Consider the following 132,925-nt stretch of genomic DNA (forward strand, 5'->3'; position numbering starts at 1 on the left):
AATATCAGTCCAGTTCCAGAGTTTCTGTCAGCATGTTCGTGTGCCCGGTTATTTGTTAAAACTTCTGCCAGTATTTTAATAAGTATGATTGTGGTGTGTATGTTTGTGTAGTTTTTCATGTGTCCTTGTTTTGATTATGTAATTTTATCTGCAATCCTGACGATGGCATTATTGTGTCGAAACATGTAGGTTCCAGCTGTATCAAAAAGGACTGGAATTTGATGGAAGATAAGTTGCTGGCAACTGTGTTACTATTTGAACACTTAAATTTTGTATTATTACTCTTTGATTGTCTTCATGTGTCTTTTGTCTCTTGATTATAAATCTTGTTGTTTCCTTAAAAACCTTAAGTAAAGGATATTCAGGTTTTAATTTTACTAACGATACTAAACTACTCACAAGATGGAAAACTAGTTGAAACCTTGTAAATTTGATTCAAACACAGACTCACCTACCGCTGACTAAGAACTTGCTCACTGGCTTTTAACTTTCGAGAGTTTCTTAGCTTGTTAACCAACTTTAGAAGGCGCAGACAAATTGCAAATTATTGCAAAATTTCTTTCATTTAGTTATTACTCTGGCATGTCATTTAAGTTTTTTTTTTTTTAAATAAGGCTTATGTAGCCTAAAACAAACCTGGCAACAAGAAATTTGCGTTTTAGTTTTAATTTGTTTTTGTAAAAATGAATCTCTTGTAAATATTTATTGCATTTCGAGGAAATAAATATATTCTACCTCTATTTAATGTTTATGACTTATTAGTACAATTGACAAAGGTGCCATAGATATATAAGTAAACTCTAAGCCTGCTTGTATAAAGAAGTAAAGTGAAATATTTGCACCACACCTGCTCGCTATACGAAAATAACAATCCGAGGAAAGCACTGATATGTACATCTAAGTTTTAAAAATAACGAGCAAGTACTGGCATTATATGGCTATTATTGCCAATTATCGAAATGAATGTTAACGTAACGTATTCATTAACGGTATATTTTCGTCTTCCCCCCCTTTATTTCATGAACACGAAGTACAGTAATAGTGTCATAAAAATTCAAAGAGAGCATGTAATTACACAAATAAAAAATGTGAATATATTTTATGTCATTTAATATTAGTGGAGTTCTTTCTCAGCTTGGCGTTGTCAGGAACTCTTCAAGGGTGTATATTGGTCTTTTCACTAGGTAGTCTTGAAGTCCTTTCTTGAGTCGATTTCCTGATAGGTTTCTGATGTTTTCTGGGAGCATATTTTTGAGTTTTCTACCAATGTATGATGTTTTTTTTTACCTAAAAGAGCAGTGCGGTGTTGAGGCAATATGTATCTGGAAGCATTACGGGTATGGTAGGTGTGGACGTCACTGTTGGTCTGGAGGTTTAGTCTGTCAACATGTATGATTGTTTCAAATACAGTGGAGTCCCGCTAATCCGAACACGTGTAATCCGAACGTCGGTTAATCCGAACAGGTCCAGGAGGAATTATTTAAAACAATAATGAACAGTTATAGGAACTAATTACATAAAAAATGAAAATGGGTGCATCATTTCGTACATATACAAAGAAAACTATAATTAAATATACATACAGTATTTTATTAAGACAAATTGTGTACGGTACAGTACATAAATAATAATGAAGTTAAATACAGTACCAAATTGAAACTTATAGGTTAAGTATGAGTTAAATTACTGTATTAAGAAGTGAAATCAAACAAAAATTGGACGTACAGTACTGATATTATTATTGAGTACAATATTAATTGTTAAAAGACATAAATTCAGTTATTGTCTTCTGTTGCATTAAAGAGAGTCTATTGGATGAAGCCTAGTTTCGTACAACTACTGAACGCGTGGACCCGTACAATATCCAGTACGCTCACATTGCTTAACAATAGAACTGTCACAGTAAATACGGTAAATGTGCTTAGTATTCGCAAACACGTTTATTTGTCAAGAAATACAATGCAGTCAGAAAACATGTTTTAATAAAAATTTTGATAATTCTATAACAAAATAGACCCATTCTCAAGTTTAAAACCGTATTTTTCTGTAATTCTGGCTAATCCGAACAATCACATAATCCGAATAGGGCTCGGTCCCAATTAGGTCGGATTAACGGGACTCTACTGTATGTAGAGAGCCGTTACTGTTAGTATACCCAGAGACTGGAAGGCTTGTCGGCAGCTTTGAAGTGGTTCCAGTCCAGCTAGAGTCCTAACTGCTTTCTTTTGTAAAATGAGTACTCTGTTAAGGTTTCCAGCAGAGCTGCCCCAGACAACCAGTCCATATCTGTAATGTGTAATAGGCAGTTTTTGCAGCTTCTAAGAGTTCTCTATGACAAGATAGATCTCTGAGAGTAACGTGGAGCTCCTAAATAAATTTTCTGTGGCTTTTATCCCGGAATTTTGACTTACCTTTTTTTCCCTTGGGGCGGCCTACTGCCATGCACTTAAGCCTCAAGGGCTTTGTGCGCACCCCGGAAACACACCATGAGGCCCACCAGTCTACAACTTCAGCAGTTCAACAAACCGCCGAAAACAACCTATCAAGTCCTCCTGGGAAAATTCACCACCCCTGTCCGAACTACCAAAGATGGCATACCGCTCTCTTGCTATTGCAGGGCAATCAAAGAGCAGGTGCTCAGCAGTCTCCTCCTGCTCATTACACCTTCCACAGAGCGGATCCTCCTGAAGGATGCCGACTCTGTGAAGATGCTTCCTCAGGTGACCATGTCCCGTAATGAGACCAATGACCTTGGAAGACATTGATCTGTTTAATGAGAGAATGTCCGAAGCCTGACATTCCAGAGAATGTTTGGAGGAAGGTGACTGTAATACCATTCTACTCACTCTCAAACCCTCAAACCCGGATGCAACCTCCACCTTCTCTCATGCTCCGCGCGAATCCATTTCGAGACAACCCTAGAGGATTCACACCTTGGAACACCGCAGAACGGTTGAGGGCCCGTCATAATTGTCGCTGAGCCCTGGTTGGCCAGGGCATCAGCTCTTTCGTTCCCAAGAATCAATCCCCTTATGACCAGGAACCCAACAAACGGTTACATTGTTGATTCTGGCAAGGGAGGAAACAGCCTGATAGCAATCCCAAACCAGTTTGGATTTGATCACGCAAGAATCCAGCGCCATCAGCGCTGCCTGACTGTCCGTGAAAATATTAATCGTCTTGCTCCTATATCGCAGACGAATATTCTCACGAGCAAATTCAATAATAGCTGCGACTTCCGCTTGAAAGACTGTCGGATACGGACCCATAGGGACCACCAGCTCCCTACATGGTCTCACTCCCAGAATTCCAGCGCCTGTGCCGCTTTTTGTTTTAGAGCCGTCTGTGAACCATTCGAGCTCCGCTGGTGGAAGAGGTTTCCTTCCCTCTGACCAATCATCCCTTGAGGGTAAAATAATCCTAAAGGGTTTGTCAAAGGTAAATTTTTGTGGCATCTGATCAGAGATCATGTGCAGAACATCCTCCTGTATCAGAGTGCTAATTCTGCAGTGCCCACCGCTGCAGCCCGACCAGAGTCCCATCTGTTGAAGACAGTAGGCACTCCTCTTGGCCATAGCCCGAATGACAATGTCCAGGGGGGCGAGGTTAAGGCAACAATCCAGAGCCGCGCCTGGCGCACTAGGAAAAGCTCCAGTGATAGCAAGGCAGGCCATCCTTAGGATACCCGCCAGACGAGCTACCACCATACGACAGCTCCGTACATTAGTGCAGGTCTGACCACGGAAACATAAAGCCAGTACAAGAGCCTCGGCTTCAGTCCCCAGGGCCCACCTATCACACGTCTGCATTGCATTAGAGACCACTTCCCCCTAGCAATGACCCTTTCTAGATGAGGTCCACAGTTTAGAACCCTATCTAGGATCAAGCCCAGGTACTTAACCTTCAGCTCAAGGGAGAGCCTTTGAATAGAAAGGGACCAATGCCCTCCATCTGTCGCCTCCTGGTAAAGGCAACCACAGCAGCCTTGGTGAGGTTGACAGTGAGGCCAACCTCATCACACCAATTTCCCACCATGTTCAGAGCAGCATTGGTCAGTTCCGTGATTGTTGTGTTGAACTTGCCACTCACAAGAATCACAATACCATCTGCGTACCCTTGTGCAAAGACATCGCTGCTATTCAAAGAATTTAGCAGGTCATCCACAACCAGGTTCCACAGAAGAGGAGAGAGGGCGCCGCCCTACGGACAGCCCCTCGTAGTCTTCGCACTAACACTTGCTCCCATGAGGGTTGTAACAACAATCCTGTCCGTGAGCAAGGCCCCTATCCAGTCACACACCTGACCATCAACACCACGTCTTGAGACCGCATGGATAAACGCCTGAGTGGCTGTATTGTCAAAGGCTCCTTCAATGTCTAGAAAGACTCCTATGGCTACCTCTTTTGCCGCCAGCGTCTTCTCAATCCTGCATACCAATTGATGCAGGGCCGATTCACATGACCTTCCTGGAGTGTAGGCATGCTGGTTAGTATGTAGAGGTCGCTCCAAAAGAGCTCCCTCCCAAACAAACCTGGCAACCATTTTCTCCATGGTTTTGAGAAGGAAGGAGGACAGGCATATCGGCCTGAAAGACTTCGGCCGATCCATGCCCGCCCTCCCCTGCTTCGGTATGAACACCACTCTGGACACTCCCCAGGATAGTGGGATGTACCTGAGAGCCACGGAGGCTCTGAACAATCTGCACAGCTGGGGAAGGAGAATATCCAAACCCCGCTGCAAGCAAACCGGTCTCACCCCGTCACCCCCAGGAGCTTTGTAAGGACTGAAGGAGTTGATAGCCAATTCAATCCTTCTGAAGGTAACAATACGGTGCGCCAGACTCCACTGCAAATGGGTGGCGCGGCCCGCATGTCTCCCCTCACTGTCGGGTGGTTGATTACCCTCATGAACAATACAGTCCGGGAAGTGTGTTCCCATCATAACTTTTAGAACTCCTTCCGGTTCAGTAATGTAAACACCTTGATCGTCCTTGAGACTACCAAGCGGCGAGATGGGATTCTTTGCTAATAGCTTTTGTAGCCTTGCACAGCCCTGCACACTGTCAATATCGGTGCAGAGCTTCTTCCAGGCTAACCTCTTAGCCGTACGAACCTTGCTGTTGTACAGTGCAAGAGCCTCGTGGTAGGTGTCCCAAGTGCCCCAAGTTTTGGCTCTCCTAAATAGAGCCCTGACCCTCTTCCTCAAAGAGGCCAGTTCAGAGCTCCACCAGGCTACCTTTGATCTATTTCTATTGATAACCAGGCAGCTGAGATCGAAGGAGCCCACAATCGCAGAGGTAAGACTGTCGGCAGATACGTCAAGCTGCACCGTGCTATGAATCCGTTTCCCATTAGTGGAATCAGAATCTAGCTGTGCCCTGAGGTTTTCCTTGTATGATACCCAGTTTGTGTTTCTCGGATTCCTATACTGAACTTTTTCCAGCATCTGTTCACCGATCTTAAAACAGATGTGAGCATGATCAGAGAGGGAAGGCTCGTCAGACACATGCCAGCCATGCATCCGACCAGCCATACCCTCCGACATCATGGTCACATCTAACACCTCCCTACGCGTCCTCGTGCGAAACGTGGGCACATTTCCCACATTTGCAATCATTAGACTACGGGACATTATGTATTCTAGAAGTAACTTACCTCTGTTATTAGTGTTGGTGCTGCCCCACGCCTCGTTGTGCGAGTTGGCGTCGCATCCCACCACCAGTTCCGATCCACTCCTCCCAACATGGTCCACCAAGGCAGCCAGTTCCCTGGAGGGCGTGGACTCCGCATCATCATACGGTAGATATGATGATGCAACCAGCAGGGCTCGTCCAGTCCCAGCCACCATTAGCCTGACTGTGGCAAGATCCCTGCAACAAAATTCCAGAACAGGAATGCTGTCCACCTTGTTGCTTACAACAATACATGCCCTGGCATTTTCAACCTGTGCACTAACAATTTTCACCCCTGTCATTGAAAGCCCTGATATTTTTCCCTTGCTGATCCAAGGTTCCTGTATCAGAGCCACATGAAAATCTTCCGACAGGAAGCGTTTGCAGAATACAGCCGAGGCAGCTTTATTGTGCTGCAGGTTGATCTGAAGGACCTTGATCCCCATGATCAGCCGCCCCACCCCGCGCCCTCAGCTAAACTCATAAAGATAAGATGTAACAGAGATAGGGGTGCTTGTACAATTCCGGTATACGACAAACGGATCGAAGAAGGCCGTCGTTACAATTCAATTGTAGTGGTGTAACGTTCGGATCATCTGATTAATCTGCCCCGGTCGTTCCTCGTTCGCTGCTGCGACCCTTTCAATTGACCTGGTTAGTGCATGCAGAGTTACTGAAACTTCTCCGCTAGAGCGTGTTACCAGTCATAATATGAACGACCGAACGAAACGAAATATCCAAACGAACTTATTGTAGTATTAAAAGTTTCGACGATTTAAAAAATTAATTATCTGATTTAAAAGGAAATAACAAATGTATTCAGTTGGCGGGGAAAAGTGAACGAAACGTTCGAATGAACGGGTCTTTTAAAACACTGTAATCCGGATCACTCGTTCACACCTGGCCCGTTCGAATTGAACGGTGACCGAACGACAAATCTCTATTCCATTGCAACAAGTGTTAAGAAGCCACGTATATAAAGCTACAGTACTCACAACTTAGACGTTATACTCCGATTGACCAGGCCTAGGCATATACACAACCTTCACTCCTTATACAGACTCTTTATTAAGCACTACATTTTTAACAAATTGTTAGCATTGATAAATTAAATCTAAGTTCCTGAAGTGAAACATTCATAAATTTAAGACGAATACCAATTTACAAAGCATTTGTAAACTTTAAGGGGGCAACGTACCCAAAAAATTTATTTTTTCTAAAAAAAATTGTTATTTTATTTTTTAGTTTTCTAAAATGTTTGGAAACAATAATCAATTATTGGTTTTGCATTATCATTGCCAAAAGTGTGTTTTTTTAAATAAAATCTATTAGCGTTTAGAGCTGATTTTGTCTCCTCCAGGCGGCCATTATAAGTGAAAAGCTTTATAATCATATATATATTCATAATATATCATATAACTATTCATTACTAATGTATTTTATTGCTGTATTCAGTATATTAGAATGTCATAGTTTTCAGAACTAAAATCCCAGCTTTTTTTATGTGTGGTAATCACTCAGTAGATCAGCTGTTGTCAGTGATCAGCTGTTATTCCAGTTACTTTTACTCTAACCTCACTTGTGAATGACATGTGTTTTTTGTGTTTTGTTGAACAATTTAGTGATTTAGATTTATTTTATCTTCAGCTGACTGACAAAACAGTTTTACCTAGTGTTTTTCTAGTCCGCTATTTTCTTCGAATTGTTTGTTCAAAAGTTTTATTTAAGTGTTTTTAATTATTGTTTTTAACTTTTTTACCGTGTTTAGATTGTATTTGTTTGATTAATTCACAAGATTCGTTCACACAAGAAATTTGATGTTCAATTCAAATATTGTAAACAACAAAGGCTTAACCTAAAATGTTTTAAACCTACTCCTACCGCTATGACAGCCAGCCAGGCTAATGAATTGTTCCCGCTCGGACAAAGTTCGACGTTAGACATGAATGAAATGCTAACTGTTCCTCTTCCCGATAACAACAACGACTTCGTGAATCCAAAAAAGCGACATATTACTAAAACTGCAAATGCTTCTCCACCTCCTAAGAAGTACTACCTCGATGTGAGTGAGATTCATTCAAAAAACCGATTCAAGATACTTGAACCAACCCATACCAATGTTGCAGATCATAGCTACTGTCTTCCTTCCTCACAAACAAGGACATGAAATGGAACAAGGATCTCCTGATTGATATAAAGAAAAATAAATCACGATCTAAGATCCCACCAATATTTTTTGCGTGACGTAAATAAAACCCACCAAGAAATAATAAAAGATATTAAGTGTAATGTAATATCAAGTTTCACAACTGAAATCAAAGCTAAATCGATCAAGATAAACCTAACAGAAATAAATGACTACAGGAAACTAACTAACTTTTATGAAAACAAATCAAGTAAAGTTTTTCACGTTTAAACCTTCCCAGGACAAAAACCTTGAAGTGATCATTCGTAATGTTCCCTACTCTCTAACTGACGAAGAAATCAATCAAGAGTTATGTGACATGGGTTACCCGACCATTAAAGTATCAAGATTGTTCAACAAAAACAAAAGTCCAATGCCACTCTGTTTTGTAGAGCTGGAGAATTCGGAAAGTGGTCGTGATATTATGAACCTTGAACAATTGTTTTCACGCCATAGTTAAAGTGGAAAATTAAAAGGAAGTCAAAAAACATCCCACAGTGTCTGAGATGCCAAGACTTTGTCACACAAAAAACTTCTGCAAACTGGACCCTCGCTGTGTGCGGTGCTCGGGATCCCATCTCTATTCAGACTGCCCGGTCAGTAAAGAAACCAAACCAGTGTGTGTTAACTGCGGCGAGGAACATACTTCAAATTACAGGAGGTGTAAATACTACCAGGGCATCAAGCAGAAATTGACCGGTCGCAAGAAATCCTCCATAGGGAACGACCAAGAATCTCGTCCACAAGTTACACAACGACACGACCCGAAAACTCAATCAACGAACCTAGGGAAAACTCAACCAAAATCATCTCCACCTCGATCTCCGTTGAATATGAACTCCCCCAGCTATGCTGAGGTGGCTCATCCGTCGTACATTCCTTCAACTGCAAACTCGTAGAGGATCCACAATCTCTGGAAGCAGGTAACATCTCAGGTCTTGACGAAATAATAAGCAATGTAGTAAAAATACTCATACCCCAGTTGAAAAAAGGTTATTCAGCAGGTTATTGCTTCTTTCTTTAAAAATGCCCGTGACTAACAATCAGCAGGCCCCAACTCTCTTTAAAAACTTAATTGTTCTCAATTGGAATGCCAATGGCTTGAAAGACAAAAAACATCTTCTTTACAGATTTTCCTTAGTAAGACATAATATAGATGTTGCATGTGTCACTGAAACTCACTTCCTGCCCAATGATAAATTTAAAAATAAGTGGCTATTCTATTTACAGACAGGACCGAGTGGCTCCTCATGCCTCTGGGGGTGTCGCAATTTTGATCAAAAGAAACATAAAACACCACGAATTTCTTGCTCCCCCAGTTACAAAAGTTTAGAAGCTGTTTCCATAAAAATATTTTTACAAATGGACTCAACTTTTCATTAGTATCAGCATACTTTACCTCCTAACAAACGTTTTTGTTGATGAAGATTTTAATAGGATTCTCTATAATAATAGTCCTACTATTTTAATGGGAGATCTAAACAGTAAAAACACTTTATGGGATGTCGCACTAATAACCCAAAGGGTAATAAATTGAATGACTACTTGATGCGTACAACTATTAATATATCTGCTCCTGTAGAACCAACATTTTATCCGTGGCAGAGAAACCAGCAACCTGACATATTAGATATTGTTTTGTTTAATAATTTCAATGAACGATAGTACAGCAAACCTTATGCGAGTTAACGTCTGACCACTTACCAGTAATTGTAACTTTTTCAATTAAACCCGATTTTTACCAATCCTCCATTGAAACTAATAAATGGTAAAGTTGACTGGGCTGTATTTCATAACGAATTAGAAACTAATATTATCTTGCCGAATTGTTTACAGTCTTTCGAAGATATTGACAACTGTGTACTACAATTCACTGAGCTGATTAAAAATTCGGTTAAAAAAGCAGTCGCAAAACAATCACAAACCATGTTTTGTCCTAATCGCCCTCCGCAAAGAATTCTTAATTTAATTAAAGAAAAACATGTTTTTAGGAGACGGTGGCAGAGACACAGGCATCCAGAAGATCGCATGCAGCTTAACAGGCTCATCAGGAAAATAAAATCAGAATTTAGATATTTTCAAAATTAATGACTATCAGAAATATTTGAGTGAAATAAACCCAGGCGATAGTTCAATGTGGCTGGCAACCAAAAGAATTCTCAGAACGCCTTCTACGATCCCTCCCCTTCAACAAGGCCAGGAGGACGTACCAGAGTGGACTCTGAAAAATGTGAGGTTTTTTGCGAATTATTTTGAAAATGCTTTTTCCCCTAACCCTACTGTTAATTTGCAAAACTGAAGATGAAGTCAACAGTTTTTTAAATAGCACAATCTTATCTGCTGAGCTTCCCACTCAGTATATCTCAACATCTGAAATTAGAAATGTTATCCAATACCTACCGTTGAGGAAAGCTCCTGGGTATGACTTGATAACAAACTTAATATTAAAGGAACTCCCGCCAACAGCCCATCAGCTATTAAAAACTTTATTTAATGCATGCCTACACGTTGGTTACTTTCCTAAATCCTGGAAACATGCTGAAGTTATTGTTATCCACAAGCCCGGTAAGCCTTTAGAAATCCCTCTAGTTACAGACCCATCAGCCTACTACCCACTCTGGTAAAAGTATTTGAAAAGCTAATACAGAAGAGACTATGCAGATTCATTGAAGATGCTCAATGTATTCCTCCCCACCAATTCGTTTTTAGGGCAAAACATTCTACTACGCAGCAACTTGCGAGGTTAACACAAACAATAGTGCAAGGGTTTGAAAATAAAAGACACTCTGCTGCTTTGTTTCTGGATGTTGCTCAGGCCTTTGACAAAGTATGGCACAAAGGCCTTCTGTATAAGCTATTTCAAACTGGACTTCCAAATTACTTGCAAAACATCATCGAATCATTTTTTAGAAAACCGGACTTTTTCAGTAAAAATAAATTCTACTCATTCCACTGTTCGACAGATCCGGGCTGGTGTGCCACAAGGCTCAATTTTAGGACCTATCCTGTTTAATATGTTCATGCATGCATGACCTACCCATTCCCAGCTCATTCTACGCTTGCTCTTTTCGCTGATGACACTGCCTTGATTTCCCAACATCAAGACATTGACACAGCAGTTGACATGCTTCAGACTGATACAGACCTACTGTTGGATTGGTTCGTTAATTGGAAAATCGCACTTAACCCTCTAAAATGTGAAGCGAAAATATTTTCGCTAAGAAAATTCAAATCCCTTAAAGGAATATAGAAATTCAAGATAACATCATACCATGGAATGAAAATGACAGAACTGTTAAAATATTTGGGTGTCTTATTAGACTCTAAACTTACTTATAAACAGCACATAAATTCAAAATTAAATCAAGCAAACACAAGATTGGCACACAATGTACCCAATTATCAATAGAAGATCATCTCTTAAACTTAAATGCGCTCTTTTAATCTACCAAGGAATATTCAGACCCCTCTTAACTTATGCTTGTCCAGTTTGGGGTCCTTGCCTCCATAAATCAAAAATGAACAAACTTCAAGTATTCCAAAACAAGTTTTTGAGAATAGCAACAAATTCTCCATGGTTTGTTAGAAACCGACAGATTCATAATGAATTAGAAATTCCGACCATCTGTGACTACATCCGAAAACTAAGTGCTACATTTCTAGAAACTCTGACCAATCAACAGGTGCTGTCCATTTTAAACATTGGCCAAAGAACTGTCAACAGAAGACTGAAAGCACGTCTTGTTCAAGACATTTTTATTATAATTTGAAACTTACATTGTTTGTCAAGTACTAATTTTATTGTTTATTTTCTGTTAACTGTATTATGTTATAGGGTGTCTCCATTGGAGCAAACCCACTAATGTTAATATTTCTATGTTCTTCTGTTCTCTATGATTCAAACTTCTGTGTATAATTATTTACTTGTAGTAATTGAACAGAAATAAAGCTTTTGAAAAAAAAAAAAAAAAAAAAAATAGATTTATTTTTTTTTTAGATTTATTAGATTTGATTTAGTCATGAAGCAATCAACTAAAAATCAATACTAAGAAGAGTGTTGCAGTCAAAGAAAAGACTGAGCTTGAAGTATAAAAAATACCATCAGGAAGTTAAATTGAAAAAGATGAAAAAGGAAGAAAAGATATTAAAAAAAGAAAGGTGTTACCTATGTGGCTGGACTCTTTTAAGTGTAAAATATATTTACACTAAACACAAAAACAATGAATTATGTAAATAGTCTTACTTTTCATGGTATAATAAACATATGAAGTTTTTTGCCTTTTCCCGTAAGTTTGTTTTTTCCGTGTTTTTCTTTTCTTTCTTTCTTTCTTCTTGTTTGCTGATTTCAGCAGGTTCTGCTTACTTTGAGCATGGAACCTCGATAAACATTCTTGTATGTAACGTCACTTTCAAGACTTAAGTTATGTTAGTTTGTGTTTTTATTTTTGTTATATTACCTTTATTTATAGATTTAAGAAAACTTACAATTTCCAGTATTATTTCCATATCAAAGCTTGTTAAAAGATCTTTCAATATATAAGGTGGAACTATTTTCTTCGCTTCAGTTTAGTGAGCAATTCATGTCCTGAAGTCGTTATTTGCACACAATCAAAGATTAAATGTTGAAGACTTTCTATGGAACCTGCATTGCATTTGAGGCATAACGGAGTGAAATAACAATTTATCTTTAAATAGGGTTTCATTAACCCAAGCATGTCCAATTCTTAGTCTATTTATCGTTACTATTTTATTTCTACTCATTTTGTAATTATTATACCATGGGGAGGGGCTATCAGGGGCAAGTAGTGATTGTTTAATTGCGCCAACAAAAATCTTCCAATGACACTTTAAAATCTGTTTGGTTCTTCACCTGCTTGGGTTGCCTCTTTTGCCAGCCTATCTACATGTTCATTGGGACCTATCCCCACATGACTTGGTACCCATTGAAAAGTGAAGTATTTATTACCTCTCATCATGCAGATTGTAATGGCTGATGTCAGATTTTCTTCATAATCTGCTGAACTTGCTGCCTTTATGGCTAGTATAGCAGCTTTTGAGTCAGAACATACTACAATGTTATCATAATTTTGTTTCGTTTGCTATTTCAACAGCTTTCTTTATGGCATACAGTTCTGCGGAATAGCTGGATGCCTGGTTTGGAAGTTTATATTTGTATTCTATTTTTTAAAGTCCTGTATATACACGGCAGAGCCTGCGCCATCCTTGCTTCGTGAGCCATCAGTGTAAATTCTTAGATAGTTTTCATATTTCTTTCTCATTAATTCTAGAAATAATGCTTTAATGGCTTCTGGTGGGAGTAATGATTTTTTTCCCAACTGTGTCATCAATCTGTAGTTCAAATGATATTTTTAAGTTCTTAAGCAGTAGGGGGCTATCAACGAATTCCAAAAGATTTGAATCACTTACTGCCATATTGTTTAGATTCGCCAGATTATCTACTGTGTTCACCAGTTCCATGTATAGAGGTTTGGTTTTTTTGACCCCAGTACTTATGATGATAAGCTACTGCATGTAAATATCTTATATTCACATAGCATGGGTGTTGTGGATTACTTAGTGTTTTACTTAGTATTTTCTCTGTTAAGAATTCTCTCCTTATATGTAAGGGAAGGTAATGCTGCCTCTGCATGCAGAGTATTAGTTGGGGAAGATTTCATAGCTCCGAGAATGCATCTTAAAGCATGGTTTTGGACTATTTGTAGGCTTTTAAGGTTGACTTTTGGGGCATGACCAAAAATAAAGCAACCATACTCCAGCTTAGATCTAATTACACTTTTATATACCTTTGTTAGAAGCTGCGGGTGGACACCTAGCCTCCCACAAGCCAGTGACCTCAGGATGTCAAGGTCTTTTTAGGGATTTGCTTACCAGTGATTGGATGTGCTCCTTAAAGTTTAATTTATTATCGATTATAATACCTAAGATCTTATGGCTATTGACTACAGGGAATGACTTGATTGTCAACAGTCAATGTGGGATTTATGATTTCTTTCCTTCTACTTATTACGATAATTTTACACTTTCTTGGATTTATATTAAGTGATACCTTTAACCGGTATTTTTTCAAGGCTGGAACAAGGCTTCTTGGATCCCAGCTGCACTAATGTCTAGCTCTTTATGACTATAGATTAGGGTTATGTCATCTGCGTACAGTAGAGGTTGTACCTGTCTTGGCATATACCTACCGATGTCTGCAGTATACAGTGAAAATAATATTGGACTGAGCACACACCCCTGGGGAAGGCCTCTATTGCAGTTCTGATGAAGGTACCCTGATTGCTGATGAAGGTCAACCTTCTACAACTAAAACCATTTAAAAATGTGCATTATAAATTTTGCTGGGATTCCTAAAACATATAACTTACTTGCAAGTGTTGGTATGGAGACTGAGTCATAGGCGCTACTTAGGTCCAGGGATGCAACAACTGCAGTTCTCTATCGTTTGTAAGGCTTACCTGAGCTTCGGTTATCAGGGTCAGCAGGAAGTCATTGCTTCCACTCTTCTTTTTGAAACCAAATTGGTTGTCAGGAATAAGTTTGTTCTTAGTGGTAAACCATTCTAGGCGGTATTTAATCATTAAATTGAATATTTTCATAATACAGGATATTAATGAGATAGGCCTATATGAGTTTTTAGATGTCCTATCTTTTGTTGGTTTTAATATACCTATTACCTTTATGTTTTTCAGGTATTCCGGGATGCTCTTTCCCTGCCAAATGTTGTTAAAGACAATTAGCAGAAGGGTTTTGGCTGAAGGGGGCAACATTCTTAAGATTAAATAGTTAATACCATCCAATCCAGGGGCGGTGGACTTGGACCTAGATTTGATGGCATGTTCCAGTTCGATTTCTTTGAATTCACCCTCAAGTTGGTGATTATTACTATTTTTCATGAAGATGGAGGTCAGTTTCTGATTTTTCTGGAACATAATCTGGGGAGATAGTTTTCATAAATTTATAGCTTAGGTCCTTGTCATTTGCTAAATACTTTTCGAAACTATTTGAAGCATTCTTTCCTTGCTTTAGTCCATTTATCATTTGCCATATTTGAGATTATTATTATAATTTAATCTTTCGCATAGTGAATGCCATGCAGATTGTTTAGCTTTTGACTATGATTTGTTTTGCTTCATAATGAGCTTTTTTGTAGTGGCTATAGTTAACAGGTGTCATCTCCTTCGTAAATTGGCTAAAATACCTTCTTCTGATGACAACTGCCCTGGAACACACTCTGGTGTCCACCAGGATTTTGAGTTAAAAACCAATACCTTTTGGGCCATTGTGATATTTTGCACTGCATTTATAATTGATTCTTTCAGAACTTTCATAAAATCCTCATATTCTATGTCACCCTTGGGCCTTGACAGTTAGAATTTGTACAGAGGCTTTCTCGGCAGTATTGGAGAATGCACACCAGTCTACTTTTTTAAAGTTTCTATCCTGGAAACTTGCCTGGTCTAAAAATGGTATGGGATTGTATTTTGGTTTTGAACATTCATATCTATAACAATAGAGTAGTGGTCACTACCCATCGAGTCCTTCATCACTTTCCAAGAAAGGATCCTCTGTTTTCAGTTGAAATGTTGCAAAGGTAAGATCAATGGTAGAGGGTCTCCTACCAGGGGATCCTACTGTGGTACTGGATTTTATCATTGAGGAGAATATAATGTGAATCATAGTAAAGTATTGAAAATTTGAATTCCTCTATAATCCTTCCGCCCATCACTGGACCAGTAGGGGTGTTTTAGCGTTTAAAGTCCCCACATAAGATTGAGAATTCTTTTTGCAAAAGAAAATAATTATTGTTCCATAGAGTTTGATCTAATTTGTTTGGAGCGCAATAGCAGTTGTTATAAATAAGGATTTTTCTAAGTTTAATATTTCAATACCTGTAAACTGGATTGGATAGTTTTCCAGGCCTGGAACTGGTACCCACTTTTCCATTCTAGAGATTTGTGTTACTAGGATTGCTGTACCACCATACCCATCATATCTGTCATTTTCAACACGTTTTACAACGTAACTTCTTTATTTATTGACCTAGAGACCTCATATTTTTGTACATATGATCTTCAATATAATAAGAGCACAAAATGTAGTATGGGATCAAGTATATTTTTAAATTATACTCCTAATATAATAATTTTTTCCATTTATAGAAAATTACAATTTTTTTGAAAAAGTTAAAATAAAATGTTACTTACCTATTTTGATAACTACACAAAAATTCGATACTACACTTTGTAAGCTATTTATTAGCTTTAAAAAAAATCTAAAAATTTGGAAATAGGTGCAATACAAAAGCAAGCTATGGTGTAAAACAAGAATTCTAATTTTCTTGAAAACGCCCCTCCCTTTCCCCTGAAGAGGGGTGGGAGGGGGTTAATAATATATTTTCTTTAAACCCTGTCCTAGAGAGACACTTTAATGAACAAAAATATTAATTAGTGGCAGAAATTAAAAAACATATGTTTTGGGTACATTGCCCCCTTAACCCGTGTAAAAAGCGGTCTCTGATGCGCGGCCGGCAGCTAACTACCGTTTCCTCTTAAGTCTCAGTCCGTATATAAATCTTTCTTCAAATATTCTTGTATCTGGGAATGGTTACGCCGTTGAAATGATATATCGATATAGTATACTGGAATGTAGTGCAGGTAATAGCTGAAAACGAACAGTGTATTTCCTCATCCGTACTGCGTTCAGCCTTATTCCTCTATGATAAGGAATAGTTCCAGGTGGCTCTTGTACACTAACAGACGCATCAAACAGCTGTACAGAGCTGTCAAAACAAAACTGAATGTTAAATTAAGCAAGCAGTTAAACAACAAAGTAATAAACTACTAAGCGCGTTCTTAATAATTAGTGATACTAATGTAAGTTTATCTTTTCTTCCGTAACTAAACTTAGTGGTAGATATATATTATCAACAAGCCTGTAATAACATACACCAATAATTTATGTATGATAACCAAGGTTATATTTTGACATGTACTGTATTTGCCACCTTTTCTTTTAACGTTAATAGCCTATTGGCATAGTAAATATTTGACGCACGATCTAAAATGATCTTTAAAATATTTCTAACTATGTAAAATGTAAATATTACCACGGATTTTAGTGAGTAAAATAATTAAAAAAACACGGAAAATTAATAATAGTCTAAATTATTATTAAGATAACACCCTAAAACCTATTTAGGGCAGAGTACGATAAGCAGACCCGGTTTTTGATATCGAAATTATTAAAAGATATTTAATTATTATACCCATTGATATAATCAATCAATAGTAATTCATTGGAACAATAACTAAATCATCTGCACAAACTGTACACATATTTTTATATTCTAAACACAATTTGTTCTCTAAGTAACTACTTTTAAATTAAAACAGACAGTTAACTTTAGAAAACTATAAAAAAATAATACTAAAAAGATTATTTAATGTGTCTTTCTCTGTTTCAAAATGTTTATTTTGTTGTTATGTTCTCTTTACTATTTAAATGTAATTTTTCCTACTACCAGTCTTAAATTTATTGTTTGATAATGGTTATGGATCCTTTTTTATTTATGAAATTACATAATTGTTTAAAATATTTCTATTAACTTGAAACATGTGATGAATTTAGAATTTAGGTACGCTGATACTGATTGGTAGCTCTGTTACTTTATATATAAAGTATCAAGCAAACAAGCAAGTAGTAAGTAGTGTTGTAATAAGCAATATATAAACCGGTTACTATTTTTATATTTTACTAGCAATATATCGTACTCTATTTAGCCTACTCAATTCCCAATTAACATGAACAAACTAGGGGATCGGGAGTTGGTGAATAACTAACAATTTTATGCAAACTAAATCTGATTGTCAGATCTATCTGAGGGCCAACCAGTCTACCTGAGAGTATTGTTTACAGTTTAATTGTAATTTGAGATTACTAATGAATGAACACACACTACAGAGCGCTCCTGTGACCATTAGTTGTGAACATGTTAAGGTATATTTTTTTATTCCATTATATTGTATGAAATAGGTCACAACTTGATTATTGTTGAGCCTATTTTTATTTATAAAACAATTAACCCTTTGAGCCCCAATGGGGTAGACTAATAAGCAGCCTACACTCGTTATTCTGTTGTTTTTATCGAATGGTTCGATGTTTATATCTGTAGGAATAATTTGATGTTACAATTTATTTCACTTAGCATATGATTTTAACTTATTAGTTGTAGTAATTGATGTAAAATGAATATGAGGAAAATGTATGACATATTTCTCACAAGTGACTGTTTAAGTGGCTTCAGCATGTGGGTTTGTCTCTTGGTAACCGATAGGTAGAATTCTTTCCTCCATTTCACAAAAGCGGTTACTTATTGGTATCAAGCTCCAGGGCAAGTTATAAATATTGTAAGGTTTCTTTCTAAGTCTAGGCCATAGTTCATTTTGTTGTTTTGTAATGTTAGTGTTAAGTTTATGTTTTAAAATTATAATAATGTATAAATTCATCTTGTCATGGTAGTTTATTATAACTTTTATTGTGTATAAATTTTGCATATGGAAGTTGGATAATATATCAAATTGTTCAATAATGGCAATTGAACAACGAGTGTAGGCCGCTTATTATAGTCTCCCCTATGTACCAATTATCATGTAAACTTTCAGGACTTTTTTGATAAAATGAGTAAACACATGCACTAAAAAAGATGACAATAGGCTAGCACTTTTTAGATCATATTTATTTACCACTTTAGTTTTTGACCTAGACACATATCTAGTTTTGTGCATGGTGTATACTACATGCAGATCAAAATACAGAATGTATCATGTAGAAAATATTTTTGTATTCACCTAATGTTACAATAAACAAAATTTCATAAAGAATTTAAAAACTATTGACAACTTTTTTGTAAGTTTGAAAAGCAATAAATTGTTAATCAAATACTTTTGTATTGAATATATTTTTAGAGTATTCCATTTTACTATTACATAAAAACCGATTTTTTATCTTTATAAACAAATGTACAATGAGTTCTACAAAACAGCCAACAAAACCAGCCAATTTCATCTTGGCATTTCTCAGTTCTCAGTACGCTGCAGCATCAAGCAAATTTCACTCACAGCTAATTTCATAATTTATTGGTGTAAATGGGATTTTTAAAATTCAAAACTGTCAATTCAATATATTATCCAACTTTGATATGTACAAATCGTAAGTTTTAATAAAATACAGGAACAAGAAGAATCTTGTACATTATAATATAAAAAAACATAAATTTAACACTAACGTTACTAAACAACAAAACCAACTATGGCCAAGACTTAGATATCAAAGAAACTTTACTATATTATAACTTGCCCAGCTAGATATCAATGAGTAACCGCTTTTGTGAAATGGAGGAAAGAATTCTCCCCATGTGTTACTAAAGCTAAACCTACATATTGAAGCCACTTAAATAAATCTTGTCACTTGGGAGAAATATCTCACATATTTTCCTCATATTCATCGCCATTTTCAAAGTCTCAAAATATTAGTTACTTCTTGTTGTTTATTGTGTAAATTAATATTACTATAACTAACAAGTTGAACTCATTTGCTTAGTTAAATAAATTTTAAACTCGAATTATTCCTTTGGAGCGTTTTGTTTTGTATTGTTGACGTTATATAAGGCCGTACATACAATAAGCACAATATCTCCTATACATTTGGAAGTAATAACTGAAAACTGTGCATGTATGATGGAAAACAACTTAACAATGTTAATGTATATAGTCTTGGCAATAAATTCCATTTGATGAAATTTGTGATGTTTATAGGAAATCAAAATATATAAATGTAATTTACGATACATACTGTCAATTATTTAGTATTATCTAAACCAACCATCTATATAATTGAAAATTACTTCCAAAATTAAAATCCAGATCTAAAAATATATCTATTTGTAACACTAAAGCCATTATTTTTATTTTTCAGATTATTGTTTGCTAGATGTTTTCTTCCATATTTCCGTAGAACCTTCAACGATGCCTCTGGATTTAATTGAAGTTCCCAGCACAGGTATGTTGTGCTTTGACTTTATTGTTTCAGTATTCGATAAGCCTCTTATTGTATTCATTAGAATAGAGTAAACTTTAATTTAGTCCTCAAACTTTACTTACTTTTGAAGTATAAAGCTAATTCTCATGAGAAGATTAATTATAAAAGACATAATCAGCAATATTACACGCTAAAAGTGTTGTCCAGACAGACTTCTCTATAATCACATGTGTTCTAGTACAAGATAATCTTTACAGTTCAGGAAGATTAATTCGAGGGGTATTAAAAGATTCCCATGATTTTTTAAAATATACACCTCTATATTTCTACTTAGTGTTATACATCAATTTAAAACTTAAAAGTTAACCTATTTTTCCACATAATCACATTTCTGTCCAAAAACTTTTGTAGACAATGCTCCAACTTTTCTATGCCCATGTTGTAGAATTCTGCCGCCAAACCTTTGAGGAATTGAGTAACCTCTTCCTTGACTTCATCATCGGTAACTGAAGCGTTGGCCACCCAAGTGTTTCTTTAATTTTGGGAATAAGTGATAATCACTTGGGGCTAGGTCTGGGCTGTGGGGGGATGGGGCACAATAGTCCAGCCAAAATTTGTCAGCAGTTCTTGAGTTTGACGTGAGACATGAGGTCGAGCGTTATCATGAAGAAGCCTCACACCACTGGACAATCTTCCTCTACAGTGGTTCTGGATCGCGCGTCTCAGTTTTCTTAATGTGTCGCAATATCTGTCAGAGTGTACTGTTTTTCCATGAGGCAAAAAGTCTTCAAGCAATATTGTGTCAACTTTTTCAACAACTCCGTCTGAAACTGAAGGCCGTCGGTTTTTATCGTGAATTTCCATGCGGCCTTCACTGAATTCTCTACACCATTTCTGAACTTGTTGAACAGATATGCAGTTTTCCCCCATAAACTTCGATTAACAGGCGATGAATTTCAATAGGTGAAATCTGTTTTGCATTTAAAAAACGTATTACAGCATGAATTTTGCACCTGGCGATAACAACGGTAGGGAGCTCCATCTTCGAAGGCAGCTAGGCCGGCACTGTTGGACGTAGTGAGGCGCGAGTGGTATGGATAGAGAGAGGGCAGCTGATGAGTAAGACAGTGTTGCCAGATTTCTCCCAACATATCGCATTCTGTCTCGGCGGCATAGGGAACCCTATTTTTCTAATACCCCTCGTATGTATACTTAACAATAGAACAGTCAAACTTCTCTTCAGACACATTTTTGATAGTTTTCCGTTGGCTCAATAACTGTACTCTTGTTATATTCTCAGCATACTAAAAAATTGTTTCTAATCTTTTAGTTAAGAAACAATATAGTACTGAAACAACAAATATAGTTTCTGTTCTTTTCATATTTTACAAAATACAAAAGTAAAAACTTTGCAGCAGTTTAACATCATTTGCAAATGGTTGGAACCATTTTCCTTTAAAAAACGTTGGTACAGTCAAATTAAAATGCTCTTGGTTTTGAAAGAACTCTCCAAAAAATCCCTAACACCAAACAAAAGACTCAGGACACAAAATTTCTGTTCTGGGCTGAAGTCATGGATAAGAATAGAAATCAGCTGTGCACGTCAACACGTCAGATCATTGATTTATTGTGTTTGAGGGAGGTTACGTGTGCTGGGTATGAGGGAATTGCTGTTTATGTGTTTGTACTTTTAATAAAGAGCTATCTATTCCATTTTGGAGCTATCAGAATTGAAAAAGAAATACACTCCTTTAACATTAGAATATGAAAAGGACTAGTATTTATTAAATCAGTAAAGAGGTGTGATGATGTTGGCAGTGAACGCAAGCCACGATGGTGAGATGATGGACTACAAGCATATTATCGCAACCACAGCTTCCATCAGCACTATCCTCCAGTTTCTCTCAGGAATGTGGGTAACGTTAACGTTCGTGTAGTATATTATTTCATTTCAATTTATATTTTAATGTAATCTTGAAATATAAACTGCCAAATATAATTAGAAAAACTTGTTTTATTATGGTATGAATGTGTCATGGCCAGTTTCAATCAATGATCTCTCGATATATCAGTTATAGTTAAATAGTAATAGTTTAAATTTCACTCTCCATATCATATGTTTACCATGTGATCATCATCCCTGACATATTTGAAATTTATTTTAACTTAAATCACGAAAATTTATGTGAAGAATTACAAAATCAAGCTAGGGAAATAAAGTAAACAACCAGTGTCACATCTCCAAATTCAAATTTGAAGCTGAGTTAATCTCCAGAATAGCACATAATATGGATTTGTGTCATTGACTTCAAGTCTTTTAAGTTAGAGTTTTACATAATCTAACAGAATAGTAGTAAGTTGTCTCTTAATTTGAATTTTAAATATTCAAATTTGATCGTGCTATTTAAAATTGGTACATGCAATTTGTGGTTTCCACAATCATGTCTAAGATATGTTGATGATGTTATTATAAAGTTACACAACATAGAAATCATTTGTGTTGGATATGGACAAGTTGTTTTGATAAAGATAATGGAATTGCTTGAATTTAACATAAAAACTGGATGTGACCTTCGACGTAATTATTATTATTTTTTCATTAATAATCTGAATCTGGGTTGAAAGACCTCTGAAAAGTGACAAATAGAAAGTTTGTCGACAGTTGACTGTGTGAGATAGTGGAAGATTACTTAGATTGAGTTGTACATAAAATGTATTGAGTGTCCATTGTAATTTTTGCTAATGTACACCTATTTTTATGAATTTTGTGTGCTTTCATCATAAAATACTAAACATGATATACTATTTCAGACAATACCAAATCATTTTTTCGCAATAATGTGTTTTATGTACCTTTGTACACTGTGTATATAAGTTATGCAAATTGCCTAATAAAAGAAATCTTGTCTTAATACAAATTGTAAACAACTTGATACACGCTTGTATCACCCAATAATAAACACTGCAGGCATACTTCACTGAAAGTAACAGCTGATGAAAATATCTAAATTGATGTGTGAGCTGGTCAGTCCATAACAAACTAGAACAACTAGTGAACTTTCAGTTAATACAACAAACAAGGCATTTTTGGTGGTAAAAGCACTAGTACCATTATTTTTACTGACAGACATCTATTGCAACAGTTTGTATTAACTGCCTCTGTAAAAGGCTGACTTGTTACAAAATATGATGATGAAGCCCGGATGATTAGTGTTGACTGTGTAAAAAATAGGTGATATATTAAAATACAACCATATTTACATAAGAATGTTGAGTTCAGCTCCAATTCACCTTTTTCTTAGTGCAGCATCTGGAATCTGATACTGTCATAGACTTCGCTCCTGGAATCTAGAGCCGTGCTCATCTGAAGAGATCCAAAAAACAAAGTCGGCAACGAAAAAGCTCAAAATGATTCCTTTACATTGTTTCAACATCAGAAAAAACCAGACTACAAAATATAAATTATAGTGTAATTTGTTTTGAATCCCTTCAAACGAACATGACCCCAGATTCCAGGAGTTAAGACTGTGACAGCATCAAATTCCAGACACTGCTCTAAGAGGAAGGTGAACTGGAGCTAAACCCAATATTAACCCCTTCCCACCTTGGCTACGTCATATTTACTTCTTTCACTGTAAATACAATGCCAAATATTCATTATCCTTTTATCTCTATTTTCTGAGTACTCTTGGTAATCATTGTATAAAGTAAATGTTATTTAAATTGTTTACATATTTGGGTAAAAAGTTTTGTTTTGTACTTGTATTAATATTAATTAAGACAAATGAACAAATTATTATGTTTTCAGATTGGTTTGTCGAAAATTTATGAAAAAGGGCACAACAAATGAAGTCTCTTCTTTTCATTTTGTTGCAGGCTTCTTGTCGTGAGTATACAATATACAATTTTATTAGAATTAGAGAAGTGTTTTAAGTATTGGTTACTAAGACAGAAGTAAATACTTTGTCACAACTTTACTTTATGTGTTTTTCAGTTTTATTCCGCTTATTTAACGGCAATTAATTTTTAAACAACCTACCAGTCTTTGTAATTCCTTTTGGTAGTTACTGAATATTTTCAATTGATATTGTTTATAAATGTATAGTTAATTATGAATAAGATATTTTAGAGTACCTTTTTCAAAGTAATATCAGGGTTTTAATGTTCTATGGTATTTATTTAATTTTACTTACAATTATAAATCATACATTGAGTATAAGAGGAACTCTTTAACAGTTTTATTTCATCTCAGTTGTTCGAGAGTCACAACGGAACTTAATTAAATATGTTTTTTAATAAGGTGCAAGTCATTATTTCTGTAATTTAAATGTTGTATTTTCATTGTATATAAAAAGTTAATTTTCGATCACGCAGAGATAACATTGTATACAAATTTCTAACCATACTTAATGAATCGTTTAAGGAGATTGAAAGTTACAATTGATGCTTACATAAAAATAAAATATAACACTTTACACATAACGTAGAGCAATGGTGGGAAGGGTTAATTCAATATGAATGTTAAGTTCAGCTCTATTTCACCTTCCTCGTAGGGCAGTGTTTGAATTCTAACTTGTGACAGACTTGACTCCTGGAATCAGGAATCAACATCTGTCTGAAGAGATCCAAACAGTCAGTAACAAAGAAGTTGAAAACAAAATGTTTACATCGTTTCGACATCAGAGACCACCCAGAATACAAACAAATGTAATCCAGCTGAAGTGGTGCTCTCACTGTCTCATCAGGTGCACTATGAGTCTAGTCTACTCCTGGAATCTGGAATCAACATTCGTCTGAAGAGATCGTATTGGTCATCAAGATGAAATGGAGCTGAACTTAACATATATACGAGTATAACACTTTATTTACACAACTGTAAGTATTTTTCATTGTTGATTTACACCCTAGAAAAAGCTGATTCAGGAATACGTGTTTAAATACTGATTTGACTGTAAAACTCTAAAAACATTTTATTTACCAGTTACTATCCAATGAACAAATTAGCGTTTTTCTATTTGATGCAAAGCCTAAACAATATTTATGATGGAAGAAAGAAGAAACATTGCATATGTATGGACATGGGTGTTCCCAACTAAATTCTTGGTTTCTCTTTCATTTGATTTATTGGCCTGATATTCATTTTGATAAACCAAATATATTTCAGAGTTTAAACAAGCTTACGTTTAGTTCTTTCGTTTCAATGCTGAAACAGAACTGTGTAATCTCAGTTTGAATATTAATTTTCTTAAACTGAACTATTCAATATTCTAATGTCAATAAACTCAAGAGTTGATTCAGGTACATGTGTTTTGATTTAATCAATTGCTCTGTAAGTTATAACAATTCAATTAAAGTTTGTACCTGTAGTAATGTGACTTTTAGTTTGCATAACTACTGCTAGAGGCTAAGCTAAGCACATCACATTTTATTCGTTTACATGACAATGTGACATCTCTAAATGCAGTGAAAACGTTGATGGAATAAAGTTGGTAGCATTCACATATTCTTCGTAAAGCTAAAATTGATCACTGTATTATTTTCAATTTATTGCTTTTGGAGAATAATTTTTCTAAGCATTGAAAAGCATAATTTAACTTTTATACCACCACGGACAAATGCAACGTGGTGCGTAAAAACCGTCAAACACTGAGTCAATTGACTATCTGAAGGTCACCAACCCGGCAACTCGTGCCACAACTGAAAACGCTAATTTGTATACAACTGTAGAGCTATTGTAAATCCGCTTATACAATGGCTAGATGTATACTTTTGTCTGATGGTCTTTAATTGTTCTACATATATACTTATAGCTTGAAAAGCCTATAGCACTTTTTAATTTTTTTAATGTGTAAAATAATTTTAAGATGAAATATGCACTAATTAAGAAATATAAATCAAAAAGAATAAAATTTGTATTTTTGACAACAAAATATTTTGGAAAATATTAGTAATTTTTTACTATAGGGCGACAATAATATAATTTAGATTCTTACAATTTTTATGTTGGTGTAGAAAATTAGATTTAATTAAAAAAAACACACTTAAATAATTACTTATAACCGTAACCAACAAAAAGAAACACTTTATTTATTTTTGTAATAATAGCAAATTTGTATTGTTACCATACAATTAATTCAAATTAATTCTTTACCCATCCAGAATATCCTGTCACTCCGGAAGCAGGGCAAAGGTCCTTATAGGACTAGGTGCAATTTCTAACCTTCTTGTCCTCAGAGAAAAAAAACCATGAAGTGTGTCACCCCCCCAAAATAATTTTCTATATACACCACTGGTCTCATATACTTACTTGTAAAGTATTGCATTGAACTGTGTGCAGGTGTGGGCTGTGGCTTAACTATGGAATAATGATCAATGACAGCAGTCTTATCCTAGTCAATGCTGTTGGTGCAATTCTATTCATGTGTTACATTCTCCTCTTCTTCTCCTATACACTCAGGAAGGTAAGTAAGAATAGTGAACTGTTCTAATTACATTATGTTATACATTGTTTCGTCAAGTAGTTGGTTAAACTTCATAGCACGTTCACGTTGACGGCTTATTTCCAGACTTTTTTATTTGCCGTTGAATTTTAAAATACTAATGGCAAAAAATTGTAATTTTTTTACGTTAAAAGTTTAAATATAACGAGAAGTGTTTGTAGGCTTCGCAAGTTTGCAGAACAAAATTTATTTCAATATGTTTTCCATGTACTCCAAGGGGTACCTAAATGTCATTTCTATCCATTAAGTTGTATGTTTTCTTCTGACAAGATTAATGCTAATTAAGGGTAATAAATGTTTTTTGGATCAAATATAATACAAATACCATGACACTTTAACCTAAAGATGTGTAGTCCTTCTACTGTACCTCAAACACCTTCACTCACCTGTGATTTGAATTCAAAGATCGTATCATCGTATCTGAAGCTTTGACAAAAATTGTAATATTCCAAATTTCTGTAAAGCTTTTCTGTAAAAACTGTCTTTTTAACAAATGAAAGACTAGATAATCATATATTAAGCATAGAATGCAATTAATCGCACACGAATAATGCAAAAAAAAAAAACAAATTTGGCATAACGGTACATGGAGTTGCAAAGTATAAAAAATATGTAGGCGCATACAATCGTAATTAATTTTTTTAGCAAGTGCCTTAGTACTATTTAGAAAATAAAAAATTTACAAGTGATTCTTAAAAGTTTTTTTTTAAGAGTATCAAAATATTATAATCAGAAAAGAATGAATATCAGTGAATGGTCACTAGAAAGAAGATGGGAAATTTAAGCAATGCGGCATGTAAATAATGTATAATAATTTTTTAAAGAACATGTTTTTGTAAATCGCTAAAAACGGTCAATATGCCAATGGTGTTTCAGGCCACTGTACAGAAATATCTTAGCTATACAGTGAGTATACCTGGGATGGTTGACATGAATAAGGCACAATTTTAACCCTGTCTTACCTATTCCTAGACAAAATTCTTATCATTATTATTTCCTATTATTGAATCAAACCTTGTGATGGATAGATCACTGATGTGTTTCTCTGTTCTTTATCACATGTTTTCATAGGAAAACAAAAGTTCATACCAATACCAAATACATAAGTCATGAAAACAAATTGAAAAATTCCAGTCAATGCCTTGTAGTTAGAAATTTGAGAATTTGAATAATTGAGACAAAACTACTAGAGTAATATGTTAGATAAAGTCAAATAAGATGCACTAATTTCCAAAGCAAAGCATGAGAGATGTAAGAGTCTAATATTGTGGCTGTCGGTTCTTCTTTTTAAAGATTTGATATAGTACAGTTCATATTGACATACCTCTACGAATACAAATATTAGAGATACTTGAGTATATACAAATACTCAAAAGTTTTCAATAAGAGTTGACTAAATAACACGAAGAACTTTTAGTTGTGCAACGTAAAAACGTTTGGTGATAAGCTAGTGAATAATGACAAAGTCTTTGGGTTGTCCTTGAATTGAATGGAATTGATCCAAGTAAATAAAAGGCAACCACTAAAATTGTATTAAATTATGAAATTGTATTGTAAAAATTAATATGCCGGTATTCTTAAATTACCATGTGTATTGTACATTGATAAGGTAAGTTTTCAACAGGTGGTTAAAACCTATAACTATAGGCAAACAGATGGCCCAAAGAAGCTTTCACATGTGTGAAGCTTAACAATAGCTAATTAAGATCGTAACAGATAGTAAGTTCAGGGACAAGCCTGTCGCACATTAGACTGACTTTCCCGTTGCTTTTGCATGGTACAAACATATAATGTACAAAATTATTGTACACAAAATGTTGAATCTTTTAAAATCTAAAATAATAAAACTGGTCTTACAGCCTAACTTTTGCTTTGAATATTAGTATATCGTAATCTAGATTAAAGAATAAACAAAGGGTTTTATTTATATTAAAAACTAGGTTTTTATAGCGCACGCTAGTTTACAGCTGGAGTCCGCTTTTAGCGTAGGGATAAATTTTAAAACTGTGTTTGAATAGAAACTCGTCTCAAAATCCGTATTGTATTTCTCCTCATTTTATTGTTTCAGTTGTAATGAAATATTAATAATACAAACTTCTGTTAATAACTAATGGTTTATAACTTGTACTGAATGTTCTTAGTTTCTTGTGAAAAAACTCTATACTGAATATAAATTGTAAACAATTAATACTAACAGTTAATTGTATTTTTTAACAATTCATTACCATGAAGATTCTAGAGTGAAAACTTTATGTATTTGAGACAAGTTTCTACTTATGACGCAGTTTTAAACTTAAGTTGAGCTTCTGATGTGCAGCCAAGAACGTTTTGTCTTAAATATTAGTTGGTAAGTGAGTCGTTTCCATTGGCTTAAACCAAAGAAGTCGCAATTTAATAATTGATTTGAGTATTCAAATTTTTAATTCTCAGCCTTGTGCAGTTTAAGTTTTGATTGTTAGTGAATAGATTAGTACTTAATGCGACGATTGGTCCATGGACTGAGGACGGTTACTAATAGTTTTATTTATTCACGTTGCAGACAACCGTAGTGAAACAGGTGTTATGGGTGGTGACCGTGATGGTGCTGGTACGGATGTACGGAGCATGGCTAGGTGAGGTGGCACAAGCTAAGGTCCATCTTGGCTATATCGCCTGCTGTACCTCGCTCATGTTCTTCGGCGCACCACTGGCCAACTTGGTAAGATTCAGAGTAGGCTGGATTTTGATGTTGTACACTTGAGAAAGTGAAAAGTACGAAAGTAATTGGAATACCTTTGTTTTCTTTTTAAAATCAAATTTACCAAACATATAGATTGGTGATTTATTACTTCTATAATTTAGGTAAATCTTTCAAATGATTGAAACAATAAATCCAGTAGTTGATAAATTGAAAGTATAAGCATATTATTCTAGAATGTGTCTTGGTGTGGTTATTACTTCTGGATTCTAATCTTTAATTTTCTATTGAGTGGTTATTTTAAGTCATTCATAAGTAGAGTAATACAGTCATTGCTGAGCATTAGCGACTCGTGAGGCTGGACAAATTTCATATTTGTCTGTCTGTCTGTACGCATGATATGTCAGAATTGAAATAATGTATAGACTTGAAATTTTACTCAAAGCTTCATTTTACTATGAGAAACACTGAGTATATTTTTGAAAATATTCCTTTTATTTATTGAATAATCATGTATTTAAAAACAAACAGCCTAATTATGAAATAAAGAATAATGTTCAATATTTTATTCACAATAATAATAATAAAAAGAAGAAAAAATTGCATTACTCATTAACTGAGATTTTTAATTAATCACAGTAATATGAACATTTTTTGATGAATCCATACTTTTTGTACTTTAATTTTATATTCATAAATTAATATATTATTTATATAATTTAAATTGACTTGCTGCAAAGTGCAAACAATTGATAAATTACAAGTTTATTTGCGATTATTCAGTAATGCCGTGTAGGCCTAAATAAATCAATCTAATTGTAATTGAATTAATCGAAATAATAGACTTCACTATTTAGTATGTGTGTGCTTTGTTACAGGCGTACGTGTTAAGGGTAAAAAGCGCAGAAAGCCTCCCGTTTCCGATGATTGTGATGACATTCATCGTATCATTGCAGTGGCTACTTTACGGTATCATTTTAGAAAACCCCATTATACAGGTGATTTTTTTGTTGGAGTCAATCTACTGTAGCCACATAAAAATGTAGGCTGTATAGTTTTGATTGCAACAAAAATTTTAAAATATTTCAAATATAAGTTAGGGAATTTTCTGTTTCATTATTTTACAGTTTAAAACAAGATACTAGATTGATGCTAGTAACTTTATTAATAGACATATTTATATGTAATGCTATGACTACAGTAATTTATTAGTACAAAGTTTATGACCATGGCAAATCGAAACCACGGTAGATTTAAGGTGGAGAAAAATCATACAAATAAAGGCACAAATCGCTGCAGAAACTATTAAGTAATGTTTGTTGAGAAATCCAAGTTTAAGATTATTAATTGCAATGTACTTTTTCAAATGTCTAATCTTTATCTCACAATCTCGTATTTTCAATGTTCTATATAACATTGTTCAAAATAATTATTTTCTGTAATTATTACTACTATTGAATCATTTTCATCTACACATAAGAGAATTGTTGGTTACATATTTTAAGTAAGTGTTTTAATTCTTGTGCCCTTAGTTTTATGAAAACATTAAATTATGTTCTTTAAGAATACCAATACAGGGTTTCCGAAATAGAATGCCAAGATTTTAAACGGCCGCTACTTAACAATTGTTCAAGAAAACTAAACAATTTAAATTTCAAATTGAATTTGAAATAATTAAGTTTTGTTTTCCATATAGCAAGGGATGAAATATTGACCTTGAAATGCACAGAACAGCTGCATGGTGACAGTCTGTTATATAACCTGATGCCAGTCACGAGTACAATGTTTACGGCGCAACAGAAGAATTACTGTGGTACGCAGAATTGAAATGCACAGAACAGCTGCATGGTAACAGTCTGTTATATAACCTGATGCCAGTCACGTGTACAATGTTTACGGCACAACATAAGAATTACTGTGGTACGCAGAATTGAAATGCACAGAACAGCTGCATGGTGACAGTCTGTTATATAACCTGATGCCAGTCTGTTATATAACCTGATGCCAGTCATGAGTACAATGTTTACGGCGCAACAGAAGAATTACTTTGGTATGCAGAATTGAAATGCGCAGAACAGCTGCATGGTGACAGTCTGTTATATAACCTGATGCCAGTCATGAGTACAATGTTTACAGCGCAACAGAAGAATTACTGTGGTACGCAGAATTGAAATCAATTTTTAGAGTGCAGCATCATTTTCGATTTACGTATCAGGATCAACATTTTCCCGGTAAATGATTTGTTGCTGGTTTAAACAGTTTGGTCACACAAGAAGTGTGTTTAAAGGACATTTGACTACCTGGCCAATAACAGGTAATGAAAAAACCGAAGACATCTGACAATCTTGTATCAGAAGCCTGAAAAAATCGATTATCAGACAAAGTCTTCAGTTAAACAAACCCAAATCGACAGTCCACAATTTTATTCAAAAACTTCATGCTTACAAAATTAAAATAAAATATCAGATTAAACCTGACGATTGCCGTAAGCATAAAAGAATGCTGTTCTCAGACGAAGTTACATTTTTCACAAGCGGTATTGTTAATCGTCACAATTATCGGATATGGGATTCACAACAGTCCACATAACACTTAACGAGAAATAGAATACCGCTTTGATATCTGCAAAGCAAGAAATGGAGCTCACATCAAAACGTACTAAGGTATGAAAACAAAATTTGTTCTTTTCTCTTCAAATTGACTTTAAAATTGATTAGTTATCTTGAATAGTTTTAAATAACGTCCGTTCAAAATCCCGGCATTCATTTTAGAGACCCTTTACTTTTCAAAGGGTTGACCCTTCTCCAGCCTGTTGATAATTTATTTACTACTACATGATATTCATTTTTGTAAGCACAAATCTAATTATTTTTTTTATTATTCTTGTTGGCAACTATTCAATTCAAGGACATACGGTTTCATTTATAATTTTACTACATGCACGCCTTTAACCCTCAAAGTGCTGACTATATTCACTTGTAGTGCTACACGATTTTTAGGAGTTTTGCAAGCTTATGTTGAAAGTAAATAATAAGAACATGAAAATTAACCAAGTATAATGTATTATCATTAGTTTTTTTTTTTCAGCAAAAGCACAATAATACCGAATAAGAAAATAATAATTACAATTACTTACCGTTCATGTCAAAAAGTTGTTAGCTATTTTTTAAATGTTTTTTTTTACTTTTTTCACATTTAGCACAGTCAAAAGTCCAAAATAAGATAAATGTATTACAAATAAAACAATATACACAACTTGCATGTTTATAGAAAAAAAAGCACAGGAATACAAAATGTATTGTTTTTGCCCTCTGAAAAGCCCTAAAAATGTAGCAAATTTAAATAATCACTTCAACAGATAAGTTTTTAAACAGAGAAAATAAAGATGGCATGTGGATGAATGAATAGTGCTATTTTTATAGTTTGAGAAGTATGTTGAGAAATATCGTCAATTATGGATGTTACGTTGTTTGCGGTAAACGCGACCTAACCTTGCGTCAGCACTTTTAGGGTTAAAAGACCTTTAAAATGTGTTAAAAATTTGAAAAGTTTCATACAGTTATTTATGATTTTATAACAATGTTCTTATTATTCCGACTTGTGTTTCAGTACCCGAATATCATCGGTTGTGTGTTAAGCCTTCTTCAGCTGTCTCTGTTTGTGGTGTTCCCCGGTCGGTGAGCTGGCGACAATGTTACACTTCTCCAATGTTCTGTGATACTCTGCAGGAGGGGCTCCGCAATATCCGTGCTCTTGTACCGCTAGTCTCTTACAGTATTTGTCATATTGTTACGGGTAATCTGACATTTATTTATTTTTTGAAAGTTCTGGAAAAATGGGAGGAATTATTTTTGTCCTAACAACTGGATTGGATTGATTTAAACGTAATTAATTTGCGTTTTACATTGTAGAACCTTGTACATTTGTATCCCTTTGACACATATTAGCTTTAAAGTTAACTTTTTATGCTTTTAATATATTTTAATTTAATTTATTCATTCTCTTAGTGTCGCTGTTCAATAAATCGGACCACAAACGACTTACAAAAACAGCCTTGATCCAATATATAGTTATTTTTGTTGTTTTTTTTTACTACCAACCATCCAAATGCTGTGAAGTTACATGAAACAACTCAGTATTAATTATGCTGGACAGGACATTTTTTTTATAGTTGCTTTGCTTAACTAAGTCCTTACATTAAGGCAAATTTGTTCAAAACTCTTGGGCTCAGAAGCCCTCCCTAACACTTAACCTGGGGACCAACGGCTTAAAGGTGACTTCCGAACCACCACCAACGGCCGGGCAGGCGGGCTGCTTGCAAGGACAGGATCGCTCAGCGGTCACCCATCCAAGCAGCAGCCACAATCGACGTTGCTTGATTTGGTTATCTCGCGATAGCCGCCGCACTCACTACACTGCGCCAATGGCTATTACAAACATTACCAAATACATGCAGAGTAACATAAACATTTTATGGCTTGTAATTTTGTTACTGTAGTCAATCCTGAGGGGAATTAAATTACTGTAACATACATTTTTACACAACACATAATGGACATTTTTTTATTTCCTCCCCTGCCCTTCTATTAAGGAAACAGTTTCTACAAATTAAAGGTGAGAGGAAGAAATCCCACCCATTTGGTCTTTAGGGAAGAAAATTAATTTTCACCTTTTCCTGTCCAAACTTTTAACCCTTATAACGTCACAGACGCCGTATGGCGCATAGACAAACTATCTCCAAACGGCAAAGACGCGGTACGGCGCATCGACACAAAACTGCGTCTATAGCAAATTTAAGTTCCTTTTAAATCCGATCAATGTCACTAACGGTATGCGTCAACCATGTGTGTGGGTTATTGACCTATGTCAAGCGTCAAAATTTAGCTGTCGCGTTACATTGAAACAATAGACGCGGTGTCTAGACACTCTCCCCGCCACATGGCACAGACGCCGTACAGCGCGCGCGCTTTTGTTTGCAGTTTGGCTTCAGGTAGTGCGTGTCTAACCATCGCTGAGTCGGTTTCCTTCGTCGTGTTTTCTGTTTATATGGTTTTTATTTATTTTTTATTTTATTATATATAATTTATTATAAATATAATTTATTTTAATTATATTTATATAATTGTCTGGTAATGTTTATAGTTTAGCTAATACAATTTTGTGTGCCTTTTATTTTGACTTTATTTATATCTACAATTTAATGTCCCATAAATATATGTACGTACAAGATAATTTTAAAATTTTTACTTTTTTATACTTTTAAAGAAAGTAAAAATAAAAATGAACTTTACACATTTAAATTTTTTTTTTAATATTGTGCCGTTTGCTGGAAGTCGTGAAAAGATATACTGACGTTATAAGGGTTAAAACCACTTCTGGGTTACTGCAAGAAATAATTTATGAGAAACACAATATTTATCTCCCTGATTACTCTTTATAGTCGAAGCAATATTTTAAACTTAATGGAACATGTTTATGTTTCACTTAAAAATAATCCTAATTCACCTATCATATTACTTAATAAAAGCTGCATATAATTCACCAGTGAGTTTTAACAAACTTGTAAAAGGTAACAGTTAGAACCTTTTTACAAGCACAGTCACAAGACTTGTAACCAGTGCATTTGAACTGATTTACAGATTTTCACGTTACAAGTTTTTATTAATTAAAATTCCTAAACATTTACTTTACTATCTACTCTGCAAAACGTAGGTGACTGCGTTGTTCTATATTTATTATTGGTTAATAATTCAAAGCTTACTTTGGCTCATTAAATCTCAATAGTGTTTGGGATTGCAAGTAATTACATATATTGGTTACAACTCATAAATACTGAAAAAGAGTTGTTCCGGACTCATTTTTTTCTATAAGCGTTTTAATGAAGTCTTGCACCAGTTTTGAACATACGACGGTGTCCAAAAAGTATCCAATATTTTCTTAATGCTGAAAACTTACCTTACTGATCACAACCAATCATAAGTTTCCTTCAAAGTAATTCCTTATGAACATTATGGACTTGTTCAAATGATCCTCCTACTTTTAGAAACAAATTGCAAAATCTGCCTTAGGGATCGCAATTCAGTTTGACCTCTTCAACTGTTCAAAATCTGATTCCTTTGAGTAGGAATTTAGTTTGGGAACAGCCAGAAGTCATGATTGTTGATCGTAGTTTTGTGCAACTTCAAAACGTCACTTGTTTTTCATCTTCCGTAAGCAATTTTGAGATGAATTTCACAACCACTTGTTTGAAAACCATATCCTCAGACAGAATTTCGACAATAATGGTTTTTGGTATGTCCAAATCTTCCTTCAACTTGTACACTGTTAAGCTCATTGGCCGCTTTGATCACTATTTGCACATGTCTGGTTTTTCGGGACTTCACTTTTATAAAGGCTGACCAGAACTCAGATCACTTTCAACCAAATTGCGGCCATTTAAAAACGGTTGACTTCCAAATTAACAGGAGTTGGGGATATGGCTAGCTGAAATGCTTACTAGATCATTTGAGTCGTCTTCACACACATTTTGCTGAGTTTGAAACAAAACAATGTAAATTTTCTAACCTTCACATTTTGTCATTTTTTACGGAAGAAATCTGACAAAGACATGAGAACATGCACTGAACACTGACTGACAGACGAGTTACTAAAGAATTTCTAGAAGCCTTCGTATTCTTATTTTATTCATATTACTGCACTAGTAAATCCATTCAGTCCTCCAGTCTTTCGGGAATAAATCTTTAGTAATATTCAAAGTATTTTACAATAGAAAAAACTGATTTATAAGGTTCTCGAGGGAAAATTTGAACAGAAAGTATTATTTCAATGCATTTCATTTTTTCTTCTTTAAGTGTTATGTCATTCCTTTGAGTTTTCATTGATCCATCAGAAAATGTCTCAAATAATAAACTTGAAATTTTTATTTATAAATGTAACCTTTTTTTGTTGTTCATTCTTTCACGGTAATAATCATAAAACAACTGAAAAAGTTAGCATGTATTATGAAAAGTATTTGGTTTACATAAAACATACCTGTGTCAGTAACAGCTATAAGTAACTTGATATAAGATTCACCTCCTTTTGTATAAAGTATAAAATGTAATTCTATAATATGTGATAATACGTGGTTAAGACATTATTAGTGAAACGGTTATTTATATAGACTATATCTATTTTAATAAATGTATTATGTATAAGTATTGAGATGTTTATGCTGTATTTAAGATTCTAAAAATAGGTAGGTATTTAATTTAATAATTATATAAATTTCAAGGTGCTAAAAAGACGATATTAAGAGAACTTTTTAAATAAAATATGACAATATGGGTATTTCCATACACTGTACCTTAATTTTGATGGTACGGAAATATCCGTATGTTTCAGGATTAACTAAAATTACTACTTAAAAAAAGATCAATCAATTAACTTTATTTTCAGTACACTTTATACTATGAAACGTGACCACTGTCACGTTAAAATTTAGATGTTTATTCATAATATCAAATTCAAATGTACAAAGAAACTACCATTCATCCATCCTCATTCGTAGAGATCGGTAGGATACACTTCACAAGTGAAATACCTACCACATAATGCTTAATCAAATATATAGGTGTTCATTAATTAACTTAATGAAATAATTATAATACATTTATGACTTTTCAATTTAATAGTCATAATCCAACAAGCTGTGTTAACTGACCCTAAATGTGTAACTTCATTTAAACTAAAATGAATGATTAGACATTAATCTTAATTTAGGATACAGCATTTAAATGAAATAAAATGGTTCCATATATTTTTATTAATAATAAGCAGTGTTATCATTTTAATGAATAAAGTGAATTTTAATAAATTGCTTTTCTCTGCATTCGGTCCTATTCACGCCCCCAACTCTTAACAGCACTTCTTTTAGCTTGCCGATGATTACACAACCAGCTGTCTCAGATTAGTTAAAGAGATGAAGGAAGACCCTTCCAAGACCAAAAATAGAAATTTGCTGCACTCCTCTCTGCTTCATATGTTCTTAGATAAAAAATATATTGTTACATTAGTAAACGAAAAACAAAAAAAAAATTGTAGGGCATCCAATCTTTGTTCCTCTAAATTTAGTTTAGAGATAATTAACTTACAGATAATATTCCTTATTGACAGTTCTACATTGTGGCAAGACTCATGATACACCACACCCCTGCAATCGAAAAAAAAAAAAAAAACTGTTAGAGAAACTTTCACATTTAATTGAACTTGGGGCACTTTTTTCGGTCTTGGTTCGTGCGGCAGCTTCCATTGGGATGATTGAGCTCTGGTTTCTACATCATAACCATAAGCCCATGATTCGTTACCGGTCATGATTCTATAGAGTAAATTTGGGTCATCTCGAATGTAAAAAACAAGATTATTGAGGCCTGCAACCAAATACCACTTCAGACTTTACAAAACGTGAGAGAGGAGCTAACTCTACGCTTCTCTCACAGCCAATAATTAGTAGGAGGACTTTGGTTTGAATGATTTGATTTTACTTGGCAAATCATTCCAAAAAATTAAAAAATTAAAAATAGTTATTAAAAATTATTGGTATCTCAGGTTATTATTTTTGATGAGAAAGAGATTGCAATCTCTGGTTTTCACCATTCTTTATTTTTTCATGCTCTTCAAAAGAAGGGGTCACTTGAGAAGGGTTTACATATAAAATTTTCTAGTTGCACACAAAGTTTTCAAAATCACCAAATGAAACTTTCTTTCCACATTGCACCACTACCCAACGTAGAACAAAATAGAGTTAGTCTTGACTTTTTATTCACCTTGTAAATCATTGTCACCTGTGGTTCAAAGGCTTAACCCTCCAACAGACCATTATCAATATACTTGATGACTTAGATTATTACTAAGTGCAATCGTCAACATGTTTGATGATAAACATTCATGTTGTAAATCCATTGTATCGGCCTAATAGCAAACGGTCAAATAGCATTATAATCTACACCATTCAAAAGCCAGAGAGGGATTTTTGTGTTTAGTAATCTTTGGATTTATTTTGGTCTGTACTGAACATTATTTGCACCAGCTGTAAAAAAAAAAAAAATAAAAAAACCAATGTAAACATTGTATATTTCTATTGTCAAGACAAAATTTTGTACAATTTGGAAATTATAAATTTTAGATATAGTATGTATTACTTCAAAAACATGTAAATACGTCTTTGCAAGCTATTATTTTGTCACAATTTAATTTTTTTCTGAAGTAAGAAAAAGTTTTCTTTATTTTATAACTACACAGTATGAAACAGTTATTAATAGAAAACATTTGATATATTTGTTATTATTAATAAGTTTTATAAGATAGCCTGCAAAACAGGCATGCATTTTAGAAAGTGCATTAACAATGAAGGGTTAACCCTCCAAGTTAACCAGCATGGGTCACTTCTGGCTGGTTTATACCTTCCAGTTGAACCTACCACTGGGCACAGCAAAAACCAATGTGTCACTTAAATCTGGCCAAACTTATGGATGTCCAGGAGCGGCAAATAACTAACCGTAAATGTCGAGATTCTGGGGTTCATGGGCAATTCGATAGGTCTAGTCTACTGTGGAAGATGACTGTTGGAGTTGGTGGGGTTTGTTCCCTAACCTCAGAGGTTCTTGCTAGCCTCAACAAGGGTGTGCCACCTCCTGCCTGCTTTGACTGGAGAGGCTGGTTCAGAGCTGGCCTCCTTAGGCATCTCAGAGGGATATCGTCAAGGTCCAAACATTTATCTGCTTTTACGATGTCCTACTAATGACATCAACTAGATTAGTCTCCAACTACACTCATCATCATGATGTGGTGTAGCTGATAGATCGGCAGTGGACAGATATGGTACTGAGCAATAAAAAACAACCACTTTCGGTCACCAAAAATAATTTATTTCTTAACAATATTCACAGCAACCTCTTTGATTAACCTTAAATTAAAGGAATGAAGAAAAATGATTAGAAGAAAGAGAGAAGAAAAAACGGTTTATTCTGGCATGTAAGAATAGTACTTAAACACTCTAGAAACAAATGATGAAGAAAGCTTAAACTGATCTGTACTAAAAAAAATTAGAAAAACAATACATAGTAAAAAATTACAGTTAAATGTATACACTGGCCAGCTGTTATGACAAAAAAGTCAAATGTTGTACTCTAATTTTTGTTGCACTTGTGACAATGACTGTAGATGCCAAGATTCCACCTCCTGTTACAATTACTGTAATAAATAACATAACCTATATTGGACTATGAGCATCTAATTGTTTACTGCTGTAGCGCTGCCGTGTTGAGCCCAGGAGCATCCTTCTTGGCAATACCAGATAGTAGCTTCTTGATCTCAGCTATCGCCTTGCCAGGGTTCAGGCCCTGCAATCATACATTTTGATGAGACTAAGATCATGGAAATGAGCAGACATCCTCGCCAAAAAGGTAGTGCAGTTCATAATGGTGGGGTCTGAGCCAGGTTGTGGGATAGCTTTCTCCAACAGCAAAGCCTTGTAAAATATCGGGTAAAGAGGATAAGAAACATTAATTGGAATAGAGCCTCAGGATTAAGACAATCTAAAATGTCCATCTCTCCTTATGCTAAAGGATGAGCATCTCTCCTAGATCAGAGTAAGGAGGATATAAGACTGATATTAGGGATATTAAACAGGACATGGCCCTCTAAGGAAACATCTTATGAGGGTGGGCCTTAGTCAGACTGACGAATGTAGACTCGCAGAGAAGAGGAGGAATCAGCAGAGCATATTTGGTTAAATTGTCCTGCCATTTCAAAAATTCGGAAAAGATTCCTGGGAGCATATTTCCTCAGCCCTAAGGACATCAGAGAACAGGAGCCCTCAAATCTGATAGGCTTCTGTAAAAACCTCAGATTTTTGAGAACACAAATTTAAGTAAGGGAGGCACAAAGGTCCTTTTTAGGACTAAGCACAGGGACAAACCACCTTTTTCCCTCAGGAAAAAAAAATCATGCAAGGTTAACTGTTAACTCTTGATTTCGGTAGAATTTTGAGTTTAGCTTATAGAATTCTTGATCATAGCAACAAGCAAACTGTACATCAACGTTGGAAATATATTTCACTTGAACCAGAAGTGCTCATACATGGTCAAAGCTTACAAAAAGTGTGCGAAGCTGGGGAAATAACTCGTTTCAGATAATTACGACAAATAAAAACCTTTAGTGTATTAAAACAGTACTATTTTTCAAGCAGATATTCCTTACATTTCAGTAAATTCCAATTTCTCAACTTAAGAACGGAAAAATGAATCAAACCAAGTGTTGGAAAAGTATGGTATCGCACCTTGGGACAGGTACGTGTGCAGTTCATGATGGTGTGGCACCGGTAAACGGAGAAGGGGTCCTTCAGCTTGCCCAGTCTCTGCTCGGTGGCCTCATCTCGGGAGTCAATGATCCAGCGGTAGGCCTGCATCAGCACTGCAGGGCCGAGGTACTTGTCCCCGTTCCACCAGTAGGAGGGGCAGGAGGTAGAGCAGCACGCACACAGGATACACTCGTACAGACCATCCTGCAACAATGAACATCCATGATCACTTGATTCTGAGGTCAATTTGTTTCATAATCAAATCAAATATCTTTATTGTCTTAAGGCAATTACATGCTGTGACATCAAAAATTCTAACAAAGGTATTGTCATATTCACAGTTCAATGTTTTCCGAAAACTAGTATTAAGCCTAGAATTTTGAATAGGCCTATTTTAAAAGTCGAGTAAAAATTTTTGTATTGACGATCCAGTTTTGGTTCCTTACTCAACAAATGCGGGTCACTTTACATACAATGTAAAAGAGGAATATCATGCCACAAAATTTGTTAGTTAACTGTTGTCCTTCGAATTGATTTTCTCTCTGTGTTGTGATGTTACATACAAGATTTGTCTGAAAGGTAACCGACCTGCATTCATATCTTGCCATTAGTGGCATACTTCGAAGTAGCTCCCAGCGGTGCTTCCACATCTTAAAGCAGTCCTCGAACGTAGTGGAATGGCCTTCAGCTCATGTGTTGCACTACTTTAACCCTCTCCCGCTCGCATTGTTTCCAGGCACTCACGGTGCTTCTAACCTCAATTAATTCGCTCTGCCGGTCGCACTCGGTCAAAATACGCGGCACCTCAACTTACACACGTTCTGTCATTGTAATTAACTATAATTATATATATTAATTATTTTACTATATATTGGTTCAATGAAGTTGATTGTACGAGACCAGGGAGGGGGCACACGGACAGCTGGGCGCCGGAGGCTCGGGTTGTTGCGCAGTTACTTGGTGAAGGTCATTGTCTGGCTCGCCGTCACTGTGACTGCCACTGTGATCGTGTTATCACTCCGAACTACATTCTCAATGCCACCAACCACTTCACAAGGCTCTGGTACATCACTACACTCACTTGAATCGTCCCAATCTCTACTAATAACGAGATCGATTTCACTGTCACGAAGTGTACGACAACAACCCGCCATTGTTTCCGCACAACTAATATAAATAGCAAAATAATGGAATAAATCTACTGTAAAAGTAAAGTAAATGGTCTCCTGATAGCAAACAACCCGTAGTAGTACAAAATATTGCTACTCGAGAGCAGCACTTATCGGCTCTAGTGAGTAAAGCAGTGCGTGCCGATCTGTGCCGTTTAAGCTGCAGTGGCTATGTGGTGGCCGTGCCGATTCATGCCTTGCGAGCGGGAGAGGGTTAAATCCTCTCGATATACTTGAACTGCTTTCATTTGAGCGACTTTTTCAATTTTTTGAACTACTATGTTCGGACTGTACGGAGGGTGACGAAACTGTGCAATCTTGTGTTTGACCAATAACTGCTACACAAGATTTGATGAATTTACCATGGTGAAGAAGTCTGTCACCGCTAGTTCAGACAAGCGGTTGTTTTCTTTTCATGGCATCACGCAATCTTTTCAAGAGTGCAACATAATATTCTTTGTTGACCGTATGACTTTTTGGAGTAAATTTGTAGTACACAACTCCCTGAAAATCCAAAAAATAATCAGCATTGACTTATTGTGGTTCTGACTTTGTTGTGCTTTTTTCGATCGTGGCTCTTCTTGTCTCTTCCATTGTGAAGATTGTTCTTTAGTTTCAGGATCGTAACCATAAACCCATACCTCATCACCAGTAATCATCTTCTTAAGGACATTTTTATTACTAACCATTTTCAAGTTGTCTAGAGTGATTTCACAGCAAAGGTTTTTTTTGCTTGATCGTGAATAATATTGAAATAAATCCCTCACACACGCAAGCCATTCCATTTTTGGTATTCCAAGATCATTTTCTAGTTCATGAACAGTTAATTGATGATCACCTTCAATCACAAGTTGCATACGCTCGATGTTTTCCGGTGTTGTTGTCAGTGAAGGTTGGGCAGAACGAGGGTCACTGTCAACAGATGTGCGGTCATTTTTAAACCGCCTGTAACATTCTTTTATCTGTGTTGTGCCTGTATTTTCATTGCTAAAGGCCTTCTGTATCGTCTCAATCGTTTCCATACAACTCGTGCCGAGGTTGAATCAAAATTTGATTTGAACTAATCGCTGATCAGTTCTTTCTGTAACTTTCAACAATACACAAATGCAGCGAACAGAAAAAATGTGTGAGATCAAAATAACACACGCTGTGTGCGACCCAAGGTGAAGCCAGAAACTTCAGAACTACGCCATTCAGGTAGTTCATGAGGGACTAATAGCAACGCTCATACCCCACAGAGGTCACTTGGGCGCACTGACATGAAGATATAAACGCAGGTCGGATTACTTTTCGAACAGACCTCCTATACAACATTAAGGAACTGATAATATGTCCTGCTACATATGAACTGGGACTACTTAAAGAGGCAATGTCTGTTATAAAGACAAAATGGACTCTGTCTTATTAATTTTGGATGAAAGTGAACAAAAAAAATACGAAAAGTAACCCTCTAACAAAACATTCGTGAATTTCTCTGAAGGACATTCTCAAGCAATATATTTATTTACCACACCAAGTAAACACAAAATTCATATGTTTTCATTTTACTCACAGAAGATATGTTTACATTGTACCTCTGCACACATGAAAAAATACTTCAGACACATTTATGAACTAACCAATTTTTTGCGGTCGTCCACGCTCTGCAGGTACTGCTGCTCGCCCTTGCCCTCATTCTTCCTCTGCAGCCACGGCTGGATGCTGCGGTACTGATTGTAGAAGTTGTTCATGTCGGGAACCAGGTCCTTGATGACATACATGTGTGGCAGAGGGTAGATCTTGGCTGGCTTGTCTGACGATGTGTCAATTTTGCTGAAAACAAACAAGACATTACATGTCCTGAGATGTAAAACAATACAACCAATCTTTGACAATCTACTATTAATTAATTGATCGGCTAAGTTTATCCTGTTACTTTTTCAGTCCTTTCACTAATCGTATGTAATATAATTACTCCATTACTTTTCAGCCTGAAAACTATAAATATTAATAAAGTTAATTGTTAGTTTTTAAAAAACTCTCATCAGGCCTGACAAATACAAAAAGAAATGCTTATACAAACTAAATCTTGTTGATCACAACATCCAAACCGCCATCATTTAACCAATATTCTAAATACAACATTGAAATAATAAATTATAGCACAAGGTTACATAAAAAAATTCATAGAGATCACAGTTAGAATGGGTCTTCAGACTCCAAAAAAGAGCTGTGAGAGTGATTTTGGGTTTGAGAGCCAGAGAGTCGTGCATAGATGCTTTTAGAGGGTTGGGGTTACTGACTTTGCCCTGTCTCTATATTCTCAAAATAATCCTTTACTCCAGATCAAAGTGCGCTTTGGTTCTCGGCGGGGATGTTCACCATCATGAGGCTAGAGGCAGGAACAACATTCGAATCCAACAGCACAGAACAAATGCTTTCAGAAATCTGCCTTCTCAGGTTGGTGTTAGACTAATCAACAGTCTCAATGAAGGTATTAAACAACAAAATGAAAAAAAAAATTAAAAGCTCAGTTGAAAACCATTTTGGTGACAAAGGCATTTTACTCTGTTAACGAGTTTATGATGAATCGCTGGGACAATTAAGAGCACAAGAATTCACAAAATCATATTTCTGGACTTGTAAACTGTAACAGAGAAGTTAGAATGAGGTCATGTATGTTTGAGCGGGTCATTGTCAGCGAGAATTGTCAGGTTGGATTTAGGACGATTGTGATACAATGTTTATATTGTCTTTTCACAATAAACAATATTATTATTACATTTTGATATGATATTGTATGTGTGATGAGAAAATTAAATACATTTTTAACTTTCTGTTTACAAGCTCATTGAGTAACAAATCCAAGTTAAAGTAAAATGTTGGTAATGTAAGAATTGGTTAACTAAACCTAAAAAATAATTGGTTTGAGTTTGAGAACCTAAAATCAAGAGTTTTAAATATTACAAGTGGAAGTCCCCACCTGATACAGGCCAGAGTGTTGACTCCACCGATGTTCATGGCGCATGATCCACAGATGCCCTCCCTGCAGGATCTGCGGAAGGTGAGGGTTGGGTCCATCTCATTCTTGATCTTGATGAGAGCGTCCAGCACCATCGGACCACATCTGGACATCATCACATGTGGAAAATTTTGTACATACATAAAACTGAACTCAAATATTTACCACTAAATCAACCATTACTCTTCAAATACTTATTCTTGTAATTACTTTTAGCTTTTTTAAACATGAATGATTACAATGACAGCAAGACTATCCAAAACTTGCTGACTAAAATCTGATCAACTCATTTCCACTCCACAACCTACAGTAACTGTTCCAGTATTCCTTCTATATGAGTCTTGCTTCCCTACCAGTTCAACTGTAACAATTCAATAGTTTTAAACAGATGTTTAAACCGATTTACAATTGTTTTAACAGCATTGTAGTTTTGTGAATGTTGACTTTGCTCCAGTTTACTTTCCTCTTAGTTGAGATCTGACATTGTTATGGACTTGGAGCACTAAGTATGTCCATGACGCCGACTCCTGGAATGTCATGTTCGTCTGAAGAGATTCAAAAAAAGTCACCAACGAAAGGGCTCAAAATGAATTGTTTTGACATCAGAGATATCTAGACTACAAAATATAGTGTAATCTGGGTATCCTCATTGTGTTATCAGGTGGACAATTAATGAGATCTAAGACGTTGCACTAAGAGGAAGGTGAAATGAAGCAAACTCAACATTCACATTGACACAATCCTTCCCACCATAGTTCTCATTCCAAAAGAATTTTTATCATTTGGATTATAAAACACTGTACATAGTAATTTATTTCAGTTAAAAAAAGTTAATTACTTTAGCAAATAGTCGTACAGTTAAAATACAAAACAATTTAAATAAATTAAACCATACTACAAATTGATGAAGTTTCAATAAAAAATAATTAAATAATTGCTATTAATCAATATAAATATGTAGTAATCCCTTTGCAAAATCTGCTTCTTTAAAAATTTGTAGTTATTACAAATTTTGTCATTAACTGCTGCTTAATCAATCAATGTTTTACTTTAAAAATTTTGGCCAGTAAGAATGGCGTCATACATCTATTTCGCAAAAGTTTCTAGTCATATTTAAATGGGTCAATGTTCTAAACTAATGTTAATTCTCTGTAAATAAACCTAAAGTAACGTAAAGTAGAGATTATAATGAATTCTGTGACGGTTCGTTAGTGTGAAGTTGGCCTGCAAAAATGTTGTCAAAAGTGTAATAGCAGATAGCGTATTTTAGATTTTTTAATTTTTAAATAATAAATACTTACTACTGATGATAGTTAATTGTCTGTTATTATTCCATCTGGCCATTTTTTTAAAATCAACTATACCACTTGTTAAATACTTCAAGAAAGATTAAGAAGTGCAGATTAGGTTTCATTACGCAATGCACTTTTACAATCAGATAAAATGAATGAAAAAACAAACTTGATTAAAAATTCCTCATAAACAACACCGTCAGAGTGTTATTAGAGTTTAATGGGCAGATGATTACAACACTCGAGATGATAAGAGCAATCAGTCTGGGATTCGAATGTTGATAAGAAACTGGCATGATACGGGTATTTAGTCAAGAGATACTCTATCCGTACGAGGTTAAATCATGTTTAAAAACACAATGGTTGAAAATTTTACAGCGGACAACAATTTTCTTCACTCTGCACAAAAATACAGGAACACTGTCTTATGGCTTAATGTGATGTTCATTTGTCTATTTATAGTGTTCAAACTGATACAACAGCTGATGGTACTAGGCAGGGATATGATGTCACGGCAAGTGGCAACTAAATCGTAGAAGCCTTGTGAAGCCAAACTCCACGTCAAACTATTAACCACGTTGATTTTAGTTTTAATGTAAACTTGTACTGAGTATTGTACATAGCATTTTTGTATCATGTATTTCAATAAAATATCTAATAACATGGTTTTTCTGTTATTTTCCTGGTTTTCTTGAAAAGGTTATGTCAGTACAGTATATATTTATATAGATAGTAATTATATTTCACGTCAAGAAATATACTTATAAATAAGCCTTCATGAGCACAATATTTCATTACACTGCAGATTAAAAATACTGTCAGTCGGGTTAATATTTTGTTATTGTTTAGAATTTTTAATTACAATAGTTTTTAAATATAAAAAGATACATTTCCTAAAAACACAAATGTTGAAAGATTTTTGTTTACTTTTTAGTAATTTTAAGCATTCAAATTTGGTATTATTTAGGAGAATCTTTAAATCAGGGCCTTAAAAATACAGCAAATTATATAGAAATATGATCTTTTAAAGTATTTAGATTGGAATGTGGATAATTCAAATTTGAAATTGTTCAATCGAAATTTGATAATCTGAGCTTTTCTCCCGGACTCTTGACATTTGCTTTAAAAGCTTATTACAAAACTTTAAAAAATAATACTTTGAACCAATAACTACTTGTTGAATGACCAAACCCATTTACATGATCAAAAATATCATAATGATCAAGCATAAAATTTACAATATGTAGGTTTTGAACTTTGCAGAAAACCGTCCCCATCATTTGCAGATAAATGTTCCATTATCCCAACACATTTTTCAGCTGATTCTCCAGTAATTTTGTATTTTATGCCTAATATTGCTCTGCATAATGGATATTGAATTGTAGTGATGCGCGATTACGAGATGTTACAATCGAAACGTTTCGATTGTTTGGACCTCTCGAGACATTTCGATTGTGATTCCCTTAACGAGAGGTTCTTACCGAGATGTTCCTAGCGATTGTTCCATTGCGACACGACATCTCTTCTCGTACCGGGCAATTGAAGTGTTTGACGAAATGTTGAAAACGAAATGTTTGATTCCATGATCCATAACTTTGTTTTTGCGATACACCATAAACGCTTGACGAGAGGTTTCTAGCGATTGTTTCGTTTACGTGTACGATCTATTGTATTCTTTTACTAGGCAATCAAAATTCTAAGTGAGATATGTTTGCCGATCGACAGAAGGATTTAACTGAAATATAAATTAATTTAGTTACTTTTTTTACTGACTTGACTTCCGAGTTGTTTTAACGAATTACTATATTAGCAGCTACATTTAACATTATACTACATTAAACGCCTATTCATGTTACAATAATGACGTATGAACAGTAAAACATTCAAAAAATAACATAGTAAAAAATAAAAACATTTAATATTTTAAAATAATAACCAAGAAAAGCTATTTATTATAATTTAAGATAATATACTCAATCTTAATGCTTGAAGAATTATAATTTACATTTTGACTAGACACTATAAAGTAAACTACTGGAATTAATGGAGGGAGAGTGGTGCAAACCAATATAATATGGAACGGAAGTATGAAAAACAGGTTGAGACAGGCTCGTGAAAAGTAAACAATAACAAATTGGCTTAACGAATGCTACAATCGAGAGAAACCTTTCGATTGTAAAGACCTCTCGCTAAGCAATCGAAACAATCGTTAAGCAGAACCTCTCGAGAAGGAACATTTCGATTGTATTAACCTCTCGCAATCGCGCATCACTATCGAATTGTCCACTCCAAAAGACAATATAAATGTACACTTAATTCTGCACCATAGACTGCAAAATGGTTTTCTCAAAAACAATACAAAACGCATAAAGCGTGTACATCATAGTTGACAAGAGTGTCCAAAGATATGAGTTATTTCAATATCTAGTTTTACAGAACACAATGGCCAAACAACTTTCCCAATGGTACAGTTCTTCTTCTATGGGGCAGCCTTATATTGCTATCCACTTAAGCTTCAAGGGCCTTTTGCGCACCCTATAAGCACACTATGAGACCTACCAGTCAATGATTTCAGCTAAACTTAATTCAGATAAACACATTGAGAACTTCACTATATTACTGCACAAAGACTACACTGCTACTTTCTCATCCAGCACTAAACAATTTGTTATAAGCTTTTGTAATAACATTCAGAACCGGTAACTGTTAACTTACGCGTTGAGGTCTACAACATATTCCTGCATTGTAGGCTTGGAGTCTGGCTGGTCCGGGTTCCATCTGTAGATCGCAAAGGTCTTGTTACGGACTGGCTTAGCCTCAACGGCAGCTGCAGGCGCAACTGCGCTCACATGCACTCGCTTAGCCTTCAACACACCACTTACACTCAATACTTTAATTCGAAAAAAAAACGGTACTTTGGGATTATACCGACCACACCCAGACATGAATCGTTATTTCACATTTCGTTTCTACTGATTACTAGATTAGCGTAGAACAATATTTCGTCAATATAAAACAGGAATTGTCTTATCGCAAACACCTCCCCATCCTCAGACAGAGGTCAAAGTCGAGCGTCTAGTAGATAACGTGATTGCAGAGTCTCGCCGCCCGTTCAGCTGGTGCATCGCTTTGTTGTACTTCCGTGTTTTACCTCTACATTTCTCCAAACACAAAAATTCAACAAAAACAAACATTTACCAAACTAAACTTTTTATTAAAAAAACACTCAAAACTTGTTTTTATTCTTGATCACATTCCGCCACCCAAAATGCGAGTGCCTCCGGCCATCAGCGCGGGCTTCGGCAGCACCGAAGGTGCTGCCGAAGCCCGCGCTGATGTCGACGAAAGAAAAACATCCCTCGAGATAGTACCTATCAGTAAAATATCAAATTCTAGAGGGGCTAATCAGAAATATAAATTGAATTGTAATGGAAAGGCAATGATGTACCGTGCAAATCACGTGATGCCGCGCGCGGCCTGCCGTAATCAGGATTCTCGAGAAAGATAAGATAACAGCGACAACAATACCGATCACAATACCTGGAAATGCTTGTAAGTTTGTAATTTTGTAATTGAAGAGTTGTTTTTTCGTTCTATCATGTTTGTTTCTATAAATTTCTATTTTTGTGTTCTTCATACTGGTGTGGTCGGTATAATCCCAAAGTACCAAAAAAAACAATAAAACTTATAAAAAGACCGGAACATTTATAACAACGTTTTTCTTGTGATGTGTAAGGTATTCTATCAATAACCGTATTTTAAGTTTAATTGTTGAGATATGTACTTGTCACTAAATTACACCATCAATCAGAAGTGATAAATGATTTGATTGATTTTGACACCAGAATTGGTACTGTACATACATGAAGTCTGGTCAGACTAAAGAATGGTTTGATCCAGTGGTGTATAGGAATTGAATTTCCTGTTACTATACATACAGATTGAGCCCTGCAATGGCAAAGAACCTTAATACAGACCACCTTATAGGTCAAGAGATGTACTGCAATTTAGCAATAAAAACTGTATTCCAGCAACATACCAGTTTAGCAAATACCAAAATCCCAGTGGTTCAAAATCCACATAAGGATTGTTCTAATTCTTTACAATATATTTCACCCACTACTTTAACTTTAACCTGAGTTTAATAGATTATAACATTTAAACAGTCTTAGTGTTTGTTCCATGTTACATCATGTTGTTATTGATGAGTTTGTACACAGCTCTGTTTCTCATAGAACTCTTCACTGCAAGGCCTAAAATAACTCAAGGTAATAACTGTGTTAGCAGTGTTTTGATGAGGTAAGTATTTGAAAACTTGGAAGATAGAATTTTTATTTGTCATATAAGATTTTGTATGCTGTATATATCATAACTTATGTTGAAAATCAGTATTAAAAAAGCTCGAGCATTCAAAATACAAATCTTATTTAGAACAAATATTTTGAACCTGTGTCCTTTATGGTCAACCTTATCCCACAATATTAGAGTATTGCAAAGTTTGTATTGTACAACTTTCATTAATCTATACGACATTGGACAGAACCAAAATGCTTTTGGCATACTTTTTTATTTAATTTGACACTAAAAGTGCTTTTAACATCCTCACATTGCTCATCTAACCCATAAAACAACCAAAATAATTAGCTGGGAGGTACTGTCTCATTCTCATTACAGCCCCAATTTAGCATTTTGTGATTTTCATTTGTCTAGTCCCCTGAAGGAGGCATTACGTGGGAAGAAGTTCCATGACAACAGGATGTCAAAATTAGTATAAAATATGAGAAAACACAAAAAATAGGTCTTTCTAGTATAAAGAAAGCTAGTAATCGACAACTTATTTCAATAGTAGTTCTGATTTTCAAACTTTCCAACATTTGACATATACAACACTGTCGACGATACCAATTTGGTTTAGGGCACATGGGTTCTTGTAATATGTAAAAGAAAGTAAAACCATTTGTAATATATTTTAGCTTCAGAGATTAAATAAGTTTTTGGGTTTCTAATATTTAAAAAGAAGTTTAAGAAAAATGATGTACTAAATAAATAAGTAAGATCTGCTTATTTTTGCATTCTTTCAAAGCATTATCACTTATGCTATCTTACCTGGGGTAATAGTAATCAAACTAGTAGGATATTGCTACTTAAAAAAAAAAGTTGTTTACTGAATCTCGTACATTAAGATAGCTCTAAATGGTTTTTGGACCTTTGAGATTATTACCTAGATTTCCCTTAGATTATGCCCCAAATAACCCAATACTATAAGATATGTGAGAATGTATATGGGCAAAATTAATTAATTTTAAAACATTCAGGTTGTGATTTTCGCTACAACATGCTGACTATATTTACTCCAGCTCCAATCATATAATGTAAAATAGGTTAATAATAAACAAACACAAAGTTTAAAAAAATAATGTTGAATTAAATCTACACACTTGAAAAATAAGATGCAATATTGTTTTATTAAATGAACATACTTTGTACAAACAAAACATTTTAATTGCTGATCTTTGACAGTCGTTTATTCCAATTTCCATACCTTATAAATGGTGTTCAAAATTATTGTTTCCATGATCATTTATACACAATCTAGTGTGTTTAATGAAACCAAGTGTAATGTTTCTGATAGCATCTCGGTCGTTCTTACGTAGTTCGCAAGCATTTAAAATTCAGTTCAATAATTCTTCTTTGGAATTATCTGGGTATACAAGTTGCTTTAAATGATCCCAAAGGTATGATGATTCAGTTTTTCATGGGATTTAAATCAGGGAACCCAGGAGGCCAATTGATTGGTCCACATCGACCAATCCATCTGCCTGGAAAACTTATCTGCAAGTGCTCTCTAACATTTTGTAAATAATGTGCCGGTGCACCATCATGTTGAAATATAATTTGATGTCTTCTTTCAAGTGGCACATCTTTAAGTAGAACTGCAATTTAAAAAGTCTTGTACAAAAGACCAATTATGCGGTTTTCAAAAACAAATGAGCCAATTAACTGGTCCCCAATTATACCACACCATACATTTACCGAAAATCAAACTTGAAAGTTCGACTCTATAACATGTTTTTGGATTTTCTGCTGACCACCAATGACTATTTCTCAAATTTAGAATTCCATATCTTGTAAACATCGATTTGTCAATGAATAAAAGACAACTTACACTATTTAGATTTTCTAACACCCATTGACAAAATTGTAACCTTAATGCATTGTCACATGGATGAAGATTTTGAACTCTTTGTAAGTGATATGGATGAAAGTTATCTTTCAATGTTCTCCAGACTGTACTACGAGATATGTTTAATCCATTTGAAAGTCAGCGAGTGCTAAGTTGAGGACTGCACTGTATCATGTCAATATTATCTTGTTTGCGTACAGGATGTTCTCTCGAACATTTAACGGTTGGAAAAGATCCATTTGTTAGAAAGTTATTGAAAACCAATGCAAATTTTACATGAGTAGGTGTTCTTCTGTTCGATAATCGTCTTTCATATTTATGTTTAGCTGCACGACTACTTCCATTGCCAAAACCATAGATGAAAACAATATCTGCGTACTCTTGATTTTAAAATGTAAATGGCATCTTGTCATTAAAAACACGAATAAAGTACAAATAATACAATAATACACTGCATGAACCAAAGATGATAGACGAGTTACTGCAACAGCTGACTCGTTGGGCAGCTATAAAATAATAACTTGTATTTAGGTATCGTTACAGCAATATTGCCAACTTGATTTTTATAAAGCATTTCAATTGACGCTGTATTTAAAAAATCTTGTTTCTCAACTTACAATGTTTTATACTGTAAATTTGTTGTAACTATTTACTTGACTGAAAAAAACATAATTAAATGTTTTTACGAAGAGCCTTCATTTAATAAACAGATATTGCATTTTCTGTCTTATTTTTCGAACGTATAGATTTAATTAAACATTTTTTTTAACCTTTGTGTTTGTTTATTATTAGCCTTTTTTTCATTATTGTCTTCAGAATCAAATTCAGAAATAGGTGGTCTTGCAGGTCTGGGACGTATTTTATTCAATTTTTCAGTTCATTTGACATCAAATCAAATAAATTTAACAACTATCTTTACACAAAAAAAAACATCAGTTTCGCTTTATTTCCGTCCTTTCCTAGAATATCGGGCAAAATCTTTCGCTAGCTGTAGCTCAATAACAAAGCGTTTCCGAACATATGTTTAAATGACCTTATTTCATCATTGTGATGAGAGGAAACGACCTGAGAAGTTTATCGGAGTTTACTTGTGGGAAACCCTGTATAAGTAGGTAAATATGCTCGTATCATAAATATAAAAAGTTAATGAGTACCCATGTGATCTGAGCTTGAATTTATGTACTGTCTTGAGGGATGTTTTCTATTTACGCCAGAAGTGAGAGGTGGCACCACTGTTAGACCAGTGTGATCTTTTGGAGATGTTGGACGATTTGGAATGTGATTTGTGATTGGGAAAGTAACGATCGGAAATGCCCTGGCCATCAGAGGGAGCTTCAGTGGCCCCGCATTTCTGGTAAAAAAAGTAAAAAATCCCTCGAGATAGTGCTACTGAGAAAGTTTTCCACTGTAAACCTAATTGAGGTTGGGGATAGAGTATCTAACACGTACATTGACCAACATATCTTGTACAGCCATAGAAATGTATAACTGCCTACATGTTAACATTAAAAATTTAGACTGTAGTAGTTTCCAGTCTTGACAAGGACCATTCTTGTACAATGTTGTTTTTAAAAGGTAGATTATTTTCATAAATTTAATATAACTTAAGAGTAGTTTAACTACAATTTTAAACTTAACTTTTTGACGTAACCTATATTAATCTTTTGTATTTGTCATTTAGCAATAAAGATTCTTGATTCTTTGAATGAACATGAGATCATTGATTCGTCGCCAAATGAGTAAGCTTTCAAGTGGATAAGCTGTGAAGTGGATAAGACAAGATTCCTATGAAAGTTATAAAGGCAGCTAAAGTTGTGTAAAGATTTGGTTAACTCATCACTAGTGTCAGGCGTATTAACCAAGAAACTTAAAATATCCAAAGTAGACCCCTGTACAAAAAGTGTAATGAAAAAGATATGACAAATTACAGGCGAGTTTTGTTATGTCCAGTCATTTCAAAAATTTATGAAATGGCAATGTATAAACAGGTGTATGAATATTTAGGACAAATTGTATACTTGATAACGTGCGACATGGATTTCGCCAAAGAAAGTCTTTTTTGTTTGCAGCAATTTCTTTTTGGAACCGGTAATAGAGCCTATTGATAGAGGGAAAAATGTTGGGATTTTTATGAACATGTCCATTAGTGGTGTCGATCATCATATTTTGCTCAAAAAATCATATGATATTGGAGTAAGAAAAGTTATACATAAATAGTTTGAGCCCTATCTTTCTGAGAGAAGTCAATTTGTAAAAGTTACACATATGTCTAACAAAAACAAATTATTATATCAACTTCTGACTTGCTACTAACTCCAATGGTTTACTCCAGGGAACTATTCTTGGGCCCTTACTTTTGTTAAAGATGTACCCCAGTCACTCAGATAGTTTATGTTTGTATGCTGATGATACTAACTTGAGAAGATCAGCAAAGACACAACAAGAAATTGAACAAGTACTTATGAATTGGCTAATAATTAACAGTTTTGTGACTCAAACAATCTTTTTATAAATGAACAAAAAACCAACTTTATTACTTTCTTAACAAGTAAAATAGCTGGCCAGTACATCCATACATAATTATAGGCACAGATAGCATAGAGCAGATTAAAGAAACTAAATTCTTGGATATGAGGATTGATGAACACCCTCTAGAGCAGGGGTGCCCAACCTTTTTTACCCAAGGGCCACATTGTAAAGCCTTTATGGCCAGGCGGGCCAACATCCCAGGGGATTTGGAACCCCAAACAAAACGTATTGCCCGGGGTTTGTTCCAGAAATCTTGTGCAAAATATGAGTTTTAAGGTTATTTGGCCCTTGTTTCCTGATTATTGTAATTTCTTATTATTTATTAGTTGTTAGGTAAAGGTTTATAATATATTATGTTTTTAGGTTCTTTTTGTAGAAATAAATATAAACCCAGACTTTTGGATGTTTGCTCTAATTCTGAGGGAACAATAAAAAAGTCACCAATAAATTGAATACATTGATTTTAATTAATCCTACTAGCATACTAGGACATATAAATTACGTGGCGAGTGGGGACCTTGAGTTGGGTAGGGGTTACGTCGCCGCACCGCGCGCTGTGCCGTGCTTTACGCGCGCTCTATTCGCCAGCCGGCAGCCACCACCGTAGTCAGTGAAATCTGTCTGCAACTCATACTCCACCAAATTAATACGGCTCGTTCTACGTGAAATCGGCTGGACTGCTTGGTTCTCAAAATTAGTATTTATTTAATATTTCAAATGCTTGTAAACAAATTTGGTTGTTTTGGCAACAAGGCGGGCCACATAAAACTGACTCGCGGGCCGGATTCGGCCCGCGGGCCGTAGGTTGGGCAGCCCTGCTCTAGAGTCAGGTTAGCTCTCACCCAGGATCATAGATTATAGGCCTAATCCATGCTCTTGGGCAGGCCTGTCACCCTTTGGATAGACTGATCGGCCTTTGTACAGATAGGCTAGTTAGGGTAGGTGAGTTTGTTTTCATCAAATTTTTAGTATTCCTCCACCAAGAACTTAATTCCCTTCCCGCCCCAAAGTTTGTACATTTTAAGTGGGTTGATTCAAATTTGAATTGTTACTATTAATTTTCTGTACTTTTTAATAAATTTCTGGTACTTCGGTATTATCCAGAGACCACTATTTTTGGAAGAGTTTTTCTTACTGAGGACCTAAAACCCTATATTATTAGAAAGAGCAGACTTCATTTGATAATTACATGTTATTTTGACAATCGGTTCTTGTTTCCTGCCTCTCAAATAAAAGTGATGTTGGCGAGACAGAGGCCGCTCTGTACCTATCTACTATCTGATATTACACGATATAAGTAGGTTTCGATTAGGTTATCATAAATACGTTGGTGTAGCAGTACAAAATTAAGATAACCTTTATGAGTGCTCACGTTATCTGAGCTTGAATTTGGGTATTATCTCGAGGGTTGTTATTCTTTTTTCACCAGAAGTGTGGGGTTCCCTGAAGCCCCGCACTGATGGCCAGAAGCATTTCCGATTGGTACTTTCCTGAGGTAATTATTTACTTTAGCCACTTCACACTATTTCCCAACATTTAAACTTGAAATAAGAAAATAAATGTATAGGATACTCATACAATAGATATAAAAGGGATGAAAGCCCAAATAATGACAGAAATTACAACAGAAACACCCCTGACCATCAATAGTATGTTTGAATTTTAGTTTAGAAATCTTAGGTTTTATCTCGAATAGTCAAACAATTGGACCAGGGAGGAATTTTGGCTTCTGGGTGGGGAGATAAAAGCTAAATTCGAGCTCAGATCACGTGAGAAAGGAACTGAAATGTCCCCGGGCAGCATTGCAGGCTTCCGTGGCACCGGCGCCACCCCACACTGTTGGCAAAAAAAGAAAAATATCCGTAACGAGTACTTAAATTCAAGCTCAGATCACGTGAGTGCCCCTTACCGCCTCTACAAAAATTGTTGATGACTGGTTCAATCATCAGTCACTCATCAAAGGTAAATTCCATTGTTTTCAGCAAAGATATTACTGTAGCTAAAAATAACTAATTAATAACAAGATGCGCATTGGTAGAAAATGTTGCAAAAATGTCTAGAAAAAGGAGCAGAGTAGTAAACGTCAACATAGAAGTAGAAATTGTTGCAAAAACAGTTTCTTCAACTTTGTTATCCCTTCTACCTCCCACCCAGAACTCCAGATTCCACTGGTCCCCTAGATTGTTGGGTGTATTCGAGATATAACCTAAAAGTTGAAACATATCAGTTATTGTGCAATGGATCACTATCACCTAAAAATTCTTTCTGGGTATGAAAACATACTATTTTAAGAAATTGATAAAAGTGATTTCAGATCATTATAGCTAACATGGCTGAGTAAATAGCAACTAGAGGTGAGACTGTATTTCAGTAATCAGTACTTTGTAATGGTTACTTTTCTTCAGTATCTGTAACGGTTACTGAGAACTAAAAATACTGAATACGAATAATTTGTATCTAGTACTCCATATGATTACAAGATACAGATATTTTCTCGTACTGATTACTAGTCTTGAAGTACTCATATCCTCACTGATACCGAATACTGATATACTAATTTGGGTACTTTGGGATTATACCGACCACACTAGTATGAAGAACACAAAAATAGAAATTTATAGAAACAAACATGATAGAACGAAAAAACAACTCTTCAATTACAAACTTACAAGCATTTCCAGGTATTGTGATCGGTATTGTTGTCGCTGTTATCTTATCTTTCTCGAGAATCCTGATTACGGCAGGCCGCGCGGCATCACGTGATTTGCACGGTACATAATTGCCTTTCCATTACAATTCAATTTATATTTCTGATTAGCCCCTCTAGAATTTGATATTTTACTGATAGGTACTATCTCGAGGGATGTTTTTCTTTCGTCGACATCAGCGCGGGGCAGCACCGAAGGTGCTGCCAAAGCCCGCGCTGATGGCCGGAGGCACTCGCATTTTGGGTGGCGGAATGTGATCAAGAATAAAAACAAGTTTTTAGTGTTTTTTTAATAAAGAGTTTAGTTTGGTAAATGATTGTTTTTGTTGAATTTTTGTGTTTGGAGAAATGTAGAGGTAAAACACGGAAGTACAACAAAGCGATGCACCAGCTGAACGGGCGGCGAGACTGCAATCACGTTATCTACTAGACGCTCGACTTTGACCTCTGTCTGAGGATGGGGAGGGGTTTGCGATAAGACAATTCCTGTTTTATATTGACGAAATATTGTTCTACGCTAATCTAGTAATCAGTAGAAACGAAATGTGAAATAACGATTCATGTCTGGGTGTGGTCGGTATAATCCCAAAGTACCCTAATTTGAGGCTGACAAAAACAAAATAAATACCGTGATCATAATATTCCAACTGCAAAATATTGCTAACTCAAAGTCTAAATCACTCATCAACCCCGGTATAAGTGTGATATTCTTGAATTAATTATTGAGTAATATTTTTTCAAAGAAAACTAAATAGTTTATATAATACTGTACATTGAGTTAAAAGCATTAAATTATGTAAACTATGATTAGATATTTATGCTTTTAATTCAAATTAAAGTAATTTGAGTAATACAATCAAATCAAAGTAATACAAAACTGTGTTAATATACCAAAAATGCACCAAAGAAATGTAATTACTTATAAAATAGAATTTTATGTTCATAACCTTAAAGAATACACAGTGTAACAGCCCAATTGACTCTATTCAAAGAAGTAGAAGTTTGATTTATCGTACAATTCATTAATTACATATCGGGTAGGGTCCAATAAGCGGACCCGGTTTTTTATATCGAAATTGGCAAACGATATTACTTAATCATAACCATCGATATAATCAATCGATACTGATGAATTATTTTTAACAACTTAAATAATCTATATGAACAGCTGTAAACACTTTCAAACAATACAATTAAGGTAATATTTTAAATTTCACGTAACATTGTGTATTAAAATGGCCGTCAATCTTAGGAAGCTTCACGAAATTGCTTTAAAAGACGATAAAATATGTTTTTTATGGCTTCAGGATGTTGGGTTAGTACCTAAGAATCCATTATGTGATATTTGTGGAAAGGTAACAAATGTAACTGTCAGAGGAGCTAACATGGTCGTCTTCAGATGCAAAAAAAGAAGGTAATGGTGGACACAACTTTAGTAAAAACGTTTTCGTTCTGTTTCATTTAGTTAAAGTTATGAGTTTCCCTGATTTTGGTTATGTTCATTTATTATTTGTTATCATTAAATTCACATTTTAATTTAAACATATGATTGTTATTACTTTTATATCGATTGATAGTCTAGTCTATGATTCGATATGCGAATATTAGGTATCGATGATTATATTCTTCGATATAAAAAACCGGGTCCGCTTATTGGACCGTACCCTACATATCAAATAGTATAAACTTAGTAACAATAATAAATTGTGTTTATACATTTTTTACACAATTGCTGTACTTTTGAATACTGTTAATTACATCAAAGCATTTATAAAACTATGTGTTTGATACAGATTTCAAGTATCCATTATTTTAAGCGTTACAAGCATGGAAATACTGATTTAAAGTATCCAGTATTTAAAACGTTACAAATACTAATTTAGAGTATCTGGTATTTAAAATGTAACCAGTACGGAAATACTGATTTCAAGTATCCAGTATTTGTACTCAGTATCGCTGAGTAATGGTATCAGAAGTAATGGCTACAGGTTCCTACTGATTTAGCCCATTTCTAATAGCAACCCATTTGGCAATTTATGGAGTATCCCTAAAAACAATAGTTATCAAACTTTAGGCTAAACATATTTATTGAATAAAGTATCACAGTAACACAGCATATATTATCAGCATGTGCAAATAGCGATGGAGGTGTTATAATAGTGAGAAAAACTGGTTAAAATGTCGCTATTAAATAAAATTTCAAAGATAAAAATATATTCAAAACTAGGGCAATAAACTTATCCTTGAGGAAAACAGTGACCCATTACGTAATTGAGAAAAGCCAGAAAATGAAAAATTTAAAACTCAAATATCATCTAAATGAATTATACTGATTATATTTCATTTGTAGTTAGCTAAGTGTAAATGTTAAAATTACCTGAGCTAAGGAAAGCTGGCAAACCCTTTGCAGCAACTTCTCCATCGAAGGAGTTGCCATTTTCTACTACTTAATAGCCGATTGTTCAGACGACAAATGCCTCAAGGAGAAATACCTTCAGATAATTAATACCAAAGAGTAACCATATTTCAACTATCAAACGTTGTACGAGTATATATGTATTTAATTCGTACCAAGTCGCGTTTATACATGTTACATATTTAAATTAATTAATTAAGCTAAAATTGCTAAAAGTTCAAAACTACCCAATTTCTATTTAGAAAAATGTCATCTAACAAAAATACTAAAGTAATGTTTAAAATACAATTAATTGTTAAAACAAGTTCCTAATATCTTGTCTTTAGGCCTTTGACCATGGGATACAGCAATGGTTCCCAACTGGTAGTTCGACGACCCCCAGGAATTCGCGGGCCCTTAATAGGGCGTTCGCGAAAGGTTAAATTAATACACTACTTAGTTTTCAAGTTTAGTGTTCTTAGAGAACATTTAGTGAGCAGTATGTGACAACACTTATGGAAAATATAAAATGTTTTCATAGTTCTCGTTTTATCAAATAAATTGGCAGAAGTATTGCTCGAAACACTGGGTGCGCATTTGTGTTATTTTGTACATTATATAATATAACGAAGAATATTTAATGTTTGGCTTCACATATTCAGAAGCTGAGGAAAGCTTCAAATCTCAGGCTTTATTTCTTTTGAAATATTTTCTATCAGTGATGAAGCTTGCAACGCTTTATTTTTTTACTCTAAATATTTATAATAATATATTGACAAAACTAATTATGTGTGATATATTCGCTTTGCAATTTGATGAGAGCACAGACATTAGAAACATCAATACGTATTGGTTTTCGTTCGTTTGATCTGAGAAAAACAAGTATATGAATAGCATTTCTTTTATGTGAATTACTTTACACAACTGCCAAAAAATTAAATTTCTACAATTGACGAGTTTTTTGTTACAAAAAAGCTACAAAAAAAGCGGAGAGCAGCTTGTATTAGTAGCAATTACTTTCAATGGCTCTGGCTAGTAAAGAGAGCAATTTTTATATCTTTTTTAAGCTTCAGCTCTTAACTATGCTGGCTTATCAGGGACACAATATGTCTATAATTCCGGTTATATCATGATTGGACCTCCCCGGATTCGCATCCGAGATCATTCGGTTAGAGCGCCGTTACTATATCCACTAGTCACGGAGGAGGATTAGTCGGCACTTAAAATGGCGACCGGACCATAATTAAATTTATTCTTTGGCTAAGGGCGAATTTGGTATAAAATTTTAAAAAAGCTCAAGTTATCAGTCCACGGTATAAAGGTACCTCGTTTTTAATTGGTTGAAGATGTTTCATAACGTCAAAGTATCAGCTGAATAATATGAATGTGAAACTATTGAGGAAACTAATACAATAAATCATTATTTAACATTCTGTATAGTTTTTATTAAGAACATTTAGTTTACTTAATGTATAAACAGACACTCCAATAATTATTAAATTTTATTTTTGTGAGACCTTTCGTGTTCAAGCAACACATCATCAGACCCACATAACTGAAATAAAACTTGTTAAAGTAATAATACATTTACTTTTGGTTTTGTTAAAAGCTGTCTAAAATATTTTTATTCTTCAAGATACAAAATGTACGAGTAAAATGAAATATGCAGCACTCACAACTTTATTGTTGTTTTAATCTTTCCAATTTTATTACAGCATACTCCAGAAAGCGTTTGTGGAAATTAGTAGTAGTAACAGCGCCGGATGTTATTGAACAACACCAATATTGTGCTAAGGAATATGATATTTTCTTTCTTTTTTGTATTATAAAATAAAGTCGTCCTCAATAATATATTTATTAAGTTCAAAAAGAGGAAGCTCCTTTCAATATTTTTCATAGAAACTAGAACAGCCAATACAATCTATGCAAATGTGCATTTTTGAATGTTACGTCATTTGCACATTCGTGTTTACTGGAATATCAATTTCATTTGGAATATTCGAAACAACTTTATGTCCATTAAGCTTAGAACCACTATCACCTAAGGCTTAACGTTAAATGCAGTTAATTGGCTCAAGACCACCTCGCAGCCGATGTCGCAAAGTACTCGATACATCACCATCTATTCCATTGCCGTCAACGCACCAAGTATCAAAATAAGACTCGCTTTAGGCATAATGTCGTTACTATAAGATACATTGTAATTTATGACTGTAGTGACCTTAGGACGTAGGAGATAATAATATGTGGAAAAGTCCGTACTGAGGCCGGTTTTTCGGACAATTTTACCGGGGCCCGAGTCCGGGACAGCGCCGCCACACTTATACGGTGGTGGGTAGTATAAGTATGTTCCTCGGACATGACGGGACCTTTTCCGGGGCCCGCCAAAGTAATCATGTTCCAAATAACTGGAGAACAGTACTAAATGTTCAAATAGAGGGGCTCAACGTATATTTGTAGTAAAACAGAATTGTCGTTTCATGTATTTATTGACTAGGAAGCTGAAATTAGGAATTGAAATCGCAAAGAAATCCATCCTAAATCGTTCTTTCCAGTGATAATTTTTAAAAACCCTCTAAAGGTCATACAAAATAATGAAGCTAAATCATTTATTGAAATAAATTTAATGCTCTACAACTGCACTTTTGAGCACTTTTCTGTGGAATGAAGTTCTGAGTCATTGGAGATAGAAATTTGGAGAAACATGTGTTGCCATAAGGGGGGTTTCGAAAATTACTAACTTACGAAAGCATATATTATGTCATGAACGGTAACAAACATTAATAAAACTATAACACACACAGAACATTTTATCAGTTTTAATTTTTTTTCTACCTTGCAAAACTCTGTAGAACCAACCCTACCGGGAGATAAGCAAAACCAAAGAAGGTACTTTTAAAACCACCTCTTCCGCCACTCCTAGGATTAAGGACTTTTAGTATGAGAATGTCGAGTTTAGCTCATCTTCCTGTTAGTGCAGCGTCTGGTGTCTGACACTGTCACAGACTTCACTCTTAGAATCTGGAGTTATATTCGCCTGAAAAGATCCAAAAATAGGTCAGCGACGAAGAAGCTCAAACAAACTGTTACATCGTTTCGACATCAGAGGCACCTACACTACAAAATATATTAAAATGTAGGTGAAGAAGTATTCTCATTATCTCCTAAGAAGCATACTTGTCAGATTCTAGACGCTGTACTAAGAGTAAGTTGAACTGGAGCTAAACTCAACATTCACATAGAATCAACACTCCCTGCCATAGTTATGTAATGTGTAGACTTTTAGTTTGTTTTACAGTTTACACTATTATGTACGCTAAACAACATTCCATACTTCGTCTTTCTGCTTATTGACTTTCCTTCTAAAATAATTCGTTGACTGGGTTAATAGAGCTGTTGAAAAGCTGCAAAGGAAAAATATTTAGTTATGATCCAATTATTGGCTTCAATAGAAACTAGTTCTTAAATCTTTTATTATATAAAATTAAATAATTAAAATAACTACAACATTGAAAACATAGCTTTATGTTTACATTTATCTGGGAAAAACGAAATGTTATTCGAATATTGATAAAAGTAAGTAAATGATTTTTACTGAATGATGTAGTATTGGTTAACGTTAGGTTTAAATGTAATGAAATTGTATAATTTACTTTGCTGTGCAATAACAAGAATTATGTTCTATGCACATTTAGACTGACTTTAAATCGATTATATTAACGAAACAATTAAAATTTTTGTCAGCTACTTTTGTAGAGCAGCTGTATTCATTCCAGGGGCCTCCTTCTTGGCCATTCCCACCAGAAGTTTTTTTAACTCCGCTATTGCCTTTCCTGGGTTGAGACCCTGTAACATAGATTAAACGTAGACTGGTTAAAATTATATCAGGAATGTAACCCACTTTTATCATCCTGAAGTGCAATAAAATTCGATCATTCTATTTATTTATAATTAATAAATATTGGATGATAGGGAACATTAAAATGAACTATATATCTAGCAAAAGATATTGTATCATTAGTATAATATTAACCAACTTTTTGCTTATAATAAATTAAACATAAAACTAATATAACATAGATTATTGTCGCTACTCTAGCCTAACTATTTTGAAAACTCTTACTACGTCACCAACAAAGTTTAGTAGTTTCTCCATTCAAATGATGGACAGTAAAAAACATTTAGACTATGTTTACATGAAATCTAGTAAGTTGTTTACCATATAATTTTTCCAGCATTTTTATATATTTTCTTCAATTCTGATTGTGTTAGATCTATATACGGGAAAATTCAAGAAGAAAAGGACTCGATCATTCGGAAACCAGAATAGCTATTCGTTACTAGTGTATTTTCAATAGAAACAATCAGTATTACAATATTGTGGATTTAGACGTACATTTTATGGAAGAACGTATTTAATTTGTAAGTACTCAGTAGAAGCTTATTATCTTGCTACTCAATAGTAACAGACTGTTTGCAATATAGTTTTAGAGAGAAAGACTGCAAATTAAATTTAGTTTTAGAGCACTGAAAAAGAGGTCGCGTTAACTTATTTTGATTATAACATCGTAAATCTGCTTTGGCTGTGACATAAAATAGACGGAAGCTTGGAATACAAAGGTTACAGCGAGAATAAGGTGTGTCATAGTTTCTATATACAGTGTGCTGGAGCACAACTTCTACTCATTGGAAGAATTGATCAACTGGAGGAACAACGAGACTAATCTCACTTGGTTTTAACATTACATACATTTTAATAAAAACAAATTATATCTGAAATTTTTTAACCAAACTATTTGTTTTATGTAACACTGTTGACGCAATTATTGTTCTCAAAGAATATGTAAACAAAGAAGGTTGTCTATCGTCTATAGTAAATTACAATATATGACTACATGCGCTTACCTTGGGGCAGACGATTGTGCAATTCATGATGGTATGGCAACGGAAGGCAGAGTACGAGTCCTTGAGTCTGCCCAGTCGCTGTTCCGTAGCTTCATCTCGCGAATCTATGATCCAGCGGTAGGCCTGCATCAGTGTAGCAGGCCCCAAGAACTTAGCGCCATTCCACCAGTAGGAGGGACATGATGTGGAACAGCAGGCGCATAGAATACACTCGTACAGACCATCCTGTCAATAGTTTACAAAGTTACTATTGTGTGAATGTTAATATTTTTACATTATATTGAATAAAACTTTATAAACGTGACAACATTGAGTAGACACCAGATTTAACACAGGAAATAACGCATTTATTCTAAAAAATATAAATAAATAAATTTAGAATTGTATCTATAGCTAAACAATAAACACAACTTATAGCATAGGTAAGTAGTTGTAGTGAAAACAAAATGGCGCGAGCGAGATACGATCCACACAGCTGATATAACAGAGACAGGGAGATGCGTGTCCACTTCCCTACCGCTGGAGCCCCTCCTGCGCGTGGCTGCTCAGATATTTGCTTCTGCACAGGTTTATTTGTAGATACGCAGATGTATCCTGTCATGTAAGGCAATTCAAAGCGATGCTCAGCTGTTGCAGGTGGATTTGAGAGTACCTATGGTAACTTTTTTTATCAATAGCTACTGTCCCCATTATACTACTATAGTTATTATTTATACTACCAGAGAGCATAATAACTAAATTTTTATAAAAATATGGAATTAAAAATAGTGTACATTCACAAGTTTTTAAAAATACACAGGCATTAAAACAAATATTAATATGCCTGTGTATATTGCAGTAGTGTTAAAAACGAATTAATAACTATTGCAAAATGGTATGTACAAATTTCTATATATCATCATATTTTATAGGCAGCATTAAATATAAAACAGTCACACTTTGTTTCCAATCATACCAGGTATAAATAAAGGAGGGCTAACCCGTTATCAGTTTATGTCAGTAGTACTTAGCCGATGTAGAATCTTAGTTGGATAAAACATTGAGTTGAATTATGCAGTGGCTTGTGCATTATAGCTACAAAATCCAATTGAAACCACAAATATATTCTGAATAAAGCACTAAAGAGTATGACACTGACCAGTTTTTCGCGATCGTTGAGACTCTGTAGGTACGATTGAGTACCCTTTCCCTCGACATTACGCTGCAGCCACGGCTGGATTGAGTGGTACTGCTTGTAGAAGTGATTCATGTCTGGCACCAGATCCTTGATCACATACATGTGCGGCAATGGGTAGATCTTGGTTGGCTTGTCCAATCTCGTGTCTATTTTACTACAAAGCACATCATATTTGTAAATTACTAACAGTAATTGCATCTTTATATGGTAATTTCTTTTCTTGTAAACACTAATTGACGAGAAACTCGATTTCATATGTACTTTCTCAACCATAAACGTTAACTGAACTGAAACTTCTCTATATTTTTATCAGATTCAAAACTCATTTTCAGATAAACGGGTGTAGAGGAAACAGAGTCAACAGTAAAATCTAATTCTTAAAGATATCCACACGCTGTACAAAAAAACTGCTAAAAATATACATTGTTTATAAATGATAGTTTTTAGTTTACAAGATTCTGGATTTAAAATAAAACGTTCTATAGACCGGAGTGGGACTTACTTTCTTGACTAAAGTTAAAGTAATTGTTTTGTCCATATGAAACAAGATCGCGATGAATCGGTCAATAGGTTATGTTATCAACTAATATCGGCTCATCAATAACTTGGAAAGTGTTGCGACAGAAATCGGTACTTGGTAGTAATTTTGAGCCACAGTAAATATAATTCGATGCCTTACCAATATGCAAAAAATATATACGCCACAACATACCGTACTATTTCCAGCTCATACATGAATGACAGTATGGCACTCATGTAGAATTAATCCAGTACACACTTATTCAGTAAGATCTTCACACTGTAATTTATGGGCAGTCAAGGATTATTCTGTAATCATTATTAGTATGTCTTATTTCTCTTGTCGTTAACAAGACTAGTACACACAACAGTGAGATCATTGTATCACTACGAGATCGGCAATTTAATTTAATTTCAAGCCATAAGACATTTAAATCACAATTTCTTTAATGTATGCATAATATTAATATTCGATGTGTATTAACGTTATGTTTAATATTAATTTAACTGTTAATGTTTTGAAATCTTGGTTCTTTTTTATTCACCTGTCCATCATAACCATCCAAGGCTATCTCAATTCCAGTTTTTAATTATGAAGAGGTTTTCTTATAATATATGTAAATAGTAAACAGTCTAACGCAGACTTCTTGGAAAGTCACAATAAGAAAATCATATTATCCAACACCAATAAAATCCCATCACAAGTACTAAGATGATTTTTGCTCATTTTAACCAAGAAATTCCAACCAATTGCAAGCAAAATCAGTAAAGCCAAAGAATAAAAAGAAAAAGAAATTTTTTTTTTTACTTTAATATTTATTTACAATCTGTTTATATACAACAAACAATAAGTAAATTTGATGATAAATCTTAAGGACATGGTTAATCAAAGTTCATTAACCTTAATTAACATAAACATTTAAGAGATTGTTCATCTTTAAAATCGATCAGCTAAGTTTAAGAAATCATGTCTTTTTAGCCGAAATTGATGGTCACTGTTGTCCAGCAGATTAATAGCCAAGTAGTTAGGATGAGAGTTTAATTTGTTTTGATACTTGATGCAGAACTTTGGAATTTCTTCAGTAACAAAAGGGATATTCGTGTCTCTGTGAATGACTTCATTACGAACATACCATGGGGCCTGTAATATCTTTCGGAGAACTTTAGATTGGAAACGCTGTATAATTTCAATATTTGATGTAGAAGCAACTCCCCACAGTTGAATTCCGTACGTCCAGATGGGCTTTAGAACAGTCTTGTACAACAACAGTTTGCTTTCTATTGATAAATGGGATTTGTTCCCAAAAAGCCAATTTAGTTTTGAGAATTTTGAATTTAATTGGAGCCTTTTGTTCCATATGTGTGGTTTCCAAGTCAGCTTCCTATCGAGATGTACACCCAGATACTTAGCTTCATTTCTTTGAGGAATTTGAATGTTGTTTAAAAACACTGGTGGACAGGTGTCATGTTTCAACGTAAATGTGACGTGAACAGATTTAGTTTCATTCACTTTAATTCTCCAAGTTTTAAGCCAAACTGTGATAGAATTTAAGTTAGTTTGTAGAATTTGTGACGCTACAACATGGTTGGAGTGGGATGCCAGTACGGCAGTGTCAACGGCGAATGTTGCTGTCAAAGAATTTTGATTAGTTGGAATGTCTGCAGTGAAAATTAAGTACAGCACTGGTCCTAGTACACTTCCCTGAGGTACACCAGAGTTTATTTCTTTGAGATCTGAAAGACAATCATCAAACTTGATTTGAAAATACCTTCGTTCTAAATAAGATTTTATAATGTTGTAAACAGTGTGAGGTAGATGACTTTTTATTTTAAATAGAAGCCCTTCATGCCACACTTTGTCAAAGGCTTGACTCACATCGAGAAATGCTGCAGAACAAAATTTTCTTGATTCCAAATCTTGCCTTATTATATTAGCTACTCTATGGACTTGTTCGATAGTGGAGTGGTGCACTCTGAAACCAAACTGATGATTGGGAATTAAATTGCATTCAGTTATAAAAACCTGAAGTCGTTTTAAAAATAACTTTTCGAATAATTTAGAAGGTATGGGTAATAGACTGATTGGCCTGTAGGACATTACTTCGTTTTGAGGTTTTCCTGGCTTAGGAACAACAATAACTTGAGCCACCTTCCATTGTGATGGGAAGTATTCAAGCCTCAAAATAGCATTAAATACGAAGGTAAGAAAGAGTATGGCTTTCCTAGGAAGCTCTTGTAGTATATTACCTGTTATTAACTCATAACCAGGGGCCTTTTTGGGATTAAGATTTTTAATCTCATCATATATTTCAGATGGTTTAAAGGAGCCAATAGGTAGTGAGAGTTGGTTAGGTGAATCAAGAAACTCCTTTACAACATGTCTATTATCAAAGTTGTTATCTACAGGGTATGGTTTGAAAACATTACTAAAATATGCAGCAAACAAATCAGTTTTCTCTCTGTTACTTTTCGCCCAAGAACCATCTGGTTTAGATATTGGAGGAATGGGCACTTGCGGTTTCTTTGTGCTTTTTGTTACTTTCCATAAAGAATAGTCTGTTGCTTCAGTTGGGGAGAGATTTGAAGTGAATTCTTGAAACCATATGTTTTTTAAGTTTTTAAGCAAAATCTTTAACTGTCTTGATGCTCTGTTAAACATTGTTTTATCTCTTACATTTCTAGAATTTTGCCATATTCTTCGTAAGCGACGTTTTTGAGCAATGTGCTGCTTAATATATATTGGGTAATTGATATTGCCACACGTTGTATTATTAAGTTCAGGCGTTGCACTCCAAGCAGATTTCTGAACAGTACAATTAAAAATTTCCACAGCGTTGTCTATTTCCTCTCTTGTTTTAAGTGATATATTAAGACTTAAACTGTCATTTAACGTTTCACGAAACTTCACCCAGTTTGTGCCTTTATTCGATAAGGACGCTGCCTTTTCTTTCAATACAAATGATGAACTTATTGATAGGATGACCGGAGAGTGATCGGACGACAAATCAAGAGATGAAACAGCCTTCATATAGTTAGGAGAAATACCTCCCGTAACAAAGAAATCAAGAAGATCTGGAATTTTGTTGGGATCTGAAGGCCAATAGGTTGGTTCCCCTGTAGATACGTAACTCAAGTGATTGTCATTCATGCAATTTAACAAATTTCTACCTCTAGGGTTAATCAACCTTGAACCCCACATGACATGTTTGGCATTAAAGTCACCACCTGCTACAAAACGAGGCCCTAAAGTTTCGAAAAATTCGTTGAATTGAAGTTTGGTAATATTGTGCCTCGGGGGACAGTAAACACCAGAAAATGTAAGTGGTCCCATCCAGTCCTCAACCACTATGCTTGTAGCTTGAATATGATCTTCTTGAAATCTAGGTAATTCATAATGTTTTATTTGTTTTCTGATTAGCACAGCGCTACCTCCATGCGCCGTATTGTCAGGGTGGTTTGTAGAATAAAAAGTAAAATTTGGGATTTTGAAAAAATTTAAGTTTGTAAAGTGGGTCTCAGAAATTAACATAATATCTATTTTGTGTATTGAAATAAAAAGTTGAATATCTTGGCCATGTTGGGCCAAGCCATTGGCATTCCAGAGTCCAATCCTATAAAATCTATTCATTTTAGTTTTGATATGACAGTTGTCAATAGGTTAATCAATGTACCTATTTGCTGGGCTTGTTGAGGCATCATCATTTCGAACTTATTTTAAAATCCATCAATTATTTGATTCAGATTGTGATTTGCTTCTACATTTGATTGACCTGATGCCACTCTAGCATAAGATAAGGTTGGTGATACTGGTTGAGACTGATTACCTGTTGAATTTTGAGTACGAACAGATATAGGTCTATCTACTTCTCGATCTTGCACTGGAGGAGGAGTGTCTTTTTTTAACGCTGGTCTTAGAGGTGGAAAAGCCTTTTTCTTAATATCTTTGTAAATAGAGCAACCTTTATAGTTGGCTGGGTGCTCACCACCACATAATACACATTTGGGAGGAACATTTACAGATTTATTACAGCTGCTAGTATCATGATCTGAGCAGCATTTTACACAGCGGTTTTGGTACCAGCAGTAAGCCTTTGTGTGCCCATATCTTTGACACTTTTTGCACTGCACCACATCATTACGTTTGTAAGGGAGCTCAAGTACAATTTTGGCATTTAGTAGCAATTCAATTTTAAAAATGTCTTTGTTGTTTGATGCTGGCTCTAAGTCTACAAAAAAAATTGACAGTGGATCTTTAGATTTGCTACTTCTAAGGTTCGACACATTCCTAACTTTGTGGTTATAAGCTTCTATAGCTGTTTTAATTTCCTGGGGTTCCGTAGAGAAGTGCATATTCTTAAGCACTACTCTATAAGCTCTGTCACCCTTTATTTGGTATGTATGGAAGTTTACTTTCATGTTAGTTAAATGTTTGACTAACGCGCGGTAGGCTTCAATAGTATCAGTGTTAATTTTTACTTTATCTCTAGCTATGCATTTAAATGAATATGACTCTTTTTTAATTACTTGTTCAATGTTTACCATCATTTTACTTATGTTGACAATGTTGGGGACAAATATAGGTGGAGGCCTCACCTTCGTCCTACATTTGTCGTCATTCATCGTTTCTTCTTCAGAGCCTAGGTTGGCGTTACTCAGCATTTCAAATCTGTTGTGCAATTCAATAGGTCTAGCAGTTTTTGCAACGTACTCTGTAGGTCTACAAGGTTTCTTAACATCTGAAACGTTGGCTGTTGACAAATGTCTTTTGTTTCTAGTTGTTTCGATTTGCCACTCGTTTTGATTATTGACATCGTCATTAGAAATAGTTTTTCCTGAAATGATGTTCATTGTTTGCTTATTAGAACAATAATTGTGATCATTAGTTATGGTATCAAAATCCAAACAGTTTGAGTTGTTTGAAGGGGCAAATTTTAAGTTGTCCATTACCTTCTCACTTGAAAAACTACTAATAATAAACAAACACTGAAAACAATTAAAGTTAACGGGTAAGGTTAGTTGTAGGAAAAGTACTGGAAAAAAAAGATTACGAAAAAAAATTCTAAACATTTTTATGTAAATTATGAACAAAAATGTTTTAAGAACTGTTTTATATAGTTTTAAACCACTAATTGGGTAAAAAAACTACATTTTAAATTAAAATAAAGGACAGAACACTGAAACAGCACAGCTGGGGTTCACAGTCTTGACAACTTCAAGAAAAAGAAAATGATAACTCACCATATGCAGGCCAAATTGTTCACTCCACCGATGTTCATGGCGCATGATCCACAGATGCCCTCCCTGCAGGATCTGCGGAAGGTTAGGGTTGGGTCCATATAACTTTTGATCCTGATTAGCGCGTCAAGGACCATGGGACCGCATCTGATACAACACTCAGATTAAACTATTTTACATGCAGCAAACTTTCGCAATAACAAGATAAGAAAACTAATTTTTATTGCGAGATTTGGGCTTACAGATTAGACTCTATTAAACTTAACATGATAGCTAAATATATATTATATAATAAGCTTCCTATAGATCATCCAATTTAAGGTTGTATTAATTAAATTTAACTATGTATATTTTATCAACATTTAGTGGAAACCATTGGTAAACATTTCAAGATTAGGGAATTCGCCACTGTTTATAACAGACTGGCTGTTTCCCACGGCTTCACACGCTGTTCGTAAGATTTGCCCGTCCATGAGCACTTTTGGTTCAAGTGAATTATATTTCCAATGCTGAAGTAGAGTTTACCTTGTTGACACGATCAAGAAAATCTATCAAAAGTGTATGCTTATTGCCATTGCACACGCACATGCTCGTTATTATAAAGTGGTCTAACACTCAAATTGAACTTTATTTTAAAGACAAGTGTACATGATAACTTAGCGCATTAAAATAGTATTTGGCTATTTAATATACGTAACTGTCTCGTAATTGCAGTGTAAAATGTTCAGGCACTTTGAACATTTATATCTATTGTAGCGCCGCCTGGTGGCGAGTTACAATAATGGGCATAATAGCATATAAACCTTCTCCGTGAAAAAATACATAGCCTATACATCAAATTTTTCACAATGATCGGTCTAATAGTTTACGATTCTATAAAGGACATACAGACAAACATTCAATTATATATATTTTTCAAAAATTTGAATACTATTACTATAGTATGTTATTATATAGCATACATATATTTGGAAAACTGTACAAAGTGTTACATGATATTAATAAACATTTCCCATTTTCCCAATTTATTTGTATTTGTACATGAGCAGGTGTTTTGGCCAAATTAGTTTAAATATGAGTACTATTGACGAGGCGAAATATATAGGGAAGGCAATACCTATAAAATGGGACAGTTCAGTAAATTCTCCTAGTTATTAGTTTAATGCAAATTACTGAAGATTGAGTGTTTACCAGTATTTGAATTCAATGTTAAGTGATTAAAAAATAAACAATATAAAGAAGCGATGAATTCCCATCCATTCCAAGAACTTACTGAGAAAAACTATTATACAAAAAGTAAAAAAATTGTCAGTCCAGGACTTTGAAAGATTTAACATATTAAAGTCCGAGTTATAATTTTCTCGAAGATTTCTTTTGTGCTTACTTGTTGAGATCAACTGTGTAGTTTTGCATTGTGGGCTTGTTATCAGGTTGGTCTGGGTTCCATCTGTAGATAGAAAAAGTCTTGTTTCGTTCCGGTTTGGCATTTTCTGCAGCTGCTAATACCAACGCACTTGTATGCAGGGTTTTAGCCGCAAAGCAGTCTTTTGCACTGAACTGTGCGTAATAACTCTGAAAATACAATGGATTAAGACATTATAGTATTATAAACACGAAAATGTGTCTACATGCAATAAATAATGCAAATAGCAGAAACAAAACTAATCAAAATAATGTTGTTATAGTCTTAACAATAGATTGCGTTATACCGTTATTCTCTATGTTGATCAGTATTAGACTAGGTTACTTCCTTGTCAAGCGTAAAAAAATAAATAACCATTGTCGTTGGGTTCAAAACATACATAAAATGTTATAACACGTAAAAATTAACTTTTTAGACCATTTTAACAAATCTGTATTTACCAGGTACCACGCGAAGTAGGCCTAATCATGCATGTCTAGAAGGCGATGTTGCCTCAACTTTTCAATTTTGAGACATTGGTATTCAAATAATGTCTACCTTCATATCTAACCTTCTTAAGCAAACTCCTCAATAGAAATAAAGTTTAGTTACTTTTATTGTTAAGTGTTAAGGTACCATAAGTGTTAGGAAGTTCACTGGTCGTTGGCTAGTTTACACTGATTTTAAAACATGCTCCTGCGCCATATCCTAACCTACGCTAAACACATTTAAAGCCATCAAGTCTCATAATGTGGTTTATAGTTTATACAACCACAGTGAGTTTCATGGAACAAGTTATTTGATTCACACAGTCAGCAACATACCTGGTACTGGACATTCAAATGAAACCTTACTCTCACCCTAAAATTTTTCAGACAATTCAAACGTACACAACAATCGTGTACTGAGATTTCAAATAGTTTGAACTATGCTGTTAATGCTGCCATATTTACACTCTCCCTTACTTTTACACTCCTCTGCGAAGTTCTCTTGTTTACCAGATTCGTCCCGAAAATATTGTTTTTAATATATACTGTTAATAGTTCTTTTATACTATCATAAGTGGAACACAGAGAGCAAGCAGCGTCTCTTCCCACTTGAAAGGAAAAATGGCTAGATGGACCTAGACAGGTAACTACGCTACTAATTCTCATCATTTATACTAAGCACAAAAGCATAATAAAACCTAGTGAGTGTATTTGTTTAAACTGCTGGTTTTAATAACTATATAGCACTTCTTGACAAAAGTTTTCTCGTGTCTGTGTACTCGTAGGTAATTCATATCATATTTTAAACCTTCATGTTATACGTACCTCTGCTAGCAATCTTCAAACTTACAATTTTCTTCAAAGAGCGGCCAACCCTAGCCATCAGAGTTGAGCTCACCCGATAAAGGATAAAGTTAAGTGTTTAGAGTCAGAGCGAAAAAGTGACTCAATAGAATATAAGACTAGTAGATGCATGTTCATTTTATTTGTCTTTTCGAAACTCCAAATATTTGAAAACTGGTTTTGGAAAATAATTATACTAGTTTACCTGAGCTAGGGATATGTGAGATCCTTTTCGAAGCAACATCTTCATCATTGATGTTGACACTTTGAAATCGCATGCTTCAATAATGATTGCCTGAAACATATGTTATTGTCACAGAGTTTATGCAAGAACCTATAGTGAAAGTGTGCTATTCCGTTTTGAGATTAAATATCAAATATTTTATCCTAAATTTTATGATTCCAGTAGAGTACGTAGAGGAAGGAAAAGTGTTAATCGTATATAAAAAAATTAACATTATAATAACGTACTTAACATATTTATATTTTTTTTTTATCATGCTTATTAACGAAACTAAGTATAAATTACTACTCTTGAACACAAGAGACTATGGTCATGTTGTATTGTTTATAACAATAGGAACAGTTAACAATTAATAATTATATGTTAAGTGTTTTTACGCAGAGTAATAGGAATAATATTTTAAGAAAGTTTGTATCCTTTTTGAATACAATGACAATTTTGAAATGTAGCCATAACAAAGCATTACACATTTTTAATATAAACTTAATCCCAGAGAAGTATCGACAGTAAGAAAAGTAAGTTACTTTCTAGTCCTTCATAAAAAGAATTTAACAAAAATACCCATACCACCATTGTGATATAATCATTTTGTAAAACTAAATTTAATTTAAAGATATGTTAAATATGTCTTTAATATCAATTTGTAATTAACAATTAATAAATATTAGGTATTTATTCCGGAGACAAAAAGTACAATTGCATATCGAACGTAAAGTTTCTAATAATTTTGATGCACATATTATGTTGCATGTACGCAGAACTCTCATTTATACATACATTTTGACACTCACTCAGCTCCATTCATCACACATTTTTCCCACGTCAAATCGGGAGTAAATCTTAAGATTATGCGGTCTCCCAGTTATACGCCACAAACCCATTCACGCTATAAAACGCGTTCGACACTGAACAGCATTCCAAACGAGTTTTAAATGCTTTAAGCGTAGGTGAATTTTAAATTGCAGGTGGCATTCGTACCTATTAGGAAAACCTTTTTCAATATTTTGCTCAATACTGACAAGATCAAGGCAGGCCGATAATTATTGATGAGGCGGGGTCGACTTTTTAAAAAATTGTAATTACTTTTGAAATTTGTAGGAGTGAGGGAAAATCTCCTGTGCGAAATGACAAATTAACTAATAAAGTCAAAGGCCTCACAATATGCTTGGAAATTGCTCGACGAGCCACATTGACATTAAATTAGTATCATTGGACTTTTTCAACGGAAGTTGCTGAATTATTCTATCCACCTTTTCCTCAACGACGAGTGTCAGGACTAAAGAGAACGAGGACCCTGCCTTCTCATCATTCGCAATTTAATCTCCAATTTTTACTTAGATTTGTGTTGATATACTATTTATATAATATAGACTGTCCAATGATATTTCTCTGCCTTAAACAATACCTTAAAACAAAAAACATTGATGACGCTTACTTCATATTGGTGAGATTTAATTTTAACCACCCAACACATCAATTGAACATGTTCTATTCTCGGATGAACTAAAATGGATTACACTTTCAAGGAAGCAAAAACGAGCTTTTCCCAAAAACCGCTGTGTGTCACGAAGCCCAAATGTCACTCGTTCGCCCCCAAGCGCTTGACAACAAAAAACGTCTCACCCAACTTATCAGTTCACCCTTGAAATAAATCAATATCAAATGGGAAATTGTAAGTTTGTACATAGTTGTATTTTTAAGAAAATATTAAATTTAAACAACTAATCCATTACAATCCGTTAAAAATTGAAAAAAAATGCTTAATACTGTAAACGTGATAAGACAATTTTTGTTGCTCTTGTCTAGCTTCTGGAGTTGTATGTCACTGCTTACACCTTTATTTATTTAATTACGATGTATTTTTTCAATAAACTTCAAACATACAGCATGTAAAGTGTTTTATGTTTGCAGATGATCTGGCAGTGTGTGTTCAGGGTATTAGCCCCCATGCAGCTAAAGACATTGTTACCTCTAAATCAGGTTTAATACATGACTGGAGTAATGCTAATAAGCTGAGCTTAAATGGGGAGCTCAAACCTTCGTTTTGGTTCAGAGAGATTGGCTTCCTTAAAATTTTTGGACCTCCACCTCCAGTCCAACCTCAAATGGCACTTGCACATTAACATGCCATGAATCTGGCTGCAAAAATTCTAAAAGGTTTATTTATGATTAGATCATTCACAGGGGGCGTGTCTCCTGATGTTCTCCTTTACATTTACTATGGTCATGTACATAGCCACTTGTTTTATGGAACTTCACTTTTGGCGTTTTATTGTTATTCTCACAAATTATTTGTGTTACATTAAAAAAGCTGTCCGTCATTACTTTGGTGCTGACTGGCAGGCTCACTGCAAACCATATTTTTGTTAGGCTAGGTATCCTTACTCTACCATCTATGTATGTTTTTCAGTTCTTGATATGTAAAGAAAACCTTGCAAAGCACAACTAAAGGTTATAACATATATAGCTATATATAACACGAAATATACATAAGCTCAAACAAGATGCATGTTTACAGGGACTCAACAAAGCTGTGTGTGTCAAGGAGTTAAAATGTACAATGCATTACCTATACAATTAAAATCTCTGACAGATCAGTGTTTTAAGATAGTAAATTAAGGAAATTCTATTGAAGAAATCTCTGTATAATATTACATATTTTTATGGTATAATAGGTACACTATTTCTAAGTTTATATTTAAATTGTAAATTGGTGAGTCGTGCATTTTGTACAATGTCAACGACAATAAAGATCAGTTCATTCTAACGTTCTAGACAAATACCTTTAAATATGTTTTGGTGAAACCGGCTCATTAAATGTACCATAGTTATGATTTGTAACTTTATTGCCCGAGCCATATCTGAAATTACATTAATTTTTCTCCTAGATGTTAGTTTTATTCTAGGTTCAGACAGATGCCCTCTATTATCCCCTAGGCTATGATTGATGAACGAGAATCATAGAGAATAAAGAAGACGAGAATCGCTTAGCCAGAGACCCTCAAATACCATTACAATAATTTCTCCACTAACAACGTAGCTTTAAAGTAATTGGGTTTTATCGTAATTATAGCTTCCTTATAGGTTTCAACGAATTTTGTATCACAAAAAACATATATTCCATAACAACTGTTTGACAAATTATAAGTATTAAAATAACATAGTTTGGTAAATGTGTCATGTGTAAATGTATATTTAAATTACAATTCTAAATAATAATCAACAACCCTCAAAGCCCAAATTATTCATAGATTAAACCGGGATTATACAACTTGTTTACTGATATTTTGATGAGTATATAGGTGACTTCAACGAATAGGGGCCAATTGGAAGAAATGCCAAGTGAATAAGGTTTAATTAAATAAAGAAGATAAAACTACTTTTTGCTTTAGAAAACGATCTACTGCTTGTCTTTGATCCTTGTATTAAGTGACAGAGTAATTTAATAGTTATAACGTAGTCGTACTGAAGAATGAAGAATAAGTTATATTGTATATTAGGTATATTACAGAGTATTACATTCGAAAATTAAGTGTATTTTATAAGCTTTGTTTACTGTTATCATATTTGATCAATCCACGACATGGCTTTTTACTGTAAACAATTTTTATGAATTAAATAGGGTAGTTTGTGATTAGCTCAAACTAACACATTTTAACAAAAAGAGATCAACCTATTTTTAAAACAATTTGTATAAACCATAAAAACATAGAACTGAGCTTGAATAATTCATTACGAATAATTGTCATCCCACAATACAGCAGATAGTTAAAAATTAAGTCTACACCTTCAAATGAAAACAACTGCATAGTAGACAGTGTTAAGGCTCACAAGTTACATCTCTGTGTTTCACCGATTTACTCTAACTTAGATTCCTCAGTTAACGTATTGATTCTCGTACACAGTTGGTTGTGGCTGAACATTTTCAGTATCTAAGGTTTCATAAATGGAAGAATGCAAAATGTTCTTATCATATATGTATGGTGAGTACTTTTTAAAAGTCGTTCATATCAAGTGATCATTTTTATATCGTGTTCTGGCACTTTTTATAAAGAAAGCTGTGACTTTTTCCAAAGAGGATGAAACGGATTTTTAAAAACTGTATTGAGATGTTTACACAATTCTTTAATTCGTCTTTCTGAACAAATTGTTTAAAATTATTGGAATTTTGTCGTAACTAGAATAGTTTTACATATCGAACACTAAGTTTGTTAGGAAAGTAATTTCGTCAATAACTCAAATTTTCATTTCTTTCATTGTATACTTCCTATTCCTTTCGTCTCAATAGAAAGTTCTGCGTTCTGCACCCCGACGTAATGGAGTTGAAATTTTTTCTGCTGTGAAAAGTAGGCTAAGCTTATATTCTTGTTCTACTCTAATTCAGAATGCTGGAATGTGTAGTTTAATTTAACTATAAGAGTGAGTATTTACTTTTTGTCCATTTAAAGTTGTATTTATGTTACATGATCACATTTGATATTTATAAACTCAACTTTGATAATACAGGTATAAGCAATCATTGACATAAAAATGACATCCCGATATGCAGTGTAGCCTTCACATAGGAATTTCAAGTTCTAAAGTTGTTTTATCACACAACTTAATCGTATGATTTACATCTGTAGAATAGTTATTAAGTTGATTATTTGAGATGACATATGCTAATGAGTACTCACAAGAAATCCAATTCAATAATCTAAAACTTCAAAATCAATACTAGGCTATCATAATTTCTAGGTATGTTATGCCTTGAATCTGATAAAAACTACTTGAAATAAAATGTCTTTACAAGATAACAATTAAATTCATGCTCCTCAGATCATAATAATATGAACCATGACAGCTCTGGTCAGTGTTCATGACTACTTGGTTTGAAAAATTTGTTATCAGTGTTTTAATTTGTCATTTTAGTTGTTACAGTTGCGTAAAATTTGCCTTTTAGTTCTTAATGATAATGGTTATGTCAGATCATAATTTCATTTAAAACTATTCAGTATCATTAAAATTAGACAATCCCATTTAAATGAAATGTTTGTTTATAAATTTTAGAAGGTAAGGTATAGGAGTTCGTTTAAATTAGACTAGGTATTTTCCAATTAAAATTAAAGTGCAATATTCTATAAAGCATAGGTGAAATACTTATTTATGAAAAGTTTAATCCATGTAGTATTTGTGTAAATTTAGATCCTTCTTGACAGAGTGAAGTATACCATAGTCCCAGATGTGCTTTGTGTGAACTACACTTTGAATGGGGTGCGCAGATTCATGATTCCAGACTTTTTTGTGCGATATTGAATGGGATATGCAATTTTTACAAACAAAATCATTAGCCTCATGTATGCCTTCCAAGGCCACTTGTATCATTCAGTAATAATGCCTATTGCATCTTTAATAATAGATTGAGATCACATCTTCCTGAACTGTTGTAGTGATGGACTAACTTAAGTTACAGAGATTTGATTATTTTAGAGTATCACTTACTTCAGAGTTGTTTGGTTAAATCTTATCAGATAACGATGTGATGATTGGATAATGTCCGATGATTGGCTGTAAAGAATATAACTTTCAAATAGATTACAAGGTTATGCACTTGGTACTATGGTATGATACAATTGTAATTAGTTTTATGTGATTTGAGGCATCCAGATGACATGATCTAAAAATTGTAAACATAGGTCTTGTTATTTCTAGTATAAATATCTTTTTTTGTACTCATTTAGGTACTTTGGGATTATACCGACCACACCAGTATGAAGAACACAAAAATAGAAATTTATAGAAACAAACATGATAGAACGAAAAAACAACTCTTCAATTACAAAATTACAAACTTACAAGCATTTCCAGGTATTGTGATCGGTATTGTTGTCGCTGTTATCTTATCTTTCTCGAGAATCCTGATTACGGCAGGCCGCGCGGCATCACGTGATTTGCACGGTACATAATTGCCTTTCCATTTCAATTCAATTTATATTTCTGATTAGCCCCTCTAGAATTTGATATTTTACTGATAGGTACTATCTCGAGGGATGTTTTTCTTTCGTCGACATCAGCGCTGCCCCGCGCTGATGGCCGGAGGCACTCGCATTTTGGGTGGCGGAATGTGATCAAGAATAAAAACAAGTTTTGAGTGTTTTTTTAATAAAGAGTTTAGTTTGGTAAATGTTTGTTTTTGTTAAATTTTTGTGTTTGGAGAAATGTAGAGGTAAAACACGAAAGTACAACAAAGCGATGCACCAGCTGAACGGGCGGCGAGGCTCTGCAATCACGTTATCTACTAGACGCTCGACTTTGACCTCTGTCTGAGGATGGGGAGGGGAGGGGTTTGCGATAAGACAATTCCTGTTTTATACTGACGAAATAGTCTTCTACGCTAATCTAGTAATCAGTAGAAGCAAAATGTTAAATAACGATTCATGTCTGGGTGTGGTCGGTATAATCCCAAAGTACCCTCATTTATGTTATATTGTTTTGGTTTAATTGTAATTGTAAACTGGCTGCTTACCGTTAGAATAATTGAATTCAGACCTACTGTACATCAAATTTCCAATAAAAATAATCCATGTAGACTGATAAGAGATTAGAATCAAATTCCATAAACAATTAATTATAAGCAGGCCACTCTAATTTTTCATTGCTTAACATAAAAGAAATAAGTAAGTATAAAAGCGATCATTGGTGTGCAAAAGACCAAAAAATTTGTTTTAGTGACTACAACCAGCATGTAAAATGCATTCTTGTTTTGGGGCTTTGGAAGCGAGCACACTGAGTCGAAAAGTTCAGAGACCAGAAGAAGGTCCCACACTATACATTATTTTTAGTACTAATTTGTAGAGCTAACAAATCAACAATTGTACTATAAAACAGAATTGACACAGTTGTTTATGTTTTTAAGGTCATATTTTCTATTTCATCCTTTGAATGCCGTGGCCATTTCTTAGTCATGTATAGAAGGATCTATGGGGCGTTCCTAAATTACGTAACACCCAGGGAGGGAGGGGGTTTTGACACAGCATTACATCACTATTAAATCTCAACAATCAATAGATTGTATTTATTCACAAAATTCACTTCTTTGCTCCTTAAAGATTTTAAAGTTAGTATATCCTCCCCCCCCTAAAAAGCAAATGGAACAAAGTCCGATTCTCCATATAAATGCCACCTTTTAATGGTAAAAACAGTTTTCTTGAGTTCTGTTTGTGCCAATCATTTTGACTGAACTGGAATTTGTAACTTTTGAGCCAAACGTTGACAGTAAAGATAAAACATTGTGGGTAAACAATGTCTATTATAAATAATAAAAGAATGACTTGGTGGTCCGCCATGGAAGGAGATAGAAAGTGTGGTCCTGCATGTCTGGTGAGACGTACAGGCAAGTGTGCGGCGACTGGCACTACAAGCAAGAAGTCTCTGAATTATCTGTCAGTTGTGCATGTACATTACATATTATGTAATTATAAACCACTTTTATTCTTATACTTTTCAATATCTTATAAGATTTTAAGATGGTAAGTTAGCCATTAAAATTTTGGAAAACGAGTGGTTATAGCTCAGTTATTATTTATCGTAGAGATAAACAAAAAAGACAATTGTAGACCAGGAATTTCCTTGTCATTTGCAAAAATGTTTGTTATTGGTTCCTACATGGTTTTTTTATACATATCTTAAGGCCTTTCTGACTGTGGCCATTCAAGTTTTGAATAATAGGCTATAATATTGCTGAAATTCGTAACCAACTCAAACTAAACATGGTACTAAGTTATCTATACATTGCTTCAATAAGTTCATAAGTAGCCTCTACCAATAAAAGGGTTTAAGATGGCAGGCAATCACATTTGTGCAAAACCTTTATCTGGGCTATTTCAAAACATTAATAAAAAATAAAACTGTTTATAAAATTGGTGATCAATTCCAAGGACATTTTTTAATAACTCTAAAGGTTTTTAGGTGGAGGCCATTCAAAGGTTTTAGAAGTATACCATAATATTGATTAATTATAAATATAAATATGTTTGCAGGTACAATTTTGGATGGATGGTATTGTATTGTATGTATTGAATCAACAATTTTAGGTAAAAATTTATATGCTTATCACGATTATTGATGGTTTATAAATATTTGAAAACGTTAAAGTATCTTGAAATAAAAATCGTTTTAGAGTCATCGTACCATCGGTCTTGTGAAAATCTACAGTTTGACATTTTGAGATACCAGCCACAAGTTAAAACTACCTTACATCCGACTAAGCTGGAAGGAATATTTATAATTAATTTACATTGCTTCTGGACTACTTTCCCTCCATCTCAAAACACTGTAACATTCCGATTCCATCAAGATACAATCAGAAGCGATTTCAACTTGCAAGCCATTATTACATTACAACCACTTACCTTAATGACTACAAATAATATATTTGTTAAAGCCCAAGACTACGATTTCATTATTAATTTTTTAATCTCTGTACTTGTGTACTAGTTCGCATATAATTATCACGACATGGAAATCTTCCTTATATAACCTAGGCCTTTACTTCCCTGGCAAGAACATACACACTAATACATGTTGGCTCCGCAGACCAAAAATTTAATTGAACTTACAAACATTAGTTATTATAGCTCTGTACTATTGTCGCTCAATCTTCCTGTAGACCTATAATATTTTTTATGTAAATGGAAGGTTTCAGACCTATTTTTGGCTCTTAGCTTGCAACTTTGTGCTGAGTTGTGGAGATGCTATTGATTGTGGTGTTTGACTTAGATGCTAAAATGTGTACCAGGAAAGATTGCTAATTATTGCTAAATCCTTTGGTACACGAGAATCAAGGACTGCCAGGAGGTATGGTGTGGGCAACAGCAGCAGACGCATCGGTAGCAAGAAACTAAATACCAGAAATGATGAAAAAAAGGATTCTGATTGAATTATTCAACCGATTTTAAAAGTTTATATTACAAAATTTATAAAACATAATTGCCTACTAAATGTTTGCCTGCAAATTTTCATACGTTAAATAGAAGTTGTATAAGCCTATAGTTAATTTTAGTATTATAAATCAAATATTTTTTCTGCTTCTATACATCAAATTCTATGATCAAAAGTTTAAGTTAGTTTTGAAAATTAAAAGAGAAACAGAAAAATAATTTGACCACAGAGGTGCTGGTATTCATTGGATAAAATTGTTAACATTTTTTTTATATTTTTAGCCTTAAATAACTGTTTAATTAATTGTTATAATTTTATTGTCATTTTATTGAGTATATATTATAAAACATTACATGGACTCAGTTGTTATTAATGTTGAACATGGAGCTTGTATTGGCTATTCTTAACTTAATCATTACATTTAGAACTTACCAACCAATACTAAAAACTTTTTATTTTTGTGAGGCGTTGCTATCGAAAGGCCTCACAAAAATAAAAAGTTTTAAGTATTGGTTCAGTAGTTAATAATTAATTTTGTTAATTTCCAGATTACCTTAGTGTTTATTATTTATTTTGTTTTTATTATAAATCTAGTTATTACAATAAAAATAAACACAGCCCTTGAGCAGAGACATTTTACTTTTGATTTGGCTTTTCCTTTTCGTTAACCCGTATTTTGTTCTTCTTCTATGGGGCGGCCTATTGCCTTGCACTTGAGCCTCAAGGGACTTTTGCACACCCAGGAGGCACACCATAAGGCCGAACAGTATACGGTTTCAGCAGTTCTAAGAACCGCCGAAAACAACCGATCAGATCCTCCTGGGGAAATTCGCCAACCGTATTTTGTCAGCTAGTATTAGAAGTATTTTAAACTTCACTAAATATTATTAACATATTACACGATTGTAGGGGGTATGCTGGTGGAGGGCCATGGCCGATTTGGTGCGGGGACTCAACAACTCGGACTGGATGCCCACCGCCTCACCCTCACCCACCGCCTCCCCTGGCCGCTCACGTGATGGCAAACCTCCTTACAGGTGCCTGCTCTAGTTCCTCATATTATTTATACACTGCTATGAGATCTTTTTTATTTAAATCTGGTTACAAAAAGAATAAATAATATTGTTATGGAACTCCGATTGAATTTGTTTATATTTCAAGAGAAATATGAGATATCAAGTCTAAGAACATTGCCTACATTTTGTGAAAGATTTCCTTAACAATTCTGTAAGCTACTTTGTGTTTAAAGTGTTATAAGTGTTAACTCTGCAGGGACCATGTTATAAGCAATTCAAAGATTGTTTAGTTATGTTTAAATATTAAAGAAATTTAAAATGTCTACGTCAAGATGTATCTTAGGAACATTTTGTTGTCAAACAACACTTGAAATTCATATTAAATAAACTGCAGATCTATACCAAAATTACAATTAATAGATTAAATTTAGACTCTAACGCCCATTAATTAACATTAAATTCTAGAAAAAATGTCCTAACTGTATTCAGAAGTCTAAGATGAAAATTAATCATATAGATGAATTTCGGAGGTGTATTCAATCAATGTCTCTCTCCGTCCATTACTGAGATGCTTTTGCTATGTCCAGGGTAACAATAATAAAATAATGACAAAATCAGTGATTGCATAAGTTATGGTCATGCGGCCTCTGGCAGGACATTCTTGAACTTGTACAGCTTCCTCAGCCTTCCCATAGCTCATTGTATAGAGTGGGTGGTACAGTCAGGTGAAGGGAACTATTGTCTAATGGAAAGCAGAGAGTTCTAGCCTTATTGCATATATCTGAACTTTCAACATCCAGTATTACCTTCGTGTTTCTCTCATAAAATGAGTATACCTAAGAGATGCACCTTGCAAAACTGTACACTCATCAACTGGAAATTTGAACTCATCTGCAATTGACCATCTAATTACTTCCTTTAAGTCACCATTGACCATCTAACAACTTCCTCTAAGTTACCATTGACCATCTAACAACTTCCTTCAAGTCACCATTGACCATCTAACAACTTCCTCTATGTCACCATTGACCATCTAACAACTTCCTTTAAGTCACCATTGACCATCTAACTACTTCCTCTAAGTTACAATTGACCATCTAACAACTTCCTTTAAGTCACCATTGACCATCTAACTACTTCCTCTAAGTTACCATTGACCATCTAACAACTTTCTCTAAGTCACCATTGACCATCTAACAACTTCCTTTAAGTCACCATTGACCATCTAACTACTTCCTCTAAGTTACCATTGACCATCTAACAACTTCCTTTAAGTCACCATTGGCTATCTAACAACTTCCTCTAAGTCACCATTAACCATCTAACAACTTCCTAAAGAGCTCACCATTGACCGTATAAATGTGAAAAATGCTTATTCTAAAGCATTTAAATATTATAGTTAACTGATAGGTATTCTGACATACTCTTTTAGTTGATTCCAATAACAGTGATTTGACGTTTTTTAAACTGTTATTTTAGTGAGTGTTTGTAAAGAATCAGTATAGCTTATGGATTGACTCTGCTACCATATTAATTGACTACAGTAGTCAATGCACCAGATCTAGAGGTAAAGAACAAACAAATCCCAGTTTCTTTTTGCATAGAAAACCAGGACAAGTTACAGAGCCATTAGGAAGAATGTGGAGGAACATTCAGACTTGGTGCTTTGCGACTAAAATCAAACTAAGGAGGAAACAGCTGACCCAAGGATCAAAGCCTTAAAAGGTTAAAACCTTATTTGTGGTAATCGACGATTATCTATCAAGAGAAAAAGCACTGACTACTTAATTTCTTATGGTGGTAAATATGAATATGTTGATTTAGTTGAGACACTATTGAAAACTTTAGGAGATATCGTGACATTAACTTTCTTTTTATTCTTTGTTGATTTCATATTGTGATGTTTACCTTTTGAAATACAATTTTGTTTTGCAAGTTAACCAATTGGGCAGATCATTCCCAAATCGAAGTACTTGTTCCAATTCGATTAGTTATTGATTGGCTAGATAATTACATTGTGTTTATTTTCGTTAATTTATGGTGTCATAGAGTAATTTAGTATTGTGATTTACTTGGTGATTAGTGTTATAGTGACTATAAATTATAATAGAAACAATTATTTTTTTTTACTGAAATGTTTATTACTCTAGGTCAAATAAACTAAATATACATATTTTATAAAATGGACACAATATTAGGCAATTTCTGGAGAAAAGATTATGTATGACATGAAATGTTACTTTTGTATTTATATTTTTACAATGAGAATTATCTAAAACATACTAAATTTTTTCAGTTTAATGCACCTTATCACATGTTTAATTTGTAACTTTTATATCATTCTGCATACCGGTAGTTCAACAAATGTTATTTATTTAGAAACAACGTACCATTTGCAAACTAATGGCTATTCTAGTTTTATTTTTCTAAAAAAATAGTACAATTCAAACGAGAGCTCCCCTCTTTAGATATTTTTTCTACAAATGCATAAAAAAGAATGTAATTGTTTTTATAAATAATTTATAATAACATAGTAAAATTCTCTACTTTTTTTTAAAACAATGTTCGTATATGTGTATTTAATTTATATTTTTAATTCTTTTAAAAATAGACTTAAAAAATAATAAAAAATGGCCTGCAAATAAGTTAAATGACCACCACATGGAGGGTTAGGCCCTAAAGGGTTATATTGAAGAATTACCAAGTGCTGTACTTATACTTTTCTAAGGTTGTAATGTTGTATATTTCAGCTATGCCAGCTTGATTAGATTTGCAATCACCAACGCTCCTCAAGGCAAAATGACCCTGTCTGAGATTTACCAGTTTATAATCCAGACATTTCCGTACTACAGGGATGCCACCACGGGCTGGAAGGTAAACATAATACAAGGTGTAATGTAAGGTAATTACATTAATTTCAATGGCAATTATGTACAAAAAATAGTGGGAACGTTTTTAGGACTAGTGATTTTAGGGCACACATGCATTTTTTATCAATCGTCTTTTGGAATCATTTGATAAAAATAACTTTTTTGCTGTTTGTGTGATGGTGTACTTGTCAGTCATAGAGCACTAAGTTATTTTTTCTTTAAAGCGTCACTAGGATAAAATTTCGTAACCTTGCATTGGGATTGTATTTATATCTAAGCCTATTTGTGGTGTAGGATATAGAGATCATTATCAATACCTTTTTCAATCCTGAGAATTACTTATATTGCCTTCCATGTATGCCAATAGTAAATTGTTTTAAAGGCCACAAAAGTGTTCAACAATATAATACTAGGTATACAAAAAATGTAGTTACCATAAAATATTATTTTAGTCACACACAACAAAGTGTTGTACCTGTATATTTATCTGTTGAATCGTTAAATAGAATTCCTTTATCAACTAGTAGACTGTGCTATAATAAATTTAAGTCTAGACTTAAGAAGTCTTGATATCTAAATTTGTACAGTATCACTGGAATTTTCATTGTGACACGGCTAAGTTGAGAATGGCTATGTGGTAATCTGATCTCAAGTTTGATTTTAAGCTTATAGACCACTTCTAATTCGTCAGAACTAAGTTGTATTAACGATGTACATTATCAAAAAATGAATATGAAAGCTATTTAAACGGAATGGATTGGCAAAGTTAAGGGAAATACATGAAATTAGCTTGGAGGTATAGGTGGGAGCTTATCAAAGAATTTAATTTTTAGTTTCTATAGAATTTATTTCTATTTTATTTTTTATTTTTTATAAAACATGATATTACTACGTAGAAAACATATTTGTCTACAGAAATAAAGTCTATATTTGCAAACTTTCCAATTATTTTTATTTTATTATTTTATTTTTTATTGCCACTATTACCATATTTGCTATTTATAAGTAGGTATGCATGTAAATATACAAGATCGAAAGTTAATTTTACACACAGTTTATTCGTGGTTCTTAATTTTTATGTGCATTGATTTTATTTGTGTGCATGTTTAGTGAGTAAAATCTATACGCAACAGGAAACACAAATATTTACAAACAATTGAATTAATTATAGTAATAAATTTCATTGCGGTTATTTTTATTTCTTTTTAAGTTGAAATAAGACATAAATGTAAAGCTGACTTTTTGTTGTGCTTCTGTTAGATATGTTTGTTCTATAAGCCGAATAAATATATATATTTAAATGTAGTGACCTACCAAACAGACTGTTTAATACGATTGTTTGTTGTGCAAAGATTACCAGACGAATATCATGTTACGTTATTGTAATCGTTAAAATAAAGCACTTTGTCTTCTTCTTCTGTTAGCGATCGGAAACATTTGCATGATAAATAAATACACCTTATATAATGCAATGAACCATGAAAATGGCAAGATTAATTTTAAATCTGTTTTTTCTGCATTACAGAACTCCATTAGACATAACCTGTCACTGAACAAGTGCTTCACAAAGGTGGCCAGGCCCAAGGACGACCCGGGCAAAGGTAGCTACTGGGCCATCGACTACTCCCATGCTCACGAAGAGACCTTCTCCAAGAAGAAAGTCAAGATGCCAAGGGTAAATTTCTGTCAGACAATTTTGTCTCATAACAACTTTATTCGGACTAAGCTAAAAATTAAATAGTCATATTGAGAGTTGTCGAAATAAATGAGTTAATGCATCCTCAATATGTCCTTCAAAATCAGAATAGGTTATTCACACAACGGAACACAACAAACAAGAATGTTTTGTTTTCTGTGCAAGTCAAAACATCAAAATAAAGAACCATTAACCCCTTCACGGTTTTTGACGTAATATTAGTGATTGTGTAAAAGTGTGCTACTGACATAATATTACGCATCATTATATTATTCCCGTTTTGTTCTGGTGTCTGCCATAATATTGCACAAGAAGCATTTCTATGACAATCACGTGATGCACAAGTATTTCTGGTGTTTTCTACTAGATGTCAGCACTTCCTTGGTCCTCTATCATGCATGTTTGCACCTTGGTGAGTTTGTTGTTTAAAATGTTTAAAGCAGAAAGCTTTAAATACAGGACGCTTTCATTATTAAAGTGGTATAATTTTGTTTGGCGAAATGGAAGTTGTAAGCAGATAGTGCATATTTAAAGGGGTTCTGTCATGGTATGAATAAAATATTTAGTCTTTATAAAGATATTGATCTTAAATTTTAAATTTATATTTTCAATATCATATATAAAACTGTAAAAGTTGTAAAAAAAATTAAAAAAATTTTTTTTTCAGGAAAAATTAGCTTATAGTTTATGCTAGTGACACGTGGAATTGGCCTTGTAAACCGGGATTGTTTTGTAACACAGATCGTATATTGTTGTGTTACAGGCGTCTCCATACAGCCCCGAGTGTAACAGCAACAGTAGTGATAGTCGGCAGAAACCTGCCAGTGTTACACCGACACACACGCCTACAGGTAACAATGGATCACATAACTTGATTGTAACTTTTCTGTGATATCAGACTGCTGTTTCCACCTACTGTGCAGTTTGTTTTAGTCTATATAACTATAACCTATTTTGGTTACCACTCACTGTATCACTGTAAACAAACAACATACCACCACGAAATAAATATAAAATATCACCAATGTGATCAATCAGCTGATGAGAAAGTCATGTTACAACAATAGGACATGACTGGCCTTGCATTGTGCTGCTACCTGCCGGGAATAGTTTTGAACTATTTTAAACAATATTGCAGCCGTTTTTTCGCAGTAAATTTACTGGTTTGCTGTTGAGTAAGAATGTTTCAGCTGAGTGAACTTGTAATTTTGGTTTAAAAACAACAACGAAATTTTTTTTTTAGTTATTAATTGTTATAAATTAAAAATATAATAGTGTAACAAAATCCTTTATTTTATACCTTGTTTTACTTTACATTTAAAGTCTAATCATAAAAAAAACATACAATACCCTATTTTTCAAAATAAAAAGTGTTAGTTTAAAAAAAATAAATGGTTCCCGAAAGGGTTAATGTGTAATAAGTTTTAATTGAAGAACATCTTTATCATAAATTTTGATTCATATTTTTATAACATGTACTTCCTATATTGATGGCCAACGTACAAAGTTTGAAAATGTGCCAAATAACAAAACACTTGAGTTCTGACCGTCACGCTGTGTCTTCAGGTGGCGAAGAGTTCAGTCTGGGTGACTGCGGAGAGGTGAAGGCTGTGATCTCAGGGCTGCTGTCGCATTACGGGATGGACTCTCCCACATCGCAGGGGAGCCCTAGTTACTACCAGGGGGCGGAGGGGGAGGGGGTGGAGCAGTACTCGCACTACCCACAGAGTTACAGTTACAACTACGACAGTTACAACAGCCAGGCCCCCGGCTACAGCTACCAGGAGGACTGGAGGTACTACGACAACGGCTACTACCAGCAAAGCTACGGTTACGACCAGAGTCAGTACCAGCAACCGCAGTATCAGGCCGGGGTGAACGGTTACGGCACCGGCACCACCAATTGCGCCTACGCGGACCAGAACTGTTATGTCCCGAGCAGCCACCCGAGCTACACGAGCGAGGAGAACTCTTGTGAGGCCTACGTCTGGGACAGTGTGTCATAGCGGTAGTTTCCGGTAGACTGTTATTTTCCGAGAGTTCTGCTTGTATTTTCGTCTGGGTAGCTTGGCGAGTGGTCCTTGATAAAGTGTTCAAATTTTAACGTTTACCTCAATTTTCATGATCTTAGTGTCGTTAAGGAGTTTATTTTAAAGGTACAGTTAACCAGCTAGTTAGCACGAGTTAGGTGAATAACCCACGGTTTATTTGTTTAAGTGTTGGTAACACTGTCTGATTTTTAATCTGTTTTTTAAAAACACAACCTGTTCAGTGCTCAGTTAGATGTAATTAAAAAATATATTCTAGCTACTTTCATTTCAGTTATAGTGTGTGCATTGAATTAGAATTCAATACGGATATTTAAAAAGAATTATACGTTTCTGTTAAATTTAATATTTTTATGCAAGATTGCTGTAGAAATATGATGATTTCACAGCAAGTTTCAATAAAATCCTGGGTTTTTACCAGAAGTATGTTTGTATATTTTTACTGAATGAATGGTGCAGTTAAAGATTACGGAGAGTCTGTGAGTGCAAGGCAAACAAATGAAGGCCAGTTAGGGATCTCCTTGACAGTAATAGTCGACAGCAATAACGAATGCTCGTACTCTTGTTAGCTTTAAGTAGTCACCGACCTAATTTTAAATATTCTCTTGTTGTTCTGTGATAATCGTTTACTCATAGTTAGCCTATTTATTTACAATACCACCATTAATGAGATCTTTGATATTTTGTTACTCTTGCCATTTTATTTACTTTCTTGGGGTTAATGTCCGTTTTCAAAATAGGGCGTGCAATAATCACTTCTTCAAACGTTTAAAACTTTCATTCTGTATTAGAAATGATTGTCGTAATATTGATTTCTATTTAAACTCGTTTGAGACACTGTTGGTGCAAATAATTCTGAACAGTTGATCTTTGTTTTTCTCTTTTTAAAAGTGAAAACTACTGTTTGTTTTGTAACGAACAATGTACAGAAGGTTGGTGCCATTTTTGAAAGCGGAATGAAAAAAGGATGCTTTGTTTGTTTAAATATTACGTGTTGTTTATTATTTATTATTGGTGTTACACTGTTTGTTCACAAAGTAGTTTTGTTTATGTTGATTTGTTGTATTTTAATGTTAGTTATTATATTTCCAGAAGTGTTGCCTGGTTTTCTTTCTGTTCGCAATTGAATTGATTTAAAGTGTGGAAACACAATTCTTTTTTAATATGATAAAAGTGCAATAACTCGTTTATTTTTTGTTATTATTTCAATTGTTGTGACTAATGCCTTGGTTTCATATAAACTAAGAATAACAATTTCCAGGCAGCATTCAAAATAAATTTTAGTCTTTTAGAAATGGTATTTTAGTTATTAGTATTCGGATCTTGTTTATTTGATAGTATGGCCTCTAAACTATGATATGAAAATAGGCAGTTTTAAAATCGTCAGAAGTTTTGGTGCTGTTTTAAGTTATAAATTTCATAACTTATTACAAAAAAGCTACGATACACCAGTTCTCGCTTTCTTGTTTTTCTCACAAAACTGTTAAAATTAGGTAAAATTGCTTAATAAATTGTATTTAAATAATACTTAACGTTTAGTTGGTAAACACTAAACTCTTATAACAAACGAATAGAGTAATTTTCTCCGTACTCAACAGACTTTAAGTTGAGTGCCTTTTAAAGTTTTAATTTGACATGTTCCCCAATTCTCTCAGATAACAAAATGGTATGATATTAGTTTAGATTTTAAAATTTAACGTTAATTCTTTTTGAAAAAATTTAATCAGTACACCGGGTAAGTCTGCCATTTTGTCATTGAGCTTACTGAAGTAATATTTTTGTAGTATTACTATACACGGGTAGTTTCTTTTTCAAGATAAATTTTTAAACCTGTGTTTTTAAAATTTTTTAAGGATTTTCTTCTACATGTAATCTATGGGATAGTTCCATCATTCTTCATGTATTTAACAATACAGGAAAGTTTGTATTGTAGATGTTTAAATGTACTCGTATGTGGACTTTCACTATTCTCAGTGGTGTTATTTCCTCAATACTTGAACTGCAGGAGCTGTTTTACAAATTGAAGGCTGAATAAATTTATCTGTTATCCGTGAGAAGCTAAAATAAAGTGAGCTTACATGAATTACTCGGCTTTACAGAGAAACAATGTTATTTCAAGTTGTCATATCATCGATTTATGTGATGTAATGTAATAGCCTTGAATTATGAAGAATATTTGTTTTCTTTCACCTCATTCGGGAATAAACGGGTAAATAAAGAGTGAGAAAGTGAATAAAAGGTAAAAGTTCATCTTGTATGAAATTAAACATTTGAAGTCTTACGAAAAAATATATAATATGATGTCAATATTATAAGTTAATTAAATATTTCGTAGAGACAAAATAATCCCTTAACAGAATTTTCATCAAGGTATAGTTCAATGACAATTGCAGCAGAATAATTACTAGCATCTGTTGAAATGTTATCTACTAAACGTTGTAAGGTTTGTAACTGAAATATTCTTATTTCAGTTTGAAATCATCCAGAACTTCTGTCTATTTTTCACCGTAATTTACTTACTCTGTTATATACTTACTGTACCTATGAAGTGGATCTTCTTTCGGTAACCATAACAGTATTAATTTTAGTCTAATCCAGACTCTATATTACATTCAGTTTTTACATACCTCTGTTAAACAATGTTGTTTAGATTTTTATTGTTAAGATGGTTTTATTTAGTGGATGTTATATTTATTTTAGTTCTATACGCAGTATTGTTTCTGTCTTAGTTACTTTGAAATACGAGGCTTGTGACAAGTAAGAGGGCATTAATACATAAATTTACTTTATGGGCATTGTTTAGTTGATATAGTTTATAAAGATGTTATTGATTTTATATTTTGCAGATTGTGAATTTTTAGAGGTGTGTGAGTTTATATCTTCTTCAGTGGTGAATTGTGATTGAAAAGTAAAACTTGTGATTAGCCAGTCGTAGCAAGTTAAGTATTATTTTAGATGGGGGACTCCATCTTCAGTAACTGTCATGTCGGGCATCATTTCAGTAGGACTGGCCAAGCTGCATATTATCAGGACAAGTTGGCTTTGTCTTTATTCATCGTTATATAACTTTCAAGTTGGCTTTGCCTTATTTATCATCATGTCACTTTTCAAATTGGCTTTGCCTTATTCATCATCATGTCACTTTTAAGTTGGTTTTGCCTTATTCATCATTATGTCACTTTCAAATTGGCTTTGCCTTATTCATCATCATGTCACTTTTAAGTTGGCTTTGCCTTATTCATCATTATGTCACTTTTAAGTTGGCTTTGCCTTATTCATCATTATGTCACTTTCAAATTGGCTTTGCCTTATTTATCATCATGTCACTTTCAAATTGGCTTTGCCTTATTCATCATCATGTCACTTTTAAGTTGGCTTTGCCTTATTTCATCATCATGTCACTTTTAAGTTGGCTTTGCCTTATTCATCTTTATGTCACTTTCAAATTGGCTTTGCCTTATTCATCATTATGTCACTTTCAAGTTGGCTTTGTCTTTATTCAACAACATTTCACTTTTAAGTTGGCTTTGTCTTTATTCATCGTCATGTCACTTTTAAGTTGGCTTCGTCTTTATTCATCATCATGTCACTTTCGAAGTTGGCTTTGCCTTATTCATCGTCATTTCACTTGCACAGTTTTCGAAAAGCACAAGAAGTAGTGGGGGTAGCGCTGTTGTGTTGTATCAATGTGTACAGTGGTTCAATACACTTCTAACTATGCAAGGCGGAGCACTGTACGTTAGCGCGTTGTCGAGTCGTGACCTCAAAATTGAGTGTTGTAAAAAATCACTCATCAGCTGAGATTCATCATGAATTATGTGCATTTTATAGGTCAAATATTATGAGTGAACGTATGTTCATCAATGAGTGCAATTTAAAAAAAAATGAAAGAATAAACATTTACATGAGGAAGGAGAATTAGACCTTCTCTTTTCAATCGGTAAGCAGTTTTGATACTAGATGGGCATAGATGGTGGTTACTTGGTTTTGTCACTATCCCGCGTGAAAGAGTGAGAAATTTAATAAAAATGATGGAAACTCCATAATTTTCAAGCGAAGATTCTCACGAACCTTTTTATTCACTTTGTACAGAAGACTGCCACAAGTAAAGGCTCAATTCTTTCTTTACCGTGAATATTTTGCTCTTCCATTTTTTTAAAATTCCACCCATTGATATACAAAATACAAAATCTTCACTCATAATGTATGATAAATCTTGGCTGCTGATTGAATTTTTACTAAAAGAAATCTTATAACACAAGCACTTCACGCTTGGTGGGATCTTTTACTACAGCACTTGTGTTTCAAGATTAAACTGGACAGCGCTTGAAAATACAATGCTCTGCTTTGCTCAATTAGAAGTGTACTGAGTGACTAGAGTGTACTAGAGTACACACTGATATGAAGAAGGCGGTGCTACGTCTACTTTTTCTCGTGCTTTGTATACATAATAGTTACATTCTGGATAACCCTTGTATCCTTGTTTTATTGACGAATCCTGATTGTATTAATAAATCGATGTTATTGACTCGCAGTCTGTGAAATATTGACATTACACGTCTTTAGACTAATTGACTCGTGTATCATTTTCAGTCGAACAATTTTTGTTATTTTGTAAACTCACACACCTCTAAATTTCTTCCTTACCCCATTGCAGCTTTTAGTTAACTTTGCCAACAACGTGAGTGGCTAAAGTGAAAAGATTAGAATTGGGAGAGGAAATTAACATTAACCGCTAGATAAAGTTGCAGTTAGTCTTATGCTACTTAATACAACACCGTCATGTGATTACATAAGAGTGATACCAGTCAAGTCAGCACTGTATGTACAAGTAAATATTACTTCCGCTGTCATGTTGGGCGACGTGCTTTGAATTTAATAACTGAATGTAATCATGGCCGTGGTGTTTTTCAAGAAAACATGATCCAAGAAAGAATGAACGTTTGATACTTTTAACCCTTTTGATACCGTACAATTTTGACCTCCACCAAAACTTAGGGGACATTTTTCCATCGATTTCAGGAAAAATCAAGTTGTACCTGTAATGAGCATGGTCATTTATGGCTGCAATGGACTAAGGATTTTATTCTGGTGATTATGATGTAGTTGCCTATCTGTTCATGTAATTTCTTTTTAGCCTAATTCTTCTCTGGTAAAGTACATATAATTAGTGGACAAGCTTCAATTTCTCAAAGACCCTCCAAGGGTCTGAGGTTAAATCCTTCAGACAGTGGAACCTTGATAATGTGAATCTCAAAGTTTGTGATAGGGAGGTTCGCCTTACTGAGTTGAAAATGTTAAAAAACTTGATATTATTGAGGTTTGTCACTGAAATGTGAAAGCTAATTCCGATGCTGTGGTGTATTGAGCTACCTGAAGTCCATTAGCTTTTCTTCACTCAAAAACATGTCACCAGACTTTACACTGTGTACAGTTCCTCGGAGATTCATAAAAATTTGTGCTATTGAGGTTCATGAAATCAAGATTCCACCGTACAACGTTACAACTGACTTTGTTACTGTTTTTGTGGCAGTACTACACCGCAAAACAAAATATAATGTGATAATATAAAAAAATGTTTTGTTTAATTTTTTCAGTTAATTACAAATTATTTCCATAACTAATGAAATTGTTATTTAGCATTGTAGTTTTTTCAACAAACAACTTGAATTGTGTATTGCTTTACTAATCTAGGCAAATTTATCTATTATAATGATCTATCACAGGATAAATTGTTCAACCGTAAGTAAATGTTTGGAGAATGTGTGCTAGAAGTTTTTAAATCAATTCTATTTCAAAGAAAGTATCTGGAAAAAATAAATGTGTCTATGACATAGATGTATATTTATATATTGAGTCAGTATAAGGTGTCTTTTATGCCTTATGATGTTCTTGCGGGAGAACAGTCTCTTAACCTCAAACTTGTGTAAATTGGATTTAAGATGTACAAGGTGCTACTGTACTGGCAATGCTGAATGCTTGGTGTTTTAAGAGTGTTCGGGAAAAAACTTTCATTTACATATATAGATTATTTTGATTCCTAAATGGGTACCAATCGAAAAAAGGAATCGCTTTAAAAATTTTAGTCACTTATGTCCACTCCTTTTATATCTTTACCTTAAAACTTAATTTACCTTAAAAAGTAAGCAATTGTGCACGCGACTCGGTACAAGATAATTGGAGGTATTTATTTAAGCCCCGGATCAAATTTAACAAACTACTAAGACAGGCAAACAATAAAAACACAATAATGAAATGCGTAACAACGTGTACCGCTTTTCTTTTACTACCCAATCGGGCACACTACACACTTTATAAAAGCCCGGTGTGTATCCGAAGGCAGTAATGAAAGATTGTGTGTATTCAATGGGGTACACATCTTTGTGAACGTGTTAATATATAATTTTTGTTCTTTTGTATGTTCTGAAATTTATATACACTTTCTCAAAACGCGTTTCTATAGTAATACAGTACAAAGCTAAAAATTTTGAATTTTTGGACTGGAACCCATTTAGAATATTCAAAACTTTAATTTATTAAAGATGAAAATATTCAATTTAGCTTATACATTATTATTATTCCTTTGATGTATTCAGGTACCTACAGTATATAAGTCATCTAAGTTACTGGTTAGGCTTTCAGCACAGTAGGCTATGCAATACTTTTTAAAGATCTTGAAAACCACTGAAAATATTGTGCCAGTACAGGAGGAAATAGCCAGTTTGAGGGTTAATAGACAGAATCTATTTTCTATTGAGTCTTAAAATTCCAAGGTCATGTTAACATTTAAATTTTACTTATTTAGCAGGAAAATTCTAGATACAGAGATAAAACTACATAAATTCTGTTTCTTTACTAATCTCAAGAATAATATATTCATTTTACCCATTGATACCCAATGTTCTGTTCTATAATTTCTCAAGGTATTGACAGTTGTTGAAGTGACAGTTTCATATCACACAAGCGTGTTGTTACATGTTGTTAAGCTATAAGCAATTGCGTTGGAAATGTTGTTGATTTTACATTTATTGAGCATTATTAACCATGTGAGTGAGTTTGTAACCAAGCAGTTTTATTTTTATCGACTTTTAATAAAATGTCTAGCAAAGTTGTACGGCCTTCTAAACTGATTTCTTTGAAAGTAACAATTTTTCACTGTGCAAAATGGACAATGTGTGGTGGAAAAGTTTATAGGCTACCTAAGTGGACAAAATGAAAAATAGACCTAACAATGAGTTCTGTCTCAAGGATATCCAAGTTGTCTAACATTTGAAATACTTACAAATTGTACTACTTGGTGTAGCAGTTGCTAATTTAGCATTATGTTGAACAAAGATATTGTTTTTCTTGATTTAAGATACCATTTGATATCAGATACTCCCCTCTTATTCTAACCTGCAGCAGTTTTTATTCTGACAATAGGCAAAGGAGAGTTATAGGTTTAAAATGTTATTTCACATAATTAACCCATTGCATATCCTTTTGATATGGTTTTGACTGTAGATGACACGGGTGGGTATGAATGAATTGATGTAAAAAAAAACGTATTTCACATAAGAAGTTCCTTATAAAAGACATCAAATTGGCTGAAATTTGATTTTACCTTTGAAAACAAATTAAATGAAACATGCTTTGAACATCCTCATTTAAAGTAGATAGCAATAGAGTGTGTTCTACAACATTAAATATTTGATGTTATATTTTATCCAATTGTCAGTTTTATTATAATATATAACAATAGTATAAAACAGCATTACACAAAGACTCATCCGTGTTATCTAATTTCCCTTCTTGAAGGTTACTAGACTCAGCGAAATTACACAATCGTTTGATAATGTCATTTCTGTTATGTTTCACAATCACCACTCTCCAATAATATACAGTCAACCTCAAACAAACGTAAATTATGCTCCATAAGTGAACCGACGCCAGAACAAATAAAAAGAATAGGCTATCAAGTTAATTACCACACTTCACTTGCCATAGTTTTCACTATTTAATGAGATAAGTTGAAAATCAGTCAGCCAACAAAACATAGGTATCTTGTATCTAGGTACGTTTCATATTTGAGTATTTTACCTCTGCCAGTTCCACAGTATATTCGGATGTATCTAGTTTGTGCCCTTGATGATTGCAATTTTTGGACAACCTCGTTGCCAGAGGACTATCTAGTCAAGTTTTGTAACTTGAGTTCTTCACCCAAGTTACTAGTCAACTATAGTTAAATCCCAGTCCTTTAAAGTTTTCCATTAAAATATACTCAATGTTCCTTCTTCCAGAATAAATGCATTAGAAATAATTTTAGATGAGATAAAATCACAAACTATTATGTTAACAGAACATGATACAAAAGAAGAAGAAATAGAAGGGATTAATATTAATAACTATACAGTAAAAGCTCCATTAAAAAAAAACTGAAGTTTTAAAACTTGCCTAAATATATATAGTCCTCTGGCAATGAGGTTGTCCAAAAATTTTCAATCGTCAGTAAAAGCACAAGCATCACAATCTACATATATGCTGGTCTACTGTAGAATTGCAAAGGTAAGTTATGAAACTTACCTAACTTAAAAGAAAAACGTGTCCAACATGTTAGTGATTCAGTCAGGAAATGGAGGATATTCACTGCATGTCCTTTTGCTTTTGGTCTACTTCATGCAGGAACGTTCTGAGTACGTCTTTAATCAGCAACAGGTTAATTCTTGCAGTAATGATATAACATGAAATATTATTTCAGCAGATTCATTCTTTTATTACAGCAATGTCATTTTTTGTAAGTACAAAAGGCACAAGTTTCTTGTATTAGAATGTGCAAATTCAATCTGGTCTAATTCAGTTAGAGTAGGAATTATTCTCTTGTTACTTCAAACGGAATTTTTCTGCTTTAAACCTCTCTTCAAATGAAAAGCCTTGATCGAAGTTGCTCATCTAGTTGTCCATACCAACAGCATTTTCCATTCATAGTTCAATAAAGTCTGTTCTGTGACACTAGGTTATATTTTAGCAGATTCACTGTAAACTTAGCTGATAAACTTTAAACTCCGTACTGTAGGAAAGAAATCAGTTTAGTGGGCCGAATGACCATGTATAATAAATGTAGAGTGTAAAGTTTTCTGTCTACGAAGCTGGTGGTTAACCTCGCATTTTATCTAGCTCTTTATCAAATATCTTGCTCTCTTTCTCTTTGTAATCTATTTATTCCTTTATCAATGTCTCTCCTAGCTTGTATTGTATCACTTGCAAAAGTCACATCTTTAAATTGCTTGCAAATGCTCTTTTAAAAAACTATTAATTTGAAGACTTGTGTATAATCTATTTGCCTTATTCTTATAATAGAAAAGTAGCAAACGTTTTCTTATAACAAATTTTATATTAGTAATTAATTAATTTCAAAATTCTTTAGTAAATATTATTTTGACTGTTTTGAATATTACACTTTTAAATCTCAGGCCTTTTTTTAGAGAATTTGCAAGCAATGGCAGTTTTATTTGTGCACATTCTTAAACAATATTATAGCAAGTTCAAGCAGTACAGGATCTCTATGATATAACGAATGATATTATTTGTCCATTACTTCACTTTCAACCCGTTTACGTGTGCTCGGCACATACTTGTTACATGACTGTTATAATATATACATGTGTTTTAATAAAAATTACTTTTGTATTTTACTCTGAGTTTTTGTGCACCCAGTTGTAAAAAAAACAAAATGAATGTGATGAATGTTTCATCAATTATCCAATCCTGGCATGATATACTATATCCATATCAGCAGGTGGCTGTTATACTTGTTTTCAGAATATCTTGTCAATTAATTTTTCTGTAAGAAGTTTCAGAAAATATTTGTAACAATTTTGGCATTCCTACAAAACTTTATTTTAGTGGTTTTTTTTTACAGAACGTAAATTATTTTTAGGAATTGTAGATATATAAAAAAGAACATATTGTCAATCACAGTAGTGTTTACAGAGAATTATTTTTCTGGGGGGGGAGGAGTGGGAGGGCTGACACACTGTGCAGTATAGAGAATTTAAAATGTCCTCCCAAAACAGGAGCTTTAGAATATTTCCCTGGGGAATTGTTGAGCTTTAAAACCTCATAAATGTGTTCTAGATTAAAGCAAACTACTGGGAGCAATTTTAATGTTTGCCTTTCAAAATTTCAAGGGGGGCTTGAAATCCCCCTCCCCTTATATACACCCATGCCTCAATAGAGGATAGGGCATGTAACTGCTATGCTGCAGCAAGTAACACTGTTACGGCAAATGAGTGCCTGCATAAAAGAAACTGTATCTACATACTACATAAAAAAAATAGTACCACAACTAGGTACACACATATACAAACCACAATGCGGTTCTTGCAAAGTTATGAAAAACTGTAGGGAATTCAAAAGTAGCGTAACTGGTTTGACATCCCATCATTGGCAAAGTAAACTGTGACTCTAAGAATGTAATTTATCAAATTAATTGTAAATTTTGAAACAATCAGTACATTGGGCAAACATATAACCACCTAAGAGTCAGAATAACAGGGCACAGATTTGATATTTTTCATTAACACAAGGAGAAGCCATTGGCCAAACATGCTGCTGATCACAAAAAAGACAAAATGGAAGAGTGTTATGATCTTAAAGGAATTAATGTCTTCCCTTGTCCTGAAGAAAATTTAAATAGATTAAATTAAAAAAATCTTGGAACAAGCCCATCAGTTACTTCTAAAATCTAAATACCCAAATGATTTAAATTTAAGATAAAACCAACTTTTCCATTTTCCTTCTGTGCCATTAATGATATAACAACTGGGTCTTTGAATGTTTTAGTTGTGTATTTACATTTTTGGTTATTTTCTTCCTATTTGTTGTGTTTCTTGTTCTTTTGATATTTATATTTTGCTTCCTGACTGAAGATGTAGGTATCAAATCCCGCGAAATATAGAAGCTTTATATCTGTTTTCATTTAAATAATACTATATATATATATAGATCAGCTTTTAGTTATAAAACATTTGTGTTTGAGTACATTCAATATACTCTTTTATAAATAAAAGATATTCTCCAAATACTTTGGAAGATGCAGTGGTGTAGCTTGGACTTTGCTTTGGTGGGGGATGAATTTGATTGAAGCGCAAACCACCCACCCTAGGGGGACATGGAGTAAATCTTAATTTGAATACATTAGACGAATGGGTCATTTTTCACTTTTTTTACCTACTGCAGAGATCCACACATATACTTGGGTCTCAAAAGGTACCTCATTTGAACTCTTGTAACACATTATTAAAGCCATTGTGTTTTCTTAGTGAGTTTAAAAAAATACCAAAGTAACCTAATAATATATCATTATTTTTCAATTTCATTCATTGTATTTTATATGATTATTTTAAAATATGTGAATTTCAATTCATTTAAGAAATATTTTTTATTATGTTTCTAACTTTGAATAAAATTGTTCAGTTTACTTTGATCACCTATACTGAAAGTATAGGTTGATGAGTGGATTTAGAATTTAAATTGGTATTTGCAAATATGAGCAGTCTCAAAGTTTAATTTGTATGGAACTGTGTATATCTATGATATGCGAAAACAACTTGAATAGAGACTTTGTGTTTAAAATTAAAATGTTGGAATGGAACACATAGAACTGGAACTATCCCACAGAACTAGTTCCAGTTCCGGACCAGCCTGGCACAACTCTAATAAGATCTGGTGGTTACGATTACACATGTGATTATATGAGCACACCTTTAATTTCAATTAAGCCAAATCAAGAAGCATATATTATAAAAAGTAAGACTTCCAACTGATGTTCCAATCATTGATGATGAAAAAAATTAATTTTTCTTTAATGTGATAACATTCGTAACTTAGTAAAGACTTGAGTTTGTAGTATTTGGCAACTGATCTAATTCATTATCTAAATCCTGCTGCTCTCTTTTTAAACTAAACACTCCCTAAAATATATTGAGTGTTTATTGTCAGATCATGTCACTTATCATATTGTCACAAATATCATCTGGCCTGAATGCTCTTGGTTAGATGATATTTTCACTTTAGAAACGCTACTTTTGGAATCTCATTATGGAGTCTAAAACAAAAACTATAGATAAGCTGCTTTGAAAGCGACCTGTTACGTGAACAGTGTGGGGGGAGTGAGAGAGAAATGTGGAGAGAGAGAAGAAGCGCGGACTCATTTCTCCCTCCAAATTCCTTACCAACCACTCCTCAATCACCACTTTGCCACTCGTAGGGTATGTGTTACATAACAGCTGTTTTACAAACCCAGTATTAATAACAACAGCTGTTAACAAAATATTAAAAAAAAATACGTCTCAATTATACGAACATAAATAGATGCAATGGACTATTCTTAACGTAAATAATATTTGCTGTTCCATAACGAGATAAACAAAACATAGCATGATGCTCCAAAACACCAACGCAGGGAAGCAAAGCACTCGGTTCCCACTAGTGTCTTGTAAAGGAAATAGATCGAGCACTGAAAGAGGAGGTGGCCGTAGTGTGGTCGAGCTCCTGCTCCCCCCCCCCTATGCACAAGAAATCTTCGCGCAGGTCGCTTTCAAAGCGGCTCATCAGTAGACTCAATTGCAAAAATTACAATCATTTATGAGTTGGTTTTGATTGCAATACTACAAACCAGTCATGATATCAAGAGAAGTTTATTGTTTGTTTTAAAAATTTGTCAAATTAAGTTTAGTTATTTTCATCATTTACGAGTGACTTAAAGGAAATAGAATTTTTAATTGCACCAAGTGGATTGATGATGAAGAAAAGTTGTTGGTACAGTATAACCAATATTTATCACATTTAGTCAATTTGACTTTTTCAACTTGCAATATAGAGTAAATAAATTTCTATTTATAGGTGCAATTATTATTTAAATAATTCAGTGTTACTGACATTTACTGGTGAAAGATTGTTCTCAACAAAGAAACGGGCCAAGAACATTTTAAGAAACAAAATGGGGCCTTATCTCTGTTCACCACAAAAAACTATCGGTTGTCTGAAACTCCTACCCAAAAGTTTTTCCTGGCTACGTTCTTGGTTGGCATCACAACCTGTTTTTAGTGCCATATTTAAACTATTGAGAAGCCGCCAAGAATCAAGTGACAATTGCAAATATACAATATTTAGTTTGAAACTAAGTATGGTACGCAATTATTCTTTGTATAGAAAAAGCTTACAATTGTGACAAATCAAGGACAATTGGGCATATTTATTACAATTTATTGTAAAAATTACGATATTCATTTAAAAGAAACATTTTTACAGAATTACATAGGAAATTACTTTAGCGACAACAGTGTTATTTTGAACTAACTTAATTCCTTTTAAAAAACTAAATTACAAATTTCATTGAAAATTGCGTCAAGACTCAAAACTACCAAATTTATTAACATATCTACAATTTTCCTTATAAAACACATTCAAGAACACAACAGATTGAATAAAATAAAATCAGATAAAAGCTTGAAAGAGGAGTTTTAAATAAATCATAGGTTATGTTAACAAATTTTTATTCTGTTATTTCAAGCAATGCTACTCGCATTGGAGGCTATCCTAGGCCAGAGATCTGCACACTCTTTGGCCACAGGTCCGGTTATAGCGCTGCCCTTCATCTCGCCTTTGTTGTTCACTATAACGCCTGCATTGTCCTCGAAGTATATGAACACACCATCCTTCCTCCGGAACGGTTTCCGCTGCCGGATCACCACTGCCGGCATCACCTGTACACACACAATACCATACTTAATCCCCAAAAATTCTTACTGTTTACCTTAAATAAGCTTAGAAATCATTAGTTTTTCTTATGAAACACTATTCAAATAATAATACATAACTAGTTATATAACCAACTGACTGTATCAAACAGACCCTTATATTTGTCTAGTATTTTATTCAATACTTTTACAGGAATAAAAATTGTCAGCTAAAATTTTAAAGGAACGAGTGAGATAAGAATTGAATAGGGGCTTGTTTAACATGGAAAATATGAGTAAAGTAAATACCTCTTTAACTTCAACTGGTATAAAATAAAAACAATAAAAACTACTGGAGAAGACTTGGAAAATTTTAGATACAATTCACAGTAAATTATTCCCAAAGTCTTAAATTTTACTTAAACGTTTTCTTAACATAATATACAGTACTACAGTCATCTTTTTGTATTTATTTTTTTAAAGCATCAAGTCTCTGGTACAGAAGTACCAGTGGTGTGACAAACTTTGCATTTTGCCAACATCCTCAATTTTTAACTCTAATTATAAAAAAAGAATACATTGACTTTTGAAAATTCTTTATATTTTAAGAAATTTTAAATTCAAATAGTCCAATTTATATTTTGATTAATTTTAAATAAGTTAACAACTGTACTAATCATTGATTTTACTGTGAAACTATTAACAAATAAAGCCTAACTACCCGCAAGAACTGTAGTTATTCCAAAGATTGTATCAAATATTTTTCACAACTAAATAAACTGTTGTGCCTTTTATTGTGTGACCTCAATTGTAAATTAAACACTTTTAATTCATGTCAATTTTTCCAGTCAAAAACCCTCAATCTTGTTTGCCAACTGTACTTATTACTCATCAAGGAACCAATTTAGCCATTAAGTTGGTTTTTAGTTGTAACTGAAAATCTGATTGTCAAAACTCCAATAAACTATTAATCAATAACTTAATATTTTAACAACAATTTCATATTAACGTCTACAAGCATATTTCATTGGTAACCTATATAAAAAAAATAAACGCATGGTAAGAGAACCATTATTATTTTGTAGTGGTATACTTTTTTGTATTACTTTATGGAGCCGTTCTGTTTCTTTGACAAAAATAAGTGTACCAGTTACAAGCATATTGTAGATATGACTAATTCAAAGGAGCTTCATAACAAAGAGCTCAGCGCATGATAATGGAAGTAATATATATTAATTTATACTGTATGTTGTGTACTTTCACATGGTATATGTGTCTTTATGGAGCTGTTAAGAATTTATAACGAAAAAAGGAGATTATTAACAATTACAAGAAAATCTATTATTACAAACCTATTGTTAGAGCCTCATAACAATAACTCTGTTACCAAAAAGTTAATTATCATGAGCTCTTTAGTCCCATCCTCCAGAAATGCTGAAGGTTACTATAAATGTATTTTATATTCTGTTTGAACAAGAAACTTAGAAAATTACTCCTAGCCCTTTAAGGATCTTTGCGTTGTTTCCGAGTGACAGAATATTCTGGATGGATAAAGTTGGGGGTACAGGCCGCCTCCTGTCGAGATCCATGAGGAACAATTTATGGCACTAATCTTAAGGCGGAAGAATGGAGAGCATGTTCTGAACCAGTCTCTCCAGTCAAAGCAGACAGGGAGTGGCAGTTTACTAAGGATCTTGCACTTACAGAACGAACACCACCAACTCCAAGAGTCATCTCCCACAGTAGACTAGACCTATCAAACTACCCTTGCAACCCAGAATCTTGACATAGTGATGAATGAATGAATTAAAAAAGCTGTTTTGAAAGATGACAGCTGTTGAGTTCACACCAAGATCATATAGTCATCAGCTTCTTCGGTAAAAGAATTATATTTCAATATATATTCCTGTAAAAGTGAATACATTAGGCTAATATAAAGTTTAGAATCTTCAGATGAATGATTGAACTTTGATGAACATTAACTCATTGACCGCAATGAGCCATAGTGACAAGGTGTATGGTGTACCTTGATCGCCACGGGTTAGTAGTTTTATTGTTTCCAACAGTCAAAACGTTGGTCAAGGGACACCATTTTCTAACAACACAAGATGTTCAAAAATATGTGACGAGGGTCTTGGAGGATATTACAGAAGAAGATGAGTTCCAGAAATGTTACTATCAGTGGCAGAAGCACTGGAAAAAGTGTGTGCAATCAGAGGGGAACTACTTTGAAGGGGAACACACTGAACTTGATTAAAACTGTAATCAATTTTTTTCACATAATTCTCATTACTTTATTGTCGGACCTTGTATTATATTAATCATAACATATATATTTAATTTTTTTATATTGAACTGATAGTAACAAAAACTTGCACTGTTCACAAAAAATTTTCTTATCTAAAATGTTCAGCTCAAATTGACTTAGCTTTTACTTAAGCAAGTTTTACTTAAAAATCTAAAACTCTATACATAATATTTTCTTGAAATTGGACTTGCTCTTCAGCTAATTTGTCTTTCAGAGAAAAAAGTCAAACAATATAAAATCGTACCGTATACTTTTGTTATACAATTATTTTATTTTTTAGTCATAAAACACATTTTATTTAACCCTTATAAGGCCGACGGCTACAATAGGTAGCCGTCCATTATTTCCGGTTTACTGCCCAGTAAACTTTCCAAATGCCACCAACCATGATATTTTCTTGTTTGGGGTTAGATGGGCTTCATGAGTAAACACAAACACTGCAGTTTCTTACATAATTTCTATTATTATACATCTATGCATTTCGATGAAATCGTCTGTCTTACTACAACGGCGTTGTGGTGCATAGGTTAAAGTTGTTGTGGTTATATTTTGTTGATGTAATTCAGTAATTATGTGCAATGTTATAGGTATTTCTGAGTATTTGCAGTGAACTATTAAGTGTAAATAATATGTACAAAAGAATGAGAGGCAAATCACCTACAAGTGAAAACACTTTAGTAAACAATTTACTTGCTAGTGGTACAGGTGTTCAGTTTGTTGACGGTGTTGGAGATTTAGGATTTGGGAATTTATTGTCCAAAAAATGTAAATATGCCTAATAATAATAATTTTAAAACTTTTTAATTACTAACAATGTTTTGTGTTTATTTTGTATGGATTCCTGTGAGTTCTGTGAAGAAAAATTATATAAACTGAAGACTCGACTAGCTTTTCTACAATTTTCACAAATAAGCCGCAGTTGCAGATTTTGAATAATTTGTGCCTACTTCATTTATGTTATTGGAAAGCACTTGAAAATTGGCATGTTTGTTGTAAATAATATGTAGTTTTAGAAAATATGTTCCTTGGGTGCAAAACAATCTTTTGTATTTTTTATGAGGTGTTAAAACCAAAAAAAGTAAATTACGCTTCCAAATTTTACATACAAACATGTATGTAAAAAATATTTTTAATTTTACATGACCAACCTTATAGTTTCCTGTCTAAGCCTATAATTTTATAAACAAATTAAAAAAAGAATTATCAGTTTTTACTAAGCAATGTGGAAGTTACAGCTTATTTACTAAAACTATGCAAAAAGGAACTAAAATAGCCTGGCCTTCAAGGTACCTGAGGCATAGGTACAATATCAGGAGCTGGCCTTTGAGACTAGTGCAATTCAATTGGTCATTGGCCTTAAAAGGGTTAATTACTAAATAATGAAATCAATATAATTATTAATTATAAAATAATGGGATAAAAAACAAACATGACTAGTAGGATACGCACAGAAACAAAATAGTCTACAAGATGTTTCAAAAATCCAACTTATGTGAAATTTAGTGAACAAAATTTGGTAAACCGTCCTACCCAACAGCATATTACCCTATCGCTCTACTTGAAAATCAAACACCTTACCTTACAACTATGTCCAAAAGCCAAACACTACTCAAGAGCCATTAGCCCTACAAGAGAGCTTACCAGCCTATTAAAGAGGAATTTTCTCCCTTGAGGGGGTGAATGTATACTTTTAGCTTTTTAGGCCTTTATTCACTTTTGTTTTATTAGTATTACAGTAATTTTTTAAAATCTGGAGGCCACTATTTTAAGAGCAGTTTCTCTTACTGAAGACTTAAAAATACTTTATTATTTTAATAATGTCTTTGTAAAGAACAGACTGAATTATTATGAAAATTACAAGTCATTTTGACAACTGGTTCTTGTTTTCTGCCTCCTGTAGGCAACTCTGTCCCTATCTACTATTAATTATTAGGCTATGTATACATACATATTATAAATATAAAAAGTTCCAAGATGACATTTACGAGTGCTGATATGATTTCAGCATGAATTTAGGTACTATCTCAAAGGATGTTTTTCTGTTTTCACCAGAAGTGCGGGATGGTACAGACGTCTGGGCATGATCTGAGGTTGGGAAAGTACCATCCACGTTTCTTAAAAAAAGATCCCTTGAGATAAATACCAAAATTCAAGTTCATATCATGTGAGCACTAGTAAAGGCAATCACATGATATTAGTGTACTAGTAACGTAATCTAAACCTACTTATCTAAGTAATAACAACAAAAATTAGGAACAGAGTACTTTTGCCGACATTGCTTACTTCCGAGAGGCAGAAAACAATAACCGATAATCATGACGTCATTTTCACAGTAAATCAAATAGTCTGTTATTTCTAGTAATGTAGTTCTTTGAAGGGGTAGGGTACGATAAGCGGACCCGGTTTTTTATATCAAAGAATGTAATCATTGATACCTAATATTTGCATCTCAAATCCTAGACTATCAATCGATATAAAAGTATCTTCAGTCCTCAATAACAATCATATATTTTAAATTAAAATACGAATTTAATATTTACAGTGATCAAACAAATTATTATAACCAAAATTAGGAAAACTGAAGACGGCCATATTTGCTCCTTTCACAGTTACAGTTGTTTCTTTCCCACAAATTTCACATAATGGGTTTTTCGGTACGAGTCCCACATGTTGAAGTCACGAAAAAATGGGTACTTTGGGATTATACCGACCACACCAGTATGAAGAACAAAATAATATAAATTTATAGAAACAAACATGATAGAACGAAAAAACAACTCTTTAATTACAAAATTACAAGCATTTCCAGGTATTGTGATCGGTATTGTTGTTGCTGTTATCTTATCTTTCTCGAAAATCCCAATCACGGCAGGCCCCGCGGCATCACATGATTATTTAAGTTTTTTGCACGGTACATAATTGCCTTTCCATTACAATTCAATTTATATTACTGATCAGTCCCTCTAGAATTTGATATTTTACTGATAGGTACTATCTCGAGGGATGTGTTTCTTTCGTTGACATCAGCGCGCCGCAGCACCAAAGGTGCTGCCGAAGCCCACGCTGATGGCCGGAGGCACTCGCATTTTGGGTGGCAGAGTGTGATCAAGAATAAAAACAAGTTTTGAGTGTTTTTTTCAGTAAAGAGTTTAGTTTTAGTTTGGTAATGTTTGTTTTTGAAGAAATGTAGGGGTAAAACACGGAAGTACAACAAAGCGACGCACCAGCTGAACGGGCGGCGAGACTCTGCAATCACATTATCTACTAGACCGCTCGACTTTGACCTCTGTCTGAGGATGGGGAGGGGTTTGCGATAAAACAATTCCTGTTTTATATTGACGAAATATTGTTCTACGCTAATCTAGTAATCAGTAGAAGCAAAATGTCAAATAACGATTCATGTCTGGGTGTGGTCGGTATAATCCCAAAGTACCAAAAAATGTATCATCTTTCAAAGCAATGTCGTGTAGTTTTCTAAAATTGACTGCCGTTTTTAATAATCAAATGTTACTTATATAAAATTGAAATATTACATTACGAGTATTATTTGAAAGTGTTTACAGCTGTTGATACAGATTATTAAAAGTTAATTGTTCAAAATAATTGAACATATCGATTGATTATATCGATGGTTTGATTAAGTAATATAGTTTGCCAATTTCGATATAAAAACCCGCTTATCATACCCTACCCCTTTGAAGTCTATGGTAAAAAAAACTGTTCCAAAAATAGTGCCCCCTTCCTTGTGGATAACACCAAATTACCAGTATAACTACACTAGTTAGGCCTACTTGTTAAGCACTTTCCATTTGGAAAATTAAGGTCAAGTACGTCTTAGAAACTAGCACAGTACTAGGAAAGTTATGCGATTTAACCTAATAGGTAAGACTGCATAGAAGAGTAGATGGTGCTTAATTTAAACTGTTATGACCACAGAACACTCAGATAAGCTATGGGGAGCAGATAATATTAAAAATCGTAAATAACAAACAACATAGATAAATGTAACCACAAATTTACATTTCAATGGCCTATTAAAACTAGGCCTAAGTTACTTGTCATTTCCACTCCATGCTGCCATATAATATATATTTATTCAGGAGGGTGAGCAGAATGTTAATAAGGTTGAAATTTTGTTTGGCTATTGCCGCTGTTAACCACCCTGAAACTCAAATGATGTTTCTGCCAGTTCAAGGGTTATGGCTAATATGATAGTCTATTTCCCGAAAACCGGACTTGCGAGACAAATTAATAAATTTAGTAAAGCACAAGGCTATCTATCCAGTCTATAAACTAGGCTAATAAGATTAAATTGTCAAAATTTGGCCTTTCAATCTGGAATACTACACATGTTCAAAAGTTTAACCATGTGACACACAGGATAGTTTCTAGGTTAAGCATAGGACACTTACCTTTTTCCTGAGCTCAGGCTTTCCCTTCTTGACAGTTGCAACAATCATATCACCGGACCCTGCAGCTGGAAGCCTATTTAGGCGACCTTTAATTCCCTGAACAGCAATTACATATAGATTTTTCGCTCCAGTATTATCAGCACAATTTATGACTGCACCGACAGGGAGACCAAGAGATATACGGAACTTGGCTCCCGCAGAACCACCACGTCCTCGTTTGGACATTCTTAAACAGTTGAAACTTTATAAAATAATTCTATAATCAAACAAAATACTTATTACAATTACTAATACAATGCAACTTCGAGAATCAGAACCACAACGTGCACATCTCTAAGCCCACGATCTAACAAAATGGAAGAGAGCGGAAAAGCCAGGTGAGCCAACAATGACAGTTGAAATAACTGCGGAATACAAACTGTATAAATTAATTTATATGTTGTTCTCTAAATATATAAGCAACCACCAGTTTTGTAAAAAATAGTGAATATATAAACTTAAAAATTCTGATTATAAAATTTGAACTTAAATATAAATAATGACAATTGCAAAGAATCAAAACAACAGCCTTGATATTATCAATCAATTACTACATAAAACTATATAGAATCACACATTTTCGTTCCTTTCAGTTTTTGCCCCTCCAAAAAATATAGTGTACTAGCAGTTACCCGTGGCTTAGCACGCTATTTCCTACTGAAACACTGGGACATTGTGGATATATTGCTCTGAAATGTCATTCTAAGCTACAACGGTTTAAGTAAGTTGGATCATATTAGACGAACATATTATGTCAAAACACAACTAATACCTATAAGTATACTGGTCTTAAAAACTGCAGTAAAATTGGACGGTAACTTTGTATTTTATATCTTCATTACACTACTAACCAAGTGCTACACTATTAATGTTTGCTAAAATGTACGATTAAAAATAGTTTTACTAAAACTTTCAATTTTATTATTTCGAGTATAGGTTGAATTTATAAGAAGAGTTGTAACTTTCAAGCTTACTCTGTGGCTTAATAAGAGTACACACATTTACAATTTATTTATTTATTTATTTACATACGGTATACACCATTTCACATTTGTTATAGGTATTGAGAAAATACAAGAGGCTTGATATAAACAACTTACATAAATAGTTTACATGCATACATGCTAAAGCAAACAGAAGCAAAAAAATAAGCAAAACAAGTGCCAAATAACATCAACATCGTGAGTAAAAAGAAAAATTACAACAGCAATATAGTTCATAAACAAGTGCAACATGAAGGTGGAACCGTAAAAAAGACTTAATTAAAGTACCGGTAGCGTATAAAATATAGAGTTACTTATATACTACTGAGACATACATATGCATATGAACAAATACAATACGAAAGAAAAAAATAAAGATTAGCGTAGCCTATGTTCATTGATATATATAAAAAAAATCACAAGAAACCATTTCCATTTAGCAAAATATAAAACATGCTACAATACATGCAAATTTTGATGCTATTATAATAATATATTTAATTACAATTGTAATTAAAGATGATAGTTTTGTCGTAATACAATGTTTACATTTAACTGGTCCTTTCAGTTAATCATCACATGTGATTGTATCGATGAATTTCTTACACGAATGTTTACACTTTAGAGGCCAGTGGGGTGAGGCCTGAGGTCGGAGGGAAAAATCCATCCTTAGTGAGTCGTTAGGGCACAAAATAAACCTATGCAGAAAATGTAATGTCTATCTTTAATCATTTTTGCTAAGTGTTGATGAGTCAGTCAGTCAGATCATCTTTATATATATATATATATATATATATATATATATATATATATATATATATATATATTACAAAAGGCAAATCATACGTAAAATTAGTTAGGAATTTGTTGTGGAGAACAACATTTCTGAGCCAATTTCTGAGCCCTGTATTGAAAAATAATTACCATATTCTAATTTTATTCATGGGGAACAAAACATAACTACTTGTGCAGTGCCACTTTCTGGACACATTGTTGTCACCAGACATTTAAACCCCTGCATCTGCCAAGTCACCAACTGTTGACTGATCGAGGGCCTGCACGGAGATCTTCCAAGCGAGTACATATTACTGGCGGCCGAAATTACTTTTTATAACATATCAATTATTTGAACGAAAAAACACTTAAACCACTTAAACTATCTTGGCGTCCAATCTAATTATATTTATTATTTGTCAAAATTACGTAATACATAAAAAGAGATAAGTTTAAACAGTATGATACGTAAGCGCTCGAGGACAGTTTAAAAAGTTCTTATGAAAGATATTTTTAACGTATATATTGGCAGTTGGTAGATTTGGCGTCTGCCCTTTCATGTGTTACTTGAATAGTAATGTTGCAAAAAATGTACGATGAAACTACTAAGTTTGGTTGCAATAAAACTTAGAAAACCCTAAATATAGGCTTTATTTATCTTACAATTCAGCTTTATTCAAACAAAGATTGGAGAATCTAAACAAAAACTCAAAACAAAATAACACGTGACAGATATAAATATGGTCTATCACATCCCTCCCCTTCAGATAATCATGTAATCGTGTAATGTTTGTGGGGATGTCTTAACACGGTTAGAGCGCCTACATTCAGTCGCTATAGGAGCTGAAGGTCCAGGGAAATCTTTTCGTAAGCTTCAAAGTTATCTTCATCAGGTAGAGATGGTTGTTTGGATGACTGTTTCCATTTTTGGATGATCTCCACTTCCTACTTGGGCGCTAGATGGCGAGTAGAAACAGTGGTTTCTCTACAACCAGGAAAGCGGAAGTGAACCTTTGAAGGGATGCATTCAATCAGAGTGACTTCATGTTCAACCAGAGGATATTTGTTTCCTCTAACATGACGTTTTAATACCACTGAGCCAGGATGGCATAAACAAACAGGAATCAACTGACTTTGAGTTGAACGTCTGTTGTAGATATTCGTTCGTGAGGGATCACGTTAGAGGTGGACGCCGAAGAGAACGAATAGAATGTAACGGATCTGGAGATAAAGATTGCTATTGATACATCTTAAGTCCTGTTGACCTTGAGGTCAAATTTATTGTTGTCCATGTGAGCTCATTGTATCATTCGACTTGACCATTGCATTGAGGATTGTAAGGTGTTATACGATTTGGACCCTCTCCGTGAGATGTTAGAAACAATTTGATCTATTGGGATATGAAACCTCAGTCAGAATGAACGTAAGTTGGTGCATCGAACAGAGTGAAAGGTTAGGTTAGACGTCGTGTTACTGTTACAGATATCATATTAGCACATGGAACCTCGAGAATACTTATCGAGTATGGCAGTTGTTCAAGCACTGTTATAGTATTTATCAAATATGTATGAACCTGTATTTTACTTGAAGGTGACAGATTGCAGATCAGTTTCAACCATGAAGAATCGTCCAGTAAAAATTGTCTCTATTTACGTACAGTTTCCATTACGGTATATGTCTCTTTCTACACAGCAGAATGTCTTTGTTGACTATGACTCAAAGATCTGAGACAAAGTGCAACAAGACGATTGGATTGCTAAAGAGGACCCCCAACTGCATAATCGTAAATGTTGGTTTTAATCGTAAAGGGTTCTAGATCATCAATGATTTTATTTACCGATTTAGATATTTAAATTTCTTGGAAACCACCACTTCCAGTGCACCCGCAGAGAAAGTGTTATAGTAGGTTAACATATGTATTTTCCCAGAAAAATCAGTTACCCATTTAGCGTAACGTGTAAAGATGCATTGGCGCAACGATTTTGAATCAAATGGTAAAGGAAGTCTAAGAAGTGGTCTCAGACGTTTGGATCAGGTCTGATCATCTTATGAATAACTGTATAGATAAGTAAGTGACTGATTCAAAGAGAATTGTCTTTTTAATTCATTGACAATTAAAATTCACTTCTTTGTAACGGCACGAAACTGCTTTAGATTCTTATCATGTTCTTCTTTGTTCCGACTACAAACGACGACATTATCTAGATTTGCAAATGTAGATCACTCCTCGATTGTTTCTAATTAAACTATCAGTAACTCGTTGGAAACTTGAGACCCTACTTGTGAGTCCAAAGTGACTCAACAAACCTTATATAAATTCCCACATGCTTCAAAAACAGTGTAGGCTTTATCCTGGTATGGTATAAAAATTTAGTGACGCACTTTTTAAATCAATCTTACAGGATAAACTTTACCGGGATATATTTGTAATGATATCATAGTTTGTTTTAGAGTATAAGCATCAAATAGAGTATATTCGTTAATAGTCTAAGGGTAATCTATTACCAACCTTTCCTGTGTCCATCATTAATGTGACCAGTACTTGTGATCGCCATGGAGATTTGCTTCGTTCTATAATTCTTTCTTTCAATAGTCAGCCTGTCTACCTCGTCTTTAATCAACTCCTTATCACTTTTATAACAAGAACGAGACTTGGCAGTTATCGGCTTACAGTCAACAAAGAGCTGTATAAGAGCTGTTCGGCTGGAGGGACTACCGTTGCTGCAAGACCACACACTTTAAGACTTTCCTTTCATACCTCCGTCAACTGTTACAGGTGGATGTTGCTTTAACATATTACGTCAAATACTAATGTCAACACAAAAAGATCCGGTAAAATGAGTGATCTTTAAATCTGTCGCACAGTAACCCTGCGTTCGAGAATACAAAGCTGTTGATGTTATTGCAACTAGTTCCTGACTTAGATAAACTTTGATTTGGAAACTTTTACATTAGTTCTACTTACAAATTAAGCAGAATTACCATTGTATATTAATGCAAATGCCTTCTTCTCTCTCAAAGTAATATCAACTTTAGCTCTAGGTAAACAACATATAAAATGATGGTACGTGTTGTAGCTACCAAGAGCAGATTTGTCTTTTAATGTCCCCTTTTATTACACTTTGCCATTTGGGGTACAACCCCATGAGAAAGCAGTTTGTAAGTCTAAGGACATGTTTTCTAGTAAATCAACAGGAATTTAACTCGATGACAAATGGTTGGCAGGTGTTCTGTACTATTCAATGATATTTTGTTATTCATTAGCCTAATGAAAAATCTATTTCATAACCTAAAATAAAATACTTTAAATTTGTGTCAAGTTTAATCCTTTTTTTTAGTAAGCTGTTACACAGAAAATGCCATTGAAGATGATGTTGAACGATTCATCGAGTAGATTAATTTTGACGTTGAGATAGCATAGAACTGATAAAGATTTTAAACACCGAATCAAAATACAATACGTGTTAGCTTTACTTTTTGTTTTGTTTTTAATTTTATATTTATTTGTCAATATTAAGTGTGCGGAGACCATCCTCATTGGATAAAGATCAGAAACCTGTGTTGATTGGTAAAAATTATCAACATTGTCCCATTATAGTGCCATTACCCAAATATTTAGCTTACTAATGTTTGAATAAATATTTTTCTTGCTAATGAACTATAACCCAAGAACTGTCAATAGTAAACCTCTATACTGGCAAGGTATTTTTGTTGTTTTTGTAAGGTAAATTTGGAATATTTATAAAGGTTGCATACTTATCCCATCATATTCCATACGGCGTTATTCACAAAGTAATTTTCTTTGATTTTAGATAATGAGTATAATTATTTGTAACCATTACAGTACTCTCCTATATGTAGAACAACCAAAATGTTTGTCGTTAAACTACAATTCCAAGTTTAGCCCTTGTAAAAAATATATATAACATTTCGTATATAAAGTTTATTACCATAAGCGTTTGCCGGGCTCATGATTTGGAAAAAGAGGGACCCGGGTCCTCCCCCGGAAAATCTTTCAACATTGTACTCAAAATAATAAATTTTGAAGCTTGTTGACAGTTGTTTTTAAACATAGAACTCTTTAAACTACTGCACTATTTTGCAGTGGGCTATTGTAGAATACACCATTCAAGTGATGACAAGGAGAGGCGGTAGGAAATAGAATATAGAGGAACAACGCATTGAAACATAACAATATAAATAATACTTAAACCCCGGCATCGGCGAGCTGATTAAGGGGAGTCGGATTACCCTATCTTTCCCATGTTAAATAGTACAACTTTATGTACCATTTTCTAAGAAACCGTTACAGATAAAAACTTAAACCTTTTTTTATTTTATTATGCATATATTGTTGTACATTTAAGGCACAACATTTTAAGGTATCATATATTTAAGTAATTTTATTAAATTTTTATATTTTAGCATAAAAAATTTAAAAAAGTTACTGTTTGAACGTATGTAACTTGGAACTGAAAATAATAAATGTAATTTCCTGTGCCTTAAATTTGTATTTATATATGGCAATCAAAACAAAAAAAGTAGGGCAATATCTTTTTTGGTTTAGGAGATAAAGGTACATTTGTGTAAAAAAACACCGTTTTCCGGAAAACGCATTTAAAGTCAAAACGCAGGTTATCATATGACAATAACTCACCCTAGTGCATTCCAGCTCCATATGCAGGGTTGTCAGGGTCTGCCTGCTGTTCATAATGGTCCTCTAGTTTCCTTTTAGCTGAGGTCAATTCCCGACGACACTTTTTCTCTATGTCTTCTATTGCTTTATCGGCTTTCCAAATCCTAGTATTGTCCAATCGCGTCATCACTTTCACACAGTTTCTCCCTGGTCTAATGTTTAGCTTACTCAAAATTCTACACTTAGCAATGTTTCCATCGTTATAACAAGCTACAGCATCATAAGCTCCAAATTCTAAAGTGGTTTTCATTATAAATGTAGTTTTGGGGAGCCTTGACCAGATTCGCACGGGTTTTGAGTGCCCCCATGTAAACATTTAGATAGGAGACTTGTTTGGCATAAGTCTCTGAAAATTGGTTTTATGGACTCTATTTACAAATGACTCCATTTTGCTCACAGTTTACAAAAAGCTGTATATATAATAATGTATAATGTTGTACCATAAGTTTCTTCAAACAGCTGGTGACTGCCGACCGACCCCACTAAAAGTTGAGTGCGCGCATTTATAAAAATGCCAATACAAACTGTTCTAGATGTCAGAACTTAATAACTTTGGTGTCAAATGAAACTTGAAAGTCCAAATAATAAGAAACACGCAAAAACTAAAAGCCCAAAAAGTCAATGTTTTTTGTTCTTCCTGTTACATAACCTTGTCTTGTTTGTGTTTATGTTTTGATTGTTTACGTTTTTGTAGATTCTTATGATGCAAACAGGTTTAACTTGTGAAAATGCTTTCACTGATGATAGTGCCCATGTTCTACATGATCACGATTATAATCAGACAGCAGTAATATCTACAGGTATTCCAAACTCCCGAAACTCTGAGGACAAAGAAAGTAATGACGGCATCCACTGGGAAACAGTGACTGGTTCATTCAAAAGACCTAGGAAATTGGTTTCGAACGGTCCCGACATAACGAAGAAATTGTGTTCAAACCCAAGTAGCTTCTCATTAACTACAAATAATCGTTTCGATGCTATTGGAGGGTCAAATACGATGGATGAGAGCACCACATCGACGCCGCCGTCTCATGTTGGCGAGGATAAACCACCTCCGATCTTCGTACCCAACGTTGTAAACGTTAAGAGCATGATAACCGCTATTGAAACTGTTATCCCAAATGACAACTACACATTTAAATGCCTCAGCCAAAACAAATTCAAAGTTAATACAACAACTATTGACGGTTATCGGAAGCTGGTGCACAAACTAAAAGAGTTGCAGGTCACCTTTCATACCTACCAAATCAAACAAGAGAAAGCATATCGCGTGGTTTTAAAAAATATGCACTTTTCCACTGATGTTGCGGACATTAAGATTGCTATTGAATCCTGTGGGTTCCAGGTTCGCAACGTAATGAATATGAGACAGCATAAAACCAAAGCACCTCTTTCAATGTTCTTTGTTGATCTGGAACCAAATCCGTGTAACAAAGATATATTTAATATCGAGTACCTCCTTAATGCAAAAATTACCTTTCAACCACCGCTCAGGAAATCCGAGATCGTTCAGTGTAAGCGATGTCAAAGTTATGGACACACCAAAACGTATTGCTGGCACCCTTGCAGGTGCGTTAAATGTGGCCAGAACCATGACACACGGGCATGTTTGAAATCCAGTGATACCCCACCCACCTGCGCTCTATGTGAGGGGAACCATCCGGCGAACTACAAAGGTTGTTCTGTGTACCGCGAACTTAAACAAAAATCGTTTCCCCCGATCAGACCCAAAGTACCTGAAAGTAAAACTCATGATCAATCACCTCGGGGAGCCCAAGAAGTGGTAAGACCTCCCAGTCCATCCACTGTTCGAATCCTGCCGGGACGATCATATGCACAGGTGGCATCCAACTCGATGTCTGAAGATAACAGTACTCAAAACGCTTTAAGTAAAACACTTAACGACTTTTTCAGCAAATTTGAAAAAATAATGATACAACAGGCTGAACAGATAGGTACTTTATTGAACCTATTGTCTTCCGTCATTTCGAAGCTAAAATGAATAATTTTTATAGAATAGCACTTTGGAACGCCAATGGCTTGAGTAACCATACTCAAGAGAATAAAATATTTCTTGGTCTTCATAAAGTTGATATTATGCTTATCTCCGAAACTCACTTCACAGATATGACACATTTCAAAATTCCTTTTTACTCTCTGTATCACTGTAATCATCCAGATAATACTGCTCATGGTGGTAGTGCGGTATTAGTTAAAAATAGTATAAAACACCATGCCATACCTACTTATAAGTATAATTATATTCAAGCTTCCAGTGTTGTGATTGAAGACTGGTCAGGTCCACTCACGGTATCTTCTGTGTATACCCCTCCTCGTCATAACGTTTCATACCAGCAATACAGCGACTTCTTCAATACCTTGGGTTGTAGATTTATTGCGGGGGGTGACTTTAATGCGAAACACACCATGTGGGGCTCTCGGCTGTGCAATCCCAGAGGCCGTAATCTCCTTAAGACTATCAACGACAATAACTATCAATATGGTTGAAGTGCTCAGATCGTTGACTTGTAATTTTAGGTTAAACCTCTGTGCATACGTCCAGATCAATTACTCTGGTAGTGGTAACTACTTTGTGTATAACTGTTTGTCTAACATCACACTGACCTCTAACTCAAACTAGAAATATTTAATACTTTATATATTTTGTAAATATCTTAACATATAAGCTATTAACTTTGAGCCTGTTTAGGCTGGACCTGTCATGTCGACAGGTTCAGCCTCGCCTATGGAAGCTCATGTCGAGAGCGACATGGAAATACAAAAGGCAGTAAGTACTATTTTGCCCACAGATCATGACTATTCTAACCTAAATCTAAATAACAGGGGAAACAAAAGGCTACAAGAAAATAATGACACAGATGGTTCAGAACAAATTCAATCTACCAATGATTTTAATCCACCATTACTTAAAAAGCCTCACATACAACGTCTCTATAAACCTGAAAATTCAGGGCCTTTTGAGGTAATCATACAGGATAAAAAAAAGAACAAAATAAACCCATTTACAGTAGGAAAAATACTTAAAAAACATCATATGGACATTGACCACATTACACGAGCTGGTAAGAATATATCTGTTATTTGTAAAAACTATATAGCAGCCAATAATTTAGTAAATTCACCACATCTGTTAGAATTTAATGTATTTGTACCCTCAATTAGAGTACACACTCTCGGTGTAGTCTATGCAGAGCCCGAGGTAAGTGAATTAGAAATTTTATCTGAGGCATCGTCAATATACCCAATTATTCAGGCTGAAAGAATCAGACGTAGAGTGAATGGTAATGACCAACTCACTAACACTCATTTTGTTAAAATAACCTTCGAGTCTGAAAAATTACCAGATTTTGTGTACCTTAATTATGTTCGTATGAAGGTAGACCCCTATATGATTAGAGTGAAACAATGTTATCGTTGTTTTGCCTATGGACACGTAGCTAACTCACCTTGTAATAAACCTAGAATATGTAGGGACTGTGCTGGACCCTTCCACACAGATCCTTGTCAGGCTCCCCGCAAGTGTGTTCACTGCGGTGATTCACATAGCAGTAACTCTAAATATTGCCCAGAGTATATAAGGCAAAAAAAATATTAAAGATCGGATGAGTCTCATGAAAGAAGGTTATCATGTGGCAGCACAGTATTTTCCTATTACTTATAAAAAACAAGGTAAACCATCTCGATTACTAGGCCTATCTTATTCACAGGTCGCCCAATTAGACTTCACTGATGATGAAATCTACCCAACACTACCAAGCTCACAGGCATCAACACCTATCAGTCAATTAAATGTAAGTAATAGGTATACACCACTGCTTGCAGTCTCAGAACCAAGTTCATCCCCCCAGCAACCGTTTTCGTCACAATTTAAGGTTAGTAGAACTAGCTATCGTAGGCCCATAAGAAATAGTATTTTATATAAACCTAAAGAAATAAGTAGGCCTATTGTTGATAAAACCAATTCGCCTACCAAACCAGTTCAGGATGATAAACTTAGTGTTCAAGATAAGTCCCACCTCACATCACTCCTAAAAATAAAAATTGAGGAAATCAGAAATAAATTGAACTCTACAAACATTACCAATCTCAAACAAGTTGATGAAATTTTACTAAGCTATTTAAAGACTGGTACAACAGTTCAACAGAAAATAAATTCACCAAATATCAAAATAAAATCTACTCCTGGAACATCGCCAAGCAACAAACAGTTAGGCCTATCTCAACAAACGAAATTAGTTAATAAGAATGGTAACAAATAAACTTAACATAGTACAGTGGAATGCAAGGTCTCTTAAGCCTAAATGGCCTGAGGTCATGCATTTATTTACAAAAAAGGAGATCCACATAGGTATTATCCAAGAATTTTGGTTACAAAAAAATGATAACCTATTAGATAATAATTACATTGTACATAACCTTAACAGACCTGATGGATATGGAGGAACCTCCTTTATTATACATAAGTCAATTTCATATAATGTTGTTACAGAATATAACGATAACTATACACAAATGCAAGCAATACAGGTAAATAATTACAATAGACCTATTATCATTTATAATATTTACTGCACAAATAATAAGATTAGGAATAGTTTTTGGCACGAACTATTTAGCCAAGATAAAGGTTATACTTTGTTATGTGGTGATTTTAATGCCCATCACCCTTATTGGAATTCGAGCAAAGCAAATCACAGAGGTAATATAATTTTCAATGAGTATAATGAATCACAATTCATACTATTAAATAATAAAAACCATACAACATTACCAACCCTTTACCACCAAGCATCTACAATAGATCTGGCCTTCGCCACACCCAATCTTCATGCCTTAGTAGACGTATGGGAGGTAGGTAATGATTCGTTAGGCAGCAATCACCTGCCTATATTCATGCAATTTAATATTAATTCCCTATCTAATGACTTCAATGTACATACAATTTATTTTAATAATAAATGGAACTTTAAAAAGGCAAATTGGTCTCTATATACAGAGACTATTGAAAAATTGACTAATGAACTGCCAGACATCCCATTGGAAAAACAATGGGATGAAATGTATAGAATAATTAAATTAGCAGCAGACAAAGCAATACCAAAGTACAATACAGCAATTAATAGGCCTAAATTTACACCAAAACAATGGTGGAATGAAGCTTGCTCTCAAGCTGTTGCCAGCAGAAGGCTTGCATTTAGTAAATTTAAAAACTGTATGACTGCTCTCAATTATCAAAATTATCAAGCTGCACAAATTAAAGCTAGGGAAGTAATTAGAATAGCTAAAAAACAAGGTTGGGAAAATTTATGTCAAAAAATTAATGACAAAAATAATTCCTCATTTGCATGGAAAATAATTAAAAAACTTAAAACTAATAATAATGCAAATACAATTTCTTCAACCATTGAAGACAACGATCTTTGTGACAAATTCATGTGCCATATAGTTCCGGATTCAGTTCCCATGGAAAGCGAGATAATTATTCCCAGGTACACCTTCTATGAAAATGCTTCTCCTATAGAAACTAATTTTAGTATTAAAGAAATAAATGTAGCCATAGATTTTAAGAGGAAAGATACAACAACACCTGGTTTAGATGGAGTATCTTACAGCATGTTAAGACATTTACCACTCGTTGCTCGATTATATATCCTAAATATATTCAATAATATATGGAATGGAAGTATAGAATTACCAAGTAAGTGGAAACAAAGCAGAATTATAGCTATCTTGAAACCGGAAAAAAAATAAACATTTGGAGACTTCATATAGGCCTATATCGTTAATACCCTGCATACTAAAATTATTTAATAGAATTATTAAAAATAGACTGGAATGGTTTGTTGAAAACTCTAACATTCTACCAAATACCCAATATGGATTTAGGAAAAGAATAGGATGTAATGATTATTTAATTAATTTTGTTTCAGAAATTCAAACTGCACTGACTTACAATGAAACTACTATTGCTGCCTCTTTAGATTTATCAAATGCTTATGATACAGTACACATACCAGAATTAATAGGAAAGCTGAAGTGTTATAATATTCCATGGAAATTTATTTCTCATATTAATTCATGGCTAATCAATAGACAATTAATTTTAATTAGCTCTAAGTCAACTATAACTAGGGTCACAAATAAGGGATTACCGCAAGGTAGTGTTCTAAGTCCCTTGTTGTTCGCACTGTACATAGCTCACATTAATGATTATATTCCTAATTATGTAAAATCACTTCAATTTGCAGATGACATTGTTTTATACTCCTCTGGAAAACATATCGAGACAGTCTACACAAACATGCAACACACTCTCAGCACAGTACAATCAAACTTCAGTCAACTCCATCTGGAATTCAATGCAACCAAAAGTAAGGTAATGATATTCACACGAAAAAAAAAACATTAACACTGATAAACAAATTAGAATTAATAATCAAATAATACCTGTAGTAAGTTCTATTAAACTATTAGGTATGATTATAGACAATAAGTTAGATTTCAAAACTCATATTAATAAATTGTTAAAAATAAGAATCCAAGATGGCTACCTGCCAACAACTACAGTGAAAAGTGTCTCAAGAAACAGCAAAATAGTGATGGTTTTAGGTTGACAACAACAAATAATCTATAATCAACACCTTACCTGGAGTACCGTGAGTCAATTCACTAATAAAACAAACAATTTCAACTAAAGATTAACAAGAAAATATACTTTTAAAAAACACTACTAGCTGACCTACATTTCAAGGGCAGCAATACGTTGAAAATCAGATTTTTACAACTAAGCACTGTTTTAAAACATGAGAATAATGCTCTAAGATAAAAATATTTATTTGCAACACATAAAAAAAGAGAGAAATTTTATATAACATAAAACTGTGACGTCACAAAATAGTTTAACTACATAAGCTAGTGACGTCACTAACACTACTTATAATTCTTCTCAATAACAAGACTGTCTTGTTAGCTAGACTAAGCCACCTGTGAGCCAGGCCGCTGACCTAGATAACAGAGTCAGCATTCCTCTACTCAGCATAACTGCTCACAACTGGCAATAGTGCTATCACAGGCTGTATTATATCTCTCTCCTGATAAAAATGCACAATTACATTTCAAACCTGCCCACACTCTCTGACCACTAAGAGTTTGACAAACTTAGTATAAATAAACAGTTTCTGAATGACATTACCCTATTATTGACCACTAAGAGTCTGACAAACTTAGTATAAATAAACAGTTTCTGAATGACATTACCCTATTGTTGACCACTAAGAGTCTGACAAACTTAGTATAAATAAACAGTTTCTGAATGACATTATCCTATTTTTGACCAATAAGAGTCTGACCTGAGTTACTGAATTTTACATTAGAACCTGAAGATTTTTGACATAAAGAAACAGCCAAACTTTTAAAAACTGATTCAATTTTACATTGGAACAATGACCTCCAAATACCCATGTGGTGCTTGTAGTATTGGAGTAAAGTATTCTGCTATTAAATGTACAGGCCCATGTCACCTGTGGTACCATGCAGGGTGTGTAAATATTACAGACAAGTGCCTCAAGAAATTGTCAAAGGTTGAGATTAACACATGGACCTGCAGAAACTGCTCTGACCTACCAAAATTACCCACAATATCTGTCCTTCAAGACAAGGCTAACCAGTCACTTGACCTAGCACATATAACCTCATCTGGTCCACAAAACAAAACGTCCAATAACTCAATTACAGCCCTGGAAAACAGTCTTATTGAAAATGATCTTTTACAAAACTCAGTTAGTGAAGAGGATAAGCTGACAATGGCTGCTACAATAGGTTCGGCATTACTGGAAGAAAACCGACAATTAAAGGAACAAATATCTATTTTAGAAAGCAAGTTGACAAGTACCCAGTGCAAGCTAGCTAGTAGTGAGGCTAAGATTGAAGAACTGACTGAAGAAGAAGATAAATACAATAGAAGAATTGAATCTCTGACCCAAGAGTTAGCAGAGCTACAAAGTCAAATTCAAAAAGAAAAGCAAAAGAACTTGGAAATCCAAAATATCTTTGAAGACTATGATCAAAAGCAGGAACATCTAATTGAAGACCAATCCATTAAAATAAAAAATCTTGAAACACAAATCTCTCTTCTAAACACAAATGCAATACACCTAAGAGATAGTGGCAAACTGGAAACTAGAAGTAAGGTAGAAACTGAGACTCAAACCGCAGAATGTCTTGCATCACCAGAGACAAAACTTAAAACCCCACCAAACATTGTATTGGAGTTGGCCCAGATGAAATCCAGACAAGATAGTTTGGAGACCACAATTGCACGCCTTAATGATCAGCTTAACTCCCAGCCCAATGTTTCACAAAGACCTGTTCTTCATGAACAGAGTACTCAAACTGCAATAATTCCAACACAGACAACTTCAAGGTACCCAAAATCCACTCCAAAAACATTTGTTAACAGCTCACTTCATAGTACAAGGAAAATTCAACAAAAACAAATTAACCACATGAGTATCTCACTTCAAACAGCAAAATATGCTGCCAGCCAAATAAAAAACCATCCCATTCCTTGTAATAACTTCCAGACATTGGACACTCTTAAGTTCGACACAGCAAACCTACAACCAAAAATTGTTGAAGATAACCTCTTACCTTTAAGTAAAGAGACACCACCCTTGGAGAAAAGACCACCTTACACTGCAACCAAACTTGGGCCCAAAGAAACAATAGAAGAATTTTACAACACAAACATTGAGCAATTTAAAGCTAACTATCTAATAAACCACTCCAATAACAACTCTTCTCCTTCTTTTTTATTGAATGGCAGCCACAGAAAGGAGAGAACTTGACCCCCAACGCAGTAAAGAAGAAGTCATTTAAAAGGGAACTGCTAATACTACATCAAAATGTGCAAGAGGTAAGGAACAAAGTAGACAGATTATCTCATCTACTTCAAGACATTCAACCTGACATAGTCATCTTGAGTGAGCATGGTCTGAAGTCTGAACTCTTAGAGAATACTAAACTCCCAGAATACTCCCTCAAAGCACACTTTTGCAGGAAAGAAACCAGAAAAGGAGGGGTTGCAATATATGTGAAAGACTCACTACAACAAAAAACAGAGCCACTGGAGATATCGCATCATTGCAAGGAACTCGTATGTGAGGTGGCAATGCTCAGAATAGCGGTCGGAAAACAACACCTTTACGTCTCTGGCATATATAGATCTCCAAGCGAAAAGTTGAATGAAGCCTTAGACATTCTTTCTAACATCATCGAAGAAACTAAGGCTGAAAACCACTCAATAATCATTATGGGTGATATAAACGTAAACAGCCTAGTGTCAAATAATGAATCACGAAAACTTGAAGAAACACTGGCCAGCCATAACATGATGAGATTGCCTCTACCCCCAACCAGAATCACTTACAACTCCACCTCCTCCATAGACTGTATATGCTCAAACCTATCTGCATCCAACATCAATGCCACAGTAATACACACAGGCTTGTCAGACCACACCGCACAATTGAGTAAAATATCTCTTGAAGCACAGAAAACAGAAACCTCTAGTCTTATTCAACGACAAATGAAAAAGGACAATCTTGACACTCTAAAAACTTTACTGCACAATGAGGACTGGGCTGGAGTATTTGGAGCCCAAAATGCTGAAGACGCATACAATGCCTTCTTAAATACTCTGGCAATATACATTGATGCAGCTTGCCCTAAAAAGAAAACCAGAAATAAGAAGAAAACAAATTTTAACCATAAAGACGGTGAAGCTCTTACACTGAAAGAAACTTATCTTCAATGCCTTAGAAAGTACCAGACTACAGGAAGTGACCTGCATAAAACAGACACAGCCCTTGCTAAGAAACACTATGACCTTAGACTAAAAATGCTAAAACGCCAGGCATCATCTAACTGTATAAACAGAGCTGACAATAAATCAAAAGCAATCTGGCAAATAGTAAACAGTGAAAGGAAGAGTGCAGAACAAGGCAAAGAGCAGCTGAAACTGAAGATAAATGGAAAAGAAACAACCAATCCAAATGAAATCGCTGAACATTTCAATGAATTCTTCACCAAAGTTGCATAGAAAACGTTGGACATCAATAATCAGCACCAAAAAGGTCAACAGCTAACACTCCATGTAGCAAATTGTAGGCTCAGCCAACTTCACAACACCACTACAGAAGAAGTACAAATTATGATTAAAAGCATGAAGTCTAAAACCTCAGCAGGGCTTGATGAAGTATCATCAAAGTTACTTAAACACTGCAGTGAAGCCCTTACAACCCCCTTGGTCAGTATCATAAATAAGTCAATATCATCGGGACTCTTTCCATCCGCCTTGAAAGTTGCAAAAGTATATCCTAAGCATAAAAGTAACTGCCAAAAGACACCTAGCAACTATAGACCAATTTCACCGATCTCCACCTTTTCCAAAGTAATAGAAAAAGTTGTATTAAAGAGACTGATGGACTACCTTAAACAACAAAACTTGCTAACTAATAGTCAGCATGGGTTTGTGAAAGGCAGATCCACAACAACTGCAATTGCTGAGCTGGCAGAGTTCATTTGCGATCAACTGGAAGCAGGAAAGCTTGTGACTGGCATAATGCTTGACTTCAGCAAAGCCTTTGACTGCCTAGGACACAACCTCATCCTGCAAAAACTTCAAAGCCTGGGTATTAGTGGCTCTGCTTACAGGTGGTTTAAAAGCTATTTGGAAGAACGCACCCAAGTGGTGGAGATAAGACATCATAGCAAAGGGATAATACAAAACATCAGATCCAAACCGTTACCTGTAAGCCGAGGAGTTCCACAAGGATCAGTCCTAGGCCCTGTACTGTTTATCTTATTTACCAATGACATGCCTCATCTTTTAAATGCCTACTGTTCTACTTTAATGTACGCCGACGATACTACTCTTCTGCTCACTGGGAGCTCTGCAGAAGAGCTAGCAATTGACTCATATACTGCACTAAATATGGCATACCAGTACTGCCACTCAAACGACCTAGTAGTCAATATGACCAAGACCAAACAACTAGCATTCGGTAGAAGACGAGATGAAATTGCAGCCCTACCAGAAGTTGACATGCAACCCAAGGCAACATTTCTTGGCGTAACAATTGACGAAACTCTTTCATGGACTCAGCATGTTGACAACCTTTGCAGGAAACTAAACACCAGCCTCTTTGTTATCAAAAGAATTTACCACATTAGTGATTTAATCACTGCAAAGACAACTTATTATGCCCTTTTTGAATCACATCTGAGGTACAGCATTGCTATATGGGGAGGCACCACAGTCACTAACCTACAGAGACTTCTCCTGATACAGAAGAAAGTAATAAGAACTCTTAAAGGCCTAGGACCCAAGGAAAGCTGTCGTGAAGGTTTCAAGGATCTTCGCATCTTGACAGTTGTGGCCCTCTACATCCAGGAAGTGATTATGTTTGCCGACATGAATGAACTCCCTCGGGGAACAGATGTACACCAGTACAACACTCGACATGCTGACAACTACATCCTGCCAGCACACCATCTATCACTGTACGGGAGGAAGCCATCGTACATGGGACGCAAGCTCTACAACCTACAACCTGCTGCCAACCGAGATAAAGGCTCAGAAGGGCAAGAAACTGAAGATGGCACTGAATAGATGGCTGGTGACCAGGCCATTCTACACGCTGGAAGAATATCTACAAGACACATGACCATCTTAGACATCAAGACTGCTCAATTCAACTTATTTATTTTGTAAATTTTAAACTTTAACATTGTATTATTGACGCCAATACATTTCTCTATGAAATTTTGTAAATAAAGAGATTTTGACTTTGACTTTGTTTGTAAAATGCCAAAAAGACGTTGATATAATAAAGTCTGTAGTTTGTGGCACTAACGGTGCAACACCTGAGTTTGCAATGATTATATATAAAAGCTTAATAAGAGCAAAATTAGATTATGGGGCATTTCTTTATGGACATGCATGTAGAAAAGAATTTAAAAAAACTAGATTCAATCCAAAACCAAGCCATAAGAATATCACTAGGTGCTTTTAAAACAACACCAATTATTGCTCTACAAGCAGAAGCCGGTATTCAATCCTTAAGCAACAGAAGGAAGTTTCTATGTGATAAATTTATTTATAAAATCTTAACTCATGAAAATCATCCAGCATACAGAAATTTAATGTTTCTTAAAATGTTGACAGACTGTATGTCATACTGGAAGAAAAAGAATCAGCCACTGTACATACAATCTATATCAAAAATTCATTCCTTAGATTTAAATATATTAAAAAAGGAAAGTTATAAAACCTTTTGGGATTTCAACAATCCAATATTAATGATGACCAACAATATTAAATTTAAGCACAATATAGATAATCCACATACTACAAAAAAGGTAAGCAATAGTACAATTACCAAACAAACCTTTTTGGAACTAATCAATACCAACTATGAACAACATTTGCACTTCTACACTGATGGATCAAAATCCACATTGGGGACAGGTGCAGCTTACTATGTCCCAGAGCTGGACATCACATGTAAGTTTTCATTAGAAAATCAGGTTTCTAGTTACTCAGCTGAACTACTTGCTATTTTAAAAGCAACACAAACCTTTAACTCAATAGAACAACAAGATATAGTAATATTTACTGATTCACAAGCAGCTATACAAGCACTCGATAAAGTCTATAACAGCTATAAAGGAGAAGGCATTCCAGTGAGTATTATCTATGAAGTTATTAAAAGTGGTAAAAATGTAACATTTCAATGGATCCCGGGACACTCAGGTATTTATTGTAATGAATATGTAGATAGCCTAGCCAAAGACTCAATAACGAACGGCAACAAGATAACAAATATTTACATTCCACCAGATGATTTCAAAGCCTACCAACGGAGAAAATCTGCAGCAGAAAATGAACAGGAGTACCAACTATCACAAAAAGCGCAATGGTATAAACAAATTCAGACAACGACTATTCATAATCGATGGTATAGTACTGCAGACTTCAACAGAAGGGAAATGGTAAATATTATTAGATTAAGGTTTGAACATGCCAAGGTAAACGCTAGACTATATGATATTAAAAAAATATTTCACACCATTGTGTCTAAGCTGCACTCAAGCTCAACGCGAAACACTAGACCATGTAATTTTACAATGCCCAGCCTACGAATATGCAAGAGATCGGTGCTTTAAGGTAATTAAAAATTTAACATCAATATCTAATATTAACTTAACGTATTTAATGAAATTAGAAGACATAAAAGTATATAAAGAAATAAATAACTTCCTCATGACCATAAACAAATACATTTAATAATAAATCAACAAAACACAATACATATATGTATCCTGGTTTTGGCCTTTATATCCGTGGTCCATATTTCGGATTAGGAATGCCTGAAGGACCCCTGGCGGGAAGACTCCCCAAATCCTGAATATCTATCTATAGAATCCCATAGTAATCCCGCTATTCATTAACAAACACAAACAATGTAGGTACACAAAACATATATGTCCAATACATTAAACCCAAACTAATAATAATAACTAATTCTTCCCAATTAAATTACCACAGAGGTTTAACAACACAGTAAACCACGAGGCTGCATGGGATTATGCCCGAGCCTTTATTATAAACAGAAAAAAAAACTATCAATATTTTTCTACGGGAGAACCGACTTATTGGCCTACTGATCCCTTAAAAATTCCTGATTTGCTTGATTTCTTCGTGACTAAAGGTATTTCCCAAACGTACACACGTGTAGAATCTTGATTTATCCTCAGACCATTCTCCATTGATCTTCACTTTAAGTTCATCTGCCATTACTACAGAGGGTCCACTGCGGTTAAGTTCTAAATATACTGACTGGGACCAATTTCGATCTCTTCTTGATGAAAACTTGCATTTATACGTTTCCTTGAAGACAAATGGTGAAATAGATGAAGCTGTTGAATTGTTTAACAGGACAGTCCAGAAGTGTGCTTGGCAATCAACGCCGTATCAACGAAATGGGACCACTAATGGCCTGAACTACCCTCTTAGCATCAAGAAAAAGATTGCTCAAAAAAGAAGACTTCGTAGGATTTGGCAAAATTCCATGAAACGTTTGTTATCTAACTTCAATAATGAAAGGTTTCAGGCTTTTACTGCAAGTCTAACTCCTACAGAAGACACGAAATATTCAGTGTGGAAAACTACTAAACACATGACTAGTCCAAGAGTGCCGATTCCTCCGATTATCTTGCCAGGTGGTGGCTGGGCCAAGAACAACAAGGAGAAAGCTGAAGTATTCGCTACGCACTTACGCGATGTGTTCAAGCCCAGTGACTCAGCTCAAGCTCCTGACCCAGAAATTGAATACTTATTAGAATCACCTACCCAACTATCACTTCCTGTTCAGCCCTTTACTCCCTCTGAAGTACCTGAAATAATTGTGAAACAATTGAAGCCGTACAAAGCTCCTGGGTATGACCTCATTACAGGAAGGATTTTAAAAGAACTGCGAGGAAAGCTATTATGTTTTTGACTTTTGTCTTCAACGCAATATTGAGAATTGAGCATTTTCCAGCACAGTGGAAATTATCGGAAATTGTCATGGTAGCTAAACCTGGGAAGCCTCCACATCAGGTTAGTTCTTATAGACCCATAAGTCTATTGCCTGTGACTTCAAAAGTTTTTGAGAAGCTTTTTCTAAAACGATTTCAGCAAGTTATTGATAGCGGCAACCTTATCCCCAACCATCAGTTTGGTTTCCGCCAGAAGCACTCTACCATTGAGCAGATTCATCGTGTGGTCAATGTAGTGAAGGAAGATCTGGAAGCAAAAAGATACTGCTCGGCTGATTTTCTTGATATCAGTCAGGCTTTTGATAA

At 34.2% G+C, this 132,925-nt stretch overlaps 5 protein-coding genes across 8 annotated transcripts; 2 read left to right on the forward strand and 3 right to left on the reverse strand.

Moving 5' to 3' along the window:
* Nucleotides 1–16,638: 16,638 nt before the first annotated feature.
* Nucleotides 16,639–33,642, forward strand: LOC124366365 (sugar transporter SWEET1-like). The gene is made up of 8 exons (XM_046822868.1): nt 16,639–16,750; nt 19,851–19,934; nt 21,732–21,825; nt 23,722–23,799; nt 26,251–26,374; nt 28,953–29,111; nt 29,969–30,088; nt 32,700–33,642. The coding sequence occupies exons 2-8, from the start codon at nt 19,901–19,903 to the stop codon at nt 32,769–32,771; spliced, it is 681 nt and encodes a 226-aa protein (XP_046678824.1). The 5' UTR covers nt 16,639–16,750; nt 19,851–19,900; the 3' UTR covers nt 32,772–33,642.
* A 5,429-nt stretch (nt 33,643–39,071) lies between these two features.
* Nucleotides 39,072–59,818, reverse strand: LOC124366366 (succinate dehydrogenase [ubiquinone] iron-sulfur subunit, mitochondrial-like). Its single transcript, XM_046822869.1, has 6 exons — nt 59,688–59,818; nt 48,606–48,754; nt 44,560–44,703; nt 43,217–43,409; nt 40,408–40,632; nt 39,072–39,469 (listed from the first exon to the last, which is right to left on the reverse strand). The coding sequence occupies exons 1-6, from the start codon at nt 59,745–59,747 to the stop codon at nt 39,368–39,370; spliced, it is 873 nt and encodes a 290-aa protein (XP_046678825.1). The 5' UTR covers nt 59,748–59,818; the 3' UTR covers nt 39,072–39,367.
* Nucleotides 59,819–63,207: 3,389 nt separating this feature from the next.
* LOC124366605 (succinate dehydrogenase [ubiquinone] iron-sulfur subunit, mitochondrial-like) lies at nt 63,208–74,616 on the reverse strand. 3 transcript variants are annotated; one of them, XM_046823200.1, is made up of 6 exons: nt 74,480–74,616; nt 72,926–73,113; nt 71,545–71,688; nt 65,749–65,941; nt 64,611–64,835; nt 63,208–63,551 (listed from the first exon to the last, which is right to left on the reverse strand). In XM_046823200.1, exons 1-6 carry the CDS (start codon nt 74,576–74,578, stop codon nt 63,450–63,452), a joined length of 951 nt encoding a protein of 316 aa, XP_046679156.1. In that variant the 5' UTR covers nt 74,579–74,616; the 3' UTR covers nt 63,208–63,449. The 3 variants fall into 3 exon arrangements, with proteins under 3 accessions (XP_046679156.1, XP_046679158.1, XP_046679157.1); XM_046823202.1 differs by lacking the exon at nt 74,480–74,616 and adding an exon at nt 74,257–74,426; XM_046823201.1 differs by lacking the exon at nt 74,480–74,616 and adding an exon at nt 73,405–73,642.
* A 3,986-nt stretch (nt 74,617–78,602) lies between these two features.
* LOC124366367 (forkhead box protein J3-like) lies at nt 78,603–100,738 on the forward strand. Of its 2 annotated transcripts, none has more exons than XM_046822870.1 (6): nt 78,603–78,937; nt 84,347–84,474; nt 87,204–87,327; nt 88,849–88,998; nt 89,783–89,870; nt 90,586–100,738. In XM_046822870.1, exons 2-6 carry the CDS (start codon nt 84,368–84,370, stop codon nt 91,023–91,025), a joined length of 909 nt encoding a protein of 302 aa, XP_046678826.1. In that variant the 5' UTR covers nt 78,603–78,937; nt 84,347–84,367; the 3' UTR covers nt 91,026–100,738. The 2 variants fall into 2 exon arrangements, with proteins under 2 accessions (XP_046678826.1, XP_046678827.1); XM_046822871.1 differs by having other exon boundaries at nt 78,603–78,864.
* Nucleotides 100,739–104,585: 3,847 nt separating this feature from the next.
* On the reverse strand, nt 104,586–111,876 carry LOC124366368 (60S ribosomal protein L23). Its single transcript, XM_046822872.1, has 2 exons — nt 111,506–111,876; nt 104,586–104,812 (listed from the first exon to the last, which is right to left on the reverse strand). Exons 1-2 carry the CDS (start codon nt 111,728–111,730, stop codon nt 104,615–104,617), a joined length of 423 nt encoding a protein of 140 aa, XP_046678828.1. The 5' UTR covers nt 111,731–111,876; the 3' UTR covers nt 104,586–104,614.
* Nucleotides 111,877–132,925: the final 21,049 nt, after the last annotated feature.

This window comes from Homalodisca vitripennis, chromosome 7, assembly GCF_021130785.1.
Source record: "Homalodisca vitripennis isolate AUS2020 chromosome 7, UT_GWSS_2.1, whole genome shotgun sequence".
Taxonomy (NCBI): domain Eukaryota; kingdom Metazoa; phylum Arthropoda; class Insecta; order Hemiptera; family Cicadellidae; genus Homalodisca; species Homalodisca vitripennis.

Excerpts from the sequence above, each read along its gene's own strand:
- LOC124366365 (XM_046822868.1), top strand. The coding sequence starts at position 19,901 with ATGCCTCTGGATTTAATTGAAGTTCCCAGCACAG. Across the intron at positions 19,935-21,731 it reads AATTGAAGTTCCCAGCACAG|TGAACGCAAGCCACGATGGT; the intron begins GTATGTTGTGCT and ends TGATGTTGGCAG. Across the intron at positions 26,375-28,952 it reads TCTCCTATACACTCAGGAAG|ACAACCGTAGTGAAACAGGT; the intron begins GTAAGTAAGAAT and ends TTCACGTTGCAG.
- LOC124366366 (XM_046822869.1), bottom strand. The coding sequence starts at position 59,747 with ATGGCAACTCCTTCGATGGAGAAGTTGCTGCAAAGGGTTTGCCAGCTT. Across the intron at positions 48,755-59,687 it reads GCCAGCTTTCCTTAGCTCAG|GCTAAGCGAGTGCATGTGAG; the intron begins GTAATTTTAACA and ends GGTGTGTTGAAG. Across the intron at positions 44,704-48,605 it reads TATGTTGTAGACCTCAACGC|ATGTGGTCCGATGGTGCTGG; the intron begins GTAAGTTAACAG and ends GATGATGTCCAG.
- LOC124366605 (XM_046823200.1), bottom strand. The coding sequence starts at position 74,578 with ATGTTTCAGGCAATCATTATTGAAGCATGCGATTTCAAAGTGTCAACA. Across the intron at positions 65,942-71,544 it reads AACAATTTGGCCTGCATATG|TAAAATAGACACGAGATTGG; the intron begins GTGAGTTATCAT and ends TGTGCTTTGTAG. Across the intron at positions 63,552-64,610 it reads GCACAATCGTCTGCCCCAAG|GGTCTCAACCCAGGAAAGGC; the intron begins GTAAGCGCATGT and ends TCTATGTTACAG.
- LOC124366367 (XM_046822870.1), top strand. The coding sequence starts at position 84,368 with ATGGCCGATTTGGTGCGGGGACTCAACAACTCGGACTGGATGCCCACC. Across the intron at positions 87,328-88,848 it reads ATGCCACCACGGGCTGGAAG|AACTCCATTAGACATAACCT; the intron begins GTAAACATAATA and ends TCTGCATTACAG. Across the intron at positions 89,871-90,585 it reads ACCGACACACACGCCTACAG|GTGGCGAAGAGTTCAGTCTG; the intron begins GTAACAATGGAT and ends CTGTGTCTTCAG.
- LOC124366368 (XM_046822872.1), bottom strand. The coding sequence starts at position 111,730 with ATGTCCAAACGAGGACGTGGTGGTTCTGCGGGAGCCAAGTTCCGTATA. Across the intron at positions 104,813-111,505 it reads AGCCTGAGCTCAGGAAAAAG|GTGATGCCGGCAGTGGTGAT; the intron begins GTAAGTGTCCTA and ends GTGTGTGTACAG.